The 144,179-nt window shown below is 40.3% G+C and overlaps 1 protein-coding gene and 1 long non-coding RNA gene across 3 annotated transcripts; both read left to right on the forward strand.

The window, feature by feature from the left end:
• The first annotated feature begins 14,196 nt into the window (after positions 1-14,196).
• On the forward strand, positions 14,197-62,046 carry BLID (BH3-like motif containing, cell death inducer). The gene is given in 4 exon segments (XM_013054793.2): positions 14,197-14,206; positions 58,261-58,379; positions 58,382-58,486; positions 58,488-62,046. Coding segments are annotated over 4 exon segments (327 nt in total). The 3' UTR covers positions 58,581-62,046.
• Positions 62,047-70,983: 8,937 nt separating this feature from the next.
• Positions 70,984-85,623, forward strand: LOC106005567. Of its 2 annotated transcripts, XR_001179013.2 has the most exons (3): positions 70,984-72,849; positions 73,843-74,028; positions 82,716-85,623. It is a non-coding gene; the product is annotated as an uncharacterized LOC106005567 (long non-coding RNA). The 2 variants fall into 2 exon arrangements; XR_001179012.2 differs by lacking the exon at positions 70,984-72,849 and having other exon boundaries at positions 72,856-74,028.
• The last annotated feature ends 58,556 nt before the right edge of the window (positions 85,624-144,179 follow it).

Genomic DNA, 144,179 nt, shown 5'->3' on the forward strand with positions numbered 1-144,179 from the left:
GGTGAGAGTAGGATGTAGAGGAGACAGCAGAGATATGTCTGCTTGTGAATGTGTTCTCGCTGAAATACAGAGGACTGAGTCCTGCATCTCTGCAGTTGTCTGGGTAGACTGAGCAAAGCGCTTTGCTGTTCTGTGCCTCAGTTTCCCCAATTAGAAATGATGATTATAACATCCACAGAATGACCAGTTTGTATGCTATTTGCAGGGGTTTTCCCATGGCAAGTGCCATGTCCTGGGAATCTCTTTAGTCCCATGAAAACTGGGATGGTTCATGCCCTAAATATTTGCCTCCCGGCTCATCATGTTCACCGTAAGAACAGTGGATATAAAGGTGCTTTGGCATTTCATGGACAGAAGAGTATAATCGACTCAATTCTGAACACCTGGGGTCCCAAAGTAGTGCTTTGGGTTATCGAAAGAAAAACATGGCAATAATATAGTATGACACTTCTCAAGTAAGAGTATCACACTTTCATTCTTGGTGCATAATTGTATAAACTGCTTAGATGTATGTAATGTGGCCGGCAATATCCATTCATGGACTCTTGTATGTTTAAATCCATGCAACTAAAGGCACACACAAGCATACCCATATGGGAACAGTTAAAATACTTTCAGGTCATGTCAAGGATGATTTGCATCCGAAAGACCTCATATGAAATATTTTTACTTGCTGAAAAGTTCTGTTTTTCACTGAAGGCGTATTTTTGAAATACAGTGATTAGTGATTTGTCTTAGAAAACTTCAAAGAAAAACAAAATAGTCTGGGAAAAATGGTATAAGGGACCGTCTACCTGGTATCTGCAAAATGAAGTTTTCACCAAAGGATAACACTCTATTGCCAGGAATCAGCCTGAGGGGCACCGTGTTCAACAGATGTGAAAAAATATTACCTAGTGTGCACACAGGGGAATTAGTCTCCAAAAAAATGATTCATTTTGGTATTTTTCATAACATACACATTGTACTCGAGTGGAACTTGAAAATGTACAAGTGTGTATTTGCTTGAAAATTCAAATGTTTTCATTGACTTTTTTCTAAAGATCATTTATTTATTCTTAGTGTTCCAGCATTCATTGTTTATGCGCCACACCCAGTGCTCCATGCAGTCCGTGCCCTCCGTAATACCCACCACCAGGCTCACCCAACCTCCCACGCCCCCACCTCTCCACTGACTTTTGTGTTTTACCTAGAGGCATCCAGCCAGAATTCAAGCCGGTATAAGACCTAGAAATGCCAAAGTGAGGCTTCTTGTAGACATGCATAACAAGATAACTAATGCATAAATAGTACGTATTAATTAGTAAAGGCATAAAAAAAGAGTAAGTCTGGTCCAACTCAGTTGCCTCTATTAAAAAAGAGAAGTGGTATTTATTTTAAAAATTAGACTTTAGGGGCATGTGGGTGGCTCAGTGGATTAAGCCTCTGCTTTCGGCTCAGGTCATGATCTCAGGGTCCTGGAATCAAGCCCCGCATCAGACTCTCTGCTCAGCAGGGAGCCTGCTTCCCTTCCTCTCTCTCTGCCTGCCTCTCTGCCTACTTGTGATCTCTGTCTGTCAGATAAATAAATAAAATCTTTTAAAAAATAAGACTTTAAAAATAGAACACCTTTTTTTCTGCTTGCCTTAAAATAGGACATGTGACCCTCTGAGAAAATCTTCAGACACTCCAAAGACCCTGGACGAGTCACTCGATTTTTCTCTATCCCCGAGGACTGAACTGCAGCCTTGGGTTCAAGGAGGACACTCAGTAAAACCTTGTTAACTTATACTGAATGTTCCGTGTGTTCGTCCTAATTCAGAATTACATAATGAAACCGGAGTGAAAAGGGCACGGTCCACCATACCACATTCAACTTTTCCCCAAGGAATGAACTACTTTACCTCTCAGATAGCAAAGAACTCATTCAAAAGCAGGGCTGAAGGCTGTTGGAGTTATTGTTGTTTACATTGCCCTGGACAGAGGAGGAATTATGTTGGCTTCAAAGGCCTTTTCTTTTACCTCCCATCATGGCAGGCGAGTGCAGGAAGAAGCCTTCATTCCGCTCCTCCGTTTCACAAATGGAAACCCAGAGGAGGGACCGATTTGCCCAGGGTCACAGATTCAAACCTTCCCACTATATTTCTTAGTCTGAATTTAATTTTTTCACATCTCACCAAATAGAGCTGTAGGTAATTTTCCTGGCTTTTTTTTTTTAATAGTTTAGGAGACACCCTCTCCGGCATTGCTACATCCTCAGTCCCAGCCCCACTACTCTTTAAACAACTCTGCTTCCTTCTGTCATTTTCTCTGCCCTCTGACAATACACTTGAAGCTCCCTTGCAAGGCCTTAGGCTAAAGGAATCTTCTAGATTCCCCAAGTGCTGTATAAATATGAGGGCCATTCTCGTACTTCTTCCTAGGCCAACGGCCTCTGTTCCAGTGATGTGTAGCTCCGTGCTTCTACTGATTTCTTTCAGGCCTCTGAAATGTGAGGCAAGTCTTTGCTTTATGGTTAGTTTAGCTGATGATGAGGGCAGGCTGAAACTCGTGAGGCTAGACAGAAGCTGAAGCAAACTGAGGTCAGAACTTGAAGAGAACCTCTAAGAAGACAGATTGCCAGTGGCTCTTAGAGCGTCCTTCCCCTGACAGTAGCGATGAGGCCTGAAAGTAGAAAAGTGACGGTCTCCTATGAAGGGCACATGAGGGCAGAAAGATTTTTCAAAATTTGGCCCCAGAGAGAGGAAATCTGGTTGATATTTATTCAGCCCCTTCCTTTTAAGTCTTGATTACCCTTGGCTCAGTTGGTGCTGAAACTTACACACGAGCGACAGGTGATTCTTATGTAAGAATGGAATCTCGGGCGTGATAAATTTGGTCTCGAGAAATCACAGCTCAGTCGCTGCAGATGGCAGTGTCATGATGGCAGAGTTAGAGAGAGACATCCTGCCGGGCTGTGGGCTGCCTGTGAGATGGCTACTCAGTTCAGAACTGTCTGAGCCAATTCCTTGAGCCTCAAGGTCATGACCAAGGGGTCCAGCCCAGCTGAAGGGTTGACATTCATTCTAGCAACTTTCTCCCCTACTCCCTTGGACGCTGCTCCTGACTCATTCCCACTCACAGGTCCAGCAAGAATCAGGTTCTGTGTTCTTCGTGAATATCTTTATAATTTGGGGTCTTGATCTATCATAATTCGCCTCCTTTGGGGGTGAATTTTTTGCTTGTAAAGAATTGCTTACACTATAGAGTTCATACAACCTGGTTGGTTTGGCCAAGGAGACATTTCTACCCAGTCCATCCCTGTCAGGTCCTGCAACTTTCAGGGCACAGGCTTTTAGACGTAGTTTTGAGGAGCCTGGAAATCCCCCAGAATGGCATATACACACAAAAACTGTGAACATATTTAACCCCTTTCTAGGGAAAGCATCTACAGTGCTCATAAAATTGTTCTGGAGAAGTCTGAGATCCATCCAACAAGTTACAAGAGGCACCAGTGTAGATGAAAGCAATATCCTGAAGGCATTACTTATTCTCTTCAAACTAGATTTTCCACTTTGAATTTTAGATTGAACTTGACCAGAGATTAGAGACTTAAGATAAGCTTTGGAGTCAGACTCTTGATTCTGTCTTAGACCCTTGCTCTACATTTCCTCACTATGCGACCTCAGACATGCCCCTCCTCTGTGCATCACATCTTTATGTAGACAATGGATAAAATATCGCCTACCTCATACTGTTGTAGGTGTTAAATGGAAAGATATGTATATGTCTTGTGATATACCTGGCCTTTGTTTACTGTTCCATAAACAGTGGCTAGTAGTGGTGGGAGTCACACAGAGCTCATATCTCTGAAGCATGTGGGAAACGTGAATTATTTTACTAGGCATTCTCTTGTCCATTCCCACTCTCCATTCTTTTTTCTTTAAAGATCACCACAAACATGACTTACTTTGAAAACTGTTGACAAGAATGGCTTTATGTGAGGATATTTGTCATCCTGGTATTATGTGCTGCTTTTCTACTTGGGATTTGTGGCCGACAGTGTCCTATCTCAGTCTCTTGTTTTAAAATCAATACTTCTGTAGCAAGTGTAATTTTATTTTGAGATTGTCCAAAAAAATTTCTGAAGAGAGAACATACCAAGAGTGAAAAAACTATGTTTATGAAAATATCACAAGGGCTCAATGTGATGTACTAGGAAAACATGCCAGCAGATTCCACTGTTTACCCATGAGATATATATCCTGACTGTATTGATAGATACTATTCAAGGGAATGTGGAAAATTCCTTCTATATGTGCACTTCTCTTGCTCTAGCTCATTGCCTAATCCACAGAAGGTACTTAATAAATATTTGTTGGATGGTTGGATGTACATTATATTTTCATTATAACACAAATACCATACTACTTACATCATACTTACATTGAGCCAATAAGGAAAATGCAATCCTCTCTCATGAATACTTTTATGAACATATTTCTGAAGCTTAGCTGACTGATAGGCAACTAGAAGAAAGTGCCTTCTACATCTGTTTTCTATGCCAAAAAGGAATTTTAGAGAATATGGGTGTAAGTCTTTTGAGCGAGCCTTTATAAGTGTATGTGAGTTGCCATTTAGTTTGTTAGCTGTTGAGTTTTGCAATTACACCCATTCAGGTAGAACAGTACAATAGGAGCCCATGAGAATCTTGTGGATGTGCCCCCTTCTCTCCTTCTCTCCACCTTACTGTTTATAGAAGAAATACTAAGCAAGAATCACAGTGACATTGGCTTGCTGGACTTAGGGCTGAGACCAAGTAAGGGCCGGCATGTTCTGCATGAAATTTCTAGAGCCTTTCCTCCCAGTGGGAAGACTCATCTGAGGAGTTAGGGGAGAGATAGCTGTGTTGCCAGAAGAGCTGCCAGCAGCAGCTGGCTTCTTCATGAGAATGATTGAACCTAGAGTGTTGGCATCCAGAAGCAAGTCATCATGAAGGAGAACCATAGAAATGGGGAGGTCACGGGAGCAAAAAAGAATGAAACAAAGAAATGATCCCCCAAGAGGACAGTCTTTCTTCTTTCCTTTATTGCAACTCAAAGCCCTGTATTTACCTTTGATTACTCAGAACTGTATCTCAGGTGTGTCTCCCATGTCACCACATATGCAGCTCTTCAGTCGTCCCTGTCTTAAAAGAACATAGAAGCAAACACAAGGGGTTGGTTCTTACCTTGTATTTCCATTTGGGAATGTGGAAAAGTAATCAACATATATTGGGCATGTACAGGTACCAAGTAATTTTACTTATTCTCCAACTCAGCATGTCTTAGGTGGGAAAATTGAGTATGCACAGGTTAAGTAACTTATCCAGAATGGCCACCTAAGTGATGGGACTGGGTTTGAAACCTTTGGCTGTCAGCCCCTGCTTTTCTGCATGGACCACCTCAAGGCAGATAGGAAATCCTGGAAAATGAAACAAAAAGACATTCTTGGTGATAAGAAGTATTTGGTTTGAAGATGTATTTTCTTACTTCTTGCACTCCTTTTCAGTACAGACCAACACTGAGAGACAATCATTCATATATCTACACTTGTAAGCCCAGGTCCTCTTCCATTTTACCTACTCAACAACAGTGAAGTTTCCATTTCACAGATATGGAGGTCAGGCTCTATGTCTGCACGTTTGATATTAAGCAGACCACGAGGCCTCACAGGAGAAATGCCTCTCTAAGTGCCAGATCAAAGAATTGTTGTGGCCCAAACCAGGGCACATTGGTTTTCCTTGTACCCATCTTGACGTTGGAAGGAATTGCACTTGAGCTTGAATTCATTCTAAGTCAATATTATAACTCATTTCTGGGTCTCTTTTTCAAGTAGCTTTGTTTAGTGTTTGAGTGTTTGTCCTTCTCTCTGGATAATTTCTAAAATGCCTTCCATCCTCATCCTTTATCACTGCCATTCTTCCCTACTGAGATTGAATCCCTGGTACAAAAATCATATATTGAAGGTCAGGTACAAGTCATTAGCTGTCTCTGTGAAAACCAAGAGAAACACAAACTTACCACTTCGCAGTATTTGTTAAAACATACTGACACAGCTCCTGGGTTGGTGTCAAGGTCAAGGAGGTCCGCCCACACTTGAGCTCAGGCATTCGAGTTTGTCCAATGAGTCAGCCAAATGGGAATGTTGGGGTTTCTTGGCTGGATGTGTGTCAATATTTCTGTGTATAAAAGATGTCTATTTGCTATACCAGCTTTTGTCATCAAGCTAAACCATCAGCTTAACATGACTAATGCCCTGAGTACACTTATCTTTTCAAGAAGTTCCTTGCTTGCAGGGGCAGATAAATTTTGTTGAATATTTTTTCATCTTCTCTTTTCTTTCCTTGTCACTCCCTGATTATCCACGGTTTCCTTCATGCCTCCTCTGCAACCCCTACAAGAGGCAATATACTCTTTCCTTGCCGAGTGCCAGTGCCAGCACACGTGCAGTTATTTCCACACATCTGCCTTCCCCACTAGAGTAGACATTCCATGCACACCCATTTTTCCCTCTTCTGTATAATTCATCTTCAGGTCGCTGGTGCCATACAATGGCTGGCACAAACTAGGCCCTCAACAAATATTTGTTGAATGAATGTAAGATAGAATGAATAGAAAAGCATGTTAGTTTATTTTGCCACACATTTGGCTTCACTGAAACATTTGGGTATCTTTCATTCTAACTGCCTCCTTCCTTCCTCAGTCAGTATTTATGGAGCATGTTTGATGTGTCAGGCACTCAAGAATATGCCAGTGTGAGTGAGACATGATCCCTACTGCTTTGGAAGGTCCAGAGTGGGTTGTACAGATCATGTTGGTTCTGAGTCAGGTAGCCGTTTTGTACAGATCATGTTGGTTCTGAGTCAGGTAGCCATTCTGTATGGATCATGTTGGTTCTGAGTCAGGTAGCCATTTTGTATGGATTGGATCATGTTGGTTCTGAGTCAGGTAGCCATTTTGTATAGATCATGTTGGTTCTGAGTCAGGTAGCCATTCTGTATGGATCATGTTGGTTCTGAGTCAGGTAGCCATTTTGTATAGATCATGTTGGTTCTGAGTCAGGTAGCCATTTTGTACGGATCATGTTGGTTCTGAGTTAGGTAGCCATTTTTGGTGAATCACCAGTCACTGTGGGTGGAGCCTGGAAGTGGCTCTTTGTGAGAGGATGTAGAGGAGGAAGACATTACCCTGATCTTGAGATGCTCACAGCTTCTGGGGTAGTGAATGAGTACATACATGAAATATGTAAGAGATGCCTATCCTCTAGGTAGTGAGGTATGTTAGAAGTAGCTAAGTATAAAGCAATGACGTCTTCCCCCAATATGAAACCTCCCTGATATTTCCGTCTAGTATATAATTTATATGCCAATATTTCTTCTGTACTACTATGTGCTCAACACTAAGCCGGGGCTGCACACATGGCAGTGAAGAAGAAAAATGTGAGACTTGCTTCTAGGAAGGTGTAGGCCAAGACACAAGTGTCTGACTCATACCTGAAAATGCGAGTGAATATGAGTGAGCAGGAGTGAGTGTATCAGAGAGGAAGTGAAGGGAGGGGCTGGTAAGAAAGACAGAGACTTTCTTCTTCATTCCCCTGGGTCTAGGTCCAAAGAATTCCAAAGAGATGACCTTAAATCCAGGAGTTTTAGCTCTCTTCCTTAGATTTTTTTTTTTTCCAGAAAGAGGTTGATATTGTTGCAGTGACAGAAGGTAAGTTTAGTAGAAATATAAGAAATGTCTAAATAACTCCAGTAATCTAGGTTATTGGAGAATTAGCCTATCTTCAGGTGTCTTGTTTCATTGTGAACTAAGACTTCCAATGAATTTTCATTTAGCCCCTCCAGCCTACTAACCATGCATTATCAACATTTATAAAAAAAATTTTAGGGGCACCTGGGTGGCTCAGTCAGTTAAGCGGCTGCCTTTGGCTTGGGTCACGATCCCAGCACCCTGGGATCAAGTCCCGTATCAGACTCTTTACTCGGCAGGGAGCTGCTTCTCCCTCTGCCTGCCACTCTACCTGCCTGTGTGTGCTCTCTCTCTCACTGATAAATAAATAAATAAAATCTTAAAAAAATTTTTTTTAAAGTCTCTTCCTACTTTTACAATGGCTAGAAGTGTTAGGTCTTGGGTTCATTTAGTGCATATTTTCTTGGTACTTATTATATGCCAGCCAGCATCCCAGGCCCTAGAATTCATCACCCTTAAGTCACTGACCCTGTGCTGCCATTGATAATACTGGTTTCTCTTCTATAAGATATATTTCAGGGGCACCTGGGTGGCTCAGTGGGATGAGCCTCTGCCTTTGGCTCGAGTCATGATCTCAGGGTCCTGGAATCGAGCCCCGCATTGGGCTCTCTGCTCAGCGGGAAGCCTGCCTCCCACTCCTCTCTGCCTGCCTGCCTCTCTGCCTGCTTGTGATCTCTCTGTGTCAAATAAATAAATGAAATCTTTAAAAAAAAAAATACTGACCTAATGCTTAAGGTGCCTGGGGCACAGGCTGGGCATGTTCACATGCATCATTTCGTTCCCTTCTCCCAATAACCATGGGAAATAGAGCCCATTATTCTGATTGTATATATCAGAAAATGGGGGCTCTGAGTGACTAATAAGTCACCCAAATATTTAAATAGTGTACAGAACACTTCAGTACAGATCATTTGATTTTAAAGACAGTACCTTAAGGAGAAATCTCAGAGTATTCTTATTAAGACTTAGAGCCATGTCTTGGTCACTCTAAGAAAGTCTCTTCCTACTCTTACACTCTGAACACTAAAGGAGGGGTTAATTTGGTTTTGAATTTAGTCCTCTAACCCTCTGGGATTTACTAGTGGATGCTATCACTTGCCATTTTTTTGGCCTGCTACACTTTGAACATGCTAGAGAGTCCCTCTTCAACTCAGCCATCTGTGCTTTTGGCTTTTAAATTCCATGAAAATGGCTGGACACATTCTTCTTATTTCATCCATACCCATGGCCAGAGGGAGACATTCTATTGGCTCTTTCTGGTAATCTTTCCTAACACTGTTTGCACTATCTGTTCCGCCTTCCCTTTCCTGTGTGTGTGTATTCTCTATATGTATTTTCTGTATTTTCTCATAATCATTACATTGTATTAATGTAATTATAACACAAATGTATTAAAATATTAAAATCGCATTTTTTAATCACTAACAACCAACACCCAGAGAATGTCCTTAACTGTTGATTTTAGTAATTAAAGGATATTATAAAGAGCAAGCAAATAACAAGAAGCTTCTGAATTTGAAAAGTATCCAATAAATAGAGCAAAGACCCACCAGCTGAAACTGGGTTTGGATTGTCCATCTCGTATGGCTGACATAGCGGCCTACCTAAACACAATGGATTGGATTAGTCCCGGGCATAGAATTTCGCAATTTAAGGAGCATTCAAGAGCCAACCCTTACACCAGAGAGAAGGAACTAAACTCTGGAAAGGTTAGTGATTTGCCCAAAGTTAAACAGGAAGGCAGCATGGGATCTAAAGCAGTGAATCTCAAAACTTTTATCTAGAGATAAAAACCAGATTGTTCCAACGCAGATTTCCTAAATCCCAGTCCCGGTTACTCAGATTCAGATCAGGAGTGGGACCCAGGAGTCTGCATAATTAACAAGCTTCCAGGATGATTTGGCAGCTGGTGGTCCTGAGGCCACGCTTTCAGGAACACTAATCTAGACTCTCTGGCCTCAAGACAGTTCTTCCCAAAGGACTGTGTTGCCTCCCTACATTAGAAAACATTGCAAGCGGCACAGAAGACTCTCTGATTCCCATTAACGCTCTTATTTCCTGCCTCAACAATTAATTCCTGATTGCGTCGTTTCACTGAGTAGGGTTCCTTCCCTCACGCAGCCCCCATCATGTGCCAGATGCTGTGCGCTAGGAGCTAAAGATATACAGATTTGAACCCAGCTCTGCTTCCAAGGAGCTCAGACTTAGCAAGAGGAGTAGCTACCGCGTCTTGAGGCCTTGCTTTGGATGTGCTTCTCACGCAACCATCTCTTGTCTCACCTTTAAGCAAGGCTGTACATAATAGCACAATGGTTTGGGAGCTTCTCATATGATAGAATCATACATATTCTCTGCAACTTGTTCTTTACACTTTAATCTGTCTTGGAAGTATTTCTTTGTTCTTTCTTTGTACATGTCTAGTCTTCGTCACGGCTCGGAGAGCGTTTCTCAATACCGATGGACCATCCTGCCTTGAACCACTGCCATCTTGATGAGTCTCCAATTGTTTCTGTTTTCTCTGACTACAAATATTCCCACAATGGATTCCGGAGTAAATATCGTTATCCTCATTTTACCTTGTCCAGCGTCACGCATTGGCAGAATTAGGATTCCAGTGGAGGCCTGTGTACCTCAAAGACCACACAGTTCCTTTCTTTTCACTATTATGCCTTTTAGTAATTGCAGTAGAACGGCTTTGGTGCTGGTTGAAGTGGGTACCATGGGATCCCCAGAAACCTAGCTGCTGATGGAACCTCGGGCAGGGTCATTTGGGGAAGTGATATTTGAACAGAATCTAGAAGTCTTATGAGTGGAGAGGAAGAAAGCCATCAATCATACCTATTGATCACCTACTAGGGGAAACCTGTAATACACACTCTGGGAGAGGTTCATAGAAAAAAAAAAAAGACATGCTATTTGCACACCCAGATCTAACAGTGGATTTGTGGGTGCGAGTGTGCCTACACGTGTGAAAAGTACTAGAGTAAAAAGCGAGTGAGAACAGTATGAATAAATACCTACCTCATTTGGCAGCCATGGCAGACAGCTGTCCACGAGTAGGCCATGGGGTCCTGTCTATGTGGCATGCCAAAGAAATTTGCCCTCTTAGTGGCTCAGTTTCTCCTGGAATGAAGAAAGTACCATCTAGTCCCTGCGTACTTGACAGGGATGTGACAAGGCTTGGTTAATATCTGTAAATGTTTTGAGCTCCTCTGAGGTGTGTGTTCTGTAAATAGGAGATATTAATAGCCGCCGTCAGAACTGAAACAAAAGTGAACTGGGCTATAGCAATTTTCTAAGAAAGAAACACAAATGGCCACAAAACATGAAGCCCACACTGGGTCCATCACATTGACCCTTCTTTAAAAGGCAGCCTGGATCTCATAGTAGACATCCCGACGGCTCAGGCCCTGATCGCAAGTGGGAAAATTCAGGAAACTGGCTGGATTTTCCAACATTTAATTTCCCAGCTGATTACTATGATTAAGAGCCCATCTGGCACAGCCCGTTTGCAAGGTATGTGTGAGCAGGGAAGTGGGACTCCAGTAAAGGCTGAGATCCAACAGAAAAAAAAGAAAAAAGAAAAAAAGAAAAGACAAGGCATGGTGGAGCCAGTGCCATTTTGGAGCTCTCTGCTAAGATGTTTAAAGAGGAAATTTCATTGTATTAGCATCAGTGAGGCTGGTAGGCCATATGCTGTAAGAAAGGCAGTTAGGGAACAAGGGTTTCTCTTTCTCAGGGTTTTTATGTTAGCTTAGTGTGGATTTTGTGGTGCCTTTGTCTGCTACAGGTCTGGAGGCTGTGAACCTGTTAAGAAAATCCAGCTCTGGGTTTCAGTGGCAACATACCAACATCTGTACTTGCAAGTTCATGGCCGCTAAGTAGGCAGTGGCTGGGGAGACACGCACTTACACTTACATATTGTGGTAGCGGTGAAATTTAGGACAAGGGGTTCCTTGCTCCTAGACCTCCAAAGGAAGCTCTGGGCAGGGCGTGGAGGAAGCCATATGTTAGCTCTCCCATCTTCGTGGCCCCCTCAGCATAACTACGCTTTCAGATCAATTCACAGGCAAGTCAGTCTGGTAAGCACTAATCGGACTTACAGATGTGCAGAAAAACCAAGGTTAGGACGCTCAGCTGAACTCCCGGATGGAGTTTCTTTTAATTCTCTCTTACCCAGGGGATTCTGTGTAAACCCATTCCAGACAGATTTTTTATTTTACTTTATTTCTGAGCTCTAACGAGGCCTTCCCTTTGGGGGTCAAGCCTCCAAGTCTCGCTGAAAATTCCTACCTCAAAGGTAGAGGCTTCTGAGTCCTGTGGTCACCACTTCTGCCGGGGACTGAGGTCCACAAGGAAAACTCATCAGTGACTTGATCTTAATCCCTCACTGTGTGTGCACAGGTCACTGAGGAACATCTGGTGGGCTCGACCTTTCATGTCCGTTTGCCAAATGGATTCAACTGGGGGTTACTGGAGGACCCATCTGTAGGCCTCTGTGGTGATGGAGGGATAGGCTAGCTAGTGGTCTGACTTGTAAGGAGAAGGATCTGTAAGCCTTATCTATTTCACTCAGTCTAGAAAGGATTGATGACCTTGCCTCCCCCCTTCAATGGTTGGAAGATCTCCAGCTTTACAGGCTATCATGCTGAGTTTCTTTGGGTTGGGGCTAGGAAGGTGTCCTCCACCTCCTCTCAGAAATGTGAAAATAAGTTGGCTTTTCCACAGGTTGGAATCAATACCTCATTGCCCTTGGGGAGGTTCCCACCCTCTCTCTCAGGAAGGTGGATTTCACAGCCCATAATGTGGAGTTCAGCAGAGAAAGCTAGATCAATAGGAGTGAGAAAGTCTCTGATGTGGTCCCCTTAGGCTTCCATTTCTGAAAAGGGACTTTTACTTTAATTTACTTAGACCATAGACTTAACTTCTACCTTCTTGCGGAGCAGAAGTCCATTAGCAAACTTCTAAATTACCGTGAGATCTTATTTACAATGATAAGGCTTCCTCAGGGCCCAGGTATTTCTGGTGGGCTCTATCTGTTGCTCAGTGTCCTGGATAAAGGGTTGGTCTGCTGATTTTAGGCCCTGTTCAGCCAGAGCTGTCTAACCTCCTCAAAGGAGGGAGCCAGACTAAGTCAATGAGGCAGGATGGCAAGTACCTGTATCTCATCACGATGTCTTCTCCTTGCCCCAGCTTGCCCTCACCTGGGACCAAGAACCTTCCAAGCTTCCCAGGATAAGTAGCAGTGCCGATCTGGATCAGGTATATTGTCTGGGGAGAAGTCTTTGTTCTAAAAGGTGTTGTCTCACATAGAGATTCTGAGGAGAACCAGATGAGGATAAATGGATTTTGCATCCCACGCTACACAGAAACTACTCTTTTTCATGATCTTTCTTGCCTTCAACAGAGACTTAGCCATCAGATTTGCATCTCTCAGCGACTAGGAGAAGAGGATGGCAGTTGTTTTCGTTAATTTTTTTTTTCTTGGACCTTTCTCTAGTAATTTGGAGTGTTATCTAAAGATTGTGTGAATAAGTTATAGGAGATAAAAATCTAACCAGACTCTTTTATGATTAGCTAGAAGGTCCAGAAATTATATAATAATAACAATAATACTTTCTGGGAATCCCAGAATTTATCACACAGAGGCTCCTGAATAGCACCTCCCCACTGTCATGAAGAAGTCAAAGAAATGTTGCTCCAAGAGGAGTTTGGGGTCAGGCGGGACTGGCAGATATTAGTGTATGTGCCATCAAACTCTTTCCGTCTTGGCAGTGATAATTTACTAAATGCTCATAAAACTCTTTCCTACTGAGGTCAGATAGGATTTCAGAATCTTTTCAAGTTTGTACTCCAGACAGCCCCTACGAGTCGGTCAGAGTTGGCATAAAGGACTCAATTATTAAAAATAAAAATATGAACTAAGTGACATCTTGCATTCTTCCTGGCATAATTAACATGTTTCAAGAAGGAATTTTGGACTCGTTCTGTGGCTTTGCCAGCCTTGTCTGCTTACAGATGGTTTAGATGGGATTCAAGATTCAGCTTTCCACTTACCCCACCCATCCCTGTCCACCACCCCAAAAGCATCACACCAAAAAAATGGGAAATATGATCTTGCTTTTATGAGCCATGAGGTGATGTCTGGTCCATATTAAATGTCAGAAATAAATTATTTATGGGAGATGAAAATACAGAGATGTGATTATATTATGGATATTAATCGTACCCAAGAATAGCATCTTCACCCCCTTGAATGCTCCCTGAGGGACATAATAGGTTTTCAATTATATGTTATAACCATTTGTCTTGGGAATATATAAAAAATGTGTATTGGCATTTTACATGGGACACTTAGGATGTGATGTCTTCTTCAGATCTTGGATTTATCCTCTCTTCGGTCCCGCCCCGTGTGTGAAAACAAATAAAAATTAAGTGAGCAATAACGATGACCCCAGGTAATGGACAGATGGACTGTAGTCCAGGTCTAGATAGCAACCAATATTTTGCAGAATCAGGAGTCTGTGACCTCTCTGTCACTCGTGATCAGAGTTACGGCAACGCACAGTCACCGGGCCTAGTATGTTCTAGTAAGAACATACTGCTGGAGACCTTTCTCAACCTTAATTGACCTCTGATGTCAATTGAGCATTTGGCGGTTTATTCTTTGGGGGTACCCAAGATGGCAGCTGCTAGAGCACTTACGGCCGGGGTTTCCTATACCTTGGGGTTATAGGGAGCATACAATGACTCAGTGACAAGTAAGGCAGAATGAGAAAAGGGACGCCATGAAATCCCTTCAGCCCGACCTAGGACTCTCTCCCCAGTTTGGGGACGGGGCAGGCGGCAGTCTTCATTGTGATGCTGCCATTACAGGAACCCATGAGCTTTAGGAAGACACTTAACTGTCCTCTGCGCCGGTCCTCTGTCCCAATGTGAAGCAGGAATGCCAGTGGGCTGAGGAGACACAGACTGGGTGATGTGTAAAGCATTTTGCAATCTGAAGCATTAGCTCATAAAAGATGGAGAGGCAAAACATTCTGTTCCTTACCCTGTGCGTGGGGCATCAGACTGAATTTCAGGGTGGAGTAAGGGAAGGTCACTTTACAAAATGTGAAAAAGATGTGGTTTTTGAACTCAAGGCTAGAGATGAGAGATTCAGATGGTACACACACACACACACACCCCTATACTCGTGTTAAAAGTATCAGTTATATCACTTTATACTTTGAGATGGGTCTGGGTGGCATTATAATTCGCCAGCCAATGTTAATAGGGCTATTTTTCTTCCTGCATCTCAGGGAACAGACTCATTAGAGATTTTTAAATACGATGTGAAACACCATATTTTTTTTAATCTGAAAGTTATCTGAATGAACTCATTCTGCCTCTGATGCAGGCTTTCTTCCAGGCCAGCCTAGCCACGTCGATCATGGTTTACTGGTATCCTTCTCTTTCCACAAAGAATTGGCAGGGTTGGAGGGAGGGCAGGTGGTGCTGTAATGAAAGGTCTCTAATATGTTTTCTGTTCTTTGGGGACTTTGAAAAAGCAGCAAGCCACCCTTACGAAGAAAAGCGTGTTTTTGGCAATCTAGACAGAGAAGGGCCCTCCACTGCAGGACCAGTGTGGTTGCACTGATCCTGTAAATAGTTCTTCTTCTCTTCGATAACGGAGGAACGTGGAGCATCCCAGCAAACATGTCTTCATATTAGAATGAGATAACCTTCTCATTCCCAGCAGGCAGGACACATAGGCCAGCAGGCGATGAGGCAGGATTTCTTGGGCTTCTTGAGCAAATGAAGAAAATGCAGGTGTCCCTCCACTGCCCCCAGGTCAGCCAGGTCACAGGGTAATTGCCCCGTTGCCTGCTGGGAGAGGCCCACCAGGCCCTCCTCCCTCCAGGTTCATTTTTCATTTTGATTGAGTTATGAGGCTTCACGCCACAAAACATCAGAGGTCGTCAAGAACACCAATGATCCCCTCTTCCCTAAAATCCAGGCCTCGGTTTCCTGGAGTTGTTTGGAAGGGGTGGGCAAGCAGGGCTGGTGGCTGGGTTATGTTTTTCTCTGCAAGTGGCAGGAGCGAAATCTCCATCTTGCTAGTTTAAGAGTCGCCTGGCTGGCTGATTTCAACTGAGGCGGAACAGCTTGCTGTAGCTTTGACGTGTGAAGACCAGATAAATGTTGGCAAGAGGAAGAGACGGGAGCTGCGTAGCCTTCTTGGAGCCTGCCGAAGGGACACACCCAGCCCTGCACACTGAATGCAGGTGCTTTTCCCATCCCTTTGCTGATCCCTTGTCCCACGTCCACCCCTGAGGATTATGGCTAAAACAGCTGTGGGCTTGGCTGTTTGGCCCTCATTGGAGCTTTTCTGTTGTGGCTGGTGGACAGACGTTACAAACTTCTCTAATCTGGGAAGGGACCAAACAGATGCTCGTCCTCCAGCTGTCTTGGTGTGTGTCTTATTAATCTGCCCGTGACAGTGACACAGGGACACATGCACCCATACATAAACACACACACGTAGTCACACACACACACACGCACAAACACATACAGGCACACATACACTCAGACCTGACTTTGGTTTGCCCCAGCACCCTGAGTAATGACTTGGGCTATTATGTATTGTCTACTCTCTCTGTGTCCTAGGGAAGATTTTAGAAATTCTAATACAGGAGGCTGAGAAAGGAAAATATTGGCTTCTACAGTACAAACATCTCTGTCCTGAAAAGAAATGTTAATTTTCCCTTAAATCAAATGTTGACATATATCAGCCGCTGCGAAAGATGAGTCTCTATGGGAGGAAGGCCCCTGCTCCGGGACAAGGATATTGGGCTGGAGTGTCTCCTCCGAAAGGCTAACCAGTTCAGAATCTGAACAGGTTTGCTTTAGAGGTTTGAGGAATCATTGCAGTTTGCTTTCAAAAGCTGATCTCTCTGGGACCCACTCCTGAGCAGGGGAGCCAGAACAGGGGTTCCACAGTGGAACCCCTACACTGGCCTTTGTAATGATTCAGGTACTGCTTACCTCTGCAGGGAATACAGGATTTTACCTGGAGGGGCTGGTGGGGGGAGGCAAAGGGCACAGAGAAAGGATGTCATGCCCAGGCGAAGAGGAATTTCAGGTGCTAGGTGTCTTACCTGCTGCTTTCCTCACTGCTCCCAAAACAGGCAGTCTAAGTATTCTTTGTTCAATACCTATGTTTTAAAAATTCCAAATTAAGTCCCCCCTGCAACTAGGCGCACACGCGTGCCTGCGCGCGCGCGCACACACACTCACACACACTTGTGCATGAACACACATGCCCTTTTAACTCGTTAAGTTTGAAAGATGATGATATATACAAGCAGCGGGCTTTGCCAGTCTGCATGGTGAAGGCCAAGATTAATGCAGGAGGTTGGTGCAATGTTGCCGCAGAGCAGCGTGATCAGAATACAAGATGGAGCAGAGGGGGAAAGGCCAAGAAATATGTCTGTGCCTGGAGTTTACACAAGTCTCCTTAGCAACTTGTCTGAATTTATTTTTCCCTTAATGTGTGTGGGTTTCTTCCAAACGCGGAGTGAAGTGGGAGTCGGGCTTCTAACCGTACTCGGTTTCTCTTCTCGGAGGGTGGAATTGTTGCAGTTGGTAGCAAACGCTTCTCTCCCTTCCTGGCTCCTTCCCGCCACTCCCCCCACCGCAGGACCCCTCCCTCCCTGAGGTGGCTCTGCTCCTTTTGCATTGTGACTTTGTGGACTGTTGGTAGCTTTCCAGAAAGGCTCATCTCTGCGGGGGAATGGGGGGGCCTGTTTCTGATGGCCACAGCTGTGCAGGTTTCTGCCACGGCCTGGATGCTTCCAGGACGCACGTTCCTGCCTGTGGCGTATGTCTGAACGTGCCTGTTTATATGCCCGGGGGTCACAAAATGGGGAGTAGCTATGCGGCTCCCTTCCTGTCCACGTTATCTCTTGTCATTTTTTTTTTGCCTTGTTCTGCTTTTGCAGCTCTTACCTCTTGCCCCCGCCACATGCACATGTGTGCACACACACGCACGCACACACAGACATGCACACATGTGTACACACGTATAGACATGTGGACATACACAAATGCACACCCACCCACACATATACACACCTAAACACAGGCACACTTACACACATGCACACACATGCACACACACAGAGGGTCCTATAATTCTAATTATAATATAATATAATTAGAATATAAAGCTATTAGAAGAAAACCCAACAAACCCTGACTTTGAGGAGTCTGCATGTTGGATGTTATGTGCTTGGGATTGCTTCGGGAAAGACAGCCAGGAATACTGCCATGGTTTTACTCACACTGCTTTCTTTTGAAATTACTCTGGGGGTGTAGAGTTGCTGCTTCACTGGAGCCAGTATCGAATGTAAATCTTAATATTTCTCCTCCTGGCCCCTTCCTCTCTTGAGAGTCAGGGGGAAAAAAAGAAAAAAGAAACCTGGCCAAAACACGTGAAGGTTTGATTTTGGCTCTTTTACAAACAGATGTTGCTTGTCATTCTGTTGTTGTTAAGCAGGCACCAGATTGGACCAAGCAGCAGTGTGTGTGTGTGTGTGTGTGTGTGTGCACACGTGCGTGTGTGTGTGCATGTGTGAAAGAGGGGGAAAAGAAAGAGGAAGAGAGAAGAAATCGATCCTCGGAGAAGTTGAGAGCAAGAAGTACATAATGTAGATTAATATTTTTTCTTTCCAAACTTCACGGTGGCGAGGACGATAGGCAATCGTGTTCTCCTTGGTTGGTTGTTGTTCTGAAGAAGAGGGAAAGGTGGAACTTACTCGAGGGGTGGGGAGAGCCTGGGAGGGGAAAAGCTGGCCTTTCATGGGCTGAGAAATGGAGGCTTCTGAGGCTGTTCAGATCTTCCTCTGAGTAGATCTATGCCCTGCAGGAAGGCAGAAAGGTCTTTCTGTTGCAGCCGAACCTGGTTTCTCGTGTTTGATGGCTGTAGGCAACCTGGCAGAGGCTCTAGGCTCTCATGTACTTTTCCCCGGAACAAGCATCTCATTGTTACATGGTCAAGGTTCGAGGACATCCTGACTCTTTGCATATTGCTTATCTCTTTTCTCGCAGGGTCCAAGGGATTTAATTGTCAGTTCTTTCCCAAGCCTCTTTGGACCCCCACTTAATTCATGGCTTCTGCATCGCATTGCAGGCTGCTTTCTCATGAGCAAAACATAGCTTTGAAATTAAAAGTGTTAAAGTTGGCTGACATACAGGAAGCCTTGTGCAGTGTATAGTTCATTTATATTAAAGAAATGACAGACGTCTGATCTTTAAAAATCTGTATCTCGTATTTCCGTATCAGAACCAGGGTCTTCTGTGTTTCTGAAAATTGGGATTCTTTGAAGAAACCCTCCTGGCTTTATTAAGCCATGTAGCTAGGAAGGAAAGTTGTAGCCTGGTGTCCTTGTTCAGATTTTAAAGAGGAAGAAAAATTGTCATCCTAAGCAAACTTAACTGCTTTTAAAAGTGAAAGTCGCTTCCTTAGCCAGCTGCACACGAGACAACTTGTTACTGGCAGCCTCCTTCTCTTTTGTTTCTTCGGGTGTGTCGAAAGCAAATTTGCCTCCAGTTCCTCACTCTGAAATAGTTGATCTCTCTTACACTGCTGTTGAGGACGAGCTCTGAGTGGGTTCCAGACTGTTCGAGGAGCGGGCTGCTTTTTTTTTTTTTTTGTCATTTAGAAACAAGCAGAGGACAGTGTTTTTGTCCACTCTTATTTTGTCATACCATTTTCTTGTCTTTGTTCTTTAGGTGACCTTGCCACGCCTTCATTTTTCATTTTACATAAAATATTAATTTTTTTCATGCGTGTGGAGGATGATGGTGGGTGTGATAGGGAGATTATCGATATCAATTCTCATTTTCCCTTCGGCCGAAAGGAGCATGAAAACCATGGCATTGCCTGGCCAGTCTCCTCCCTCCGGCTCCCTTCTGGTCAGTTTTTCCTGGGCAGAGAAGAATTAATTCTACCGAAGCTAGCTGGCTTTGGTGACGGAGCCCCTGCAGTGCTCGCACGAGAGGCGCTCCCATGCTGGGGTCTGGAGTCCCGGTGGTAGTGTCGCAGGTGGACTGCGCTCACGGTGACGCATGGCACCAGTGAATATCTCTTGGAGCAGCGATTGCGGGATGTGCCTCTTTGTTGAGGTGATTGGATCTTCCTACGAAAAAGCAAGGGCTACAGAGGGTGGGAGAAAGAAAAGACATCAGGAAACCAGAAAAGCCATAGGGAGACCAAAGACTGCCCGTCTCCCCGGCTTCAGGATGAATGCCAGAGGGTAGATTTGAGTCTTTTTTGTAGGTGTTCTTTTTGTTTTTCTTTCCTTTTCTTTTCTTCATCCCCACCCCCCTCTTTTTCTCTCTGTTTCTCTTTTTCTTTCTCTTTCTTTCTGCCTCCTTTTCTCTTTTCTTTCCTTTCTTCCCACTTTTCTTTCTTCCTTTCTCTCGCCACCCCCCCTTCTTTCTTTCGCTTCTCTCTTGCCTTCCTTTTTAAAAAGTTCCCTTGAATTGCTCTGTCCCCTCGGGACAAAGGAGGTCTGCTGAGATCCGGAACAAGAGGTACATCTTTAAAAAAGAAGGAGGGTGGAGGGCAGGAAATCTTTCTGTTGGTGTCGTTCTACTGACATCACCATGGATTTGGTGTTCAAGTCCACAAGCCAGGCAAAACTCAAATACATTTTCCCTTTTGCAAGCAGCTGCACAGTGAGTTTGCCTTCCATTAGTAAAGGAACAATGAAGGAAAAGCAAACCCTGCGTCTAAAACATGGCCAATGAAAGAAGGTTGGAATGGAAGCCAAGAATCCTGCTGTGGTGGAAGGGGGATAGACTCATGAATTCTCCACAATAAGTTATTTTACTTCTTTTAACAGCCCCATCAGCAGAGACAAATAATGACTCCTGAAACATTTCAGAATCAAAAAGTTAAAACGGTGTTTCAGTGATGCTACATCTTGCCAGGTAATGATTGCCCAACTTGATTGTACCTTAACCGTTCTTAATTATTGATAGCCTGTCTCTTTCTCATATTTAGCAAATGAGCGGTTTGGTATAAAACATTGGAATTTGTGAATATTCTGAGACCTCACATCCCTGTTTGATCATTTTTCCGGTAAAATCGTTCTCAGCGTTTGTCGATAGCCAGGGAAATTCTAGGAAAATATGTGAAAGTGACTTATTTGCAGAACCTTTATAGCATGTGTAGTTTTGGAAATTGAGTAAATATAATGTTGCCCAGTGATTTTCTAGAATTATATTTATTTCAGTGTTTGGTGTTCCGTTTTTACCTCATTCCAGAATTAATTCTAATTTAGCTTTATCCAAGAATTGGGTGACAAAAAGAAACCAACCGATGAACAAACAAAAGAGTCTTGATCCACTTAAAATAATTTTATTTTCCAGACGCGGGCTAATGGTTTGAAGATATTGGCCTAGCAAGATGGCAACGAGCTTAAAAAATGGGATTGCCAAGAAGTTGCTTTTCTCAGGTAATAGTGTTTTCCCTTAACTTCCCCAAACCTTCCGTTTCCTCAAGCACTGCAAATTTTTAGGGCACGCCTGAGTGCTTTAGTTCTAAAGAATAACTGCATTTTGAACTTGATTTTTTTAAAGTAGCAAATAGCTTTATAATATTCATAGCATAGCAGTCATGGCATTCAATTCTATGGAATTCAGGAAAAAAAAATTGAAGTTTTTACTTAACAGTGCTTACTTCTTTTGACAATGATTTAGCCAGAACTCATTTGAAACCGTCAAGCACTTTCCTTAAACTCTGTGGCTATCTTGGGTAATTGAATTGAAAAATGTAAATATTAGAGGATTGTCTCTAAAAAACCTACCGTGTGCTCTGAATTCCTGGAAGATAGGGCTTGGATAACGAGCATAATAACAATATTGACATTTTAACTTTAGTCCTAGATTGGTAATATAGCATGGCGTTTAATGCAGCTATCCCCATCCCTTGTCCAGTGGCTAAGATTTGAGCTCAGCTAGCAGGATACAGGCAGTTTCCTTTTAGTGGTATTGAAGGACTTCATGCCACTTAAAAATGTTTAATAGCACAAATAATATATTTGCTTGAGAAATTACCTTACTCTGCTTTGCCATTGTTCATAAGCATTCAGCTTGCATTTTCCGACTTAATTATGACTATTACTATCTAACAGAGCCCCACAGAATCTTGCTTCATAAAGCAAGCCAAAATTTCCTCTGAAAAGAACTTTTCTTTTCCTCCTTAACACAGAGAAGGTTCTTGAAGGAGGTAGTCAATTAATATTTTGGAGAAAATACCTCCTTCCGAACAAAGCATTCTTCTATGAGTCAGGATTTGACCTATTTTTTCCCCTACAATCCAGACATCTTCCGATTTTTTCTTTATTTTCTATAATTAAAACGGTGGATTGTTTGGAAGCTAACATTACAAACCATTTGGAATGAGTAGCTTTTCTCTGTCCTATATTTACAAAAAAAAACAAAAATTTTAAATTTAAAAAAGAGATGCCCCCAATTAAAACATAGCATCACACTCCTTTCTTTGAGGTTTGACGATGCAAATGTATGAAGATGGCTCTAATTGAATGACTAAGTATAAAACTTGGACAGATTTTATTTCGTTCATTGCAAACAAATACTGCATTCCGTCTTTTTAATAAACCTGATAATAGTAGCTAGTCCTCATCACTTTGGAAGCCTGGAATGGTTATTTTCCACCCGAATGGGAGTTCCTCTGTCCCACAAGCTCCTACAACCCTTCACAGTGTGCAGAGTGCCCATCCTCAAATGCTTCTGGACCTGTGCCTTTGTCAGAAAGATCAAAGGAAAAGAAGAGGCTTGGGGTTCTTTTTAACATCTTTCCTTTTAGAAAGGAAATCAGCATTTTAGAATGAAGCCAAGACCTCTTGGAGGTGATTGGTTTGGACCTTACTTAATTCCACTTGCTATCATTGTTGCTTTGGATCTGAAAGTCAAGCCACAGAGTTGCACGAAATTCTCAGTTTGGGGAACCTTCACCGCATGAATAGGCTTCCGGGAATCCTACCCACGGCTCAGTCCTAGTGAAGTAGGCAGATGATGGGGTATCTGAGAAGGGTCACGTCTCAGGTCCTATTGGTCCCTGCCGTTGGTGGGTTTTGTGTTCTCTTGCTTCCACCTTTCAGTATGTGTGCATAAGGGCCCGCTCTTTTCTCTAAATAATCCCCAAACTCAGCTTTTTTGTACTTAGTAGAGCCTCCCAGAATCTTGAGGAAGTCTCATGCTTATGTCACGGCAAAGGAAGAGAATTTTTGTGAAAGCCAGGATCTATAGACATCGCTCAACAAAAATTTGAAAGTTTCTTCTTAGGTTGGGTGAAGGATGGAGGCATATGTTTTTCCCAATATCTAGGGAGGGCGATTATTTTGCTTTTTATCATGTGTCCTAGAAGTGCTTTTGATTCAGACTGTGCCTTTAAGAAAATTCACAAAAGGAGCTGTTAATAAAGCTCCGTGGTCTTGGGTGTCCCATTTTTATGTGTAGAATATTGGCTTGGGAGAAAGAATGCTCTATTGACAAATGTAATCATTTCATAAGGCTTCAGAAACAGATCCATCTTCATATCCTTGAATAGTTTTGGGGGGACAATTACACAACTTCTTTTCCAGTTCATATTTTATAATATATGCCCAAACTTGTTCTGTGTTAGTGTTGGGACCAATAATGGGGGTGGGGTAGAAACAAAAACACAAACTTCTCCTGAAGATGAGTCTTCTCATTTAATATAGCTAGAAATCTCCTCTAGAAGACTTTTCGGAAAATACTTATCAGCCTGTTGGTGATGCTTGTCAGTTTATTCCGCCTGTTTTCCAAAATGCAAATAGAAGGGAGAAATTCACCATCATTTTTCATGTAATTACAGGCATTTAAAGGAAAGAACTTGCACTTGGGATTTCATGTCTTTCTCAATCTCTGTCTCTTTTCTCTCTCTCTTACAATCTGATACCGCTTTGGCCATATTGTGTGCTAAGGTCTGACTAAAAGAGCCTTTGGTAATATTAAACAGTCACCCGATGAGATTTACCTAAAGCCAAGTGTTTCTGTGGAATAAGTGAAAACAGAGGGACCTGTGTCGGGGAGAGCACAGATGCTGCTGCTTAACCTTTGCCCTTCTAAGAGCAAGATGAAGTCTTCCCATTTTGGACATAAAACACTAGAATGGCAGAATCTTTGATTGGACTAATGGCTTTAACGTTTTATTTTCAGACATCTCAAACCCCCAAACGAGAGAAGATACTGAGGCCTGTTGCCACAAACCCGTAGATCCGAACTTGTGGTGATAGTCCACACAAGCTTGTGTCTATAGGTATGTGTCTGTTAGGCAATCTCACAGACCACGGGTTCTGCCTGTATGCCTACCCAATCCCCCTTCCCATCCCTTTCATGTCCTGTCTTCCCCTTAGAGTCCTTTAAGAGTGGTAGAAATGGAAGGAAGGGCTGGTACGGGAGAAAGGATTCCTTTTGCTCTGAGACGGCTGGGACTCTCCAGTCATTAATTTATAAGCTCGCCCTCAATTCCCTTCGCTCTTTAACTATTCTCAGCTCTCAAATTGAGAGACGGGGCTCACAGGTGAGGCAGCAAGGACTTTGGGTGACTCGGCTTACTATTGAGGGATGAATAAATAGATACCTAACCAAGGGTCTGTTTTGTTTCCTGTGGGCCTAATTGTTTTGAAAGTTACTGTGATCGTTTTTGGAAACAGACAGAAGCTCCCGCCCGAGACCCATCTCACCCTGGCTTGACTTGTACCTTGCGGCCATTCTTTCTCCCTCATTGTTCTCGAATCCATCCTTATCTTTTAAAATAAAATTAACCAGGGGAATGGATGCGCTGAAGTCTTTATACTTCTGTGCGTAGCCAGCACTGTAAGAAAAAGAACTTTTTTATAAAAAAGAGATAGCCTGTTGAGGTCTAACTTCATAGTTGGCTAGAGTTGTAAGTCTTCACATGTTTAAGAGGCTGGAATGAAAATAATTTTATCCCCTTGCCTCTTAAATGTCACCATTGTGCCAGGATTGGAAAGCCAAACTGACTGCAGATCAAAGCAAAAGTGGCTATATTTGTCTCATTCCAACAATGTGAGCTGAGGAGTCTGTAAACAGAACCCAGGGTGAAAAGTTGATCAGATTTGGATGACTCTTAAACTCTTGCATTCCCTTCTGGTCAAACATGGTGCCAGGAATTCCCTTTAGATTGTTTTGTTTTGTTTTTGTGTGTGTGTGTGCAGACTCTTGTAACCAGAAGGGCCAATATAAAGCAGTTACTGAGTTACCAGTGGCAAAAAGTTTGAAATGCTCATGGTAACATTTTATTTCATTAAAAGCTCTTTTCTCTTCAGAGCCACACTACTCTGGGATGGGAGAATTCTTTTCTTCTATTACGTACATAAAAATGAAATGTTGTCTGTTGAAATTGGGAAGGTGTAGGTACAGATCCCATATGTTTAAGGAGGAGAATGGAATGTTCTGCAAACGCTCCACATGGAGGATATGGTGTACATACATTTCCTTTGTGTTTGCTTGGCATAGCATCGAGGAAGGCTGTAGACCTCAGCTGCCAGCTTGCCGAGAAGTCATTACTTCATTATGGAATGATAGAACATGACATCCAGAAGAGAAAGATTGTCCTCATTGGCATGTATCATGTATAATTGTTTGCCCAAGGCCTTGATCCACCCACTAAGCCAACAATCTGCTTGGTTGGTTTTACCTGCCTCTTTGAAGTGGTGAACTTAGAATGGATAAGCTGCTAGCAAATTAAACTTGTACTTTCCCTGGATAAACACTTATCTTTGATAAAGGCAAAATCTTGTCTCTACTCATCATCCCTTTAACCTGCCATTAAAATATATTACCAGTGGGACCAATGGAGTTCATGAATCCAAGGGGACGTTGGGTTGCCTATAGTCCCCATACAAAGACACCAGAAAGACTACAGGTTGGCCGTGAGGTGGCTTCCAGGTTGTTTCTTTGAAGGAGGTTTTTAAGACCCATTACCCCAAGAAAAAAAGATTATGGGGAGCAATCTTTTCAAGGTTTCTAAAAGACCTAAGATATTATTATTTGATTCATCTGACTAGAAAATATTCTAGTGGAAAACCCAAAGCCCCTGGGCCCTGGCCACAAGAAACAGGATATTAAATATTTTACATGATGATGCAATTCAGTATTTTTCCCCTCCTTCCAGGTCCATGAATGAATGCTTCTGTAGATATTAATTATTCCTTTGGGGCTCCCTCAGAGTGGACCAAATATTCTACAGGAAGCTGCAGAAAGTAAAATAATTTCAGGTCTTCCCCAGAAAGACTCTAAAAATATATTTCAGTAGTCTGTGTTGCATGGAGGTATACAGAGAATGAGTATAAAACAAAGTAGTTTTATTAAAATCCTCAAATTATCAGTACCAAAATACATTTATGAAGCTATAGTACCAGGATATTGTGTGTGTGTGTGTGTGTGTATCTGTGTGTGTGTGTGTGTGTGTGTGTGTGTGTGTGTGTGTGTGTAGAGAGAGAGGGAGAGAGAGAGGGACAGGAAATTATAATTCTTATTCCAAGCATTTGATAAAGGAATTCAATCCTCATCACCAGAGCAGTGGGAGGTGCTGATACTTTGTTTTAAAAGAGTTTCTTGTTTTTATTCCAAAATAAATAAATGGATTTTTCTATGTGGGAAGAAAATGGTAGGTATGGGAAATAATTAACTTGAATTTAAATTTAATATAATTCCTTCTTTTTCAGTGTGCTTACTAATAACTCCCTAGTACCTGTTTGATCCTATGAATCTTTGTTGGCTGTGTATGGTATTTAACCTCATCTGATGTACCCTAGCCTCTCTAATTAAGATGTTTTAAGCTTTTATGCCTGAAATAGTGTTGAAATTTTACAGAGAAGTCAATATGAATGACTCTAAACATTTCAAAGATTTATCAACATCTAAAACGGTGCTCAATAAAGTAAGGTTAGAAGGAAGTTTCTTGTTTCTTTTGGGATAGCCATATGGCAAGAAAAAGTATGAGATTCAATCACTCATTCACCCAGCAGAGTTTTATGAATGCTAACAGTATTCAGTACTTTGTAAAATGGCAAAGATATGACTGTGACTTCAAAAAGAATGGTTATTTGGGGAGGAGCCCCTTTGTAGAATTTCATGTCAGTTACCAGATGACTTTTAATGAGTCACGCTTTACTCCTAACAGTTGCCCAGCTTCCAAATACCTAATCAGGTACAGAATGTGTTTACTCATGGGGAGTCCCCCCCCCCCCCATTATCTCAGACATCTGTAGCATTGTTTGAGACTCACCCTCATTTCCTTTATGGGGAGTGCTGCTGCTAGCACTTCAGACCTCCATGTTCAACAGATGGAGAGTCTGTAATATATGGATTCCGAATTATCTTTGGAATCTGGTTTTGAAAGTTAAAGTGTTTAATAGATTGTCTCTACCTAAAGATACATAACTACTGTTCTATAAATGCTACTTATTTTATTTTTTACTTCCTTCCTTCAATAAGACTTTTTATGACATCATTCCATATCATAATTGCATGTTGTTATTGCATGCCTACAAATATTTACACTAATTATGTAAAGAGCCATAATTGCACTAATACATGATAATGGGCTAAAATCAGTGTAAATAAACAAGGAAATTCACACAACCAAAAGAGCAGGGTATTGAAAACCATTTGTATTCTAGCAGCAACATCTTTCTGTCTTTGACCCCTAGAAGAAAATGAATTTTTCCACTTCTGGATATTTAAAAGCTCTGTAAGCTATACATTTAGGCCAATATACTGGCACGCTAGCACATCAAAACCTATACTGTCTTTGTTCTGTCTTCTTCGGTTAACTCTTATGGGCTCTTTTATTGCCTTGTTTTCTGTTCTTAAAGGTTAGGCCTTCACAGTATTTACAGAATCAAACAAATGGTCAGTGCAAGGAAAATGAAAGAAACTCAAATGCAGAGGAAAGACAATGACTTACATTTTCTTCTAGTGTCCTAGTGAATGTTTAATCTTTTTTTTTTTTTTAAAGATTTTATTTATTTATTTGACAGAGAGAAATCACAAGTAGATGGAGAGGCAGGCAGAGAGAGAGAGGGAAGCAGGCTCCCTGCCGAGCAGAGAGCCCGATGCAGGACTCGATCCCAGGACCCTGAGATCATGACCTGAGCTGAAGGCAGCGGCTTAACCCACTGAGCCACCCAGGCACCCCGTGAATGTTTAATCTTAAATGTAATTGAGTGTCAGGAGGCAGAGGACTCACAGTTACTCCTTGAATTTCCATATGAGATCCAGGACTTAAGAGAAACTTGTCAAATTGAATTCAGCCATTCTGTGATTTCTTTTCTTTCTTTCTTTTGTTTTGTTTTGTTTTGTTTTGTTTTGTTTTGTTTTGTTTTTAACACCATACTGTGAAGTTACAATATAAGTAGCAGGACAAGAGATACGACATAAAAATAAAAATCACCTGGCCTTTATCTTTAGGTTCATTTATACTCGCACTTTACCCATTCATTCATATGCTTTTGCTTTCATACAACAAACATATTTTTAAGTCTCTTCTTTGTGCCAGGTCGTCAGCATTCAAGTAGGGTTAGATTTGCAAAGGTGAGTAGCACAGCCCCATCTTTGAATAGCTCAAGGGATAATAAAAGAGGCAGATAGATAAATTATAATGCAATAGTGTTAGGGTTAAGTTAGAAATGTGCATATAAAAGTATGAATGATCAGAGGAAGAACTCTTTGAATGGAACCTTGAAGGATGAATGGGTGTTTGCTTGGTAAAACTAACTTACCAGTCTTTCCCCAGAACCACTGATCCAAGAGAGGCAGTCTCCTCAAAAAAGGTAGCCCCATTCCTTGATATCTGCATCAGGGAACAGGGTTGGAAAAATTGGGCAAATGGTCCCTCTCCAGGTTAGTAGAGCAGGATGATGAAACACCAACTCTACAGCATTTGGGTCTATTTTTTTTTTTTAAACATAATCAGCACCATAGAACTATCACTCATTTATTTACCATGTGCTTAGACACTCCTCCATCTCTGTATACCTGGTCCCAGCTTCTCTATGGAACAACCTTTACCAGGCAAAGCCAGAGTCCAGCAAAGCTATGAGGAGATCTACAGGCCCCCTGTAGATCAGAGAGCCTTCCTCATTGGGAAGTGCAACCCTGATCCAACACCAATTCACCTGGAAATGGGAAACCACCATCAAGCTGTTAAGAAGGAATCTGTCTGCTGCCCCAGCATCAAACTGAGACTGATGATAAAGGGAAGACCCAGTTTAAAAATCAAAAGCCAATAGGGAAATATACTCTATTCCTTTAAAGGGGGGGGGGGAGTCAACATTTTACACATTGCTAAATTATTGGGGAAAGAATTTATACCAAAAAAAGTGCTGAAACAGTCAACTCTGGAAGGAGGGGCACTTGATAAATATGAGAATTATGTAATATTATGGTAAATACTGTTGAGTGAATGTTCAGCATAGCTTCTATGTTGTTTACCTCTGCTTTGCTCATAATCCTAGTTCCTATAACTTTTCACCATGTTTTGGCTGAAGCTCTTTCCCCTTGGGTACTGACGCTTTGGAGATTACAGTTGTTCAGTTTCACAGTAGAAACAGTTATTTTCCTAATTATTTTTTCAATTGTTCGAGTTTAAGTATTGGTCAACTTTTATATTCTGTTAACAGATGCCAGAGGGCATTAGTTTGATCAGAATAAACAACACTATATAACATTACCATAATTCTGATGCACCAATAATATCAAGAAAAACAATCCTTAGTATTTCCTCCCTTCTTGTATGCACAGTAATCTCAAGCCAAGATTCTTGTGTTATTTTCCTCTGTTGGACCCTCTGATGTGTTATCTCTTATGAATGGCCCAAGTAGCTGACAGCATGAAGAACTATTATAAGACTAACTTGTCATTTCATTGCCTAAGAAATGGTAGCTTTCCAGCCATTGTGACTGCATGTTCCCAGGTTGAGGTAGTAGGTTGTATAGTTTAGAATTACATCAAGGGAGATAACTGTACAACCTCCTAGCTTTCCTTGGGTCTTGCACAAAGCAACATGCCAAGAACGATCATGATTCCTCCAGGCCTTTTTTTCTAGGAAATTCTGTGGAAGGTAAGATTGGGTACAGTGGTTCTACTGGCATTTTAGAATTCAGGTTTTGTTTAATTCTTGTACCCATCCTGTATTTTCATGTTCTGTTTCTTTGGGTTGGATTTAGTTTTACCAAAAACATGAGATTTTGAGGGATTCAGCTTATCAGTTATCCATTGTCACAGTAATGCTGCATAATAAACAACACAAAACCTCCGTGACAAACAACAATAAACATGTTTAGCTCATGAGCCTGTGGGTCAGTGACTTCTATTAGACAGTTTTTCTGGTCTTGGCTGGTCTCATTCATTCTGGCTGTCAGCTGTAGGACAGAGTCCCTGGGATGCTGAGGTAATTCAGTTCTATGCCCTACACGGCCCGTGTTGCAACAAACTCTTCCTTGCAAGCTCTCATGGTGAAGGCAGAGAAGCAAGAACAAGGAAGAGCCAAAAGGCTTAAGTATTTTGCAAGCTTCTGAGGGCTTTACATTTACTAATACCTCATTGGTCAAAGGAAGTCATATGACCCAGTATGGAGCCAGAGTAGGAAGCGCTAGTAGGTTCTTTGGCAAAGGACAGGGACTCAGGAACACATGACAGATGGTGGCCATTTTTGTAGTCACGTTGTACTTTCTTAGAATTCATCAGATTGAAAGTAATTATGCACCCTCCGTCCTAGGAAGCTCCCAAGATAAGGAGCCATGTTTGTGAATTCACATTTAGGATTTTGGGCTAAGCTGGCCTTAGTCTGAATGTTATGTATATCCCTGTTAATGAGGTGTATTCGAACCAACTTCTGTGGGAAAATGCCAAGAGACTGGACTGGTAATAATATGGGGATTGACTAAATCAGAAACAAAGCTCAGTGATTTCATGTTGATAACTAGTGTCAAGAATGACAGTCATTTGGCCTTAGAGTGAACTCACACGATCAACCCAGAGTATATCAGTGACAAAGCAGCACTAGCAACCAAGTCTGTTGGCTAGGATGGGGTTGCTCCAAGCCTAGATGCTTTCAGTAGAAAATGCAAAAAAGTAGTCAGAGGTACTTAATGAGGTTATTTAATCCATTTGATGACTTTCTGGAATTTTAATATGCAACATATGTAAAAGAATGATTTTGTACATTTTAGTTGTAGCTCACTCATGCTCGCTCTCTCTCTTTCTCTCTCTCAACTACCATTAAAAAAGAGACGAGATCCCTGTGTCACCATTATGATTCCAGGCTCAAATATTTTCATAGTGAATTATGGTATATGTTAGACTACTAAGAGGTTCAAGGATAAGTAGCCCCAGCTTGGTGTTAAAGCACAGCTAGAGGTTCAGGTTTGTTTTAGGCTACCCTGAAAGTCTACTATAGAACTGGGAGTGATACTAAGACTCCTGTACGGTCTTCATTTCTTCATTTACTCATTCATCCTTTAGGAAGGTCTTTGGCCTTGTTCTAGAGGACATTGTCATTATACATTTATTATGAGTTTGACATGAAACACAGGTATTAACCTGTATCTGTGTTGGCTTAGGGTTTGTATATTAAACATTTGTAGCCACTTGACATATAAGGACCTACTTAGTACTGTTTATACGTTTATAAAGTTTTTTTTTTTAATAAATTCATCTTCCTGTACAAGACAATAAGATCCTTTCCTTGCAGTGGCATGACCTTGAGTGATTTCACACAGCCATGGCTCCCCAGAGCCAAGGAGTATTTAGGGTCATGCTTTGAAAACAAGCTAACTTTCATATGACTGGATTTCTACTGACTAGGTAATAAGGATGTACCCACTAGATTTCACATAATGCTCTCTTTGCTTTTAGAATGGCTGTGGTCTCTAGGAGGTCATAGTGTTGCCATTTTCCAGCCACTAGCCCATGGGAGGACAGAGTTTGGGAACTGCAAGAAAAATAAATTGTGTTGGAGGCCACTTTAGACATGTCTTTATCTAAGTTATAGCAGTACAGGATGGGTAAAGTATTCTTCAACATGAGTCATTTCTTATCTTCATCTTTGGTGAGTATGTGTTCTCTTTCCTCGGGGGAACTGTTCACTGCATTTGACATCTGGTAATCATTCTTGCTTCCAGAAACCACAAATACACCATAGTATAACACAAATGACCATAGTATCTTCTGAGACTTAATTTTAGCTAAAAAGAAAAAGAGGTACTCGTGCTACACTTTAAAATATCATCAAGAAATTAAAACATCTATTTGGGTGGTGCAAATGTTATTTTAATTTTTTGGAATGTGGTGATTTCATCCAGCTGTTTTCTAGCACACCAATAGACTTCAGAACGTAATGTGTTGCTGGCATCTTGACTGTCTTCATCCGTCAGGGAACATTTCACTGACACGATTTAAGGAGATCTGGCCAGTTAGAATAGTGAGTTTGTACTTCTTCGTCTGCATGCATCAGATTCTTTTTGACTTTGACCTGGTGTATTAGTAGAGACTTTTAACTACTATGGGATAATACCATTGATCTCCTTCTTGTTTGGAAGTATGCACTTCCATTGTTATTCTCGGAAGGACGAACCCTAGCTGTTTCAACGTTGGCTTTGGTTTAGTGTCTTCTCTGGGCTTTCTGAAGAACCAGAAAGAAATGAATAAACTAAGGTTTTCTTATTCAACCAAATATATATTCTCTAAATATTTAGTACAAGTTTGACCTGCAACACCTTACTTCATTACCATTCTTGTCCCCAGTGTTCTATTTTCCCTCTGTCTCTTCCCTTCCATATTCTAACCCTGCTGAAATTTGTTTTTCTCTTTGGAGTAGGACTGACCTCTGATGGTCTTTACCTTCCATTTCTCTAATAGATTTCCGAGTTCCATGGAAAGCTTCCTTTCAATAATGTTTTTCAAACTTCAATTAATACAAATCCCCACAGATCTTGTCAGAACACAGATTCTAATTCAGTAGGTCAGGACAAGGCTTGAAATTCTGCACTCCTCACCGACTCTTACGTGAAGCTGAAGTTGTTGGTATAGAACATACTCTTGGGTAGCAAAGTTCTACATGATCACCTGCTTTTGAACCCCAGGATATCTGGGCTTTTAAGCTGAGGGCAAGAAATTTGGAGACAGCTTTCCATCTTTAGATAAGTACAGCAATTTCGCCTCTAATTGTAGTCACTAAGCTTATCTTTTAAAAATATCTTCGTTCCTTTCACCAACAGAACTCAAGATGCAGCCCTGTGAAAGTTGCATCTTAGAAATAGGGACACTATGACATTGAGCATAGTCCTAAAGACTTTTCTGGTTACAGGGATCATCCATTTCACACATCCTTGAATAGCAAACGTAAAGAGAATCCAGCCAGCAATGTGAGTACAGGTACCAAACCCAGCTCTGCCATGCTCAGATCATTTAAGATTTCTGAGTGTCAGTGTCTAAATATATAAATCCGTGGACTAGACCCAGACCATTTCTGAGACACGTGTACTGTAGAATATCCTACAATTCTGGATCTGTCATTGAGGAATCTTAGATGCCAGTGACTACAATCTTCCTAGCCTCCATATCCTTTTGTTTTATAACATGGCAGGGGATATTCCCAGTTCTGTCTCCATGCTGTCAAAGGAACACGAACACAATGGTAGCATTTGCAGGTACAGTGACCACATGAGCTGCCAACACTGAAAGGCCGCTTTAAAGCAATGGAAAAAGTAGCCTAAGAAAACAGCAACTATTAATCCTCTTGGTCCTTCCATGTTTATAGATCACTGGGGTACTAAAGAAGAGTAAATTAATTTCTACCTAGTTAATGTCTAAGAATGGGGTACATTAAAGCACTGAATATCATTCTCCAGTAGAGGTTATCTCAGTGGTGAACAGAAGGGGGTATGTGGGATATGTGAAATTCCCTACCTCCTTCCCCAGTTCCTGTTTGTGCTCTTTCTAAACAAAAATTATGGGCTTCATGCTCCACCACCAACTGCAGTATGGAGCACACGAGAGCCTCTGTGGCCCTTCTCAACCCTTTTACATCAGTCACAGAACTCCCACTGTTCTGTGCTAATGCAAAATGCAATAACGTTTAGCATCAGGACATCTCTGAGTCAAGAGGTTAACGGAAAACACATCTCCCATTGTGTTCCTGCAGCTCTGATACTGTTAATGGCGAAAACACCATGGAGACAAATAGATCTCTCTTTATTCAGGAAGCTTGGAGTGAAGAGAAAATATATATGACACCTTTGCAACACGAGAGCCCTCTCTATATGGTGCATTAAGGAAGGGCGGAGGAGGGGGAGGGTCACCGACATCGTGTTTGATAGGGCTTGAGACTCCTCTGGATGGAAAATTCTGTCTCTTCCATTTTCTTTCTGTTGCTTTAGTAAATAGTTCCAGTTCTGGTAGGAGGAAGTGCGATTTAACCTTTCAAGGGAAAAATTCAGGGTAAAAGACTTCATGGGGTATTTTCTCAAATGTGACCAAATTGTTCTATGAAGACGTAGATGCCTCTTTCTTTCCTATCCTACCTTTGTGCAAGCTTGCCCTTATCTGTTGTGTGCTTCAGATAGATTGTGGGCCAATATGCTTATAAAAGGGATCCAAAGCAAAAAATCACACACAGAGACACAAAATGCATTATGATTTTTCTGAGATTTCACTTGAAAATTACCCAAAAGTAAACTATGAGTTTTATATGGCCATATAAAGATCATATGGAAATTTATTTATATGGTCTTATTTTCCATTCACTTAAGAATGCCCCTCAGGAAAGTCTTTGTCAAGGACACTTCCTGTTCCTATAGAACATTCTTTCCCCAGTTTTATTTAGATATATACTTAATATATATTGAGAGGCATACACTGCTGTAGAAATTAAAGGCATACAGCATAATGGTTTGGCATACACATATTCTAAAATGGTGATAGTAACAAGTTTCATTAGCATTTATTGTCTCCTGTAGATATAATTTTAAAAAAAGAATATCTCCTTGTGGTGAGAACCCTATAGAACTTTAAAAAAGAAATTTGTTCTGAATTTGTTTCTGAAATTTGTTTCTGAATTGTCATCGGAAACTAAATTTAGGATGCTCCATTTCTTGAGGATTTAAAGACTTTTCACTCTGGGGAAAAAAATTGTGGTTCAGGAATCCTTTTGAGGGGTTATCTATAGAATTTAGGGGCACAAAATCATGATCAAATATTCTGTGTCATAATGTATAGTCTCTGAAACGTTTGGAGGGTATAAGTTATCGATTACCGCCCACTTCTGTCCAGTGACTACACCGGCCTTAGTGGGGGTTGGCGGGGAGGGAAAGAGCGGACTGTGCCTCCAGCTTTCACACCGAACTGGACATTTTTAGACCTGTTTTCCAGCCAGCCTGGTCCATTGTGATACTAGTACCCTAATTGTTGATTCAGTTGCGTCAAGGGCAGCCAAATTTCATGTATAAAAGTTCACCAAGTCCAGGAAGGAGGGAAAGGAATTCCAGAATGACTCATTGTTTAATGAATAAGGCCCCAAGTGTTCTGCGGTTGCCATTTTTAAACTTGAATAAAATGTATAGAATTCAAATCATAGCTTACGTTCCAGATTGGGGCAGATGAGGATCAACGGTGGGGCAGCAGCGCTACAGCATTATGCCGCGTCTCGTCAGCTGCTACTAAGGAACTTCAGAACCTAAATGGGGCACTCATGATGTGTGCTCTGAATCCTCCAAAGGTTTAAAAGTCTTAATCTATTTGTAGCTTTTTATTATTGAGTAATGAAGAGCTGTTAAATATTGGAACCAATATGCAAAACACATATTAAATCAAGCATAATTCAAGGAGAATAGATCCCCGAAGACAGAACAGAAAGGTACAAAATGAGTTTATAGGAAGTCAACTTCCATTGGGGGTGGGAGGGAGAGTAAACTTTGTATTACCTTTCATGACCAAGAAACAGAGTTTTTTGGTTAATCAATAGCGTTTTTCTCAAAATGGTCATGTATAATAGACATGAATGGCCAGTTTAAAAAAAATATATTTTGCTTAAAGCTAAGATTGTTCGAAATACAATGTAATATTTCTTTCAGATTTATAAATCATTTCATGTCTCAGCACATATTCTGCCTCTGATTTATCTTTAATCTCAGTTATTCCCCTAGCTCATGCTTTGAAATTACCTTGCACTTCAAGATCAGCACCATCAAGCTAAATTAATGTCGTATACTTAGGTGACGTGTGGAAATGCCAGTTATAGGCCTCAGCTTGGCAGAATACTGGTTAAACTACAGTTTAACTAGTTTATGTCCTATGGCTTAAGTTGGAAATTCAAGTTAATATTGACTGTGATCTCATCTAATGAGAAAGTGCCAAAATACTCTGTTGCCAGTTAAACCCTACCCTTCACCCATCTACCAAAACATTTCCTTCTGAATATAGCACATACATTATCCTTTGAACTTGTGTGGTTCTAAATTTGGCCCGCTCTGTTGGTTGCTCTCCGCCTTGCCAGATCTTCCCCGTACCTTTGTTCATCCTGGTCTGTGTTCTCAGAGATTGTTAATCAGGGACTGTCTCAACAGTCCCTTTGGCCCTCTGGCTTCTAACTGTGTTTAGCCAAGAGGAGGCACCAGTAGGACACCCCAGGGAAAGTGGAGATAGAGGTCTGTTACCTCATCCCCCTGACCATCTTCCTGCAGGCCATGGGGTTGACCTGGCTTTGTTCCCTGCTGAAGGTTGTGGCCACTCTGACAGCCCTAGGTCTCCCTCTAGCTTCTGATACCCCCGCCCCCCCGCCATTCCCTCACACCTCACCTTGGTGATGGCTTTTCCCTGCTGTTAGTACTTGGACATTTTTGCATCTTACTGCCTTTCTTAACTCTGCCCAATCTTCACAAATAATCCTTTCACTGAACTTCCCTCTGTTTCCCCATCTGAGTGTGTTACTTTCTTGTCTGGACTCTTGATTTTCTAGTTCAAGTTAACAGAAGCAAGATAACAGAAATTAGTCACTCATTTTCCATCCTGTGTGGGAGATGAGGGATGGGGGAGTAGATAGTTATCTTTTCCATAATACTGTAAGCTCTAGAAGGGCAGGGACCATATCTAATACCTCCTTTATAATTCTTTACAGCACCTGCAAAGGGCTCAACTCACAGTGCGTGCTCAGTGCACATGGAAAGTCTCACTGAGTTCCTCTGAAATCCTCAAATTTGTTATAGGCTTAAATGGAATGTAAGTGCTTGACTTAGGATGTGGACTTCAAGAAGTCAAGGACCACGCTATTTTTTAAAACAGCATTTATAATATAATCTAATCTTCCATGACATGAATATCAAACCCACTCTGGAAATTCTAACTCCATAAAAATAGACTGACATCATGGGTTAGGTTGGTTCATGTTTAGTAGATGAGAAATAATTCTACTTAAAATGTTTAGATCTTATTTTCCTTTTGCATTACCTACTTACCCTCTACTATACGTTAGTTTTCCTACCTGTGCTATTTTTATTTATTTATTTATTTATTTATATGGCTTTCTCCATAGCAATGAGGTTGAGACTGAAGAGTAACATTGACAATTTTCTGAATATAATCTGGGTGGAGGGAACCTAGAGTATGTGTCTGAAATAAGGATTTAAGAACTTCAGGACAAAGGGAATGGTTACCAGAACATGTATCTTCACTATTTTCTTTGGGGTTCCTATTATTGATTTGCTCCTTGACTTTTGCTCTAACGCCAAAGCTCTCCATACTTTAAATTTCGAAATTACTCCCAACTTCAGGAAATGTAGGAACTGGGAGCGGAAAACACTTTGATCTGTAAAGTAGTCCGTTGTTAATATCCTAGTGTGTTGTATTTATTTTCCACTTTGAGAAGATCAGGGTTTTTATTTCTACTTGCTCTGAAACTGGTGAAAATAGATTAGGAAAAAGTTAAGAACTTGCCTTTTGACTTTCTTTACTGAAAGGAAACTGCCTGGCTAGTTCAAAGAGCAGATGCCTTACTGTTCTTATTTTACAAACAAGATCATTTCTTCAACAAGTGGAGGCAGCTGGAACATGGTCAACTCAGATAAGTTAAGCTTTGTGTCTCCCTGATAAGTGAAACTGTTTAATGATAATTTTACTCGTCCACTTGGGAAGTGACCAAAGCACTATTCGATAAGTTAAAATTTTTAAAAAGCGTGGAAAATACTTTTGCCAACTGTTTCTTCTTGGCCTCTTGGCAAAGATCAACAGTTACGTTCCCTATCTGGGGACTATCTCTTGTGGGCCAGACCGGATGATCTAATAGGTCTTTATAATCTCTAAATACTGTGACTTTTATCCCCAAGTGAACTACATAGTTTATTTACATAGAAACACATTCACAGGCTTAAGGAAATGCAGTATGACTAATGCGAAGGAAAGTGAGCCAGAATGACTCAAGTGACTTTTTTTTCTAAATAGGATAAGTAAATTAAAATCATAGACATCCCCTCTAGTTCCCTTCCAGCATCTCAATATGTAGATTTGAGATGTCAGAATTCCCCAGTAGGTGAATTATTTTTCTGCCACCGGCAAATTATAAACATGTTGTCCTGTTAAATCAGTAAACCTTTGCCGTACTTATCAAGAAAGCTCTTCAATGGAGATTTGGTTTAATTGTTGTTTTAATTTTACATTCTATCCTAGGCACATGGGAAATTAAAATGTTGGGAATGATAGAAAAATAAAAATTGCTGGAAAAATACAAGCATGATAAATAAAGCATAATCACCCTGCATTTCAACTTTATTAAGAATGTGTTTTTGTGCCTTGGGCTACATTTATCAAGGCAAATGAAGCATTGGGAGGAATCTCAATTTTTTAATAAAAAAATTGTTTCCTCGGGATCGTGTTGGCAAAGACAGTGTTTTAAGGAGTCTTTTTTCCCCCTCTGTGTTATACAAATATTTTATGTTTTCTACATCAGATGATACTTTGAATTATCTATCTGGGACTAAAAATAAGTGGCTTTGTTGTTGTTGATTTTTTTTTTAATATATAATGTATTATTTGCCCCAGGGGTACAGGTCTGTGAATTGTCAGGCTTACACACTTCACAGCACTCACCATAGCACATACCCTCCCCAGTGTCTATAACCCAGCTGCCCTCTCCATATCCCCCTCCCCCCAGCAACCCTAAGTTTGCTTTGTGAGATTAAGAGTCTCTTAAGGTTTTTCTCCCTCCCAATCCCATCTTGTTTCATTTTTTCCTTCCCTACCCTGCCAAACCTCCTACTTTGCCTCGTTGATTTTTTTTTTTTTATAAATCAAATCTCCCCCATACATGACTTTGGGTCTCCTTAAAAATAAATATAGGGATGGTCAAGAGATCTTACTTCCAGAGGACTTAGAGTTTCTCAACTGATTACTTGCTCAACTTTCTCTGGCATACACAGGTTCAACTAATGTGGTTAAGAGATACCAAATAAGAAGGCAGATGTCAAAACCTAGTATTATCCATGAATTGTATTCCTAAGCCAGTTGGGTAAGCTTCAGGCCATTTATTGTTCAGAGGAGGTGTCTGGATGCTGATCCTTTCAGATAAAAATGGTCATAGTGAGGAATTCTGTCTGGGGACTTGATGATCAGTCCCTTCTATGGTGCTTTCTGCTTCCCCAGTCCTGATTTATCATCTGAAAGTCCATTCTAGTTCAGCACTGAGGAGAAAGGCCATATAAATACAGTGCATTACTTTCTGACATCCTGTAACTTAGTGCACAATTGATCATGTTGCTTATCCTTAATTGAAACCATTTCTTAAAAGATGATAATTTTTCTGTGGGCTCTCTTGGAGTATATGCTACAAGTTCCAGTAAGTCACTCCCAACCCTCACTGTGTCAGGTGAAGACCTCTCTCAAGTCACTTCCCACAATAAATTCAATATGAAACACCCCATATATGCCTCATTCCGCAGTCTTAAGGGTAAGGGAGAGTATTGCTCTCTTTAGTGCCTTTTACTTACTTATCTCAGTTTGGTGGTTCTTCACACTCGACCATGATTTATCTTTCATCTTAATTACTCTCATAGTTCATGCTTTGAAATCACCCGAAAACTCAGATCCCCGCTGAGGGCCGGTTCACGGTTGAGGGTATGTTTGTTTTGACTGTTTGTGTCCTCTAAAGCCAAGCTCAAAGGTCACCTTCTCCCATTCTGTTTGCCTCTCACCTCCCTCAGGCAGCTCTTCCTTTTGTGCTCCTGTAACACTTTCTTCAAACAGCCAGCATATCATTAGATGAGTGTTATACATGTCTGTTTTACTGAGAGCTTTGGTGAATTCTTTGATGGGAAGGACATCATTTCAATCATCCTTTTATTCCCAAGCTGACACATAATAGTTGCTTAATAAGTGTTGGCTCACTTGAACCAGATTTTCTTTCAGTAAACAATTTTGACAGGCCTGTGATTTAGGAAATGTGAAACTCAGCTAAACATTTGCACCCCACGTTTAAGTTCCATATTGTATTCAGAAGCATCTACGGTCTTTTTCCCTTTTATTCCGCTGTTGTTTCAGGGTACAAGATTGGCTCTGAAATAGATTTAACAGCCAAGTGAAAATAGGACACCATTAAAACTTGGCTTTTGAAAAGTTTTCTTAGGATATTTGGGAGTTCCCAGAAACTCAAGTGTTCGGTAAACTGTGGATACACAGTAGAAGACCCGAAGAGAAATATTTTAATGCTTATCAGAACAGATTTGATAAGAAACTGTATTACTCACGTGCAATTTCGCTGCAATGGGATGAAACTTACTGGGGAGGAAGTCTCCCTTGACGAGATCTGCCCTTTTATGCATTGTTTATTGAGTGTAGATAAAACCATCATGGTCATGAAGATGATGAATGGCTTTGCTTTGATGTGACTAAGCTTCCCCAGTTGTCATAGCTTCCTACTGAGCCACATTTTTACTATAGTTTCTGAAGTTTTTTTAAACTGAGGAATATGTTTTACAATGGTGGTGGTAGTGATAGTCATGATGGTGATTCGTTTCATTAATATTTGTTGTGCAAATGGAATAAACAATGAGTACTGAGTTCCTTTTTTCACTTTTCAAAATTAAGAAGTCCTTCTAATTAAGTTCTAATTAAGTGAGGTAGTATCACAGTATCAATGGCATCTAACAGTGTTTGTTCAATATATAAGTTCACTGAATACATTTTGTTCATATATTACCTTTTATTTTTGAATCCCAGGAAGGAAATAAATACATCTGTCTGAAAGACAGTGCAACCCTGTCAGTACAACCCTGACCAGAGAGTTAATGTTATAATAGTTTTCCTAATCAATTTCATTTCATTTTATCAAATAATTGTAAATTTATGGTTCTTTTCTCTTTTCCTCTATGTCTTTTTTCTCTTTTCCTCTATGTCTATATCAAGTTTTAATTTATCAATGATTAATATCAATAATTGGTCAATAATTAACATCAATAATACTGGCCATTAACAATGTATTGTACTTGCTCAATTTTCTCTGTTGTACATGGATTTTATATATATATATATATATTCCTCAGATCCATTCATTCAGCTGATAAATAGTACTTTACTGAGCACTTATGTTGCACTTATATTAGGTGCTGTAGTAAAGGCAAGATAGATAAGATATTTCTGCCCTCAAAGATCTTGAAATATATTGAAAGGAATAAAATAATTACAAAAGGATTACTTCACAAATACAATATATTTCCAAAGGGCTACAGCGAGTTAGAAAAAGAGGATATTTCCAACTACAGAATTAGAGGAGGCTTCAATGAAAGAGATGTATTTTGAGCTGGAGCTTGAAGAATGGGCCAGATTTTGAGGGACAGAACTCGGGATGAAATATTCCTGATAAAGGGAGAAATGTGAAGAAATTAGCAAGAAGTAGGACTTATTTGGGAATGGAAATAGTCCATTTGGGCTTAGACAAATTAGAAAGAAGAAAAAACTTTACAGGTAATCAGAAATCAGTTCGTAGAGGGATTTGAATGCCATGTAAAGGTGTTTGGAGTTTTGCCAGGTAGCGATGGGGAGCAGGTAGGTTGATTAACTGTCTACTTTAAGATGATTAATTAGTGTGTAAAGTGGACAGGACGGGATGTAGGGAGACTAGTTAAGAATTTATTACCATAGACTTAGGTGATCTCCGTATCAATCTGAATAGAGGCTTGGCAATATGTGTAGAAAGGAGGGAATGCTTGGCATGTCCTGTCTGTGCAATTGGGATTCAACAGTAGATGAATCAGAATAAGGAGGACAAATACTTGCTGAAGGTTAATTAAGTAAATTAATTTATTTTGGACTTAAGCAGTATGGTCTTGTGCGTTTTCCCAGTAATATCTGGCAGGCCAGGGATAGAAGCAGGGGGGAAAAAGGCGATCACTCAGGAGCATAGTTTGGAAAAGGAAAAGCTGTAAAAGGTCAGAAGATAATAGATCCTCGGGTTCTAGTGAAAGCATCATTGAAATGACTTGACCAAAGTTACTGACAAAATGGAACTCACACAGAAGTACAGCTAGAAGAGAGTGATAAGCTGGGGGGATCCAAAGGGATTTTGAAGTCTCTTCGTCACACACGGAAATCAAATGTGTCCAATAATACAAGGGAAGAGATTTCCTGAGGTTGGAGCCATTCCCGAAGGTGAGCTCCGGGGGTGGCCATGGGTGTTGTTGACTACACTGGAAATGAAAGGAGATTAATATCATTGGATTTGATGAGGTCAGGGTGCTGGAACGGCCTTCAGACAGCAAGGAAGGAAAGACTGTAACTGAGACAGAACTGAATTATAGAAGTGAAACACCTCCAGATGGAATGAAAGTTCAGAGACAAATGTCCATGAACTGTCTCCATCTTGAAGAAAACTGGGATATGAAGACCGGGACAGTCTTTTTTTTTTTTTTTTTTTTTTTTTAAGATCTTATTTATTTGACAGAGATCAGAAGTAGGCAGAGCAGCAGGCAGAGAGAGGGGGAAGCAGGCTCCCCACTGAGCAGAGAGCCAGATGTGGGGCTCGATCCCAGGACCCTGAGATCATGACCTGAGCCAAAGGCAGAGGCTTAACCCACTGAGCCACCCACGAGCCCCAGACTAGGACAGTCTCAACGAAGAAGCCCCATTCTTGCCGCCAGGCTCTGATATGTAGCAAATCCTCAGCCGCTTTCACATTTTTTCTAAGAATTCAATTTGTCATTTCAAAAATGCAAGTAATGTACTTATTCCCTTATTCGCTTAGGGCAAAGGTACCCTAAGTTCACAATCACGGGACATGTTCAAGGGTGCAATCAATACTCATTTATGAATTCCATATTTTCAAATTTGCCAACTCATTAAAAGGTATTTATATTTATACACCCAAATGAATACTGGCAATGCTTTTGTGGTCATTTGTAGACATGCACAGAGCATTGAAAAAATATGTCACCCGATTCACACGTTCCCAGCTGAGGTCAAACAAGGTGACGTTCTGCCTTCTCATTTCAGCTCTTATCTTGTGTCCTTTTCGAGGTCTGTTTAGTGTCACATTTTTTGCAGTTTTGCACTTTTTTGTTGATGATCTCACCATTTAAAATGGCCCCCAAGTGTAATGCCGAAGTGCTGGCTAGTTCCTAAGCACAAAAAACTGTCCTGTGCCTTATGGAGAAAATGCATGTGTTAGATAAGCTTCATTCAGGCAGGAATTATAGCTGTTGGCTGTTGGTTCAGTGTTCATGTATCAACGATATATACTAAATAAGGTGTCTTTAAACAGAAACACACATAAGTCAAGGTTATGTATTGATCAGTTGATGAAAACATGACCAGAGGCTTGCAGGAAACTCTCCCTGTATTTGCCCGGGGAGCAGTTCTTTGGTATTCACTAATTCAGTGTTTGGGGGCAACTCTGTAGATCTAACTACTGCAAATAACAAAAATCAAGTGTACCTTGTTTGTTTGGGTTAAAGGTAGCTGTTTTAGTTGTTTAGATCTCCACTCAAATTCTTTATCACTAATGACCATTTTCTCTTCAATGTGTATAAATTTTGCATAGATACCATTCTCTTGTTAATTGGTTGATGAAAACCCAAAGATGGTTTAGTTAAATTTTTATTTTGAAGGAATTTTAGACTCATAGACAACTTACAAAATAATTGTACAGTGTTCATCTGAACTTCCCTAATTTTAACATTTTTATAACCATTGTATAATGATCAAAACTGGAAAATTGACATTATTATAATCCTACTAACTAATCTTCAGACTCTGTTAGAATTTTTCAACTTGTACCTCTAAGGCCAAGGTCCAACCCAAGGTCCAATCCTACATTCATTCAGTATCATATTTACTGTTTCTTTCAGTTTGTGACATTTCTTCAGTCTTTACTTGTCTTCCATGACCCAGACACTTTTGGTGGTTACTAATGGTCAAATATTTTGCAGACTCTCCCTCAAGGTTTGTTTTTTTTTTTTTTAATTTTTTTTTTTAAGATTGTATTTATTTATTTGAGAGAGAGAATGAGAGAGAGAGAGAGAGCATGAGATGAGAGAGGTCAGCAGGAGAAGCAGACTCCCTGCTGAGCAGGGAGCCCAATGTGGGACTCAATCCCAGGACTCCAGGATCACGACCTGAACCAAAGGCAGTTGCTTAACCAACTGAGCCACCCAAGTGCCCTGTCCCTCAGTTTAGATTAACGTGATATTTTCTGATGATGATATTGTGGCTACTTATTTTTTACAAGAATTCCTCAGAAGAGATGATGACATCATATTGGGGTCAACGATGTCAATATGTCTTACTGGCATTGTTACTTTTGATCACTTGATTAAGGTAGTGTCTGCCATTTTTCTTCACTACAGAGTTACAATTTTTCTCTTTGTAATAAGATTTTTTTTTAATGTTAAAATTTTCTAGAGTACTTTGCAGACTATCCGGAAGCAGAGTATCACTAATCAGTTCAGTGTTGAGCACAGTGATAAGCACTTGGCTTAATTTTATATGGTAACTTTTTGTTCACCAGGAATGGACGGTCTAATTGGGGAGTTAGCTATGGCACTCATTAAACAACACTGTACAAGGAAAGATAAGGAAAAGTACATTGTGGCAAATGGTATGGCACAGAATATAAAAGCTATAGGAGTAGAGACATAGTCTTGTGGAAAGTGATAACACATGCAGGCTTTGAAGGGAAGTAGGACCTTTCAAGGTGGAAATTTATAATTCAGCGCAATATATTGAGTACCTTAGCTCCTTGAGAACTGTGCTAGAATCCAGGAATATAGAGATAAAAATCAGAATTCCTACCTTCAAGGAGTTCCCAGTCTCAGTGAGACAGAGATGTCTGATTGGAGAACACATATAATCAGCGCTATAGAGACAGGTGAGCAGACGGTATGATGGGTGTGGGAGGAGCAATACCATACCTTAGTAGTTCAAAGTCAACCATCTTCAGGTTGTCTACACTCTCCACACTCTAAGAATGCCCCCCCAAAATATATTCCTGTGTTGTTGTCACTCAGTCAACATTGGAACAGTTTGAGTCACAAGAAGTTACCTTCTCAATACATCTCATTCCACCAATGGGTCTAGTTCCTCCCTCTGCTGCTGCAGGAAATCATTCTGCTCCCTGGCTTTTGGGGTCATTTTTTTTTGTTTTGGGATAATCCTAAAAGAAGAGATATTACATCTTTTTTTTTTTTTAAAGATTTTATTTATTTATTTGACAGAGAGAGATCACAAGTAGGCAGAGAGGCAGGCAGAGAGAGGGGGGAAGCAGGCTTCCTGCCAAGCAGAGAGTCCAATATGGGGCTTGATCCCAGGACCCTGAGATCATGACCTGAGCTGAAGGCAGAGTCTTAACCCACTGAGCCACCCAGGTGCCCCACATCATTTCTTAATGTCCTCTTTTCAAGAGAAACATGAATAAATCTAATACTATATCTGATTTCTAGATCCTTCACGATTCAGCATGTTGGCTTGGTGTGTGTTTCCCTTATAAATAATCCATAACTCTGGACCCTAGTCCTCACCCTCATCCTGATCTCCTCCCCTGGAAATATTTTAAAATAATTCTACTAGGAGGTCTCCCCCACCCAGTTCAGTTGGAGTTTTAAACCTAGCATTCAAAAAGTATTTATTTCTGTCATATTTGGTGCTCTTCATTTTGACCTCTTGTGGGAGTTCTCTTTGAACTTTGATCTTGTTGTCTGGCATAGCTTTTATTTCCCCTCCCTTTTAATGTCTGAAGATTTGATAAGAATATAATCTATTTTTATCCAAGAATTTAATAAAATAAATGAGACAGGGTCAAGAACAGAGCTTTTGGGCAAACCATGTATGTCTGATCATCTCACAGTATGCAAAGCTCTCACCTGTACTTTCATGCAGCCTCCATGTTTCTCTCGGGAGGGAATGCTTGGTACGGGAAGAGCAGGGTGTGCTCATTGACAGTGTTGAGTCTGACCCAGCTAGAGCCCAAGGTAGCATGTTGGCCAGCAGTTAGAAATCAGGTTATACTTCCAGGAAAATGGCTTACAGTATGTCATATTCTAACTGCCAGCAAGAGTCATTATGGTTAATGACAATTCTCTAATGTTATACTGCCTGTGTGGTTTTCTCACATGCATGGTCTTATGGATATGAAATGGCGTAAGTTGTCAGTGAAAACGTTGGGTTAGGGAATGATAAAATAAAAGCAAAGTTTAAAGCAGGATATTCAGGCACCTCAACGAGCACTGAGTGGTTGAGTTGGTTAAGCATCTGCCTTTGGCTCCAGTCATGATCCCAGAGTCCCAGGATTGAGCCGCACATAGGGCTCTCTGCTTGGCCCTGCCTCCACTCATGCTCTCTCTCTCTCTCACTCTCTCTCTTTGAAGTAAATAAATCTTTTCTTTCTTTCTTTCTTTTTTTTTAAAGCAGAGTATGTATTCTGTTAATGGAACTCCAGATGGACTGGAGGGGGAAGAAACTGGAGAGAGGGAGGCCAGTAGGGAAAATGCTGGCGTTATCCAGGAGGTGAGGAGGCGAAGAAGGACTTAGTCAAAGACAGCAGTGAAAAGTGGAGGGGAAGGAAGAGATAAAAGACGCATGTCACTTTTGTAAAAATGGACTTGGGAAAGGGAGCAGAGGGGCAAATCAAAGATAACTTACACCTTCTAAATCTGGAAGAACAATGGCTCAGTAGACGGGAGGAAGAAAGGAATCGGTATGGGGAATGCTGTTTAGCCGAGGTTGGTTTTCCTGTTTTTGTGTGACTCGGTGGTAATGAGAAACAAGGGTATCCCAGAGGGGAGCCTAAGACTATAGAGTTGTCATCCGTTAGTAGAGAGAGAAGGGTTTCTGTGGAATGCCGAGTTTGAGTAGAAACTTAAACAGCTTCCTTTGTGGTACGGCAGAATCATAGGATCACAGCAGTTGTCAACATCCCCTTGGTTTTCTGGCTCATAGGTGGATTATTGCAAAAGTACTAAGTATTATTTCTGATTGAATCAAGGATCTCTTAACTTTGCAGATCTTCTTAATATGTTGCAAATGGCAAATGTGGTTATGAAAATCTTGGACATGGAGGTTGGCTAAGACAGATTATGTCCACATCATAGCATGAGTCATAGGAATAAAATCTTGGAAATCCCGTTTCTGAACCATCAGCAGAGATTCTAACAAAGCTATCTACCTACTTCTAAATAGAACATTCTGCTTTTCTTCTTTCAAGGAATGTTCAATTTGTAGTCTCTCTACACCCACTAAAAAATGAGTGCAAAGAGAGGATGAAAAATATGAACTTGGAGCCCCATTAATTAGCCTTTAGAGAAGATGCTGTTATTAAGCTCGTGTTCATTGTCATCACCAGACACTCGTTAAGCCCCTGACTGTGCTTATACATGGGGCACATGTCACACAGCTGGCCCTCTCTGATGTAGACCCCACATGTAACAGCAAGAGAGAACAAAATGTACAACAGCCACATCAAAGTAGTACATGAGCCCCTTTTCAATGACGTTAGCAGTTCCTCACCTATCCCATTTTATCAAGGAACAAAGTCCTCTAAGAAAGTAAATGCTTATCAGAATAAAAGCTATCTATCCAGGTATCACAACATGCTTCTTAGGGTTTCCAAACAGTTTTCTGCCCCTAACCCAATTGATGGCTAAGGGTCATCTTAGGAAAGGGCCCGTGTTGAATTCTACGCCCTCTTAAAGTCTTTCTTTGCTTTTTGTTCTTGGTCATCTTAGTATTCATGGTTGGCAGTTGCCTCCTTTTGTCTTCTAGTGCCTTCTTTCCCTTCCATTGCTCCCCTGTGCCACTTAGAGCCTGTGTCTCTGAAGCATAGGCCTGGGGAAGCAGTTAATTAAGATCGAGGGAAATAGTAAGTGAAATGAGTCAGTGTATAGTTCTGAGTGGGGCTCTCAAATAGAGGCGTAGAGTATTGTGGAGACATCCAGCTTGCTACATGGAATGTCCAAAAGCACATGCTCTGCTCAGTGCTATAAGCTGGGTGCTGGGAGGCTGTGGTGGAAGAAATACTGACCTCAGGGTCAGGGAGCAGGGTGTGTTGCTCTCTTTACAGTATCGATTATTAGGTCACAAGTTAGTGTGTGTTTTAGGGATGGAAAGTGAAGTCTCGTGTCTGGAAAGTGGAAAATTATAAACTTTCCCATAATCAATCATGTGCAAAAGAAATTAAGCTTACTGTAGAATTATAAAAACAAAGATAAGTATTATATTCCCATCCTGAGAGCCTTCTCTCAAAGGGAACCCTGCTGCACTGTTGGTGGGAATGCAAGCTGGTGCAGCCACCCTGGAGAACAGGATGGAGTTTCCTCAGAAAGGTGAAAATAGAGTTACCCTACGAATTACCCTACACAGCAATTGAACTACTGGGTATTTACCCTAAAGATACAAATGTAGGGGCACCTGGGTGGCTCAGTGGGTTAAGCCTCTGCCTTCAGCTCAGGTCATGATCTCAGGGTCCTGGGATCGAGCCCCACATCGGGCTCTCTGCTCAGCAGGGAGCCTGCTTCCTCCTCTCTCTCTCTCTCTCTCTGCCTGCTTCTCTGCCTACTTGTGATCTCTCTCTCTCTCTCTGTCAAATAAATAAAAATCTTTAAAAAAAAAAAGAAGATACAAATGTAGTGATCCGGAAGGGCACCTGCTCCCCAATGTTTATAGCAGCAATGTCCACAATAGCCAAACTATGGAAAGAGCCTAGATGTCCATCAACATATGAATGGATAAAGAAAATGTGGTGTGTGTGTGTGTGTATATGTACACAATGGAATACTATGCAGCCATAAAAAAACCCTAAATCTTGCCATTTGCAATGATGTAGGATAGAACTAGAGGGTATCATGCTGAGCAAAATAAGTCAGTCAGAGAAAGACAAGTATCATATCATCTCTCTGACATGAGGAATTTCAGAGGCAGGGTGGGGGAGGTTGTGGGGGAAAAGGAGAGAAAAAATACTGAGGGTTGCTGGGCAGGAGGGCAGTGTGAGGGCTGGGGTGGCTGGGATCACCCATTGGGGAGGGGAGGGTATGTGCTATGGGGAGTGCTATGAATTGTGTAAGACTGATGAATCACAGACCTGTACTCCTGAAATAAATAATACATTATATGTTAATTAAAAAGTTATTTTTTTTAAAATTGAGTGCCTTCTCTCAAGTACATACCTATACCTACACCATTTTGTTAATTTCACGGGTGGCCATTTTTATTAAAACAGGCTAAAGTGTTGTTTGTTCACTGATGGAAATACCATTGTTTTCAGTGCTTCTAAAGAGTATTGTCCCTACTAACCATGAAACAATGCCAAGAACCGAGCACTGAAGGGTAAGCTAGACACACAACCCTCAGGTAGAGACGGAAGAAAGAAACAGTCACTTCGAGGATCACAACTGTGTTTTATTATTGAAAGATTAACAAGTACCATGATTAACTCAGAGCTTTAGGTTTTGTATTAAACTTTTCTTTTAAGTTATTTGTGAGTCGCTAGAAATATCCAGGTGGGCTTTTCATGTGTCAGGTAAATATGTAGCATTCTTTTCTTGCTTTGCTATTTTTTGGTTTTTCTAAGAATGAACATGAAGTCATACTCTTCCTTCTCATTACTATTTTAGAGGAAAAAAATTTAAGTTTTAAAGTTTGTGATAATTTCTAGATTGGCTATTTTCAACCGATACAGAAATAGTTTGATTGCAGCCATCATTTAAATTCCCTGTAGTAATATCAATATTAAGAGAATCTGTTAGCTTGCAAATTAGAACAGTGTTTGTATTTCCAGTGGTGACCTTGTTATTTCTCTTCAGTAGATCTGTACAGAGTACCTGAAAACACAGCATTCCCCTTTTGTACATGGCTGAACTGGAACCCAGAGAGGACTAAATACCCAGGGTCAATCTGGAACATGGATAACATGAGACCCGCATTATCTGGAAGGAACGGAACCAGAAGTTCAAATAAGCAGGAAGGGTTTGGTGACAGGACACTAAGGTTCTAGTACAGAGCAATAAGGTACAGAAGAGGAACAAGTTGAAGCAAATAGAATTCTAGATTTTAAAGGTCAGGTGATTAACAGGGATATATTAACAACCAAAACTGAAAACCAGTCTTAGTAATAGAAGGTTTCCTGTCTTCTCAGTGTTCCAGGGTTTGCTGGCATAGGTGGCTCTAGGGCCGCAGAATTTGGCCACAGCCGAAGTCCAAAGAAGAATCCTGCCCCTCAATGAGACAAGAACAGAGAAACACAGATTGCCTCATAGTCAGTTTTATTTAAGTGGCACCCTGAAACTGTACTTCTCTTTCTATGTTCATTGCATAGTTTCTTCCATAAACTTATGATATGGGTTGCTATATTTGGAAGACCTTTCTCTTAATCTTAGCAAAATGATTTCAGGAAAAATTGGGAGAATTCAGTTCTAAGTACGATCCCACTAAACCATGAGAAGAAACAACTTTTGAGAGTTTTTTTAGAATAGCTCCCTGGTACCTGAGACAGCATCAATGCAGATATTCCAGTATCTGGGTAGGAGGCCATCAAACTTGATCTGTAGAGGGCCAGAGTGTACATATTCTAGGCTCTGTACATCAAATGACCTCTGTGGCAACCACTCCCTTCTGCCATTGTGGTGAGAACATAGCCATTGCCAAGAGCAAAAAGTGGGAGCCAGCAGATTTCAGGACAACAGGTAGCAGGACGGATGTGGCTCAAGAGCTGTAGCTTGCTGACCCCTAAATCAAAAGAAATTTGTTTACCACCAAAAATGTATTAAAAATAAGCCCCTCTCTTCCTCTGTGTCATGAAGAGTCCCTCACCCGTGTACCACAGAACACAGAGAAATAACAAGGCTTATCTGAGGTCTTCCATCCCAGAACTCCTCAACAAATATAACTGCTCTCCCCTGTAACTTGCCATTTTGGGCAAACATTCGTAGCAATCGATCTGTCTATGAAAGTGCAATTAGATTGTCAGTTTTCTTTCTGGGGAGAGGGATGCCTGTGTTCTTGTACTAAATGTGTCTGGTTACTTCTTAAAGACCATCGTCTAGCAATTTTCCTTTTCTGAGCGACTGAATCAAGGAGCCTCCTTCTGCCTTGATTTTCCATAGTCGGGTGCCCTTGCTGTATCTTTTATTCTAGTTTCTCCTGGAAACCTTCAGACCGGGACCACATTTACCCACCACTTGTTTATCTTTTGTGTGTTTGGTTTTTGTTTGGACAATAGTTGGCTCTCCATTGACTGCACTCCTCGAAAGCAGTGGCATAGAAAATCCAGAAACAATGCAGTATCCCCAAGTCACTGCTATTTTGGAATGCTTTATGTGATTTTTTTTTTTTTTAAGTGGAACACATTTACTTTGGTAATTGTATCCTTCCCAACCTAATATTAAAATCAGCTCTAATTTCTGGAGTAAGTGAAGTAACATAGGAGCATGTCTCTGATTAGGAAAATCATTGGATGTGGATAATACTTATGCAGATAATAAAAGATTTGAGTATATGAATAACCAAGTAACAGTTGGCATGTCCATCCACAAATACGTTTGGAAGCCCCACTATTTGTCATGGATATGTCATGTGTACTGAGATATTATTAGGTTCTCTCATAGGTGTTCTCTGAACCTTTCCGATAACTGTATTGTGGGGATATTGTTATTTTTGTTTTGCAGTTTAGGCTTTGAGAGGTTAAATGACTTTGAGGGGTCTCGGAGGGATACATGATTGGGATTTGTACTTGGTCATCTGGTAGTAGACCTAACACTCTCTAAACAGCTGCCTGTTTTGGCTATATACTGAGGAACTCTATGCAACTCAGGAACATCATTGCCCTCCTTATTTCTGGACACTGAAAGGACCAAAGATATAAATACAAGACAGGGTAGCTGCCTGGAGGAAATTTGTAAAGTATTTTCCACAACAAAGCATGTAGGCATTTACTCGTCTGTGTCTTTGTTCCTACGCTTCTCTCTGCATGGCCCATCTTCCCCCTGTCCATCTGCTGTCATTCTTCTCAATATGTTTAGCAAATATATTGAGATATAATTTACATGCAACACACTACATCCATTTAAAACATACAATTGAAATAAAATAAAGTATATAATTGACACATTTTGACAGACTTGCATCTATAACACAGCCATGACCATTGACATACAAAACATCTTCATTGCTTCCACAAGTTTCCTTGGGTCCCTTTGCGGTCTGTCTTCCTTTTACCCTGGCCCTAGCCAAGCTCTGATCTGCTTTTTATCTCTGTACATTGGTTTCCTTTTCTAGAATTTTGTAGAAATGGAATCAGTGTGGTATATACTCTTTTGTGTCAGGTTTCTTTCATTCAGTATGAAGATTCTGAGACTCACCCATACTGTTACATGTGCAAGTGATTTGTTTCTTCTTATCAGTGAGTAATACTTCATTGTGTTGTGGTTATGTAACAATTTGTTTATCCGTTTAGGAGTTGATGGACATTTGGGTTGCTTCCAGTTTTTGCCTATGATAAATGAACCTTCTATGAACACTAGCTTGCACGTTTTTGTGAGGACATATGTTATTATTTCTCTTCAATAAACCCTAGGAGTAGAATTGTTGGGTCACGTGGTAGATGTGTATTTAACTTTATAAGAGACTTCTATTGTCCTCAGTGGTTTGCCATTTTGTATCCCCACCAAGAACATATGTGAATTCCATTTTTATGTAGTCTTCTCAAAACTTGTTATGAATGGTCTTTTAAATGTAACCATTCTAATGGGTGTGTAGTAGCATCTCGTGATTTTAATTTGCATTTCCCTAATGACTAATAACTTTGAGCATCTTTTCATGTGCTTATTGGCCTTTTGTGTATCTCCTTTTGTGAATTGTATAAATTTTATCTTTGTTATTAGTTATCATTATTATTGGGTTATAAGATGTCTTTATGGATGCTAGATACCATTCTGTTATAGGACCTGTTTTGCAAATATTCTCTCTCAATTCGTGGTGTGTATTTTCATTTTCTCCACTGTGTCTTTCAAGGAGCAAAGGTTTTGTATTTTGATCAAGTCCAACTTAGCAGTTGGTTCCCTTATAATTCTTTGTGTTTTTGTGCCTGATCTTTATCTTTGCCTACCCCTAAAGTTTCAAAGATTTTCTCTTATGTTTTCTTCTAGAAGATTTATAGTTTTAGCTTTCACTTTAAGGTTTGTCATTTACTTTAAGCTAACTTTTGTATAAGGTGTGAAATGAGGGTGAATGTTTATTGTTTTCTATACAGTTAGCTTGTTTTCTGTGCAGTTAGCACCATTTGTTGAAATGACTTTTCCCCCATTTAATTAATTGCCTTGGCACTTTTGTCAAAAAATTCAATTGACCGTGTCATTGGGGGTCTATTTTTAGACTCTGTTCTTTCCCATTCATCTGTATGTCAATCCTATCCTCCAATACCACACTGTCTTTATTCTTATACCTCTATAGTGAATGTTGAAATAAAGTAGTATGAAAACTCCAGTCCTGTAAAACTACTTTGAAAAGCCTAGAACCTTTGTGTTTTTGTTTAAATTTTAAAATTGTCAATTTCTGCAAAAACAACCAAATCAAAAAGTGAAAGAAAGCTTGCTGAGATTTTGACTGTCAGAGTGCTTTGAATATATAGCTCTATGTGGGTAGAATTGAAACCATAATGATATTGATATCTTCCTATCTATGAACCCTGGTATGTATCTGCATTTCTTTAGGTTTTTATCTTCTGCCAACAATATTTTGCCCTTTTTACTGTAAAGATCTTACACCTTGGATTAGTTTCCTAGGGATGCTGTACCAGATTTTCACAAAGAGGTTGGTTTAAAACAATAAAGATTTATTCTTGCAGTTCAGGGGACAAAAGTTCACAGTCAAGATATTGGCATGTTCTTTCTGGGCTCTTTAAAGGAGAAATCTGTCATGCCTAACTTCTGGAGGCTGCTAGCAATCCTTGTTATTCCCCAGCCAACCTCTCTGCTTATCTCTTCACATGGCCCTCCCCTTCTAGGTAGCTATGTTGTCTTCTTTTCTGTCCCTTACAATGACACTGTCATTGGACTAGGGAACAGCCAAATGCAGGATGATTTCCTCTCAAGATCTTTACCTTAATTGCATCTGCATAGACCCTTTCTTCAAAAAAGGTCACATTCTGGGGTTCCAGGTAGACATACATTTTGAGAACCACAATTGAACTCACTATATGCCTATTTTTGAAAATTTATTCTCAAGTATTTTATGTTTTAGGGTGCTATTATAAATGGCTTGTAATTCTTTGTTTCCAATGATTTGCTGCTTGTATCTAAAAATATAATTGATGTGTATGTATTCTTCTATCTTATGATTTTGCTAAATGCAGTGATTAGTTCTGGTGATTGTTACATAGAGTATTTTAGGATTTTCTACATAAACAAGCACAGCAGTTATAAATAGAGGCAATTTTACTTTTTTTCTAGTTATGCCTTTTCTTTTTCTTGCTTTATTACAATTACTAGGATGTCCAGTGAAATGGTAACTAGAAGTGATAAGTGCAGGACTTTTCCCCAACATTAGGGGGAAATAATTTTATAATTAGGCATTAAGGATGATGTTTACTGTATGTTTTCTTTACCTAATGCCTGTTACGAGATTTAGAAATTTCCTTTTTTATTCCTAATATGCTGAGAGGCTTTTTTTAAAAATAAAAAATGCATATGAATTTTTTATTAAATAATTGTTCTGCATCTATTGAAATAATGATGTGCTTTTTTCCATTTATCCTACTAATATGATGAATTACCTTGATTTTTAAATACAATCCAATCTTACATTCCTGGAATAAATCCTAATGGGTGATATATATATATATCTATATATAGATATATATATATAGAGAGAGATATCTCAAGATGTGATTTGTTAAAATTCTGTTAAAGATTTTTGCATTTATGTTTTTGAAGGATATTGGTCTATGATTGCCTTGTAATTTGTTTTCCAATTTTGATTTAAAATATATTCCCTCTTCTATTTTTCAAAAAGGTGTGTAAGATTAGTGTTCCTTCTTGCTTGGATATTTGATAGGAATCACCAGTCATACCATTTGGTCCTGGAATCTTCTCTGTGGGAAGGTTTAGATAATAGATTCAATTGCTCTGAGAGATATAAGGCCACTTAGATTTTCTGCTTCATCTGTGTCAGTTTTAGCAAGTACATTTTTCAAGGAATTTGCTCATTTTATCTGTGTTCTGACCTAGTTATTTTATATATTAGCCTAGATACCTTCTCCTCTTTAACCTTTCCCAGATACCCCCAACAGAAGTGACTTCACATTCTTTGTGCCACTACTTTATCTGGAATCATTTGTACTCTCCACCTTCCTTTGTGGTCGTTTGCCCGTATGTCTCTTTATATTCTAAGTTAGGGGTCTTGAAGTGCAATGATTGCATCCCATGTATCTTTGAGTCTCTGACACTTTATATGGTGCTTGGCACATAATAGATACCATCTGCCCCCAATGTTTAATCAACCAATTCCATTTACCATTGTCTTATTTATAGTTACACACACGTTTCTAACTTCCACAGAAGACTATGAGCATCTTTTGCAAAAATGGCAAGTATTATTCAATGTTCATATTCCTTTTATGTCTTATATTTAGAATAATTTTTAAAACTATTAAATAAAATAGACCCATTGAACAGCATAGAAAAGTCAACATTCTATAAACTCAGAAAAGAGAGGTTAAATGGAAATCAGGAAAGTATGCATCAATAAAGGGAAAGAAATAAGGAACTCACATTGTTGAGTGCTTACCATATGCCAGACATTGTCTTAAACAATTTATATTCCTTGTTATCATTTAACCTTAAAGTAAGTAGGCATAGAAAATGTTACTGGGGCACCTGGGTGGTTCAGTTGTTTGAGTGTCTGACTCTTGGTTTCAGTCATGATTTCAGGGTTATGAGATTGAACCCCGCATCAGGTTCCACACTCAGCAGAGTCTGCTTGAGATTCTCTCCCGCTCCTTGGCTCCTCCCCAACCTGTATGCACCCAGGCATGTGCGCACACTCATTCCCTAAAATAAATACATAAATAAATAGAATGAAACAGGGTCTCCTACTTCTCCACCATCTTGCCCCTCCCTGAATCTTTCTAAAAGAGGAAAATTTTATTATCCTCATCTTATAAATCAGGAATCTGAGGTGAGGTTTCAAAAAGTTAAGTATTTTGGCAGAGTCCACAGAATTATTTAGTGGCAGATCTGGGTTTCAGATGCAAGCCTGAATGATTCCATTATCATCTTCTTGGTTTCAATTTTACTTTTGCCCATTTGGTTTTCTACAAGACGCTTGGTGGATTTTCCCAAGTTACCTTTAAATTCTACCTTTGCCAGAGTAGAACATTCTGTGATTCCTTGGTTAAGTGTTGGGATTACTGTAAGTTTAGAAAAACTCCAAAGTATTCTTTGAACACTTATTCTGCCTTTAGCAGGAAATATCCAGAAATAGCAAAGAAGATTCCAAATAGCCTTATCTCAGAGTATGCTGTGTAACTCCCTGTTGTCTCCCTCCTACTCATCAGCCTTTGTCTACAAGCTTGCCATTATTTTGATGATAGCAGATGCAATACTTCTGGATGTGGCTGACTGGTGGGTATCATTGGTTCCTGAGTTCCTGCCTACATGGCATGAGGACAATTAAGAGTCCAAGGTTATGAAAACTCAAGAAATCTTCATAGCTTATTGTGAAAGGAGAGGATATTTCCTTACAGATGATCTTACTTTTGTATATGTTCCATATTTGTTCTGTTTAGAAAGGCCTGTGGGTTACTTTGTGTAAGGCACATTCTTTCTCCTTTTGCTTTGATAAAAGATATTTGAAACACCAGATCCAATCATATAGCACCTTTGCTACTGCTAACTTAGTTGTGTCTATTTTAAGTCTTCTCTCTCCACATGGAGTACTCTACAAGTCACCTAATCAGGGTTACCTATGATAATCAGGCTTTTCCCAATTAGAAATGTGCCTAATGTGCCATTTTCCCAATACATTTTAGCCAAAGAACTGGGAAGGGGAGGCAAGTTTTTCAGTGATTTCAGTCTATCCATTGGAACAGGAAGTTTCTGAGGTCTTCCCAATGTCAAAAACAACAACATCAAAATAACAGCATTTATTTCTTTATTTGGGTACAATACCGTGGTCAGGAACTTGGCTACTTCACCAGAGAAATTATTTGCCATACATCATTGAAGAGATGACTTAATTCACGCTCATCATTCCCCCCTAGTCTACCATGGTCATGTATCAGAAGCACCAGACAAGGCAACTGGATACATTTTCTTTCTCTTGAAATTGTAGTCTCTGTTGGAACAACTCCCTTAGGCAACCACAGCTCTAGGTTTTTTCTAAGAAATGAAGCTAGTACTCCCAGGGCTGTTCACATTAGGAAACAAAATCTAAAGAAGTACTCCTGCCTTTTCGATGTCAGAGATCACCATAGAGATGTTTCTCAATTTGAGGCAGAAGATACAGCTTTTCTGTGGTCTGAGAATCAAACTTGTTGAAAGGACATTGTCATGACTTAATATTAATCAGTAATGTGTATTCACAAAAACCTGTATCAAATGATATTCCACATGGAGGCAGGAGAGAAGGGGTTGGAATGAACACATGAACCCTTGGAAGCTGTTTTTCAGCTGGGAATTTTCGAGTAGCCACTGGAAATCAAGGGTAGTACCAAGGATAGTTGGAGTTGAGAAGAACAGAAGGCCAGGATATATCTTTTCTCTTCCACCTCACATTGTGCTTAGACAGTGCCCAGTCTGTATAAAAGCTACCCTATAAAAAGTTGCTCAGTGAATAAATGAATGAATGAACATTTGATTCCAAATATTTCCTTACTCGGTAGCTTCAAATTGTGGTGAATTCGTTGCGTTCTGTGTGGGTATTGTAGGAAGCCAGGAAAGCCCTTTCTATTAGATCTTGGAAACTCAGACTGTGCCTTGTACTGCCTGGCTAGGACAAGCTTCTGGAGGTTCCATTTATCCAGAGGCAGAATGGACCCTCTTCCTTGCTACTGGAAAATTGTTGCCAGTTTCAACAAAGAGACTAAACTACCTAAGGAAACAATGTTTCCTCTTACAAGGTACAATCTTGGCTCCTCCGCCATGGGTTGGGGGGGGGGGGGGGCTGGCTGTTCTTGGAAATGTACTCCAGAGACTTTCTTATTTAACCAGGATTCAAACTGCATTGCTACATAATTCTTCCTGCTGAGGCCCTATGAAAGGAATGAGTTGGGACAGATACAGCAAGATAGTAGGATAAATTTCGCCCATTCTTCTGGCTATACTACACAGGAGTGAACTTGATTTCAACAAGATGACCCAATTCTTAGCATGCTTTTCTACCCTCTTTCACCCATAACGCTTCCAAGTCACTGTCTGATTCAAGATGTGCAGAGAAACAAAATGGAAAAAAAGACAAACTGGCCAGTAAAAAGTAAGATGACATTTAAAATAGTTTGCAAGTTAATGGGGGGAAAGGGGTATTTTGTTTAAAAAACAAAAATAAAAACAAAAAAAAAAAACCCATGATTAAACCTTGGGGCGGCATAGCACATCACTATCCTTTTGTGGTTTTGAGTGTATTTTATTCATGCACTGGAAGTAGATATTCGTCATACTGTTAATAATTGTTCTACTAAATTGTACTCAACAGTGTGCATCTCTGTAACCTTGTTTACTATTTTCTTCCTGTACTTTTTTCTTAAGCTCATTTCTGAGGGGTGGTTGGTTCACATAAGCTTTCAATTTTTAAATAACACACACAATCCGTTTTTTTTCACTAGGCATCTTTGCTCAAAGTGGGGAAGAATCAGATTGTGATTGTGGTGTAAATCAATCAGTCCTTTTCTTCCCTTTACAAGAAAAGCTGTGGGTAATAGAAAAGAGAACTGGAGAAAATAAAAATTCTACGGAGGCTTTTATGAACTCAGTCATTAGAGTCAGAAGAGCTAGCTAGCTCCATGGAGTGAGGGAAAGAGAAGAAAATGCAATTTTTTTTTTTCTTTTAAAGAGCTGTTACTTTAAGCCTCTCTAGTATCCCCCTTCTCTTCCATCCAGTATCCTGGTCCCACCCAGGCCTAGTGAGAATCCAGGGCTGGGGCACTTCAGAAGCTGGAAGGGGAGTGAGAGAGAGGCTGTGGGTTAGCCTTGCCTGGTCATCAGGAGAGGTCCAGGCAGAAAGGCTGCCTAGAGAGCCTCACTCTGACCTCTCTGAAACCACATCAGAGAACCTCCAAAATGGTATCAGTCATCCTGAAACTTGATCGGTAAAGAATTTTCAGCGTTTAAAATGCTTAATCTTAAGAAAAAGTAAAATACTTAATCTTATTGGGATCTTTTGAGGTAGGAAAATCTGATGAGAAGTAAACATTCCCTATATTCCTATGCCTTGGGTATGCTCCTGGAAACACTGGAGGGATTGTTTGCCAAAAAGTCTTGGCAGTGTTCAAGGATGGCTGGCCAAGTCATAAGAGAAGGAAGAGAAGAGGTTTATGTGGTACTGAGTCCAGCATTGTGTGTAAAACACAGGTTTCGATGTAAAGAAATCTGTTGCACAAAACCCTTGGAAAACATAGCATCCTCTCTTTTCTGTACTACCCCCCAACAAGTACCCTGTTCCTCCAAAAAAATTTTTTTAGAAAATAAGGAAAAAATAGGCGGGAATCAACGTGACCTTAAGGAAGCGAATCCCTTTGTTTTAATTTTCTTTTCCTTTTGCTTTTACATTTAAGAGTTAAGACGACGTTTCAGCAGAGAATTGCAGAGAAGGGTAAAGGGAAATCAATAAAGTTATTCTGTGACTTTTCCCAGGAGGGAGCTGGGTTAATCGAGAATGGCCTGCTTGGCTATATATCAAGTCCGAAGAGAGAGCAGGAGTTGATTTTGAAACAGATTTCCCAGCTAAACTGAAGGAGATATATGTAAATATACATGTATGAATATACATTCATGTGTAATTTTTACATGAGTGGTGTGTGTCTGCATGTGTCCTATTATATACATTCTAATGTATATGAACAGGATATATGACGTGCACACACATTTAAAAAGTAGATGAGAAAATTCCTTTAGGTCATTAATGATATTGGACAAAAATTCCTCCAACAGTAGTTTCTAGATATTGATCTAGGATCCTTTTACACTTTATAAGTTTCTCTAATAAGTCCTTCGGCTCCCATAGAAGGAATTTGATGTAATAAAGCCTAAAGTGACAGATGAAGGGATGGAAATCAGATTTCCTGACCCAAGGCCAGTGGAAGTGTCTTTGAGGATGAGGAAGCTTCTGAAGAGTCTCTCTGGGTAATTCATGTGGTTACTTTCTCTAGTGACTACAGAAATTTCTAGCGGGTCTATAGAGCTTCTGGAAGCAAAGTTGGCCAGGGCACTACTTGATTCCATTGGGTCATAGTACCACATTCTCCTGTCCACTGGAAGCAGCAGTGGTTTCTTCTGGACAGACTTGGACAACACAATTGGGTTGGAAGCAGGATACCTGAGTGTCAGTCCTGATGTCATCTTCCCATTGTGATCTTGAGTGAGTTAGCTATCCTTTCTGGATATCAGTTTCCTTTTTTATAAAATAGGATGAATAATTCTTGCTCCTTCCAAACAACTTCCTTATTGCCCAAGAATCTTGTCCGCAATTCTTTGTGCCACTCAATGCTCAGATTTTGGAGACCACTAAAGGGTTATCTCCTTTCCATGACCTAATCTACTGGGATTAATCCCACCATTCTGAAGCCCTTCACATTTTTCTTCTCTCATTTTGGATGTTCAGATTCTGAATTGTTTTTAACATCAGCGAAGATGCTCTATTTTCTTTCTTTCTTTTTTAAAGATACTATTTGTTTATTTTGGGGAGGAAGAGAGAGATCATGAGCAGGAGGAGAGGGAGAGTGAGACTATCTCAAGCAGACTCCCCACTGAGCCCGGAGCCCAGTGTTGGGCTTAATCTCATCACCCAGAAACCATGACAACAGCCAAAATCAAGAGTCGGTTGCTTAACCAACTAAGCCACACAAGCACTCCTCTATTTTCTAAATCTAAATGCCATATGTATTGTAACTGTTAAGAAAATACTTTTGTAAGAGAATGGAATCTAGACAGACAGAGAGGGACTGTGTGGAGTTCTGGAATTTCCCTGGAGGAAATTTCATAGTGTATCTAGTCTAACCCTCTGTTTTACATCTGAGGAAGCTAATGATCTGAGAAGTAAAATGTATTGTCCCAAGGTTACTGTGACAGAATTAAGTGGAGAACCCATGTCTCTTTAACTTTCAGTTCTGTATTCTTTCCATTGGTTCATGTGTCTTGAGACCACTATAATTAGAAATCGTACCTGAGGGGTTCCAGAAAGAAGGAAAGAAAGCAAGGAAAGGAAAGGAAAGGAAAGAAAGTAAGTAAGAAAGAAAGAAAGAACTTGAAGGTAAGTAAGCAGACCAGATAAAGATATCTCAACCTTTGGTTTTCTCCAGGGTCAGATTCTAACTCTTTGTGCATAACCTGACCAACGTGGCTTTAGCATCCTCATGAAAGATGAAGGCTTCCTGGTTGCCAGAGCCTCTTCTTTTTGTCCCTTCCTGTCCCTTAAACCCCAGCCCAGAATCTGGATCTAATTGAATTCCTATTTTTTTTTAAAGATTTTATTAATTTATTTGACAGAGAAAGAGATAGCAAGTAGGCAGAGAGGCAGGCAGAGAGAGAGATGGGGAAGCAGGCTCCCCGCCGAGCAGAGAGCCCAATGTGGGGCTTGATTCCAGGACCCTGAAATCATGACCTGAGCCGAAGGCAGAGAGGTTTAACCCACTGAGCCACTCAGGTGCCCCGAATTCCTATTTTTTCATGTCTATTTTGGACATGGTTGCATTTGCCCCATATTTCATAGCTCTTAAATTCTATCTTTGAGTTGACTTTACACATTTCTTATTCAACATTTACTGGGAGTTTACCTTGTGCCAGTCATGTGCAGTTGGCTGGAGATACAGAGCCATATCTCACAGTGTTACATGTCCTGTGTGAGATATGTTCCCATCAGATATGCTGGGGGTACTGGGGAAGGAGATTCTGGGATCATCCAAGGAATCCAAGAAGCCAATTATCCGGTGATAATTGCCTTTACTCTCTCATCCCCTTCCTTATGAGGGCAGGCAAGTTAATTTTAGATGATGATCTTTTCCAGGGATTTTTCTGCCTTGTTTTCAACAAAAGAGAAGCCATGTGTAGGATTTTTCCTTTACCTCCATGTCCACCCCAGGGTTAGATAGTCTCACCATGAGTTCTCTGAACAAAGCGGGTTTCCCAGTACTTCAGTCAATTCTTAGGGGGTTGCAGAAAGCAGGTCCTGGGGGCCCAGAGATATGTGCAAATGCAGACTAGTTGTGGGGAAGATATTGTCCTCCCATCATTTCCTCCACAACTTTAATTTTTCAATCAATTTTCTTTGTCTTCTTTGGTTTTAAAGACATCGACAAGTTGACACCTAGATGTTCCCTAGAGACACCCAAAGCTCTGTTCACATTTTATAACAGGACACTAGCCAGATTTTGTTTGTTTTGTTTCGTTTTCAAAGTTCTTCTCCTCCTTCCTTACCTTAGAATTTTCCTCACTTTTCCATCAAATTTAAGACATGGATTAAAGACATGAGACATAAGACAGATTAAACTCATGGCAGAGGAGGAAGATCATCAGTTAAAGATTGCTTGCCTCTGTATGATCACCTATTGGTCTGTTACATAGCACTGTGACCTAGATTAGTATTAAGTTCCCAGAAGAGTACAGGTGCCACAACAATGTATAAAGCACCTATTATGTGGCAGGCTTGATGGCAGCCAGAGTAAGATCACAATCAGTGCCTCTCCGTGTAGTGCACGGGAAGTATCTGCAGAGCTGAGAAACCCGTGGGCCCATAAATTCAACAATTTTCCAGACTTGGGCCAGGTAGTCAGAATATCACAGTGAATCTTGGAAGACTTAAGTATGCCAGAAAATTCACTTAACCTCCCCTCATTTGGGAGTGCGGGGTGGTTGCCAACAACAGTTGGTTTGCTCTGTACCTGCCTGGGTTGGAGCCTACAGTCCAACATTCCAGAAGGGCAAAGCAGGAGACCCCAGAAGGCTGGCCTGGCTCCCTCTGACATAGTTCCCTGTGGTCTTCGTGTCATTGCTATTTGCTGCATGGAGAGACTCTTTGATGCGTGTTGAACGTGCCACACTTAAACTCTCTGAGGTAGCAGTTTCTACCTTTAAAATATGCCTTGATGTCTCCCCAGAGTGCTCCCTGCTCATCCCTATTCATCTGTCTCTGTTTGAATCTTAGCAGGAATTCTGATGCTGCCGAGGCCCCTCGGTCCCTGAAATGTATCTCAAACTATGTTTTGGTGTTCTTTTAATTTTATTAATTCTGCACACTCAGTGCTTTTGAAAATCATCTATTTCACAAAAGCTCAAGTAAATTTAATCGTATCTTTTTGAACCCCTTCCTTACTGTGCTGCCATTAGTTAATAATGGGGGAGACCAAAAGGCACGGGGTCTGATTATTATTAACGATACCTCACAGTCGCACATACTCACTCCCAGTGAACTCTCGGCAGTTCATACACATTAGCTCATTTTTCCTCACAACAGCTGGGCTGGGAGACCTAGATTCTATTCTTGGTGCTCTAACAACCTTCTTGGGAAAGGTATTTAGCCACTAATTGCCTCAGTTCCCAACTATGAAAAGGGAATAATGATATGAGGATATTTGCTTTTCCTTCTCCTTCTCCTAAACCTTTAGAACCTAAAGAGAAAAAAACAAAAAACAAAAAACAAAACAAAAACCCTGAAGAGACAAAGTCTAAAAGAGAAGGAGGAGTGTGTCTTGACTTTATGTCCATAATGAAAAGGTGAGATACAGTCCTAGGAGCATGACTAGAATCCTTGAAATCTGAATTGTGATTCACTCTCTGCTTACGGATGGACCATCGCCTTTGATACCAATATAAAGGAGAGATCCTTTATATTGGAAAACACTGAGAGATCCACAGCTGGTGAATATTATACAAGGGGCCCAATCATCTACAGAGCATGAACGGAGTCCGCAAAGATGTCTCTAGGAAGCATGGCATCGATAAGACTGGATTTCAGATGAGAACACTCTTGGCTTCCAAAGCCTTCCTCTTCCCCCGCCTCTCTCCTTTCCCTCACAACCTCCAGGCTTTGTAGTGATTTCAGAAATATATACCGGTAACTCCAGCCCAAGTCACTGGCCTATATCTTTGGTCTCATATCATCTCTAGACTCTTGGCCTGGCAATCTCAGTCTTCAAAAGTTCCAGGGGCCGAAATATGCCTCTTTGTTTGCCAGCCTAAATCTAATGACTGAACGGCAGAGAACCTAGACCAAAATAGAACTTGGCTCTTAGAAGACACGTGTCAGCCAAGAATAATGCTTTTTTATAATGGCAGGCTCAGTTCTGTTAGTGCACAGGTAACAGGGATCTCACCCTTTAGAAGGGGCTTGATTTTCTCTATTTTTCTCTCTCAGTTTACCCATTGTTATGTAGGAGCAAGAGCTTCTCTCTTTTACCTGTAGAGGCTCAAAAGGCTACTGAAATGTACTACTTGCCAATTGGTAAAGTCATATGGAATGAAACATAGATTACCTTCCCAAGAGCTTCCCAAACAACATGGCCCCATCACATAAACTCCAGACCTTGCATAGAGTTAATCTGGATGCCAAGAAGAGTCCTCTGAAGCTCACCCAATGAGGCAATGGAATTATTTTATATATTCATATCAAAAATATTATTTTAAATATATATGCTAAAGACTTCTCTCACCATTGATTTTCCCTAATATTCTAAAAGGCTAAGGAAAAAAAAAAAATTTTTTAACTAGGCATAAATTCAAGTATTTAGCCTGATATTACTTAAACTGACACTTGGAACTCTAAGGGATTTGGGGTCTAAAATCTGCCAAATGACTTCTTTTGAGACCACTTGAGCTAGACTGCTGGTACCAAACATTGCTCCCTACTGGTTCAAAGTCTCGTTGCTTCAGGGAAATGACTTTGCTGATACATGCATAAGGCAGCTTCCTCCTCCTCCTTGTCCTGGGAATATTTTTGCCAATTAATGAGGGACTCTTGCTAATGGAGTTGAGATACAGTTCACATCTAAAGTATGTTTAGAGTTTAAGGGCACGTCCAGCTCTCCCTTGAGGGTTGCCATCAGCCCCCTAAGGGGATGCATCTTTTTTTTTTTTTTTAAGATTTTTATTTATTTATTGAGAGAGAGTCAGTGAGAGAGAGCATGAGCGAGGCGAAGGTCAGAGGGAGAAGCAGACTCCCCGTGGAGCTGGGAGCTAGGAGCCCAATGCGGGACTCCATCCCGGGACTCCGGGATCATGACCTGAGCCGAAGGCAGTCGTCCAACCAACTGAGCCACCCAGGCATCCCAAGGGGATGCATCTTTAGAAACTTAAGAGGAGTTGAAATTCTAAAAGTGCATTATTGCTTGTGGAAGGACAGACTGAACACCGTCACGTTCCCCCTGCCCTCCCCTAGCCAGAGATGGGAGTTGCCCAGATGAAGACGAGGACGGAAGCTAGCCTGCAGAGCATATCACTTATACATACTTAAATATTCTTCCCTTAGGCAAAGTAAGCACGTGTCTAACCTTTTTTTCACAATACATATTATGAAACTCTGGAGCCTTGAGGTCCTATGGTCACGAACCATTTCGAGCTTCTCAGCCTCATTTTCTGAAATGAGGGCATCTGAGCTGGGTTGCTTATCTCAGATCTGGACTTACCCACACACTTTAAAGTGCAAGAGATCTCCCTCCCTGCATGTAGCCCAGAATAGTCCTCACAGCCACGTCATCTTGGACACTTTATCACTTGATATTACCTCCTAATCCACAGATCAGTGAGATTTTAGACAGAATTCGTCTGGCTTCAAACAGAAACAGATGACTGCAGAACATTTAGAATGAGTTTAACAGACCAATTTGCCATTTTTCAGAAACACAAATAAACATGGCTCTACGTGGGACCTCAGCCAGAGTAGAGTCTTTGCAAATAAGACTGTAATTTGCCCTTTATTAAATGTTACTTTTTTAAAAAAATAAATAAATAGATTTTATTTATTTATTTGACAGAGAGAGAGAGAGAGAGAGAGAGATCACAAGCAGGCAGAGAGGCAGGCAGAGAGAGAGGGGAGAAGCAGGCTCCCCGCTGAGCAGAGAGCCTGATATAGGGCTTGATCCCAGGACCCTGAAATCATGACCTGAGCCGAAGGCAGAGGCTTAACACACTGAGCCACCCAGATGCCCCAAATATTACTTTTTAAAGTAACAAGAAAAAATATTTTATTTATTCATTTGAGAGACAGAGAGATAGTGAAAGACAGCATGGGTGGGGGTTGGGGAGAGGGAAAAGCAGGCTCCCCACTGAGCAGAGAGCCACATGTAGGACTCGGTACCAGGATCCCGGGATCATGACTGAGTCACCCACATGCCTTAAATGTTACTCTTATGTGGCATTAGACTAAGCATCATTCCAAAGGTTATTTAGACATGAACTTGGCTCTCTCAAAACATTACGACCAAAGCCACATCAGCATACAAGTTTATTAAAAATCTTTTGCTGCCCGCAGATACTGTGCTATATACCAGAAACAAAAGTGACCACGTGACAACCCCTGTCTCTATTCACCTTGTATTATGGGGATAGAGACCGCATAGTCTATGGATAGTGCCAACACCAGGGCCCCCTTCCTCTCCTCCAGCTAAGGGAGTAACACTACCTAGCACAGGGCCTGACATACAGTCAAGTACTAAATAAATAATTATTGGCCAAAATGAGCTCAATGAAAAGAATGAATAAATGTTACGGTAGATTAAGTACAGAGTGCTGTGGAAAATACATCAAAAGAGAAACTAGACTAGTTCGAGGGGATGAACTGTAGAAATTGTTAGTTACACTGAGACAAGAGTCAAAGAGTCAAATGTTGCAGAGGAAAGTCCAGGCTGGTGGTGTTAGACCTGGTTCAAGTCCTAGCAGTGCCATCAAGAGTTGGGCCATTCTAGCTATGTCATATCTTACTTCCTCCCTCTGTAAAACACTGGTGATGGCTTTGGGAGACTAAATTAGATATTATTTATCTATAAACCTCTGTCGCAAAGAAGAACATCAATAATGGCTATTGGAGGAGTAACAGAGAACAGAACTGCAGTGCTCAAGTAATGAGTCCCTAAGTCGTGAGTTTAAGAGCACAAACGTTTGAGGGATGGATGGCAATGATGAACTTCAAGTTCGTGGTGGCGGCTAGGAGAGGTGTTACAGAACTTCTCAGCTTCTAAGCCTAGATAAGGCGGGGGAAGGGCAGGTGACTTACGGGATTTGTCTTCCTCTTCCAATCCATCCCCGAAGGCTTTCATATTCACATTTTAACTGTAGACCTATGTGGGCCTTGCCTGTCGCTGTTCACGGTGGGGCATATACCATTTCAGATAATTAATAATCTGAGGATATTGTGATGTATGGAAACTCGATGCAGATTATATATGTGTTTGTGTTTATATACATATGCATAGAAATACATAATAAAAATGTAACCTTTTCCCCCATAAGTTCTTATAAAAATTAGCTTCTGTTGCTTATATCTTAAATGTCCACAAATATTCCTGACCCCTTCCTTCGGTTCTTCCTTCCCCGCATGTCCATTAGGAACTTTCCCACTACGTTCGTGTAGTTAGATCAGTACACACACACACACACACACACACACACACGTGCATGCATCCACACACCTGTTCTCTACTAGCTTCAGCTTTTTTTTAGGTGAGCTTTGGGATATGCCCTGAGTTGAACTGGATTGTCAGCTCTGTTAATAGGGGAGGATCAAGGAGGAGATGACGTGAGCCACTGACTTTTGGGTTTTCAGTCCCTGACACGAGCTGCGACTCCAACGACATGGCAAAACCAAAAAATGTCAAACCAGAAAGTGCGGGAGACCAAAGAAAGGGGATGGCGGGGGCCAAAGATGAAGGAAGGCACCGGGCGTAAAAACATTTTAGACATAAAAATTGGGGGAGGGGAGAACTAGAGGTGGTTCCGATGATGGTGGGGGAGGGAAAGCCATTGGTGGGGCCTTTGAAATTGTGCCAGGAACCAAGAGCCAGGGGCAGTGGCAGAGGGGAAGGCCAGGTAGGACAATTAAAACGGAAATCTGGCTCCTTCCAGCGCAGCATGAAACAGGGCTACAGAATTTGCTGCAGTGGGAGGTGGGGCCAGTCTGGCACAGTCTGTGCGTTTGAAAGGAGCAGGGCGGGTTGGGGAATGCCAGTCAGCCTTTGTAGTTCTGAGCTCAGAGAGGGGGTGACAAACACTGGGCTTCAGGTCAGAAGCCTGGCCTGGGTGGCTTTTGGAGAAAATTTCCCTCTGCTCCCAGACTCTTAAAATCCTCTCATCACACCACTGGCCTCCAGTCACAGCATAAACACGTGTCCTGGAGATCGCCCTCCAGCAGAGGTTTCGGCCGTGGTACCTGTTGGCTGACTGATGGGATCCTTCTCCTGTCCTCCTCCCTAGACATCCTGACGGGGGCTGAATACAGTTTTTTTGCATATTTCCCTTTACCCTTCCCACATGCTTCCCATCTCCCAGACTCCTAGGGTTAATCCCCAGGACAACCTTGCTTTGAAAGAAAAAATGTGGTGAGCCTCCTAGAAGATTTGGATCTCAGAAGCCTCTGTCTGTCCTGCTTCAGCCAGACACCAGACAGCGGGCTCAAGGAGATGGACACTGACAGAGAAAGAAGCAGTAAGTTTTTGTTGTTTGTTTCTGAGGCATAGTTGCTCTCCAGAATTAAGGCCCCTGAAGGCATGAGGCTTTCTTTTCTTTATTTTTTCCGCCTTTCCTCTTCGTTTCTTTTTCTTTTCTTTCTTTCTCAGCAGAAGTAAATACTATCCCATTCCCATCCTGGGGCTGATTCAGAAAAGCAATTGAATTAGAAAGCGTTTCTTCATTGATGTTCGTATCTGGGGTTAAAAATATCTGAAGTTGATTTGTGCGTGCCTATTCTCAACACTGTAATATTTTAAAATGTATCTGCATTTGTTAAAGTAATTTGTACTGATTGTTCTTCTCCAGAATAAATACTATCTATCTGGCTGATTGATTGTAATTATGATGAATTTGTCCCGGCACTTGCATGGATGTCTTCTTTGAGGATTTTTGTGCATCTTTGCTGCTCATCAAAGGGAAGGCTAGAAGGACTTTGGAAGGAGGGTGTGGTCGGGCTGATTCAGCTTCCTTCCCGGCCCATCCCTGACTCCTTCCCTCTGCTCCTCCCTCTCCCCATCTCCTACCCTGGATCCTCAGATCCCTCCTGAGCCAGCTGTCAGTGAAACGGCATTTACCTTTCATTTCGTATCACCTGTGTTAGACTCAGGCAGGTAGGACACCACTCCCCACAATCAAATTCATTACATTTGTAATCTCAGCATTTTTTCAGACCAAGGTGGAGGAGACCAGACTGTTACTTCCACTCCTTAAGCTTCTCTTCTCCTGGGATTATTAGCCAAGATAGTAATAACAATAGTAATACTGTATTTAGAAACTCTCAGGCACACTTGATCTCTGAGAGTCGTACAGATGTTAACTAATTAATCCGTGCAAGAGAGGTAAATATTATTAACCATGATGGAATATACCTATGTATATGCTAAGGACAGCAAAATAGTTCACTTATTTATCACGGTTCACTTGCTATAGTCACTGGTATTTTTAAAACACCCATCATAGATACAATAATTAGAGATGTGCTTTTGTTAACAAAACCACTACCCACTTCTAGCGTACCCTTGGGTACTAAGTAATTACCCACTTTGTGTGGTTATCTAGCTCACTAATTACCCACAGAAATTGGGGTCAGGTGTTAACTGCTTGAAATAAGTATCCTCCAAAGACATCGCTGAGTTGTATAGAGAAAATGATGTGTTCAGAGCAAAACTTTCATAACTCATATATTTGTATATCTTCGTAAGCGGAGCGAATACCGACCGGGGCAGATCGGCTCAGCACGTGAAAATCATGCTGAACTGTTGTGGCGATGGCAGGGAGGTTTTGGAGAGTCTGGGGACATTTCATCCTCTGTTGACCTTTCCTTTCTGAAGATGAGTGGAAGGACAGGGGTCCCATAATCTGCCCTTCATATGCACGCACACTAAGACAATTGGTGAGTCTGGTTAGGAGTGATTCATTTTGGCGGTACAGGGAGGCACCCAGTGAGTCAAAGATTTTTTTTTTTTTTGACAGCTCCACCCATTATGAGTATACTAGTATGTTTCTTTTTTTCTCAACAGTCTAGTGCAAACACACTATTAGCCAAACCTGAAAAAGATTTTAACCCAGTCCCCAAGCCTGCCAACCATCTCTTTCTCCTTCCCAATAATGACAAAAAGAAAGAAAGAAAGAAAGAAAGAAAGAAAGAAAGAAAAGGAAAGTATTAAAGGGAATCCAGCACTATGATTTTAAGTCTCTTTTTGCCTGGATATCTTCTCCCTCCCACTCCCTCCCCCTCCCTCCCCTTCCCTCCTCTTCCCTCCCCTCCGGTCCCCTCCTCTCCTCTCTTCTCCTTTCCCTTCTTCCTCTCTCTGTGTCTCCTCATTTGTGTTTTTCCTTCTCCTTTTCCTTGGCCTCCAGCTGTGCTTCTGCAGGTCTCCCGGTGAGAGACAAAGCATAGTGTCTGAACTGAGCACAAAGAAGCTACCTTTAAAAAACATCGACTTGGGGGAAACCTGCATCCTCAGATACCTCCCTCCCTTTCTTGCTATTTACAGAACTCAGCCTTACACTTCATACAGGCCCATTGTCTGCGTGATTCTAGCCAGGAAAATCAGGTGAAGATGGCCATATACCCACTGTGTGTATAGATAGGTAGAGACCCCAATTATCAGGAGCTACCTGTTTTCCAGGATCATCGTGTAGCCGAGCTTTGAAAACGCACACCCACAGACATGATGGGAGAGGCTCCCCTGTTCAAGTCAGGATGTCTTTCATTTTTATCTTGTGCCACTTTTTTTTGTCATCGGAATGATTACTTATCATTATCAAGGGGCTTTAGGCTGATCAATGGAGTGTGTATGTATCTGATGGACATTTGAGGAGAAACCCTTCAGAAAGAAGGAAAATGTCTGCAGTGGAAGTCGAGGGTTAGTATGAGCTACAGTGACTGATGAGTTCATTTCAAAATCCACGGGCACGTAAGTGGTAAATTAGTACATACAGCAAACAGAGTCAGCAAGCAAAGCCTCCCATTGAAAGGAAAGAGACTTTGAGCATTGTAGTCATCTCACGCCTGAAGAGAGTGCGTATTTTAAATATAGATTCGTATCCCTGCCCTTTTATCCCTCTACATGCCGATTTCAAAGAAGTATTTGGGCACTGTTGACTTTCCATCCGTAAAGAAAACCCACCAAGATGCAGGAAACGTACACATGCACTCCAACATGCTTAGGTGTTTTAGATGCTCGTGGGATGCGGAACAATTAGGCAGAGAACTGCACTGTGGTCTCTCTTCGTCACTCCTCCCCCCACACACACTTTTTTTCCCTCCCTTCTAGAAAGCGTGATACCTGATCTCTGGGTCTAGCAGGCTGAGGATTTTTCTGTATTTGTATAATACAATGTCTGGCCTTCCCCCTGACCTGCTGGTGTATTTTTGGTCTCATTAGTAGTCAGAAAGATGCTTTCGTGCATCCGGGGCTGCGAGTCAGGGTGAGACATACAACGGAGAGAGGGAGTGAGCGCGAGAGGATATTAGAAGGGAGGCTTGTCTCCAAGATATGGAAGGAAGTGGGAAATGACAGGACGGCAAGCTTTGTATGGAGGGGCCTGGCAGGGCGGGGGAGCGGCGGGGAGAGCCAAGTGGATTCTCAGAAAAGGAGGGAAGCCGTGGAAGAGCGAAAGGTGATTAGAGGGGGATATTGATTCCTTATTCTGCCAGAGATTGCAGCAAGCATGCGAGGAATCTGCACCATGGTTGGCAAAAGGAGACCCTGTAACCAGACACTCAGGCTTTCCAGGAGCCCAGGGAGAGAGCCGAGAAGAAAGGGGGCAGTGTGGTCTAGGAAAATTCAACTTGTCGCTGATTTGTGCCTGATGCTTGCTGTCCGTCAGCAGCCTCCCTTACAATCTTTTTTTCTCTCTCTCTCCCTTTTTTTCTTGCCTTCTCCTTCTTCACTGAAGCCTAGGGGAGCCAGCAAAGATTAAATGTGCTTTCTCAAAGGCAGCCACTTCATGCTGCTATGTCGAAAGGGCCATTATTATTATTATTTTTAATAGTAAAAGAAAACGGGAGAGAGAGGCTGAGACAGAGAGAAGCAAGGTAGGCTGATGACGGACTAGCTTTTCTGGGAGGAAAAGGAAAGTGAGGGAGAAAGGAGAAACCCTGAACTGAACCGGACGATCGTGCCTGAGAAGAACCTCCAGAGGTGAGAAAAAAAAAGTTGTCTTGAAGATGGGGGGGTGGGGATGCTGAATAGACCCTGTGCAGAGGTAAAGGAGGCATAATTTAGCTGTCTTGCCGTTAGGATTCTGTTTTGCAAGAGGGGGGAGACGGGGAAGAGCCTGGAGCTTTAATGGTTTTTAGTTGCATATGGAAATATATACGAAATATTTAGCATTTTTACCAAGTGCTGGAGGCCCTTGCAATGCCTCCCTCCCAGGGGCTGCTTTGTCATTCTCTTTGACTAGCCAGCCATCTACCTTGCTTAGGCCAGAATAAAAGAAGGAAAAAAGAGGGAAGGAAAGAAGGAAAGAAGGGAGGAGAGAGAGAAAGAGAGGGAAAGAAAGAAAGGGAGAGAGGAAGGAAGAGAAAGAGAAAAGAGGGAAGAAAAAATTTAAAAGAGTCATCTACCCACCCAGTTCCCCTCCCTTCCCTTTGGATTTTGGAGGCGACACAGGGAGCCCCTGGCACAGAAAAGCTCCGCTTCCATTCAGAACGGGGGAAAAGCCACTCTCGGGTACAGAGCCGGTAGGTTCTGCGAAGATGGAGGGGAATTAGAATTCGGATTCCTCTGAAATATTGGCAAAAGGCTCCAAGGGTTCGGCGGCGGGAGTGGGGCGGGGGAGACGGATCTCCCCAGCCTGCACCCACCCCTTCCCACCTCGCCTCCCAAATGACAGCCTGGTGCTGCCTCTGCCTGATTTGGCCTTGGTTTCAGCCAAGCAGCTGATGCAGCCGAGGCCCCGTTTGCAGGACCGACTGGCAAAGTGCACGCTGCAGAAAGAAGGAAGAAATTTTTTAAAAGCAGCTCTGGGGAGGTTTCTCATTCTTTAAAAAAAAAAAAAGAGAGAGAGAGAGAGAGAGAGAGAAAAGATTTTTTAAAAAAAAATTTTTAACCGAATATTTTCAAAATTTGATCCGTCCCAGCCCCTCCCTGCACGTCCACCAAATTGCCTTTTTTTTTTCTCCCTCGTCAAAGCATAAACTACAGAGTCACAGTCTCTAGATTTGGTGTAGCGCTTCCTGCCCCCGCCTCCCCTCCCCGCCCCGTGGTCGGTCCTCTATTGAAACACCTCGCCCAGGCTAGCGCACTGCGAGCTCGCATTTCCCCCCCTTGCTCGGAATGGTGTCACGGGAGGCTGCAGCCCCGCTCCGCTTCCAAAGGGTGAGTTTAAAACGCTGTTCGTATTTATACTTTCATGGCCTCCGAACCCTCCTTCTTGGTCTTCTCCTTCCGAAAGCCTGATGTCTATGATTTTGCATGCGGCATGCTTGGCCAGAGGGAAAGAGCCGCCTCGTATTTTCCTTACCGTCAGCCGCGCTGGTTGTAAGTTCAAGCTTTGAAAGGGCATTTTATCCTGATTTTCGACCCTGGTTTTAAAAAAAAGTCAGCATCTCTCGGGCTATGCACATTATTTTTCATTTTAGTCAAACTGTTTTGCCCAAAGCTTCCAAGAGTTTTCTGTGATAGACACGCGGTGGTTGTGTTCAGGTATGTATCTATGTCCACGTATTCTGCGTATGTGTGTGTATGAATATATTCTATTTACATGGACTCTGAATTCTGTGACCTAAGGAAGCTTCGAGAGCGAGGGAGTACCCTGCCAGCCACCTGTTTGGTGCCTTTTGGTCATGAACCTGGAGCAGAAATTGCCTGTCATTCTCGTTTTGCTTTGCTTTGTCTCAAAGAAGGAACAATTTGTGGCGCTCCTCTCAATCCCTGAGACCCTAACTTGTGATGTTTACCGTTTAAATCCACGGGTTAGGCTCTTGGGAGCTGCGAGTCGTGCCTTGGCATCCTGGACCTTTGGTGGAACTTTTTTCTTTAAAGCAAAAACAAAAGAAAAGAAAGTTTTCTGAAGTGATTGAGTGCACCTCTGAGGTTTGCATTGTTAGATGCGGTCAGGTGACCAGAAAGTGGCAGCTCCTGGATTTCTGTTCAAGTAGGTATACATACATTCTGTTAGAGGAGCGCGTTGGCTGCTCTGTGTGTGTGTGTGTGTGTCAGTACCGGTGCCCGAGGCTTGTGGAACTCCTCTCCCATGGTCTGTTTCTTGAGAGCAACACGCAGTACTATCAGAGCGTAACAAGAACAGCTCAGTACCTGGTGCTTGACCTCAGAACATATTAGCTGAAGTCCCAGCATGCCCCGTGCCTCCAACTTTTAAACTCAACAGTTAATCTTAAAATTGTGTCCAATTAAAATGGGCATGTGGACATGTTACACATTCAGTACTCACATGTATGTGTCATATATGGCTAGACAGCGAACACGCAGACACAGATGGGGGGCAAACCAGTAGTTTAGGCTAAAAGATTAATAGGCTAAAAATTCTTCTCTTGCTAGTCTACGCGGAGGATGAAATTTACGGTGTTCATAAAGATTCAATTTGTATTACTTTGCAAGATTTTAAAAAAATAAGAGGAGCGATGTAGCCTCCTTGCTGGGCATCTGTTTTAAAATGTTATACACCGCAAGTTTAAAAGCAATAGGGATTGGAAATATATTTTCTAAATACGTAAATGGAAAGAAATAACAAGGGCACACATACATATGCAGTTATTGTATCTTTGGGAGTAATCAGTGCCCATTATTCTTCATATAAAGATTGGAAAAAATTTATCAGGATTTAAATTCAATCTAGCAAAGTTATTTATAATGCCAAACTGTATGTTTAAAATAATCTTCTCTTACGGTAATTGTTTACCTAGTTTGCAGTTTTCTGAAAACGTAACTTTTCGTGACAGAATAATTTTAGTGATTCAGATCTGTCTGTTGAAGAAGAGAAGCAGGAACTTACCTTTCCTTTGTTGCGAAAAATTCCAATATACAATTTTATTTAAACCGTTTGGTATCCTTGAGCCAACATTTATCTTCTATTTTTGGAAAAGACCTAAATCAGTCCTGACTTCAAATGCTTTCTTCCTTTAAAGACTCTATTGGCTGTAACCTCATTTTATACGTGTAGTCGAAGGTTAAGGAAACTGTTCTTTTCCTGTGTGTGTTTTTTTTTTAAGTGTTTATTGCAATTTCAGTCAATGACTCCAAATCGTAGTGAAGAAACCATTTTGTATCAGAAAACTGATTCGAGAAAATGAACCATGCAACAATTGAACCATGCCTTTTGTTGAAACCTCTTGTGTAGTCGTACTATTTAAATATTACTTTCCAGCCTTTGGTAGCCTGGATATGCTTCAGAGAAGAGTTACTTGATTTTCAAGTGATCCTTTGGTTTCCGTACAATGGATTAATGATTTTTCCCCATCTTAGCGGGTGTGTGTGCATAGGTATTTGGAAATTGTGGAAAGGAGTCTATTTAACTTATGGATATATGTTATCACATGATTCATATCAACTGTTTGCAAAACATTTGGTACTTTACTAAGTCAAAATGTATCTGCCGTTAATTCTATGAAAATGTATGCCCGCGCCAATAAAAACATGCTGGATATCATTCTTCTGCGATTTTGAAGGGTAACAGGATAGTAATTTAATACAAGTGATACAGTTTGTATTCCAAGGCACTCTTTCGGTTTTTCACATGTTTTCAGGTGGATTGCTCATGCCCTGAGGTTGCTACCACCACTGATCACACGGGCATTTGGGGAGTGCACAACGGCACACGGGATTTTTGTATTTCAGCGGGGGACTGCTCCAGTGTTAAGGGCAGGTTTCTCAACACCCCTTCTTCCTCACGGAGCCCATCAGCGAAGTTCAGTGAAATGAATAACATAATTGGTGGTTGGTTCAATCACTACCAGTCTAGACTAGCCCAGACGCATCAATTAGAGAGCGCTGTCTTTTAAAGGGGGAACGCAACCGAAACAAGCAGGGCATTATTGATACTGATCTTTAAAAGTGCAAATCCAGCTTGGCAGATTAAAAAAAAAAAAATAAGGCGGGGAATTGGGGTGGGGGCGGTTTGCGTTGCGGGAAGAAAAGAAAAAGACGTGAACTGGAGCTTTCGGACACAGAAGGACAGGAAGCTTGAGAGAAAAGGCGTGGATAATGAGTGCAAGGCAATGCAGCACCTCCTTGGAACACACAGTTACAATTCAGTTCACAAGGCATATTTCACCATATTTTTAACTAGATTCTCCCCCTCCTCCTTTCCTTTTTTTTTTTTTTTTTTTTTTTTTTTTTTTTGCCTCTGTTTCCAAAGAAGTTCCAGCTCAAACCCAATTCTGTTGGAAATTTAACAGCTCTAGGAAGCTCCACTGAGAAGAAAGCCAAGTAATACGAACCAGCCAAAACTCCTTTTGCAACATTTTTCCCCCAAAAGAAAAACACAGAAGATGTTTATTTTTGAGTCTCTAATTCTACTTAAAAAAAAAAAAAAAAATCAACAGGACTAATGAACAGTGCTCATTTTAAATCCAGCACCTGGGAGCTAATTTTATGGGCAAGACACCTTTAGGTAAACAGTTTTCTGTCGAATACAGTAAAATGATGAAGAACGTAACAAAAGGCTTTGGTAATTTGGAAGAGGGGGGTGGTTTTTGATGGAGAAAAAACAGATGATTTAGAAAGCGTTAGGAACACATCAAGCCCCAGGGAAAGAAAATGTTTGATTGGTATTAATTAAAACACTGCTAATATATTCTAATAAAATCAAATTTAACATTCTAAACTAATCCGCTTGGTATGTCAAAGGAAAAGAAAAGTATTATCTTATTTGCATCTCTGCCATCCAAATGCATTTGCTCATTCAGCAGAATTAATTTTTATCACCAGCCTGTTTAATCTCCTCACAGATTTAGTCAAACTTATTCTTTCGAACTAAAAAGGATCGGGGTTGCGGGGGGGCGTGGAATCCATGGAAGGTGTTGGGAAGACTAGTGACTGTATTTAGTACTGGCTTTATATATTACCATGTCCTTTTCTCATTTGCTGTAGTGGGTGTGGAGGAACCTGTGAGACTGAGGGGGGGTGATGGATGGTTAATTTTCCTCTTTCTCTTCTATCTACTGGGTTATTTGGCAATTTCAGTTGCCAGATTATTTGAGTGGCATTTATTTACATGACTGATGTTGCCCTGTTGATTAATATCTCATTTATTTCTAATTTCAGAATCTATTTTATTACAAATGCCTTATGCCCAAAACAACAACAACAACAACAACAACAACAAAAACCGCTCTCATGCCACATACCAATCGCTTCTTCTCAATTATTTGCAACTATGGTCCCTCTAAGAGAAAGTGGGGAGGTGAACGTGAATTTTTTCTTTTTCACTAAGAACTGAATTCTTTGTTTCAATTTTTCAAGCCAAAATTTCTACAGAAGAATGTATATTTTCTGAAATGGCGAGTTTCACGCCCTTTATTGTTAAACTCTCAAAATGGGTAAAACTGTCCCCAAATGACATCATAGCCAAAATGTTTCTCCCTCATTAGTCTCTCATGACTATGATATCATATGTAAATATGTGCCCAACACAAAAAATGGATGGGCCAGAGATATTGAGGGCCACATTTGTGTATTTCACAAGTGTGGGGTTCTGCCCAGTCTCAAGGAGATGCAAAGCCTCAGACTACAGTCCTGAGGAACTGCCTTCTTTGCTTCATTGCCTTTTTCAGTTCTTCAACATAAAAGAGCAGTCGCAGTTCGGTTTCACATGTATTGTTCTATAATCCAGGCAATAAATGCTAATTAGTAATGCTCAAGGATCCGACCATTCAGAGTAATTATCATAATTTACTTCTTCCTTGTTAAAGACATTCCTTGCTGACTAAAAAAAAAAAAAAAAATTAAATCACTTCCCCATTGCACCGCAGTGGAAATGCACTGGAGAGATGTCCAAGGTGTAGTAATATCGTTCCGGCCGCCTTCGAAGTCGCCGATATGTGCCTCTTAGCTTATTCCAAATGGAATGGCAACTTAATTTCTAAAAAGAGATTCATGTAAATGCATAAAGTTTTGCATGTGCACCAGGAATGCATGATTTTATTTTACACACCCCAAGGCTCCTCCCTCCCGGCCCACCCCCTTTCTAAAACCACTTACTGAGCAGAACAAAGGAAACTGCTAACTAGAGAGGCATCATTAAGTGTGAACAGCAGTAGCATGATAAAGTATGTGATATGACAACATATTTCATTGCACAAAAGTGCAGATAATTAAATAATTCAATAGTAACCCTGACTAATTAGCAAAAAGATCTTTAAGGAGGAATCAAGAAAATGGATCCAATCCACTTGAATAATATGCCCCATTCTCCCAGGTCACAAATATATATTTGGTTCTTTGATAATGGATTGATTCATACAGAAGGATGAGGACAAAAGCCTGTTCCTCAAAATGGAGCTTGGATCTGGCATCCTCTTTGGGACAAATTAATCCTGTGTTCTAGAAGAGCAGAATTTAATGTAGAGCTCTCTGTTTTCAGTCAAAGGTGTAATCCTCCGTTCGGTTGCACATTTCTCTTTTATCAGGTGTTCTAAAAATTCGCCAACCCCTTCGCTTTTCATATCATTGCCTCAGAATATATGTATGAAGCCGCCTCCACATTTTCTAATAAGGATCGTGTTTTAAGTTTGCTTCTTGCTTGACGCAAATAAGGATCCTATGCACAGAATGCATAGGATAAATAGCCATGCTGAATATTATATTTGGTGGAATCGCCCCCCCTCCCCTGCCTAATCTAGCAAGGTAATATTCCCGGTTTCATTGTTCATTGGTCCTTTCAGGGAGAGTTTCGGCTTTTACTTGAGGGTTGTAAGCACATTAGAGGAATAATTCCCTCTGGATACTATAGAGAGGGAGCCACCTGCAAAATGTTGATGCTGTTATTGAAATCTCAAGTGGAATCAGCTTTCAAAAAATTAGATATTAGATGCATCCGATATAATTTGCAATGTGTAATTATACTAATGTGCACAGAGTTGTGTGTTGCTTTACATGTTGCCTACTTGAGATTTTTTTTTTTTTCCCATGGGCATTTCTCATCATTTGAAATGGCTCCTGAGTAGAATGTTCTTAAAATCATCTTTCAAAAAAAAGTCCTTGCTAATTAATATAAGAACATAAGAGCTCTACGGTCTGTGCTGTCATGCAAGAATGAATGAACATGTGTGACCCAGATATTGGAAAGTAATGATCTCTAAGAATGTTGTCATTGTGGACCCTTGAATTAGTTGTAAAATATTGCCTGCTCTTGATGGATTTAGTCTTCATTCAGACTTTGGACAATTGGTGAAGTAATGGAGAATATTAGAGTAGTAAATCTTATTCATAAGAAATCCATTTCCTTTACCGGGATGAGATAAAATGCCAGGGAAATGGCTTTAGGCAGAGATCATTTTAACTTAATCAAAGTAACCAAAATTGTAACAGTAATGAACAACTTATTTTCCATTTTTTCCCCCATTTTGCATGGTGCATGCTGAATCACTGAAACTCTGCTAACTTAGGTCATTTACACACTAACATCAACTTCCCTTTTGGTGTCTCGACATGGTGTTCCATTGGACTGAAGACCCCCTCCCCACCAAGGAGCCGGAAAAACCCAGGCAGTGAAACAGTGAGTTGATTGGTCAGCCTGGTGTTTGGCACTTGCTATATGCCCAGTAGGTGAAGAGGCTCTTGATGCAAATTTGGAGAATCATTACCATCAGATCACAGAAGGACCCTGAGCTGGGCTACGCAAGGGTCCCAATTTACGCTTTACGCTTATACTTTGGGGAGACAAAGGATTTCAAGGGAGGCTCATGTTGAGATGATACAAGATATTACTCATTCCAATTAAGTAGGCAGAGGCCCCAAAGAATCCTGATTTGTTAAACATTGAACTCATAATAGACAGCAAAATACGGTGGTTCATATTTTTCTACTATTTACTCTGCAAAATATATTTTAATGATGGGGCCCATGTTTAAAAAGGGGGCATTTTGCATGGGCTGTATCCCAAAGCAATGCATTGCTTTACCTTTCATTTGCTCATGTACGCAAGGACTTTCCATCATGACGCTACCCACAGGGGTCAGCAGAAAATTGTGCACGGCGTCCTTCCTGACTCCAAGAACAGTATGATTTATTCACAAATGAGTCTTACCCATGTGTATCAAGAGCTCCACGCCCCACCTTCCCAATCCGTGTTCACAAAATATGGTTCTAAAACCTGTAAGATACATTTTTAATTTCTCACCCAGGATCAGGTGTCGCACGCTCGATCAGAACAGAAAAATACCCGTTAACCATATGTAACACTATTGATTAGGTTTTAGAAAACAAATACACCTGCCATCCAGAGACCCATCTTCAATATATTCCAAGTGTTTAGGGCGGATCTGTGATATGGGGTAGTATATCCTTTTGGCTGTGCCTAACTCATTATGCTTCTTCATTGTGCTGGCATAATGAAGAGGCTGACAATAAAGGCTTTAGTTAAATTAAAATCCACCTGCAAAGTATATCTCATTCATAACAACTTCCGTAGAATAAAAGAAACATTAATACAGCTCTCTCCAAATATCCTTTCCTGCACAATGAGTGGGTTGGATTAGTTGGTCTCTAAATGTTTTTACAGCTTTAAGAATTTTTGAAGCTACTCTCAAATACAGAAATAGAAGAACAACTCCAAGACCCTTGAATCCAAAGTCCGTTTGTACCAACAGTTGTCTTTCAAGGTTATATTTGATTCCATCTCCAGGTGCCTTATTTACTAATGTATTTTGCCTTGCTGCTAAAACAGTAAAGGCTGAAGTTCATTTTCAGGAAGGGCAGTGACAAAAAAGAGGAACAGCTGAAGAATGAAAAAAGCTACACAGTGGGAGAAGGAAATTCTTGATCTGACTTCTAAGCCCATGTCCTTCAGCATTAATGCAGAAGAAACCCAGACAAGCACCTGCCTTTCTATTTTAAGACCATATTCTTTGGTCCTTCTGCCTTCATTTAATTTCTTACAGCATGGTTTTGTTTTACCCCATTGGGTTGACGCCTTGGAGTTCCACGTTTCCCTTTCCACTCGATTCATCTGAATCATGTTAATATTCCCTTCAAAACTCTCAATAGTCACATTAACCCACCACGCTTCCCAAATTAAATCTTAACATGCTCAAAACCTCCTGAAAATTGCCCTGCCCTATTTTCCAGAGCCACTCCGAATGTATAATCTCTCCTTGAATTAAGCAAGCCTGCTCTTCCTGGCTTCCAAGTCTCTGAATGAGCCCGCACCCTGCTTTCCTCCCTGCACGCTCTGTCTCGGCCACATGTGCATTTCAGAAACCTTTCTCCTCTCTTGCTTTCTTTCCTTCCATCCACCTGCATTCTGTCTTCCTTCTTCCCTTCCTTCCTTGTTCCATTTCTCCCTTCCTCCCTCTCTTTTGTTCTTCCTTTCCTTCTTTCTTCCACGGGGCACAATGAGTCATGCTCTGAGCCAGGCACTAGACCTATAAAGCCAAATACAAGAAACTGACATTAATTCCTAACAATTCCAGTGACTTCACTCGCCTCTGCATTGCTAAGCCCTTCTGTCCCCACAATCATTTTATTTTGCTTTTAGTCTTCGGAGTTCTTTGAATTTGTCCCTAATGTCCTGCGTTCTTTTGTCGTTCTTCCTCCATGTCCTATTTCAGTAAGTTGTCTGTTGGATAAACCTGAAGCTTCTCTTATGGAGCGTTTCCTCCTGGAGGGATTAGCGTGGGGCGCTCGCACACTCAAGCAGTGTTGTGGCTTGACTGCTTCTCCAGCGACGTGAACAGTGAGAGAGCGCTACATTTTTGTGGTGATGTCACATTTCGTGTGTACTTAGAAATAGCACGCCCCCCCCCCCGAGGATCCTCATGTTTACTTATTTCTACCAAAGAGTCAATGTGATAACTTTTCTGTGACATGTTCTGTTATTTTTTTAGTTGTGTTGACGTTCCTTTCAGCTGGTCCTCTAGCCCCCGTCCTCAGGAAGGTCTCCCCAGTGAAGGGACGTAAACGGCACTGGACACAGCTATACTGGGAGATGCTCAAGCCAACTATGAAGTTGAAACAAAGGAAATGATCACCTGAAGACACCTCTTCTGCTAAGCATCACCCCCAAAGGATGCAATTTCAGGCAATAGAGCTCCCAGAATACGAGGCAATCTTTTCAAGAAACAGAAAAAACTTCCCAGTGACATCTAGATTTCTAAGGAGCCAACGACTTCCCCTTCCTCATGTGTATTCCTCTGTTTGTGTTTTAATTCAGTGGCACACTCATTTCTAAAATATCTCCCCGGTATGGATATGCTTATTAATGCACCAATTTTTAAAATAGAAAATTGCACAAATGTGTTCATGTTTTAAGGAACAAAATTAATGCTATAAGTAGGTTGATTTCTAGCCCACAGACGGTTTGATCTGAAGAGTGACTTAAAGGAATATAAAGTACTCTTGAAATAACAAGGTAGTCAGAGGCAACCCAAAGGCTAAAATAACGGTGGAAACTCATAAGGCAGCTGAAAAATCCCACCGTATCCCACCTGACACCAACCAATTAATTATTCTTTTAATCAAGCAAGATAGGTTCCAAAGACATGGTCATTACTTCTAAAGAGTGTAAATCCAGTTCTACAGTGATACATAAACTTTTGAAAAGATCATAACAAATCAGGTCTATAGATGTTAAGACCACAACAAAACAAAAGATATAAAGAAAGAGCTTGGAGGAAGTCACCATTATCTGGCAAAACTAGTCTGTTTAGGGAACAGAGTTCCCAAAGGAGGAAAATAAAAGATGAATCTTAAAGAATGTTGAAGATTTAGGCGCACCTGTCTGCTCAGTTGGTAGAGCGGGTGACTCTTAATCTCAGGATTGTGAGTGTAAGCCCCACATTGGGCATGGAGCCTATTTACAAAAAAGAAGAAGAAGAAGAAGAAGAATATTAAAGATTCAGATAAATGGAAAGGAAAGAAAAAAATAGAATCCTTTAAATGAATGCAATATTATGAGCAAAGCCATAGAAGAAGGAATCTATGTGGTGAGTTTAGGGAATTATGACTATACATGTCTAGTTGACTTTCAGTGCCAGTGTAAATATGCATATACAGTAAGGACTTCACACCACACCTCCTCTCTCTCACCCTGAGTGTCACCTAGAATCATCATCAGATTTATTTACCATTAAAGCAAGTGACAGTGATTGGTGGTAATATGAGAACTTATGATTTTTCTGTTAACTCAATAATAGTTGGTATTTTTGGAGTTCTTACTGTATGTTAAGCATTTTACGTATGAACTCACTTAAGCCTGCAACTCAGAACAACCCTGCAAAATAGGTATTATTATCCTTGTTTAAAAGATAAGGTTTAAGGAGGTCAAGTAACTAGCCAAACTGCCATATACAGGGTTCTCATTCAGAACAGTGATTGCAAAACTCATGATCCAAAGCACTGAGTCACAATATTGTGATCAATGTTGCAGTATTACCACTTGAATATTACTTGATCGTTTTTTATGGTAAACAAATAGCTACATTATTCAGTTATCCTGTCAGTTTTTTCCAGTTTTCTGCTCAAATCATGTTAGAATGATGGAAAGAATTTTCATGATAGAAAATTGAAAGAATTGGAAAATAGAGCTTATTGGCACTTCTGGCTTTTGTTTTGGCTTTTACTGTTTTTTTTTTGTTTTTTTTGTTTTTTTGTTTTTTTTACTAGATGTTAAGTAAATTGTTCTTTGTGTTCTGCAGAAAATCTCAAATTCTTGAGAATTATCAAGGTGGGGGCACTGAAAGGTCATCTGTTGTGATGTGCTTTTCTACAGATGACAGATCAAAGTTAGAGCGACTTACAGAAGATCACACATTTGCGTTTGGCAGGGCTATGTCCAGAAACCAGGCTGCCCAGTTTCCTCTCAGAGGCTCTTAAAGTATGCCACGCTGCCTAAATGAAGGATGAACTTGAGTTTGATCAAGGAAAGCATTCTCTCTGGGTGATAAGGGAGCACCGCACTTAGTAGATTACTTCAATTTTGCATCTCTTTGGCTTCCCACCTCAACATGAAAAAAAGCCAGTTATGAACTAGCATCTTTTGACGTAGCAACTGTCAATGATCCATCCCCAGAGAACATTAATGGCTCAAGTTATGTGTATAATGTCTTCAATGATATCCTCAAGTTATTTGGAATTCTTAGCTCACCTAAACAAACCAGATCTTCTAATGAGCATTTTCTTACCCAATTTCATGCACAGTATGTATTCCTAAGTGCTTCCGCATGAATATTTATACGTGACTGTTTCAATAGTCCTTATGTTTTTGAAAAATATCGATGGTTATTTGCTATTTTAATCCTCACTTATCCTTGTAACTAACTCAAGGATACTTCAGCCCTAAAAAGCTAGAATTGAGGAAATATCACTCTTCTCTACCAGCTCTTTTGCATTTAGTTGGCATTTAGTAATGATTAATAAAGTGGTCAGCTGAATAACACAGAGGTTCAGTGGGCAATTCCATCTTGAAGGGGTCAGTTAAGCTGGGTCTACTTAAGGACAAACATGTAGGTGTTTGGAAGTACCTGCATATTTGACTGTTGTAAATTTCCACGTAAAGATCTGGCATTGTCTGACATAGACCTTGTGGCTTGGGTCATCCTGTTTTCAAAATGATGATTATTGGACACATCTCGCACAGTTCTCATTAAGTGAGTTCATAAATAAGCAGGTTTGTTTGTTTGTTTGTTTGTTTTTAAAGAGTAGCCAAGCACAAGATGTGACTTTGTTGACTTTTTATGAGACTTTGTCATTTGTCCCTTGAATCCCCAATAAAAACAATGTTGTATCAACTGTGAACCTGTGTTGATTTCTTGGAAGAGCATGCTCTCATAATTTCCTTTCACTAGTGTATATCAAAGCTAATTCCAGAATCCATGAGGAGCAGTTGGTCTGATGTGATGGGAAAAACTTAAATTTAGAGACCATTTCTAACAATCCTATATTGCCCCTTTAAGAAGTGGCACTCACTATCCCCTACCCAGGTCAGAAAGCGAGGAGTGGTCCTTCTCTTTTCTCCTTCCAACTGTCAGAAAAATCAATTCGATTTTTCCCTTCTGTTTGCAAATACATCTGCTTCTCTTCATCTTTCATGCGACTGTTAAGTCACCCCTCATTTCTCACCTGGACTATTGAGTCATGCTTCCAGTTTTTCCCTCCACGCTGCTAAGCAGCAGCCACAGGGAAATCTCTCTAAACCACAAACATGATCATATCATTCCACAGTTTCAAACTTTTCACCTGTTTCCCATTAACCTTGAAATATTGCGACACCTAAAGTCCTTCATATCCTGGATCCTGGCCCCCAACATCTCTGTCTGGACTCCTCAGATGCCTGTCTCCCACTGTTTTTCTAGGTTCTTGCCATACCTCTTTGCCATTTTTTAATGCCCTCCTTCCCTTCTGGCCTTTCTCACATACCTAAACCATCTGCTTAGTACTCTTTCCACTGCCCTTCCAGATGCCATGTCTTGGTCTTTGGGTCTCATTCTGGAAGTCACTTCACCTTGGAAATTTCTACCCTGATTCATCACTACCCCTCCCTAGGATGGGCTTCCTCACATAGGAGCTTTCCTAGCATTCTGTGCTTACTTCATATTAGCATTTATCACCCAAATTATGATCATGATATCAGTCTCCCCCAGGGGAATGTGAAATTCTAGATCTGCCTTGTTGGGTAGGGGAGATACTTGCCACAGGTGACTCCTGCAATTTAAATTCACTAATATTGAAGAAAATTAAAAATTTGGTTTTTCGGTTGCACTGACCATCTCTCAAGGGCTCAATAGTCAGATGTGACTAGTGGTCACTCCTTTGAACAGCACACATATAGAAAACTCTATCATCGATTAAGTTCTATTGGATAATACTGTTCTGAAAGGCAAGTATACTGTTTTGTTTGTCATTTCATGCCCTAGATTTGAATCCTGTCTAAACTGGAATCCTGTCTAAAATGTGTCATCTGACCACAGAGAAAAAAAAAATTAAGTGAGTGACTATTTTTTTTTCAATTTTCCCAAGGATGATATATAATGAAAACTATACTATATGCATAGGAAGGAAATTAATTCATTACATGGTAAGACGCCCAGGACAGAGAGGTTTAATTCTGGTATAAAACCCTCATGGAGAAAGTCTAAAACAGGCTGTCATAGTGTGTGTAGTGCAATGTAAGCACTTCATAATTATCTGCCGAATGAATGAATGACACATCTGGATTCTTAGGCATTTCATTTTACTCATTTTCACTTAGATGTGTGGAGTCATGTCGAAGACACGTCTTTCGATTCCAAAGGGCCTCTTCTCTGGAGGATGTGGTGATAGACAGTTTCCTCACTTTCATCTCAAGGATAGTTGAATTGTATCAGTGCAGTAGGATTACCCATTCGTTCACTTTCCTTCATTGTTTACACTAGCAACCAGTAGTAGAGAATTGAGTCACTATTCAGTGACTAAGATCAAAGTGAAAATGATCAAAGTAAATACCATTTTTGATAAGCCCTATTTCTTTTAGGAATTGGCCAAAGTGCACTAAAAATGTTGATCATTCCCTGAGCACGTATTATGTCCCAGAGGTTTTGTTAGGTCCTAAGGATACAGGAAGCAACGAGATGGACACAATTTCTGTGTTCGTAATGAAAGTCATATTATTTCAGTTCCTCTCCCTGTCTTGTACCTAAAGCAGGAGTTCTCAATATTGGTTGCATATTGTAATCACCTGGGGAGTTTAAAAAATATGGACACCTGAGCCTTTCATCAAAAGTCTCTAATTTAACTGGTGTGGCATATGGCCTAGGAACTGGGATTCTCTTAAAGTTCCCCACATGATTGTAAGGTGCAGCCAAAGTTGAGAAGTGTTAATTTATGAGGACAAAATCTTGGGATGAGCTCAAAGATTAAGAACTTTGGGTATTGATGACTGATAGCCTATTCAAATCGAAAAGAGAAACTTTAAAAATCATCTAATGTAGCTACATTCTATTCGTTAGTCCTAAGAATATAAGCTAGTACTTAAGAACCACAAAGGTGTCTGGGTCAAACAGGCAGTTCATGAGTGAGATAAGACCTGACCCTGGGTTTCTGACTCTAACACCATGCTCTTTTTGCTCCACTAAGCTGTCTCAGGGAAATAGAAAATATAATTATCTTCAAGTCAAGGGACAGCCAATGTCTACTGTGGTCATGCCTTTTTAAAGCAAGAACTGATTTTGGACCAATTTGAATCCTATGTACTCAAATTTTCTTGCCCATCAAATGTGAGCACTATAGATTTATTTTTTTAGAGTACAACTTCTTTTTTGGGAATACACACACACACACACATTTATTTATTTATATTTGTATTTATAAAGAGAGAGCTCAGGTTCCCAGGGGCCTTAACCACAGTCTTACAAATTCAAAAAAATCAATATGCGTGTGTTCAAGTCCATACACACTAAGAAGGATATTTTGCCTTTAAACTTGAACTCCTGAACAGCAAAAATGATAGTAGGAGGAGACAATAAGAGTGCATCATGCTCTCACGTTCTCTGTCCCCACCCACCTTGTTACAGGACACTCCATTGAGTTTAACATTTCACAGCATAGGTAAAAATCTCCAGTCTGGCCCCATAAGAAAAGCTGACTCTGAAAAATATCTATCATTAAAAAAAAAAAAATATTACCCCTTTTCGCAAGCACCACTCCCTATTTGCAGATGCTGTTCATAGATCACGAGAATCCAGGAACCAGAGTCCACTCTTCTCCGTCCATACAAGACCATGTAGTGAAAAAGTGTCTTTCCTTTTTTTAAGGTATCAGAATAAAACTCATGTTCACATAGTTCCTTCGAAACATATTTCAGTGTTTGAGAGCCTACACAGTTGGGAAATTCTGTTTTATTTCGATCCCAAATCCCTCACGCTATAGTTTAATCCCATTTTCTGTTGTTCCCTGTGGAGAGAAAGAACAGCTGGTCTCCATTCTCTCTAAACTCAATCCCTTCAAGTCCTTAAAGACACCTACCTCCCAGCCTTCTCTTCTCTGGAATAAATAATAACAGCTCCCATCAGGAAAACGTCTCTCTTGCAGTGTGCGTATTTGCTGCCATATCACATATATTCATGCTTATCACATAATGTTCATAACCAAAACAAGCCAAGGCCAAGAGCAAAAACAAGCAAATGTAACATTGTTTTCATGAATGAAGTTACAGATCCAATAGATGCTGAATACATAGCTGTGAATGATAATCTTCCAATAATTATGTGCCAAAATTATCATAATTTCTTTTAGGAAGTATTGGCAATCTGTTGCTTTTGGAGAGGTGAATTAAAAATTCGACGATTAGGTTTCAATTTCTTTTATGCAAGTTCTCCCCATGCCCTACAATGGAATCTTCCATTCAGCATTCCACAGCAGGAGCCGCCATGGCTTTGACAAAAATAGATACAGTATTGGAACATTCAGTCAATGGAGTAATCCAATTGTCTGAACATTCTTTTCTGCTTTGTCATTTACATTTTAATAAATCCCAGAATATGTCAAGCCGTATCGAGTTGTACCAAGTGTAGCTAATAACATGCAGTTACCAGATGCAATGAGGAAATCATAACATGCAAGCCCTGAGACACATCAACACTTGGTTTGTGTATATTTTTAGGTTCCGACGTTTTAAATAGGGATACTCTGAAAATTTTTAAAAAATGGATATTTAGCTAAATCCTTGCTATTATCAACATTTTGTTAGTATATCCAGTTTTCATAAAGGAAGCTGTGGGAAGGGGATGCTACACTAAATTGATCTAGGAATGCTGGCATCTGGTCAACCACAAGGATGACACCGGATAGCAAGCGAAATGTAGAATGTTAAATGATCTTATGCCCATTTTTCTCCAATTCGCTGTGTCCCCATTCAGGAGGCTCAGAAAATCACATTTTAAAGTCACTTGGCATTGGACAATGCCAAGATTTCTGGCAAACCGTCCTGGAAAAGACTGTGTGTGTGTGTGTGTGTGTGTGTGTGTGTGTGTGTGTGTTGGGGGGTGTGATTATTATTACCTACTATGTATAACTTGCCCTGTGCATATATTGACCACCAAGTATTTCAACACTTTGAGAAATTTGCTATCTGGTTTGAAACGGAGCCCCCTGAATTTCACAACGTGGCAGAGCTCCAAGGATAGTGGAGTGAGTCTCAGCAGGTTGGTGACCCCTTGACAGGTGTGCGTCTGGAGAGGAGAGTTCCTCAAGGATCACAGGGATGCTGTCTCAGGCTCCACACTCAGTGCAGAGTCCACTTGAGATTCTCTCTCTCCCTCTTTCTTTCCCTCTGCCCCTTGCCCCTGCTTGCACGCTCTAAATAAATATCTTTTAAAAAATCACATGGGACATGAGGCTAAAATTCAACTCTGGTTGTACCCTCTGTACCTAGTTATCTGAGTCACTTGTGTTAGCACATCACAAAACTCACCTGAGGCTTCTTCTTTCAAACTTCTGATTATTATCATTACTATTATTGAGATATTGAGGCTTCTTCTTTCAAACTTCTGATTATTATCATTACTATTATTGATACTAAGTAAGGACCAGAGTTATATCTTGATATTGGGTAAATCTGACTAGTGTTAAACTTGTAATAAACCCAAGGATTAAAAAGACCCTTTTGGTTTTTGCTGATGCATAGAGCAATTTCGGGGCTTGCCACAGAGATTGTGAGCAGTACCCCACTATTACTATATGGGGTCAATATCACGTTGAGGAGAACGATATCAAAGCTCAGAGCAGTGCAATGATGAAAACAAAAGTGCAATGAAGAAATACACTTGGTGTTGTAATCCACAAATGAGGTCATCAGCATTTCCCGATTTCCAAAGTTTTCTCTTACTATGCCCACGATGTGAGAACTGATAGCTTTAGTGGGAAAAGTATGACCTAGCCAATAGCAGAATGCTCACAATATCTTGAAGACCTCTAGAGAACGATCCTTTGCAACTTCCCCATACATTTAGAATATGAGCGAACACTTGTTCTCCCTCATAAAGTACTATCATGATTATAGAATAATGGGTTATAGCTTTGGATAACACTTGATGAACTTGAATTTATCAACCAATGATGTCAGTCAACATTAGGGAGAATTTTAGAAGGCATGCCAGATAGAGAAGGTCAAAAGACAGAGCCGACAGGTTTATTTTCATGAATAAAGTTTCTATCTTCCAGGTCTAACTCCATCAATAATTATTTCCTTCAAAATTTCTATGGATAAGTTGGCTCTTCTGTAAAATGAGCAATACGGTCATTGACTCATTCTTGTTTTACAAAGATCTTGAAAGTAAATGTGGCAAAATGTTTTAAGAAGTCCTTCCTATTTTCAATATTATCTCCTTGTCTTTAACTTTTGACATTTTAATTATCGTGTGTCTTGGTGTCTTGCTGAGGGTCTCTTTGATTCCATATTATTTGAAGCTCTCTGGTCTTCCTAGATCTGGATCTTGGTTTCCTTCCAGAAACTTACATTTTCAAGTACATACAGGCATACCCATTTCATGGATATTCATTTCAGAGATTTTAGGTACATTTTTGGCTATTATTTTCTCAAACATGATTTCTGCCCCTTCCGCCTTCTCTTCTTCTTCTGGAACCCCTCTAATGAGAATATTAGTCCATTCAATGTTGTCCCATTGGCCCCTTAAGCTATCTTTACCTTTTTTCCTTCTTTTTTTCTTTTTGATGCTCTGATTGGGTAAGTTCCACTGCCTTGTCTTTGAGTTGACTGATTCTTTCTTCTGCTTTCTCCAGTCTGTTATTAAAACCCCTCTCATCAGTTTGGTTATGTATTTTCAGTTCTGCAAGCTCTATTTGGTACTTTCCTATATTTTTCATCTCTATGGAAGTTTTCATTGTGTTTATCCATTCTTCTCTTTGGCTTAGTGGGCATCTTTATGACCAATACTTTGAACTCTTTATTGGGTGAATTACTTATCTCCATTTCATTAAGGTTTTTTTTCCTGAGGTTTTATCTTGTTCTTTCATTTGAAACATATTTCTGTTTCTTTGTTTTGCTTGACTCCCTGTGCTGTTTTCTCTGCAGTAGATGAAACAACCACCTCCCAGTCTTGAAGGAGTGGCCTCACGTAGGAGGTGAAACTTGTTGTTCAACACTGCCCAAGCTCTTTGTTGTCTGTCCAAATTTTGTGCTTGTCCAGTACCCTATTATATTTTTAATAGCTCCAAAGGCCTCCTTTACAGAAAGACTGGGGAGAGACAGGCAGCGTGCCCCAGTCTTCTGTTTGCACAGTGCCTGGGATGGCATTCTGCCAAGAAACATCTCTGACTGCCACAGTCCCATAGGACTTAGGAATGCAAATCCTCTTGGCCATCAGAGCCAGGCAATCAAGATTACATCCCATTGGCTTTTAACTACCCAAGTTAATAGAGAAGAGCAGGGATGCAGATGTTATAAAAAAATTAGTATAGTTTATAGGATGCACTTTTGCTTTTGCTTTGACCAAATTTCCTTTTGGATTCTAGATCTGTAAACTTTCAATGATAAAGAATCCAAAGGACAATGTAGTCCATCTTTTGCTTAAATTATCCCTGTAGGTCTATAGCAAACTACTTTGTGGGTTAGCAATTCCACCTGTGGACAACTTGGATCATTTAAGTAATTTTTCCTTATATTGAATCACAGGAGGCTTTTCCATCATTCTTTCTTTAAAAAAACATTTTATTTATTTATTTGACAGAGAGAGTGATAACAAGTAGGCATAGAGGCAGGCAGAGAGAGAGAGGGAGAAGCAGGCTCCCTGTTGGGCAGAGAGCCTGATGTGGGGCTCGATCCCAGGATCCTGAGATCATGACCTGAGCCAAAGGCAGAGGCTTAACCCACTGAGCCACCCAGGCGTCCCCTTTTCCATCATTCTTAGTTTTACCCATGGATCACAGAGTTTAAATCTGATTCTCTTCTACTATCTTCTACAGATACCTAAAGGAAGAAATTCTATACTTTCCAGAATCTCCTTTTCTCTAGGCTACCTGGCTCTAGCACCTTCTAGCATGTTCTAACGCCCCTCCCACCCACCTAAGATAGTGGCATTATTTCAAACGCCTTCATCATTCTTATTAGTCTCTACACTACACTCCCATTTGTCTATTTGACCTTTAAAATGTGCCACTCAGAATTGAATGCGATTTTCTAGATGAGTACTGATAAAAGGAGAGCTGAACGTGATGATCACTTTTTTAAAAAGATTTTATTCATTTATTTATCAGAGAGAAAGAGAGAGAGAGAGAGCACACAAGCAGAGGGAGCAGCAGGCAGAAGGAAAAGCAGGCTCCCCACTGAGCAACAAACCCAATGTGAGACTTAATCCCAGGACCCTGGGATCATGACCTAAGCCAAAGGCAGATGCTTAACCAACTGAACCACCCAGGAGTCCCTTGTGATCACTTTTTGAAAAGGACTTTTCCCCCCAAGTAATAGATTTCTATGAATAAAGCTTCATATTAATCTTCCTGGCAACCATTTAGCAGTGTTGACCCATATCATCTTACTCTCTATTAAAACACTTACGTCTATTTTATACATGCTGCTGTCAAACACCATTTTTCTCATCCTTAGATGTAGCCCATTATTCTGTCTCCTAGTATCTTTTTCTGATCTCAATTAAGATATTTGATATATCAGATATTTCTCCCAAAGTCATCTTGCTCACATATTTGACTCAAACTTCCCCAGAGGAGATCTTGGGAAGCCTTGTAGAGTGACTTGTGGAAGTTAGGATCCCAAATGTCATCTCCCAAAAGTATCAGTCTAGTAATTGTCAAAGAAAGAAGTGAGTTAATCTGGCACATTTTAAGCATTTTTTTGGTTTGGTCTCATATTTATATTATTACATTTACATGTTTTTCTTAATGACTACTGATACTGAGAAATAGCCGTCTAGATAAATGATGAATAACAAGGGGATTGGGATCCATATTGTGCGTCCGGCAATCAAAAGAGGGACATTCCATATGTGAAGAACTGAGATCACTAATGCATGTGTTGATGTTTTAAGTAACTGAGTTTTCTTCTTTCTTGCTCTGTTTGGGTTGATAAATAACCTTCTTTGAAAAAAGAGCTTTCCAGTAAAAGGAATTGGAAATCTTTTGTCTGTAGTCCATAAGGATATTAATATGCCCACTCATTTCTGCACTTAACTATCACACATAAAATAAAATAAAATAAAATAAAAGTAAATGTGTCCCAAAAAAGAACTTGTTTCCTCACTGTAGTAACAATTCCTTGTAAGAGGACAGGGAATTACATAAGGGGAATATGGGCTGGCACCTATTCAGGAGTTTGGTTACCAAAGGGCCTAAAGATACATAACAAGGCATTTCAACTCAATTCAGATTGTTAAAATGAATTGAAATTCATGATAAAGCAGCTCCACAGTCTGGCCCCAGAGGACAGAATTCTTAGCAAGGCTCCACTGTACTGTGCTATCGGATGGTAATGCTATCCAGAAACAGTGAAAGTCCCCTTTTCATTCCTCCTCTCATTCCTTCTTTGCTGAAACTGGCAATTCTTGGTCTGTACCCCATTTTCTCTTGCTCTTTCCTTTTTTCTTTCCCCCTTCCTTTCTCCTCCAACTCTTCTCTCTTTCTTTTTCTTTCCTATTTTGTTGTTGTCATTATTGTTGGCATTTCTCTCTCTCTCTTTCTCAAACTGATTTTTGGAAAAGTTATGGCTCTTTCCACTAATTACGAACTACTCAAAAGCCGATGTTACTTCAGTTTTATGTGTGTACGTGGCTTTGTTTCTTATGCTACTGTTCTCTTGGGACTTCATCTTTGAATAAACCTAGGTTAAAATTCCATCTGAAGATACCACCACATATAGTTACCAGGGCTCTGAACATTCCTTGAAAGAAAAAAAAAAAAAAAGAAAAGAAAGGAGAAAAGAGCCCTCTCCAGATGGCTTCTGTGCTATCTGTCCCCTGAGATGCTTTCTCATGTCCATCTGCCATCATTTGGTAGCGTTGAGCGGGGGAAGGTTCAACAGTCAAGGTTCCACTCCTCCCTTCTTTTCTGTTCCAGTGACTAACACAACTCATTTTCATGACTCTTCTTTTTTTTTTTTTAAATATTTTATTTATTTATTTGATAGAGATCACAAGTAGAGAAGCAGGCATAGAGAGAGGAGGAAACAGGCTCCCTATGGAGCAGAGACCCTGATGCGGGGCTTGATCCTGGAACCCCGGGATCATGACCTGAGCCGACAGCAGAGGCTTTAACCCATTGAACCACCCAGGTACCACCCAGGTGGTACTCTTCTTGAGACCACCACTCCTGTTCTCTAAATGGTTCTTAGCCTTGACTGTGCATCAGAAGCATCTTGGAGAATTGTTGAACCACAGATTGCTGGATCCCTTCCCCAGAGTTTCTGACTCTGTAGGTCTGGGATAGAGACCAAATATTTGCATTTTTATCAAGTTCTCAGGTGATGCTGCTTCTCTTGGTCATGGGACCACACTTGGAGAACCACTGCTCTAATCCTGGACCATTATTTTCCTCCCCTTTGACAATCTCTCCAATGGGATAAATGTCAGTTCCCTTAATCTTCCTTAGTAACATCTATTTCTAGAAGTTTTAATTATTGAGTGGCTGTTTTTTAATCTATTTCCAAATTCATATTTTGCTGGATGGCTAGAGCTGAATGCAGACTTTAGCTGATTCTGACATAATGAAAATAACAACAACTCCTTGTATTTCTATGACGGATTTCTCCCAAAGGGTTAGAGCTCTACTTTCTTATCTATTATCTTGTTTGTCTGCATAATATCCATGTGCTATTATCTCATTTTGGTGAAGAAAACATTTGAGGAAACAGATACTGGGCAATTATTGTAAGAATAAGCAGGACAAGACTCCAATGAACCTTTCCTGACTCCTAGGTCACGGTTCTATTTGAATTCTTTTTTTTTTTTAATTTTTTATTTTTTATAAACATATATTTAATTTTTATTAATAATTAATTAATTTTTTATTTTTTATAAATATATATTTTTATCCCCCGGGGTACAGGTCTGTGAATCCATAAGTGACTCTTAATCTCTACTTGAATTCTTAAAGGATTTGTTTAGTTTCTAAAATCCAAAGTCTACTTCAGTTCATTGAAATCAAGATGAGCTATTTGATCTATTAATACACTGTCAAAAAATTAGAAAATTGCTTAATTTTGTGTAAAAGCTGTCATTGACTCTTCATATACAAACTGAGTTTCATTTGAAGCGTCCCACTCAACACAAGCAGTTAAAACTCTTTGACCTGGAATTTTATTTCTACGTCCACAAATAATAGCTTTTAACCAAAGGTGAACCCACCTTTGGCTTTCAGTTCACTAAACTTACTAATTTGGGCATAGTTTGTCACCCAGTGTTTCCTGCTGTAGTAAAATAGCCTTCTACCTAGTTCTACAAATTGGTTATGACACTGTGTCATTGTTACAATCTTGCTGTTCACAAGGTAATTAGGAATTTCCACATTGGTCATTTATCTGATTCTCTGTGCTCTATGTTTCCAAAAATAAAAATGAGGAAGAGATTAGAGGGAAAGCAGTTTCTCAACATACCAGTTTCATTATTTACATTATCTAAAAGTTCTTTTGCTCCTCAAGCCCCATGGTCCTCTCTCTGTGCTTCCTTTATCCTTTCTTGTCTTCCCATTAGGACAAAGAAAATGAAGCGTCTGACAGTTTATGAAACAAAAAGACTGGATTAGATGGGTTTTTAAGGGTCCTATTGTTTGCCCCTAAACCATTGTTGCAAAAGTGAAAGGCTCCAACTGTTCGTCTGACACACAAATTGCCATCAGCAAGGTATTAGAAGGAATTTCATTTATTACCACCAAGAAAATAAATAACACCAATGGACTGAGTGTCTTTCATCCAAATTAGACTAACCAAATCAATTCAAATCATTAGAATACATTATATCCAATTATATATAAATCTGCCTTGTAAATAGCCACTTACCTGCTTGCCCAGAGCTATGTAATACTTTATGCTAAACCAACAGTTTAAAAAAATTATAGAATTGACTGGCAAAATATTTTAATGGGTTGTTACACATTTTTTTTACTTAATTCATCCAATAAACATTAGTTGAGGACTTACTATATTTTGGGAAGACATGCATGAATCATCTTGATCATGGTCTCAAAGTGCTCACCTAGTAAGGGGAAATAGACTTGTAAAAAAAATTGTTGCCCTTTTCTGCCTCTAAACTGCATTCAATTCTAGGAAAATTAATGGCGTGAGTTCCTGCCTGGTTTATGCATGAGAGAAAAAAAAAAGATGAAGATACTGGTGAAAATATCCAAAGGAAAATAAAAGATGAAAATTTGCCTAAAGTTTCATGTCCAGTACCTTCCAATGACTTTCTCTAGTAAATGCAGGTTTTGGTTAAAGCAAAATGTAATGGGGAAGATTGGTCTATGCAGGAATGGTGAATATTGTATTCTAAAGCCAAATAGAAATGCTTTTGGGGGGAATTGGGTGATATGCATTAAGGAGGGCATGTGATATGATGTATAATACCCAGTTTATACACAACTGATGAATTATTGAACTCTACATCTGACGCTAATGAGGCACTATATGTTGGCTAATTGAATTTTTAAAAAATAATAAATTCTTTAAAAAAAAGAAATGCTTTTTAGATTATTTGGAATGTTGCAATCCTGTTCTGTCTGTTCTTATGGATAATTAAGTTAAGTACATTAAAAACATTTTCAGGGGAATCACTAGCAATGAGGAAACATATTTATTCTTTGAATTATGTTTCTATTTCAAGACAGGCCATTTACTTAGGTAATAATATGTTCTTACCTCTATATATCAAGATGGTTTGCCTGATTCATGCATAGCTGAACACATATGTCAACGATGTGCATGGGTCCACCCACACTTTCTTTAAACAATGCTCTCATCTTCTTTAAACAATGGCATTTGCCAGCTGGACCTAGGCTGAACTATCTGAGATCATGGTTCTGGTGAGGACCGACTAGAGTTTGTGGAATAAACCTAACTGGCTTATTTAGGGATTGAACTTCCAAATTTATGAATACCTAGTCCAAATCCAGCTGATCATAAAGCCATGTAATGCATAAGAAGCTTATCTTCTCAGTGCCAACTTTTCAGTAACTTCTTGAAAAACACACAACCCCAGCACAAAACATTAGTTGAGATGAAATGTTAATTTTGAACCACCACCACCCCCCCGCCAAGGTGGATTACAGAGACCTCCTTCAGACCTTTAAGAGAGAAGAGCTTCTACTGCCTGTGGGAGCCAAGTCTAATCCACGTGCAGCTGAGGGGGTGGGGCAGAAGGAAATGATAACTCTTTATCAAAGCTAGTGCTGATTTGTATTTCCCTGATGGCTAGGGATGTTGAACATTTTTTCATGTGTCTGTTAGTCATTTGAATGTCTTTTGTAGAGAAGGGTCTATTTATGTCTTCTGCCCATTTTTTGACTGGGTTATTAGTTTTTTGAGTGTTAAGTTTGAGAAGTTCTTTCTATATCTTGGATATCAGCCTTTTATCTGTAATGTCTTTTGCAAAGAACTTCTCCCAGAGGCTGCCTCTTAGTTTTGTTGGCTGTTTCCTTTGCTCTGCAGAAGTTTTTATCTTGATGAAGTCCAAAAAGTTTATTTTTGCTTTTTTTCACTTGCCTTTGGAGATGTGTCTCGAAAAAAGTTAACTGTGGCCAATGTCGAAGAGCTTCCTGCTTCTGTTCTCCTCTAGGATTTCAATGGATTCCAGTCTCACATTGAGGTCTTTCATCCATTTTGAGTTATCTTTGTGTCTGGTGTAATGGAATGGTCCAGTTTCATTCTTCTATATGTGGCTGTCCAATTTTCCCAACACCATTTGTTGAAGAGACTGTCTTTTTTCCATTGGATATTTTTTCCTGATTTGCCAAAGATTAGTTGACCATAGAGTTGAGAGTCCATTTCTGGGTTCTCTATTGTGTTGCATTGGTCTATGTGTCTGTTTTTTTGTGTCATGCTGTCTTGGTGATCATAGCCTTGTAATATAGCTTGAAGTCAGGCAATGTGACGCCCCCAGCTTTGTTTTTCTTTTTCATCTTTCTTTTGACAATTTGGGGCCTTTTCTGGTTTCTTACAAATTTGGGGATTTTCTGTTCCAGCTCATAGAAAAATGCCAATGGTATTTTAATAGGGATGGCATTGAAAGGGTAAATAACTCTGGGGAGTGTAGACATTTTAACAATGTTTATCCTTGCAATCCATGAGCATGGAATATTTTTCCATCTTTTTGTGTCTTCCTCAACGAGATACCACCTTACACCAGTTAGAATAGCAAAAATTAACAAAACAGGAAAAGACAAATGTTGGCAAGGATGTGGAGAAAGAGGAATCCTCTTGCACTGTTGGAGGGAATGCAAGTTGGTACAGCCTCTTTGGAAAACAGTATGGAGTTTCCTCCAGATGTTAAGAATAGAACTACCCTACAACCCAGCAATTACACTACTGGGTTTTTACCCCAAAGATACAGACATAGTGAGAAGAAGGGCCACATGCACCCCAATGTTCATACCAGCAATGTCCACAATAGCCAAACTATGGAAGGAGCCAAGATGCCCTTTGACAGTTGAATGGATAAAGAAGATGCGGTCCATATACACAATGGAGTATTACTCAGCCATGAGAATCGATGAATACCCACCATTTGCATCGACATGGATGGAACTGGAGGGGATTATGCTAAGTGAAATAAGTCAAGCAGAGAAAGACAATTATATGGCTTAACTCATAAGTGGCACGTAAGCCAAAACACAGAGGACCATAGGAGAAGGGAGGGAAATCTGAAAGGGGAGAAATCAAAGAAGAGGATGAACCATGAGAGATTATGGACCCCAAGAAGCAATCTTAGGGTTTCAGAGGGGAGGAGGTTGGGGGGAGGCGGTAACATGGTGATGGGTAGTGAGGAGGGCACATACTGTGATGAGCACTGGATGTTATACTTAACTAATGAATCACTGAACACTCATGAAAGACTAATTATGTGCTCTACGGTGGGTAACTGAACATAATACAAAAATAAAAATTAATAAAAAATAAAAGTAGTGCTGAGTAAAAACTTCAGAAGTGGCTTTTGAACCCAAAAGGAAAGCCATAGAATAAAACAAGTCACCTTTTCCCAAAGTCACTCCTTTTTGCCTTTTTAAACATAACTTGTTTCCATTTCCAATCCTAGTCATCATTTTCCATATTTTCTGAAAGTTTTTGCAATGATCATAGTCTTTTTATGAGCTAATAACCATGAGTAAGTAATACTTTCCAACTTATTTTTTGGTTTGTTTGTTTATAAAGTTCTGGGATTGAGAACTTCTAAAGGTTTGTTATCAGGCTCTGAAAATGGACATTTCTGATGTATGGGATCAGTTTGGGATCAAGGCATTGCCGAGCTCTGATTGGTCCATTTCCTTATGGTCTGACTGTTAGAGTTGCCCATTCACAAAAGTGTGAGTTAATCATGCTTGCAGGGAGGAAGTCTTGATGCTTTTTATTTTGTGTGTAGATTTTGATCACCTTTTCTTTGCATCTGGTTAAATACCCAACGCCATACAATTCTATGCGTGCCAAGGAGGAGATGCTCCAAGTAGGTGCTCATGTTTATTTTTATTGTCTAACTGGTGCAAGTGGCCCCTTTATGCACAAAGTGTATATAGTGACTTTGCGTGAGACCAAAAGCTGTTTACTGGGAGCCAACAGAGGCTCTAGCCCAACAGAGAGTCTGGTTGAGCAGCCTCCCTCGTGATGTTGGATGGGATTTTTCTCCCGCATTAACCCACTTAGTAGTGCCTGTGCCCAATCCTCACCTTTGTCACACATCCCCTCTCTTTGGGACCTCAGGTTCAGCTCTCCATATTCATTAAAAAAATAACTGATATATTAATGCTTCTTTAAGATATTATTTAATAAGGTGGGCTCCTCCCCTGGGTATTAGTGCTTTAATAAAGGAGACTCGAATGCTGAAATGCTGAAATGACTTAACATCTCAGAAAGAGTTCTCCCATGATAGGTTTTCTGACACCGAGGCAGTCCTGTGGGTGAAGGAGGGAATGGGGCAGGCTAAATTACTTGTCCTTGTGTCTCTCACCACCACTTGCCTGAGGACAACTGCTGAGCAGACAAAGCTTATTTTTTGGACCCAGGGTTTCTACTTTTACACTCCTTGTTTTCAGTGAGCTGAACACTCGGCGTCTTCCACCTGCCTTCAGATTCAAAGCCACTGAAGTTTAAGAGGTGCTGTGTCCAGAAATGGGGCTCTTCTCTCCAAGTAGGCATTTCCATCATTGGGTCAGAAGAGCTTGACAAGTTCATTACACCCACACAGGGAGGTGGAGAAAATACTCTACTTGTCTGGAATGTACTGGATGTCTCTCAGAGTCCAGGGACACCATTCTGATCCTAAAAAGTTCCCCGTGGATACTGAATAGTTAATGCTGTGTCTCAAAGTTCTCAATGCACCTTCTCCCTTTCCTCTTCCAATTCTTGAGAACTTTGACCATGAGCATGGACCACAGAGGTCATCCAGATAACTCCACCTGCCTTGTCCCACTTTTTCCAGGCACAACCTTTGGCTATCCCATTTATTTGCCCAAGTTTCGCTGGAAGTATGTTTATAAATAAGTATCCAGACAGTCCCAGAGACACAGACAAACCACCGTGAGCCCCTCACATTTAAGTCCACCCAGCCTTTACTCTTCTTTGCTTCTGTAACTTCACACATCCAGAATGGTGGCAACATCACATTGGGCCAGGACCTAGACACAGACACGTGTATTCTCATGAAAGGCCAAGTTAGAGGTGCCTGGGTGGCTCAGTCATTACGTGCCTACCTTAGGTTCTTGTTGTAATTCTAGGGTCCTGGGATCGAGTACCACAGCAGGCTCCCTGCTCAGCGGGAGCCTGCTTCTCCCTCCCCTCACTGTGTCTCTCTCTGTCAAATATAAAATCTTAAAAAAAAAGAAGAAGGAAGGAAGGAAGGAAGGAAGGAAGGAAGGAAGAAAGAAAGGAAGGAAGGAAGGAAGGAAGGAAGGAGCCAAGTCAGGAGAGCCTTTAGTGGAACTCTTTCCTTAAATTCTAAAAGCAAAATAAACATTTAACTGCAAGCCAAAAATATTTGTAGGTTAAAGATTTATGGAATTTATTGGAGACATCCAGAATAGTGATTGATGGTATACTCATCATTTCCTCCTTGTTGCCTTGTGTTTTTTTTCTCTGCTTATTCAGGTTTATTATTTATTCATTGAACTACTTTTTTTTTTTTCCCTCTCATGTATTTCTCTGGACCATGCTTCTTACTGTCTGCCTACTTGGTTTGCAACATACACTGAAAATTATCAGCAGTGATGCCGGACCACTTGCCATCCACACACAGGCTGGAAACATCTGATTGCAGGGTAGAAATGCCTTTAAATGGCCATTCTATTCAGTCCCCTGCTGTCAAGTCACTACTCTGTCCATGATCAACTGCTATCATCATTCAAATCTGAATAGAAACATCGATTCCTCAAGGAAGGCTTTCCTGACCTCTCCCCAATTAGATCCTGTCCCTTTGTTTGTGTTCTCATAACGTGCTGTAATGTTTTTCTTTATAGCATTCATGGTTTGCAATTATATCTTTGGGCAGTGATTTGATAATGCACGTCCCTTCCATAGGACTGTGAGCCTCGCAGAGGAGAGATGTGTACGTTTCACTCACCACAGCGTCCTTACCTCTTTGTTCAATGTCTAGCTCATAATAGGTATTGATAAATGTTAATTCATAGTTATTATTGTTATAATGAATACTAACATCTATGATCAACCTTGGAAAACACAACCTGGCTATAGGTTTAGCATTTAGGTTAAAGATTTATAAATTTACCTGCCTTTCCCATCCATCACTCATTCATTCATCCATTCATTCATTCAGTGCAGTTATCAAATAACACAAATCTGGGTGCCTGGGTGGCTCAGTGGGTTAAGCCGCTGCCTTCGGCTCAGGTCATGATCTCAGGGTCCTGGGATCGAGTCCCGCATCGGGCTCTCTGCTCAGCAGGGAGTCTGCTTCCTCCTCTCTCTCTCTCTGCCTGCCTCTCTGCCTACTTGTGATCTCTGTCTGTCAAATAAATAAATAAAATCTTTAAAAAAAATTAAAAAATAACACAAATCTATGTTGCTTGACCTCTATGTTTAAGCTCCCTTTCAAGCAAATGAGGTTGAAACAGTTAAAAACTCTGCCTATTGAATGAAATTGTAATTGTTCAGAGGGGAAAGGAGGATACAGAAATGATTCTGGGGGCACCTGGGTGCCTTAGATGGTTAAGCTCTGCCTTCAACTCAGCTCATGACTCCTAGGTCTTGGGATCGAGCCCCACATCAGGCTCCCTGCCCAGTGTGAAGTCTGCTTCTCCCTCTCCTGCTCCACTTGCTTCTGCTCTCTCTCACTCTCTGTCAAATAAATAAAATCTTTAAAAAAAAATTATTCTAATACAGACTAGAAGCTACTCAATACCCAAGAGCTGGAAGTATAGGGACGGCTTCATAGAGGATATTGCCTTCCGCTGAGACTCAAAGGCTGTCCGTAACTTGAACAGGTAGAGATGGAAAGGAATAGTATTTTATTTTATTTTTTAAGATTTTATTTATTTATTTATTTGACAGAGAGAGATCACAAGTAGACAGAGAGGCTGGCAGAGAGAGAGAGAGAGAGAGGGAAGCAGGCAAGAGTGAGACTGAAGTTTGTGTCTTTATCCCTTGACTGCCATGTGCATGTATGGGAAACAGCCAGTATCTTAGTTATCTTGAAAGGGAGATAAGGCAGAAAGTAGATTTTGAAAGAAAGTCCTGGAAAAACTTGCATGCTTATCACAGAGGCTTAGAATTTTATTCTTAGGCCAGTGGGAGTGATTGGAGGCCTGTGAGTGTGATGATCTCATCTGAATGGCGTGGTTGGAAGATTCATTTGGCATCACTGGATCTCATGGTTAAGTTGGCTGTTGTGCTGATCTCGGCAGCATCGTCCTCCATGCTGGGGTCCCTATCCCTGCATCTCAGTTTTGGGGGGGAGCCTGAGCTTGAACCCCTGCTGCCCTGGCCTGGGTTCAGCTGTTAAGCTTCCCTGGCACAAATTGCCTGCAAACTGAAGCTTTGTTTATCCCCTGTGGGGGCTCAGTGGACACACTTAGCTTTGGTCTCTCAACAGGTGGACTTCTCGTGACCCATCTTCTGAGCCGGGTCTTTCTCCGTCCATTTTCAGATGGGGAGCCCGATGCTTGTGAATCAGCGGCAGAACTGATTTTCCAACCTACATTATCCGATCGCTGGTCTGTAGCTTTTTCCAAAGTTCATACTCTCTCTTAACCTTAATAAAAAGGGGTCTGAACCAAAACACAACAACTAAAATCTATTGAAATTTAATTTCACCCTCTCTGTGCAGGCCCTGTTCTAAGTGCTTTTAGGTGTCTTGAATCATTTAATGACCACAAAAATTTTGTAGGTAGATGCCATTATTCTTTATTTTTTAAATTTATTTATTATTTATTTTTTAAATTTATTTTGCCAGAGAGAGAGAGAGCTAGAGAGCACAAGCAGGGAGAGCGTCAGGCAGAGGGAGAAGCAGGCTCCCCGAAGAGCGGGGAGTCCAATGTGCGATTCAGTCCCAGGACCCCGACATCATGACCTAAGCTGAAAGCAGATGCTTAACCAACTGAGCCACGCAGGCGTCCCAACACACGTGTCTTTTTAGTAATCACAGTTATATAAAGGGTTATCATCTCCTTTCACAGACAAGAAATAAAGTTCAGAAAAGTAAAGGTGCCCACAGTCGGAATGAGTAAGCCGTAGAGCTAGTATTAAAACAGGTGTGTCTGACTGCAAAACCCATCCGTTTGATGAACAAATTTTGGTATTAAGTGCCTACTATGAGCTGAACAGTCAGGCCAGGGAGCTGTGCTAAGTCAGCAGGACAGGCATGACCCCTGCCTCTAAGAAGCTCTCGGTCCAGCAAGAAGAACCGCTACCTCCATCACTAGCAGCACCGACGTGTGATGAATACCGCGTTGGAGAAAACGCAATCAGTGAGCCCCTTCCTCGTATCCCACAGGAGGCAAAAGTGCAAGCCTTACCTTGAAAAAAACTGTATGGCACATTTAATAAAACAATTATTTTCTCCCCTCAAATGTCCTTTCCACTCTAAATTATAAGGAGTCTATTTGAACAATGCACGGTCCTCGTGGTTTGCAAAAGCACCACGATATCGAGTGTTGGACATTTGAAAACTATGAACAGATGTAGTCCCAGGATGGCAGAAGCTTCGACAGAACATCGACGGTAGTGGGTAAAGTAGATGTGGCATGGGACGGTGCCTTGAGGATGGCAGTGCTGGGCTGTGGGCCGTGAGAGGGGTTTGTGGCCTGGTCCTGTTTACAATTTGTCTGAGGCTTCTTGGGCTCAGCCCAGCCAGATGGACTCGTCCTCTCAAATATCAGACCTGATCTTTTCAAATAAAACAGTACAAAGCACATTAAAAGCTTTGATCCGACTGTTTACTTTGCATTTGTGTGTGTTGGGGGAAATGGGAACAAAGGAAGGATTTATTGGGCCTTACTGTGGGTGGCCACACAGCCACTGCGCATGACGGGAAAGCGAGGCGTGCTCTGAGCTGACACATCCTGGGCTCGCGGCTGCACTCAGACACCCCGATTCTCCAGTTAAGTCCCTGGCCCTTCTCCGTGGGCCTCAAACATTTCAATCTTCTTGTCCTTCTTGAGATAGGGACCCTTGGCATTTAGCTGGTCAGCCCATCCCTCGGCCTTGGGGCAGGTCGGAGGGAGTCAGACACCTTTCTTTAGATGCTCCTGGAAAAGAAATTTCTCAGCATCTGGGCGACGCGACCTTTCTTTTTCGTAAACACCTCCTACTTTGAAAGTATTTCACATCAGTTTACTTGTTCGATCTACGCTCTTCTGGAACAGGTGGTCAGTATACATACCTTCCTTCCTCCCTCTCTCCCTTTCTCTCCCTCTCTCTCTCACACACACACATAGACTCTACAGGTATTTCCACCACATGGATTAGAAAACTGAGAGCTTTGACTGCAGGGAAGAAGAATATGCCCATTTCCGAGATGAAAAGTACAGAAACTCAGAGAAGTTAAAAACTCTAGGGTTCATTCATTCTGGATATTGATACCAAATATCATATCACAAAGGTTCATAGCAGGCATACTGATTCCAAGGCCTGTTAGTTCGTTCTCCCCCGTGTGCTAGCCAGCCCCGGGCTTGCAAAGTTGAGAGCTTCGCGGGACTCTCGTCTTCTGACTTCCAGCTCCGTGTTCTTTGCTTCTACCAGTACCCATTGCAAAGTGGCTATTGCACTGAGAAAATCCTCCCTTATGTGTGTTTTCTATTATATGTGCATACACCAGAGGCAGGGAACCTCTAAAAGGAAAGCTGCCATGAAGGTTTTGTTATCGGTAAATAAAAGGAAATTATATGGGCAGCATATATAGGGTTCTGAATGGGAATTCAGGGACCTTCTAATGTTAGGAAGGAGAATATAGCAAAACATTGTAGCTTTATTTTCGTTCAACAGAAGAGCAACTCTGACTGCAGTACATACAGTGGTCAGAGTATGTAGACTCTCTGAGGGTTAATATAGAATTGTCTTTTTATTTCTCAGCTCCAGGTCACCTTCCTTCCCTTGCTCCCCCCACCAATTCCGCCTTCAGATAAAACTGTTGCACACCCAGCTCTTGGTCTCTGCATAGTTCAGGGGTAGGCACTAGAGAGGAAAGGAATTTAGAAATTCCAGGACAAACATAGTACCTCGCTTAATATAAATTGCAGTGTCTAGTAAAATTAAATGCCTCTTTTAAAAAAGATCAGTTATTCCTAGATTTCAAGACAAATGAGGTATTTGGAAAAATAAAGATAACACATGATTGTTGCATGTTTATCAATTAGAATTTTAAAATATCTGGTTGGCATGTGAGTGCCTGTGTGTGTGTGTGTGTGTGTATGTTTGAGAGAGAGAGAAGGAGAGAGAAACAGAGAGACAGGGAGAGGGAGAAAGAGAGAGAGGCTAGGTACTGTAATTTTAATTGCTTGTAATCTAACTTGCTTTTTGTTCCTTTTCTTTCTTTCTTTCTTTTCTTTCTCTTTTTCTTTCTTTCTTTCTTTTTTTTTTTTTTTTGTATCAGTTAATCTGTTGGTTACATTTGCAGCCTTCCTTTGCTTCTGGTTTCATTTTCAGATGAAAAAATGCTAGGCACACAGCGCTGCTGTCTGGTTGCCATGGCGACCACAGCCTATTATCCTGCCTTGTCATTCATCAAGAAAGAATTGCACTTGACAGAGGGAGAGGAAAATGCCTGCAGTCTGCGGCACAGGAGGAAAAAAAGGTTCTCTTTTCTTCTATGTATGTAAAAGGTCTTTAATGCCCGTTTAGTTACATGTTTTATTTAGCATTATTTATTACTTGTAACGACAATAATTGATACCTGTAAAAATACCTCCCCTCCCCCTAAAGTATTTAACTTGCAATTTGTTCATTTGCCTTTGCTTTCCCATTTCAAGCCTACACCTAGTGCTGTACCCCACCCCCACCCCCACCGACACTGCTTCCACTCCACTAACAGAAACAGCCAAAAGATGATATTCTCCACGGAGAATGATCATTGTAAAGGTAACTAAACAAACCTCTTCTTCCCCAAATTGTGTTTTATAATCAACCCTTCTCTCGCAAAATTGTGTTTTATAATCAACCCTTCTCTTGTCCCATTATTTTTCAAATGAATTAGTATGATACATAATCAATCCATAAATGAATATTACTTTTGATTAAGTGACTTCTCCAAGTGCGCGGTGCCTATGAACTAGAGCATTAGCAAAATGGTACAAAAGTACGGCGATCTTTCCGTGAGATAACTGAATATAAAATCATGATTGCTCTTTGCGAATTTGGATCCAGCCCAAATCCATTGTTCTTCCAGGCAAGAAAAGGTAATGACTGGTTATTTAACTATTTCTTGGCATGGCCATTTGAATCAACCCAAATTGTTTCCCCCCAATAAATGATGTAATAAATTCTCTAAGTTTAACTACCTAGGCTTTTATTGATTATTATTTTTTTAAGTCTGACATTTTCCCCCTCACCATTCACCTCTTATGATATCTGTAACCAGTGGGCCATTGCAGACAACTTTGTTCTGCTGGTTGCTTTGCCCTTCTTGAATTGCTTGATTTCCTTGGTGGACAGGAGCGGTTGTAAAAGAGGTGGTATTTTAAAGCTGATATCTCCTGAGCTTGGTGTTTGAATATCTGCTCGATCTTTTGTCTTGGAGATCAGAGAGCCCCTGGACAATCGTGATACTTCACCCTGAGCTCGTTCAACAGCAGCATTTAGCACCCCTGATGTTTTTGCAGTTAAGACACCTCACCTTGAGTGTAAATGGACAGCTTGGTGGAGGAATAAAAAAACTTCTCAAGTTCAAGTTCTCTTCTTTTGGAAGACAACTTCCCTCCTAGAGGCCATGCTTCACTAGCAGACATGGAGACGCTGAAATCCTATTTCTACACTGTAAGTGAAGCAGAGAGTTGTACAATTACTCCATCACTTTTGGTTTGGAGATGGTTCAGATTCTAACCTTCCCACCACTTCCTTAATTATCTGGATAATTCTGGCAGGAGGAGGTTTGGGGGTGGAGAGGGATACTTTTAACAGAATTAAATAATTACAGCTGTCAGGAAATTTGTCCTGGGTTTTAGATACTGCTACCTAATCATTCCAAACCTCTTGATTTTCAGCCCATCTAAGATGAGTTCCGTTAATGCCGACCCCCTCAGCATTGCTTTATATACCTTGGGCATGTAAAATTCTAGAAGCCATGGAATGTTTTTCCTTAACCTCGATGTTTGGGAGAGCCAAAGGAAACAACAAAAAAGGAGAAAAGATAGATTAAGTTTAGAATCATGGCTATTTTCTGTTGGTTCTAAACTTTTACTTTAATATTGCAGCAACACCGCTGTTCATTTCCTGTTAAACTTCAAGCCCACCTTTTGATTTTCAAATGTCCCTTAGGCTAATGTTTTCACTAAAGAATGAAATGAACAGGCAGAAACAATTAAGCGAGCAGATACAGTGAAAACGAACACCACACTGCACTTTCACAGCAGAAATGGAAGTGTATGAAGGAATTCTGCTTGGAATTTGATCCTACAGGAGCAAAGCTCTTGCTTCTTGTCATTTTTCTTTGCCCACCCCCAACGCTCACCACTTCCCCTTTATGAAGGAGGGGAAAAAAAAAAACAAAACAAAAACAAAAAACCCTAGGCACGCAAAAGAACTCCTAAATACTCACAGGCATGAGAAATATTTTCTCATGCCTGTTACTTGTACAGGATAATCTCCAAGAAAAAAAAAAAAAAGAATTCATCTAGATATTTTAAACGGCAAATGTCTCCCAAAGCCTGTTAAATGTTCACATATGTCTTTATGAAACTGTAATATGGATTGTTTATACACTCTTGATTAAGGGCATGAACATCATTAAACAGGATCAAGTCAGTTTCAAGATGGAAAATTATAAAATCAGATACAATTGTAACCTACAAGAAAAAGTGTGCATTAAGAATAAAGAACCACAAAACTTAATAATCTGTGACTTCCCATAAAGAGATAAACCAATAGCCGAAAGTGAGCTGTTAGAGAGCCTTCTAAGTTCCATCAGGAATTAACAAGGAAGTAATTAACTGTACCCCAAACAAATCTGCCATCACATGTTTATAGCATTTTTGTCACTCTATGAAAGCTATATCTTCTTTTTTAGCACCAAACTGAGAAATTTTACATGGCAGGACCTTGGCATTTCTATTTTTGGATTTACTTTATTAAGAAGAACTAAGTCATCCTCTGTGATAAATAAAAGCCTGGTTACAGCAGCCAGGTAAAGGAGCTGAGAATGAGGTACTGTTGCATACACTTTGGAAGACTGTATTTTCATCTGACAACAGATCTGTATGACAGCATCAGGGTTGATTCCCATTTAAATTCAAACTTTATTTCTAAGATGGTATGCAGTGGGAAATCGCCTTGTGAGACGATCAGAACACCAAAATACACAAAGTTCAAACCTTGGGAATGGCCTTTGTCAGGTTAAGACAATAGCCCAGTGATGTCTGGGGTACTGACATGGGTTAATCTGGATGATGGAGGGTATCCATAAAGGTTATACTGAGTGGAAGGCATGTTTTTGTTTTTTACTGAACTCATCCCTTAGTATTTTCCCAATGAAATACCTTTTATAAACCAGGGACTTTGTTTATTTTTATTGTTGTTATAGGTTTGTTTTTTTTTAATGCCAGTATAAATAGTTTTACTCTACAGTAGTGAGGATTTTGAAGACAGTGACTAATAAACATAAAACCAGCTACAGAAAGGCAGTAACATGGATTTTTTTATTTGAGATTCCAAGAGGGGATAAATTTGTTACCTAACCAAGGGCTGGTTATGTGGAAATTGACTTCATATAATAGGAAACATTTCCATGGAAAAGAAGGTAATTTATATTGGTTAAAACACCAAACATGACACACTTCCCCTTCTTTGTTACTTCTAAAAACAACAAAAACCTCACCTATGCGGTGGCTAGACCTGAGAACTCTTCCAGTAAACCATTCTTCTTCCAGGTGTCCTGATACTAGTCCTAGAGCACTTACAAAAGCACAAATGGATTTTTAGCTATCCATCGAAGCCATAAGTGGGTGAGGATATTTTCTTAATCTTACCTACAGCTGTATGTCACTGGTAGCATTTGAACTAAGCAAACTGAGATCTCCTCGTCATCTTTCTTGTCTTTGTAACACAAGAAAAAGTAAATCTAAAATGTCTTGCAATACAATATCACTTTTTAGATTATAGTGTTGTATTTGTTAAATGTTTAAATGAACTTACAGAAAGAAAAATATGGGCAGTGGTGACAGGGAAAACATAATGGCATGAATTTATTGAGATGGGTATCACTACATCTCAAAACTAATTACTATCATTTAAGATTCTCTTTTCTGGAGGTTCATAACAGCCTCCCCCAAAGACTTGTCCACCTAGAATCCATGAATGTGGCCTTATTTGCAAAAAGGGACTTTGCAGACATACTTAAGCTGAAGAGATTATCCTGCATAGGGGTGGGCTCCACATCCAATGACAAGCTTCGTTGTAAAAGAAGGGGAGAAAACACATAGAGACATGCCGGGGGGCAGGGGGGTGGTCAGATGAAGAGGGAGGCAGGGAAGACAGAGGCGCGATGAGTCTACAAGACAAGGGATACCAAGGATTGCCAACAGACAGTAGAAGCTAGGAGATAGACATGAACCTCCAGAAGGAGCCAACCTGGCCAAAGATCCTGGACTTCTGGCCTCTAGAAAGGTAACAGAATATATTTCAGTTGTTTCGAGTCCTTCGGTTTGTGGTAGTTTGTACAATAGTTCTGGGTCATTCAACAATTAAAGCAAGAAGGGGACATATTAGAACACCGAATACAAGGGAGGACAGAATGGCCAGGCTGTTAGGTCAAGTATGTAGCTGGAACTCATAAACGACCAAAACAGAGGGTCTAAATTCTGCCAGGACTCTCCATCTCTCCCCTCTGCTTCATTGTCCCACAGTGACATGGAGACAGTTGTCACTTGCCAGGAGACACAGACGCTAACGTCTCCTGAGGTTTCCATTGTATGGCTTCAGTCATCTCAAACAGACCCATTCCCTTTCATATTTCCAAGTTCTGTGGAAAGTTTCTACTTTCCTAATTCGGTTGATGCCTATCTCTGAACCAAGACTAAGCTGCCAAGATCTCACAAAATATGGCCATTCCTGAGAAAAGCATATAAAGAGGTCAAGGTGCTGGCGTGAGGGGGTCTAACACATGTGATCTTTTCTTCTTGTCTGTGATGCTAGAGCCACAAAGATATTTGCAAAGACATTTGTTCTGTGGGTATAATCTGGAGAGCACTCTGGGCTCTCTTATTTACTAGAGGTGTGACGTGAGTGAGTCACTTGACTTTTCTGAGCTTCTTTATCTTCTTTGGAAAGATAAGGATAGAGTCACTGTACATCTAGAAGGATCTCGGTCACGTTGGGGAAGGATGATAATAGAAGGATAGAACTTCAATGGACCTTCAAGTCAGACAAGGTCGATCACTTCATTTTTGTAGATGAGATTTCAGAAGTTAAGCTGGTAAGAAAACCGGGGCAAGAATTTAGGTTACTCAACTACCAGGTTAGTGCTCCTTTGTTATTTTGTAGGATCTGTCCCCATTCCTGTGGATATAAAAGAAGGTCTCATCTGAAGGGTGTCATTCAGCTAAGTAAAAAGCACCTCTCTTAGAACAGACACTGATATGACCCTTTAGATCAGATCGTGATGTAGGGCAAACAGTGTCAAAAAAGAAGGTGCAAAGATGTGCCTGAACATAAAGATGTAAGGGACCCAGCCTAGGTACTTGCAAGAGTTTGACTGCCCTTAAGCTTCTAGAATGTAGTTATTCTGAGACAGCTTTCAGAAAGGAGCGAAAGAAGCCATCGTAGGATAAGAACCCTCTAATTTTTAAGCCATTTTTGTTCCTACCCCTCTACCCTGCGTTTATTTTTCTTTTGCCATCTCTTATTACATAATGAACACATTTTGAAAAGGCCCACTTGCTTCAGTGGTGCAGTGAGGAGATCTAGAGAAAGGTCTGGTCTTCTTTGGGCCAAGGCTGGGCCAGAATAAGGGCACCTACGGATATGTCTAGCGACTATAGTTCAGCTCAGTTTGTAAGCTTCTAACGACTTGATGTTCATAGCAATGTTCTAAAGTTTTCTAAGATCAATTACATTCTCAGTTTGCTCTGAACCAGAAAGATCTACTCTAGTTTCTTGAGGATACCATAATCATAACCCATGGGACCAATCCATACTGTTGTGTATGTAGGCACAAGTGTACAGTCACAAAGACACACAATCTATAACGTGTAGCATTCCCAGAAAAGGGTTTCTGTTTTTTGTTTTTTTAAAAATTTAAAAAGAGCAGGGACAGAGGCAGAGGGAAAGAATCTCAAGCAGACTCCCCGCTGAGCATGGAGCCCAACTTGGGGCTGGATCTCATGACCTTCATCATGACCTGAGCTGAAATCAGGAGTCAGATGCTTAATGGACTAAGCCACCCAGGCATCCCAGGTATGCTTTTTTTAAGGCCCTATTCTGTAAGAAATATTGCTTTAAAGGACTACTCTGAGCAGAAGAATATTACCTGCATTTGCTAATAAGACACATTATTCACATAACTCTCTGCCGGAAAAATTTCAAAATGTTCTTTGACACAGAAATTTTTGAATATGGTGAAAAGATTGCTGGAAAATGATAGAAGATACACCTTAGTATGATGACCATATTGAGTTAAAACCCAGTTAATTTAGGTGTCCTTATAGATCCCACAAACGATAAATAATTCAACCTATGAATCTAATTGTTAAACTCCAACCCCTTCTCACTAGGTTTTGATGAGACAGACATTAACCAAGCCCTTTTGTTATTCCTTGATCCACCCTGAAACTTACTCCGTTGTTGCCAGTCGTCCTCCTGTTCACTGTTCCTTGCTGTCCCTGCCCCATAGCAGTCTGTGCTGAAATGGCTTCTCCCTTGCCAGAGCCTTTCAGGTAAATTTCAGTCCCAAAGTCTGCAATTTCTCAGATTTTGTAGATAGGAAGTCATGATTATGTTCGAAGGAATTTGCTTTCTTTCAATGGCCTTTGCAAAATGTATGCCATTTTATTTCTGCCAAAGAATGGCTTCTCTGTGTCTATGCGCAGGCCTGATGCCCGTCTCTTTGCATGCCTCTGCAATGCTCTGGGGCAGAAGGGAGTCTTACGTACACAGCCATTCATCCAATTCGTTGGACAAGTGTTTATTGAGTCCTTACTGGTCTTCCAGATAATGCTCTAGATTCTTGAGCTCCAGGAGCATACAAAATGGACCAAATTAATTGGTCTTCTTGGAGTAGTTATGTTCTATTGGGTAAAATAAACAATTTTTAAAAACCACAATGAGTGTAATAAATAGGCTGTTGGGGGAAGAAAAAAATAACAGAGAAAGGGTATTCAGGAGTGTTAGTAGAAACAGGGGTACAGGTTGCAATTTTAAATAGGATGGATAAAGTAGGGGGATCTCCCTGATATAGTGTTTGAGCAAAGATGTTCGGTACAAGAGGAAGTTAGATATGCGAACGCAAGCAACAAGAATATTCCAAGCAGGTAGTACAATCTTTGCAAAGGCACAAAGGAGAGTTAGGACTTTGCCTGTGGCGGCGGGCAGAGTCATCTCCCCAGAAGTATTAGGAGGTCCATGTTGTCATGCATGGAACCTATTAATACGACTCCTTCCGTGGGAAAAGGGACTTTGCAGGTGCGACTAAGTTAAGGATTTTGAGATGGGGAGATTATCCTGGTGGGGCCAGTGTAATCACAAGTATCTTCAGAACTGAAAGAGGGAGGCAGGAGAATCAGTCAGAGGAGATGTGTGATAGAAAGCAGAGGTTGAAGTGATGTCATCACTGGTTTTGAAGATGGGAAAACTGCCATGAGCCAAGGAATGCAGGAAGCTTCTAGAAGCTGGAAAATGGGGGAAGGGGGTTCTCCACTAAAGTTTATAGAAGAAATGCAGCCATGCCAACACCTTGATTTTAGCCTGTTGAGACACTTTTTGGACTTCTGACCTCTAGAACTGTAATAAATTTGTGTTCTAAGCCAATAATTTTGTGTTTGTTCATTAAGAATGGGAAACCAATGAAATAGCTCAAGAATATTCCTTCACTTACTCAGATAGTTTTCAGATAATATTACTTTATGCATCTAACATGTGCCAGGCACTGAAAGAGAACTAGAGATACAGTGTTAAAACACCTAATTCTTACTTTGAAAGCTATGATCTCAAAGCAATAATAAACAATCCCTATAAGATGTGGTAAAAGCTATGTAAGATAACACTAAGCCCACAATACGGGGAGAGCACATATGAGGGACAGTTAATCAGATTGAGGAGGAAATAATGGCCAGGAAGTCTTCCTGAAAGAAGTGATATTTGAACTAAAATTCAAATGATTAGTAGAAATTAATCTGACAAAAATGGGGGGGGGGGAAAGAATATTACAAATAGAAGTAATGTTGAGTTCAGAATGCCCTAAAAGAACACATCATGTGGATACGAGTATTTACTACTTACTGGGAAGTCAAATGAAAGGCATGAGAAACCAAAGATGAACGTACTCATAAGATGTAGACCTGAAATAAACAAATAGGTATAGTAAAAGTAACATAATGTTATTAATCTTTTATTGGGATATCATTTGCCTATTAGGAAATCGACAGATTGTAGATATGCAGTCTGATTAGATTTGACTACTGAATTTCACTTCCATAACCCATACCCTAACAAGATCCAGTCAATTCTGCTGCGTCTCAAAATATGCATTCCTAAAAGTCACCACTGCTGTGCCAAACCACGCAATAAACATCCCATCACAGGTGCAAAAAACGGGACAGGGACAAAACCAAATATTTATCAGTGACACAAAATAGTAAGTAAGAGCCTAATAAAAACAGCAGTGCAGTTTTATATGCTAGGTGATTAAGAAATTCTTAAGTGCTCTAATAAATATGACGCTCTACCTTGAAAAAGACCTGAAATTTGCATGTGACAGTGGGCATTGGAAGGGTTGCATTTTGTGAGTTATTGTAAAGTGGAGGAAGGAGGATTCCTTACAATGAGCCAGAAATATGTAACATTTTATGCAGATGGATGTGGCTCCAAACACATGAGATGAACTTAGGTAGCTATTAGGTTTTAATTTTATTTTTAAAGATTTTATTTATTTATTTGAGAGACAGCATGAATGACTGCAGTGTGGAGGGGGTTGGGGTGGGCAGGAGGAGTGGGGGCTGGTGGTGGTGGTGTAGGAGCAGAAGGGGAGGGTAAAGGAGAGGGTGAGAATCTCAACCAGCCTCCACACTGAGCAGGGAGCCCGAAGCACGGCTGTCCCAGGACCCTGAGATCATGACCTGAGCCAACACCAAGGGCGTAACCAATTGCACCACCTAGGTGCCCTAGGTATAGCTAGTCGATGTTTGAGGTGTGTTCTTTTGTGTGCGATTTGTGTTTTCCTATGCAGCTCACTTCAGCTGGATGCAGTTTTCCCGCCTTCAGATAGGTTTCTTGCTGGCAGAATCATGCATAAGCAAATGAAACATTCACATAGTGCTCAATATTTTCCCTCATGTATCAATTGCACTGAAACAAATTCACATTTTCAAAACAAGTGTTGCAACAGAACTAACTATATAGAACATTTCATTACCCCCAAAGATCCCTGTACTTCTGCCCAATCAATTGCCAGTTCCCACCCCAAAGGCAAACAGTGTTCTGATTTCTATCACCATAGATTAGTTCTGTCCCTTCTAGAATTTCATATCCAGGGAATCACACAATCTGTACTCTTTGGGGCCTGGCTTCTTTCACTCAAATTGTTTTGAGGTTCATTGCGTTGCTGCTTTCACTGGAAGTTCATTTCTTTTATGGGCAAGAAGGATTCTATTATATGAATATATAATAATTTGGTTTTTTCATTTCCTTGTTGGTGCTCATTTAGTTGTTAGCAGGTTTAAGCTATCAAGGACAAAGCTTCTGTAAACATATTGTACATCTCTATTTATATACATATGTTTTCACTTTTCTTGGGTAAATTACCTAGAAGTAAAATTGCTGGGTCATGAGTAGGTATATGTTGAATTTTGTGAAGAGTGCTCAAACTTGTTAAGTGGCTGTACCAATTTACACATGCATCAATCATGTATGAAAGTGTTAGTGGTTCTATATCCTCAGCAAGATTTGGTGGGGTTCATCTCTCAGTGATTCTACTGGGACCATAGAGGTACCACATTGCGACTGAAATTTGCATTGTTCTGGTAATTGATGATGTTGGACACTTTTTCAAGTGCCAACCAGCTATTCATATAGTTTTGTGTGTGTGTGTAATGCCTTATATTCATTTTATTTGATGTCTGTCTCATTATTATGGAGTTGAAGGAATTGTTAACATATTCTGAAAACAAGTCTTTTGTCATATATGTGAAATAGAAATATGACATACACCCATCGATAGATGATAAAATCCCATAGATAAATAATTGATAGATGATATATTTATTGATGTCCAATTTAACTATGTCTTTTTTATACTTAGTAGTTTCTGGGTTGTATCTAAGAAATTCTTATTTATCACCAAATTATTGATATATTCTTCTGTTTTCTTACAGAAGATTCAGAATTGTGGAGTTATGTTTTTTACAGATTTAGGTCTATAATTAATTCCAAATTAATTTTGTGTACGTATGAAGTTGGGGTTTTGATTTTTTCATCTTACTCCATGTAGATAGCTGGTTTTCTAAGACTATTTGTTGAAAATAATTTTCTTACCCATTTAATTACTTTGGCACCTTGGTCAAAAATTAGTAGATCATATAAGTATGGATATATTTTCTACTCTCAGTTCTATTCTACTGATCTATTTGTTAATGTTCATACCAATACCACACTGTCCTAATTTTTACAACTTCATTATAGGCTTTAAAACCAGGTACTGTGCACCCTCCAACTATGTTACACTTTTCAAAATTATTATGGCTCTTCTAAATTCTTGCATTTCCAAATACTTTTACAATCAGCTCATCAATTTCTGTTTTTAAAAAGCCTGCTCCGTTTTTAAACTGAGATTGTGTGATCTGTAGATCAATTTAAGAATAGGCAGCTTAATAACGTTGAACTTTCTAATCCATGAAAATAGTATATCTGAGCATTTATCTGGTCATCTTTAATTTATCTCAACATTTTGTTAAATTCTTGCAATTTTATTGTTAAATTATTTGTTAAATGTTTAGAAACATTATATGTTTTGATGATATTGTAAATAGTATGTTTATAGTTTATTTTTAAAATTTCTTATTGCTAATATGTAGAAATTCAAATGACTTTCATACGTAGACATTAATTTTGTGATACTAAATTCCTTTAGCTCTGGTTGGGATGTTTTGTTTTGGTATTTTCTCTAGGATTTTCTTTATGTATCATGTCATCTATATATCAAGACAGGTTTGCTTTTTTCTTTTCAGCCTAAAAGCCTATTTTTTAAAAATATTGTCTTCTTGTACAATGAAGAATAAGTGTAATGAGAATGAACATCCTTGCTTTGTTCCCTATCTAAGGAAAGCTTCAATATTTTACAATTATATAAAGATGATGTTAACTGTGCTTTTTAAAAATGACCTTTATGAGGTTGAGGAAATTTTTTTCCATTTCTAATTTACTGGGTAGTTATTATGATTATTCGTTATTAAATTTAGTCAAATGCTTTTTCTTCCACTAATGAAATAAACAAATAATTTTTATTTTTATTATCAATATGTTGAATTATACTGATTTTATTTTTAATGTTAAAATGCTCTTGTGTTTCTGGAATAACTTCATTAGTTCATGATGTATTCACCTGTTTATGTATCTGTATTGGGTTGTTAGTATTTTCTTAAGGAATTTGGTATTTGTGTTAATGAGAGGTATTGGGTAGTAATTTTCTTTTCTTTAAAAGCATTTAAATGATTTTAGTATAAGGGTAATATTGACTACATAAAATGAATTGAAAAGTTTTCTCCCTTCTTATATTCTTGAGTTTGTGTAAGATTTGTATTATTTCTTCCTTAATTGTTTGATAGAATTCACTAGTAAGTCATCTGAGTCTGGAGTTTTCTTTGTGGGGATATTTTTAGATTATGAATCAATGTCCTAATGGATATAGAACTATTATGATTTTTTATTTATTCTTATGTTAGCTTTAATAATTTGTATTTTTCAAAGGCTTTTCCTTTTTATGTAAATTGTCAAATTTATCTTCATAAAGTTATTTGTATTATTCACTTATAAAGTTTTTAAGTTTGAATGACTTGTATTAGTACTCCTTTCATTTGTAATATTGATAATTTATATTTTCTCCTTTTTCTTGATTAGTATAACTAAAAGCTATTCAATTTAATGAATCTTGTCAAAGAACCAGTTTGTTTTCTCATTAATTTTCTCTATTATTTGCCAATTTTTTACTTAATTGATTTCAGCTCTTATCCTTACATTTCTTTCTATGATTTTCCTTTGGATTCATTGTTTTTTTTCTCCCTGACTTTTCTATTTCTTGAGCTGGAATCTTAAATCACTGCTTTTAAACCATTCTCTTTTTCTAACATAAACATTTAAAGGTATAACTTTCTTTCTAAGCACTCCCTTAGATTCATCCTACAAATTTCATGTTATATTTCTATTTTTATTTTGTTTAAAATATCTAATTTCCATTTAATTTATCTTATACATATGGTTTAATAAGGAGTAATTTGATTGATTTCCAAAAATTAGAGGATTTTCCAAGTGTTTTTTTGTTATTAATTTCTAATTTAATTCCATTGAGGTCAGAGACCATACTGTAAGTGATTTAAATTATAGTAAATTTATTGAAACTTGTCTTATGTCTAATCATAACGTTTATCTTGGTTGTGTTGTATGATCACTTGAAAAGCAGGTGGATTTTCCAATTTGTTAGGAGGGGTGTTCTGTACATATGTAAGGTTGTGTGGGTTAATAGAATGGCTCAAATCTTCTATACGCTTATTGAGCTTCTATCTAGCTATTCTATCAATTGTTGAGATAAAAGGTTGAAATCACTGGTTGTAGTTGTGAATTTCTCTGTCACATCTGTCACATCTTCCTTTATCATCTATGTTTGCTTCATGAATTTTGATGTTCTGTTATTGGATACGTACCCTCTTAGGCCTTCTTCATGATTTCATAATTCTATCATTATTCTCTTTATCTCTGGTAAAACTTTATCCTGAAGTCAGCTTTGTCTAATATTAATACAGCCACTCCATCATTCTCACAATTAATGTTTTTGTGGTATATCTTTTTTTCTACATTTATACTTTTAAGTTATCTGTGTCTTCATATGTGAGTCTGTTATAAACAGCACAAATTGGGTCATGCCTAACATAATAGGAGAGTTTCACCTTGCAATGAAATATTTAGTCCATTTACATGTAGTATATTTACTTATAAATTTGGATGAGGATTGCTTTCTTGCTATCTTGCTATTTGTTTCTATTTGTCTCACCTGTATTTTGTCATTTTTCCTCCTCTTTTCATCCTAATTTTAGATTGGGTATATTTTATTATTCCATTTTACATCTTCTGATGTCTTTTTATTTATACCTCATTTATCAGGATCCTTAACTTATTATAGTCTGTCTTGAATTAATATCAGCCCATCTCTTGTAAAACATAGAAACTTAAGTTTTTTCCTGGCTTTTTTCCCTTCCTATTGCTGTCACACATTTAACATCTACACTGAGATGCTTAAATTTTTTTCAGCTTTCTTGGTCCGTATTTCAGTTTAGATAATTTCTATTTTCCTGTACTTAAATTCACTGATGTTTTCTGTTGCTGTTAAGCTCATCCAGTGAAATTTTTCCTTCAGTTAACATCTCTGTTCTTTTAAGTTCTAAGATTTCTCTCTTTTTTAAAATGTTCTTTTATAAAATTTCCTTTCTCTGTTGTGTTTCTCTACTGGTTACCCCAATTTATCCATATTTTTCTTTGAACTCTTGAACATATTTATAATAGTTGTTTTGGGGTTCTTGTCTCTTAATTCCATTATCTTTGTCACTTTTGGATCTGTTTTTATTAACTGATTTTTCTCCCAGCTATGGGTCTCATTTTATAGCTTCTTTATATGTAGTAGCTCCTGATTTGATGCTGAATATTGCAGATATTATGTTGTTGAGTGTCTGGTTTTGGTTGTCTTCTTAATAGTGTTGAATTTTGTTCTGGAAGGCAGTTAAACCAAGGTAGCATGATTCTTCTGGGTCTTGTTTTTAAACTTTGTTAAAACAGGTCTGCAGTAGCCTTTAATCTAGGGATAAATTTGCTCTTTGTCTAAAACAATATTTTTCTGGGTTTTCTACCAAGTACTGTGGCTCCACTAAGAGGTCTCTACACTATGGTTGGTTGGAACTTGGATGTCTCTCTACCTTGTGCAAACTCTAATATTTGTTCCACTCACAACTCCTCAATAGTTTTCTTTCTCCAGTAGTTGTCTTTGCTCAGTAGTTGTTGTTTATAATACCTTATGGCTTCCTGTCCTGTGCATGTGAAGTTTTGTCTTCAAACATTCAAGTGCTCCCCATATGGATTTCCCACCACCACCACCATCACCACCACCACCAACAACAACAACAAAAACCTCCGGATTCTGTTCCCTTTCTCCTTAGCCAAGCAACACCATTGTTTTCTGGGTTCCCCTTTCCTGCACTGAGGTTCAGAAAGTGCCTCCAAGCGGAAAGCCAGTGAGATTATGGAGCCTACCTAATTTAGTTTCTTTTCCCAGAGCAATCACTGTTCTGTGTTGCCTATGGTTCAACAGCTGAAAATGGTTACTACATATATGTTGTCCTGTTTTTATAGTTCTATACCAACTACTTAGTTATCACTGGTAAGCAGGTATTTTAATGCTAAAGCATTTTGGTTGCCAGTTTCTTGGAAGAAAAGCCATGCAATGCAATATTCTTTCATAACAAGAAATACTACCCTAGTAATTATAAATTATACTTTAAATTTGCTTTATACGTATATGTGTACATGTGTGTGTACATTGGTATAGATGTATGTGTGGGAAATGGGATTTCAGTAATCAAAAGAGGCAATAATCATTTAGTTTTATGCATACAATCTCCTTATCAATTTTTTTTTTTTCATATCAATTTTGGTTAGCTTGGGCCTATCTGTGACCCTAGAGAATTACAGCTGAGATTCAGAATGAAAGTGATTTTTGCCATTTTCTTTAATACTAAACTACATCTCTTTTCAGAGTGTTATTCACCTAAGGTAGAGAATAATTCTATTGGTGGGAGAGCTAATTAGAGTCAATTATACCCTAATAGACCTGACAGACTTTACATGAACTGCAATGTAAAGTGGATTTGTCCTTTGTATTCATGTGGTTGATTCAGGGAGAACATCATTCATGGTATTTGTGAGACACCAGAAGGAGTGTCCAGGTTAATGGAACAAAAATGGATTCCTATTGTTTAGATCATAAAAAATCTGCATGAATTAGCTTGTAAGCAACTGGAACCAAAAATGTATCCATTATATTGAGCCATACAAAAGCCATCTGGTACTTTTTTGAAACTGATTTCTAGGATATAGACAAGTTTAGCAATTTTTCTAGAGGTTTTCTTAGTAAGAATAATTCTTGGGTCCTGTAAAATTTGAGTGCCTAGTAATACCCTAGTAAACATGATTCAAACCAAAGTTGTGAATGCATAGATTTTTTTAAATAATGTACACATGAGTATGTATTGGGTGTCATTAATTTAATTAGTCATTCAACAAACACATTTTGACTACCAGGTAACTGCTCTAGATGCATGACAGAATATCTTTTAGAAAGAAACCTATGTATGTGTCAAAATATGAATATAAATTACCATTTTCATTATTTACACATGAACAAACTAAGAATTTGAGAACCCATCTTCCCTATCTGCCAGTCTAGGAACATGAGAACTATCATTCATTTCATGGAAAATGAGAGAATTCTCTTTACCTGAAAGTGGAATTGCATTGTTAGTAGCCATTTCTACATTTCAGACCTGCTAAACTTAAAATCAGTCTCAGCTCTGAGCAGAAACTGTGGATTGATTTTTTTCCCCTTTTTTAAATAATATATTTTTTGAAGCTATAATGTCCTTGGCCTACATAATGGATGAAAGAGTTTGTTACTCAGGAATCTTTTTTCTAAATGTTACATGGAATCAATCTCAGTTTCCATATAGCTTCCAGAATTGTTGTTAAGAGCTAAGTTAATTTTCCATTGTCATTGGCACTGTATCATACCGCATGCAATTGAAGATCCCTGTGGGTCATAGACTACGGGATGGTGTAGGATTCTCAGCAGATGCATCTGTTAATTACTTAATGTTTGTAAGGCATTTTCAAAATTAAAGAAAGAAGATCATTCACTTTTATCAGCTTTGGAGTCTCTTTCTTCATGGAGATGGAACATCAAATCGTCACAGATCTCATTGCGGTTGGCACTTGAGGCTTGTAGGAGAAGCAAATACCAGTCAATTCTGCGATTCTCATCTAAAAATACAGAAAGCCCAAGTTGTACTCTGGAGATTAACTGGCTTTATCAATAGCAAATGTTCTCCTTCCCCTGAGATTAGTAATAATTCAGACCTGGTCAGGCTGTTTTTATATCTGTCCCGGATGACATTTTGAACAGATGCTATATAGAAAAAAATACAGATGTGTATTTGGTATTTAATACTTTCTTTATGGGAACGTGCATCTAGACATTTTAAATATAACAACTGTGGATGTAATATGTATTACATATCCTTTCTTTACCTTTGAAAGAATTCATTGATATCTATGATATCAATGCCTATATATATATATATATATATCAATGCCTATATATAATAAGCGATGGATACATAATACATACCCATAAACATAAATGCATGCATTTTTAAAATTCTGTTAAATATCAGTTTGCCCTTGAGCCTCCAAATATCCAGGCTATGTCAGATCAACATGAAGGAAATACAATTAATTTCAAAGTAAGTCTTTAGTTTTAAAGACTAAAAGTCAGTTTCATTTACGCAATTTCATTTGGCTGTTCTTTTTCATAGAACTGACCAGTTTTAAAAAAATTATTATTTTTAAAAATTTTAATTCCAGTATAGTTAACATACAGTGTTATATTAGTCTCAGGTATACAATGTTGTGACTCAACATTCTATATGTTACTCAGTGCTCAGCATGATAAGTGTGCGTTTTAATGCCCGTCATCCCACCCACCTCCCCTCTGGTAACCATCAATTTATTCTCTATAGTTAAGAGTCCTGTTTTTTTGGTTTGTCTCTTTTTTCCTTTTTTTCATTTATTTTGTTTCTTGAATGTCACGTATGAGTGAGATCATATGATATTTGTCTTTCTCTGATTGACTTATTTCACTTAGCATAATACCCTCAGATCCACCCACGTTGTTGGAAATAGCAAGATTTCTTTCTTTTTTTATGGCAGAGTAGTATTCCATTGTATATATACTACATCTTCTCTATCCATTTATCCATTGAAGGACATTTGGGCTGCTTCTATATCTTGATTATTGTAAATAATGCTGCAATAAACATAGGATGTATATATTTCTTTGACTTAGTGTTTTTGTATTTTTGGGTAAATGCTCAGTAGCAGTATCTGACCAGTTGTTTTGATAGTACATAGATATTTTGAAGATACATGTTGGCTTGTAATTATTAAATAATTAACTTTGTATGTAACATAAGCTATTTTTATATTTTTTTAAAAAGCCTAGATGCTTAAAAGACAACTCGTTAAGTTATTCGTTTGGGCTCCAGGATAAGGATTTTATTTAAAACCAGTTAATAATATAACACTAATATAACACTGTATGTTAACTATACTGGAATTAAAATTTTTAAAAATAATAAATTTTTTAAAACTGGTCAGTTCTATGAAAAAGAACAGCCAAATGAAATTGCGTAAATGAAACTGACTTTTAGTCTTTAAAACTAAAGACTTACTTTGAAATTAATTGTATTTCCTTCATGTTGATCTGACATAGCCTGGATATTTGGAGGCTCAAGGGCAAATCTTTAAAGGGTAAAGGAGACCATCTTTAGTCTTAAAAGAATAGTGAAGTGGGGTGCCTGGGTGGCCCACTAGGTTAAGTTATCGACTCTTGATTTCGGCTCAGGTCATGATCTCAGGGTCCTGAGATTGAATCCCATGTCACGCTCCATGTTCATCAGGGAGTCTCCTTCAGAATTCTCCGTCTCCCTTTGCCCCTGCTCCCTGCTGGCTCACTCTCTCTGTCCAAGATAAATAAATAAATAAATAAATAAATAAATAAATCTTTTAAAAATAATAAAAGGATTGTGAAGAGCAGAATTATTTCAGCTTAGGGCAAGGAAGAGAGTATCTCAGAGATCCTTAGTGTTCTAAAGAGACCCTCTAAAGAGACACTCACTAGGTAAGTTTCACACAGAAATTAGAAAGATAAAAATAATAGAAGGGCTACATTCTTTCTTTCTTTCTTTCTTTCTTTCTTTTTTTTAAGATTTTGTTTATTTATTTGAGAGAGAGAGAGAGACTGAGAGAGGGCATGAGAGGGGAGAAGGTCAGAGGGAGAAGCAGATTCCCCGCAGAGCTGGGAGCCCGATGCAGGACTGGATCTGGGACTCTGGGATCATGACCTGAGCCGTAGGCAGCGGCTTAACTAACTGAGCCACCCAGGTGACTGAAAGGCTACTTTCTTTAAAGGATATTGTCTTCAGAATAATGGAGAAAATACAACTGACTCCTAGGAAACTGAAGGAAGCAGCAAGCCAAAAAGCATACTAACATAGGATTATTAACCAGATGTTGTTTAAACTCCTCATGAGAATAAGCATTATGCCTAAGAGGTTTGCACTAAAGTTACCCATAAGCACAGAAAAAGATAGTCTTCGTGTGCTTAGTCCATATTTCCTTTCTTTTTGTCCTATATTTTATCATTTAAAAAAAGAACATATTTCAGTAACACGCTTCAGTTTTAAAATAAATATTACATTTATTTATACATATATATACACACATATATATTTATTTATTTATACATATATATACATATATATATATTTATACATATATATATTTATTTATACATATATACATTTATTTATACATATATATACACACATATATATTCATACATATATAAACATACATATTTTACTTAGCATCTGCAATTTCCTTGAAAGCTATCAACAGGCAAAGTGGGCTTTTTAGGGTCTTTCACTTAAATCTCAACCTGTAATGAATATGGTCTAGCTGTACTCATTGTTTTTTATTTAACCACTATCCTACAGACAGTATCTTTAAACAATAGTTTTCCACTGATTTCCATCTTTTCATTTTTCAGAAGCTTTGCAACAATGCTATAGAAGGCATTCACTTTGTCAATATTCCTAGATCCTTCGTGTGTCATGTAAGGTGACCAGCTCTCCTGATCTGTCTGGGACTTGGAGGTTTCCTGGGGTCTGGGACTTTTAGTGCTGAAACTGGGGGTGTCTGGGTAAATCGCGACAGCTGGTCACTGAAAATGAGATACCCTGTCTGAAGAGGCTAATCCAGTAATGCTAATATTTGTTGAAAACTTAAATATTAGGCAATTAACTTTGGCTCCCTCATTTAATCTTCCTGAAAGTTCTTTGAGACTGGATTAAATTTCACCTTCATCTTATAGATGAGGGAACAGCTTTAGCCAGATGATGTAATGCATAACTTTAAGAAACATGTACTTATTGAATAAACCAAAATAAACGTTCTTTGAAACCATGTCTCTTTATCTTGCAAAGTCCTATTATAATATTACTTATACAATATTGTTTTATAGAAAACTTGATGAGTGAGTGAGTGAGTGAAAATGTTAGACTTTAAAGAAAATCATCTCAGCTTAGTACAGGAGGACCATCCATTAGATCAATGTACCTTAGCTCCAGTGGAATGGAATCTGCTCTTTTTAAAAAAAATTTTTACACTATATTTTAATTAACTCAATATATTCAGAGGATGTAATCAATATGAAAATATTAATGAAACAGATTATAGTCTTTTTTTGTATTGTCTTCAAAACCCAGCATACCTTTTGTACTTAATAGTGAAAAATTTTGCACTTAATTTGGACACTCTATTTTCATAAAAATAGTTAATTTGTATTTATTTTATTATTATTTTTAGAGGGGGGTGAAGGAAGAGCAGAGGAAGAGGCAGAGAGGCTTCACACCCAGTGCAGAGTCCTACGTGGGCCTTGATCTCACAACCGTGAGATCATGACCTGAGCCGAAATCAGGAGTGGGATGCTTAACCGACTGAGTCACCCAGGTGCCCCATTAATCCATATTTGGGATTTCATACAATTTACAGTTGAAAAAGCAGATTTACATATCCAAGTTGTCCCAAACATACTTAGTTTTCTAATACATAAATGGAGTATTTGTTTTAAAATTTGTATTTAAATAAATAAATAAATATATTTGTATTTAAATAAATCAAATATATATCCAATTAAAATTCAGTTTCTTGGTCTCACTAGCCACATTTCAAGGGCTCAAAAACACATAGGCTGGTGACCAACCTATTAGAGAGCATCACTTTAAAACCTCCCAGGCCGTGGCGTGTGGGTGACTCAGTGGGCTAAGCCTCTGCCTTTGGCTCGGGTCATGATGCCAGGGTCCTGAGATGGAGCCCCACATTGGGCTTTCTTCTCCAGAGGGAACCTGCTTCCCCCTCCCCCTCTGCCTGTCTCTCTACCTACTTGTGATCTCTGTCTGTAAAATAAATAAATCAAATCTTAAAAAAATAAAATGAAATAAAACCTCCCAGGCCTGACCAACCCATGATCCCCTACTAAGCCTCAGGCAAGTATAACAGCAAAGCTGAGTCGCCGCAGGGTCTGTCTTCCCTCCCTATTGGCTTCCTGCTCCTAGAAGAGCTCTGATGTCTGGCCCCTCTCCTGCCCCTGTTTTTGCTGCTGTGCCATCAGCCATCTTCTCTTGTCCAGAGTCACCTGTCACTGAGGGACCTCCCAGGGATCATGGGGGTGGCAGAAGACCCCCATCCAGGGGTGGGGACCAGCAGAGCCTAGGACTCAGAGGACTTGGCCACTGTCCCTACCTCCTCTCACCGCACCCCACTGCCTGGAACCAGAGCCACCTCCCAGTGCTGGACTCCTGCTTCTAAGTATGAAGGTGAATGAAGGTGAAGTCAACCAGCTGTTCTTAAGAACCTGAGTCCAATTCATGTTGATGTAGAAGAATCAGAACGGAAGCTTACATTCACCATGTATTTCCTGTGTTTACTGTGCTTCCTTTTTTTTTTTTTTTTAGGGATAAAGGAGAGAGAACTTGATTTTAATAAGGCATGGATGGGAGGATTTGCAGTCGTTCATGAGAGAAGAGTGGAAGTCAGGAGGGGGGGATGGGAGGAACAGCTGAAAGCTTTGAAGGGTCCAGAACAAGGGTGAGAGAGCCACCAACACGCCTCTTCTCCCTGCTGGAGCCAAGCAGTCTGAATGCCGTGGTCTGGCTCCTCTCCCCATTGCCCCTTAAGCCCTAGCAAAGTCTGATACTTGAGCTTAATGTCCAAAGGTATTGTGGGTAGTATTTTTTTTTTTTTTAGATTATATATATTTATTTGTCAGAGAGAGAGAGAGAGCGAACACAAGCAGGAGGAGGCAGCAGGCAGAGGGAGAATAAGGCTCCTCACTGAGCACAGAGTCCCATGTGGGACTCGATCCCAGAACCCTGGGATCATGACTTCAACCAAAGAAAGGCACCTAACCAAGTGAGCCATGCAGGTGACCCGTGGCTAGCAGTATGAGGCTATGTATCAACCATTAAACTTGGCAGGGTAGTAGGATTGACAAAGGAAGTGATAAAACCCATCCTACGGGATAGGGTTTCTCACCCTGAAGCCTGAAGGGGATCTTGAACCACAAACCCTTATAGATGGGGTCCTGCTCTCTGCCCCGACTGTCAGACAGACAATTACAAAAGCAAAGAAATGAACTTGGGAAAACATATGATCTGTCTTTTCCATTTCTTCAAGGCAACCTGCAGCCCAAATACTCAGATTCAGATTGCTAATACAGTGGACCATTGAATGGCAATGATTTGAACTACAGGTCTGCTTTTGTGGATTTTTTTTTTCCAGTAACGACAATATAGAATACTTATAACATACAAAATATGGGTCAATCAATTGTTTATGTTATCGGTAAGGCTTCCAGTCAACATTAGCAGTTAAGTTTTTGGGAGGAGGGGGCCAAAATTTACATGCAGATTTTCAACTGCACATGGGTATTGGCACCCTTAGCCCCTGCATTGTTCAAGAGTCAACTGATTTTTTTCAGATGGTTTATGAGAAAAAAGAAAGAAATTAATGGATTAAAAAAACATGGCCTAAATACACAATGAAATATTACTCAGCCATAAAAAGGAAAGAAATTCTGACCCAGCGACAATGTGGATAAACCTGGAGGACATTAGGCTAAGCGGACTAATCCAGTCACAAATGGGCTGACACTGTATGAGTCCACTCCTATGAGGCGGCTGGAGAAGTCAACTTCAGAAAGATAAAGTGTAGAAAGGTGGTTGCCAGGAGCGCGGCGGGGTGGGCGGGGGAGGCATGGGGAGCAATGGTTTGGTGGTTACAGAATTTTGGTTTTGTAAAATGAAAAGAATTCTGGATATGGGTAGTGGTATTCATTGATCAACGGGGAGGATATAATCAGTACCACTGAACTATATGCTCTTATGTAAATTTCATGTGTATTTTACCAGGTTTTTTTAAAAGAAGAAAATCTCTAGGCTTCTCAGTATGCACCATATCTATAGCACCATTTAAAGGGTCCTTATATTTTCGTCTTTGTTCTGAAAACAGCTTACTCTGCAGAAAAACAAGTCCCTGACTTGACTGTTCTTTGGTTTCCTTACCCATAAAATGGGAAAAATCTTTTTTTTTTTTTTTTTTTACCATGCAAGTGCTTCTTTCGAAGTATAATTGGACCTTCTCTTAAAGGCCAACTGAATAAAACCCATCTTCTCTTTTTTTCTGCCGCCCCACTCTCACAAAAGAAGGAAGGAGAGTTGATCACGAAGCCAGAACGAGGCGTCCTTCTGCTAAGATTCATACTCCCCTTGCCGTGTTTAGGGACCACGGTGAGAAGAGAAGAAACGTCTGGTGAGACCGGATGGGGGTAGAAAACCGGACTAGGGCTCCCAGTACAAGGGTCTACCCATGATCCAGGCATCTTAATGAACAGCTTCTGGTCCCCATGAAAAGGTCTGGGAAAGTTGCGATTCCTCTAGAACTCCTGACTTCACTTCTCCAATCCTTTTACTAAATCTCTACCATATGGCAGAGTCCTATTCTCATGCCAGACTATCTCCTTATTTGAAAATCAGTCGCCAAGGCAACTCGTGAAGACCCTGGAGCTGAGTGGCAGAGCGCTCTGGAAATGGGAAGACATGGTGGTGAATTTCTGTTCCACCACTCACCAGCTGTGGGTCCTTGGCTACATGGCGAAGCCTCCAAACCTTTCATATTCTCACAGTAGAATTGAGAGGATAGTAACCTGCCCCTTGGAGAGGTTATAGGAATGCTGTCACAAGTGCCTAGTGCACTTAGTTTGTCAGAAGTGTTCAATACATGTTAATATTTATTCACTAAAATGACCTTCATTCTAGGAAATCGTGGGTGCTGGAGATTTTTAACCATGGTTTCAGACTCCACTTAACACGGTCCAAACCCTTTCGCTGATGCTCCATAAGCAACTTTGTAAGCACCCACTCTGTTGTCGGTCTGTCTCCACGGGTTCCTAATGCTGTTTTAGTCCATAATGCTTTCTTTATCTTGAGAGAACTCCTCGGGTTTCCTTTTCTTTACCTCTTACAAAATATCATCAAAGGTTGGGATGAATCACAGCAGTCTGACTTTAGAACCGGTCAATGTATAAATTCCAAATCTAATCCAGCCCCAGATGATGTCGCTAGTGAATTTTTCATGCAGTCTAATGAAGAACACGAGAGCATTTGTAGTCAACCAACAACATTCCCCCACAACCCCGACCCACACAAAGCACATCGGAAATAGATCGCAGTGATCTCAGCTCCCCAGATGGGAAACCAAGGCCCAGGGTAGCAAAAGGAGCAAACCAAGTTGAACAGGCAATGTCGATTCAGGTGTCAAAATGTTTCTATCAGGGCTCAAGACTAAGTAGTAAGTTCAAACCCACTCTGTCTCCTACCCTGATTTCCTGTAGGATAAATCGTACTATTTTTTTTTTAAGAGAAGCATATCAGCAAAAGAAAACCATGGCCATAGGAGGACGCATGTTTAACCCAAATGCCAGCAAGATACAAACTCAACTGGAGTCAGAGCAGGAGAAGCCAGGGGTGAGCTAAAGCCAGGACCCGACCTACACTCCCTCACGGGGCAGACAGGCCCTTGGTGATCCAGCCCCAGCCCACTTTGCCCGCATCGGAATTCCCCACTCCCCAGCTGGAATCTGAAACACTTTCTAACATCCGTACTCAACCCCCCAAACTCCCCATATCTCATAGCTGCCTGACTGCACATCTTACCTTCCACTCCTCTGCACTTCCTGCCTTGTTTCTTCTTTTCCACCCATCTGGCTTGAGCATCCATGCATCCGGGAACACCTTCCCGCCCTCCTCTGCTCCCCGCCCTTGGAGGATTTCCCTCTTCTGTCTTCCCAGGATACCCTGCACATACCCCTGCATAGCCTCTCATGCTGTGTTAGCACAGCCTGCTTCCCCACCAGACCAAGAGCTCCATTAGGGTGAATACCGTTGCTTTCTATCTTAAGTGTCTGGCACGTCCTGGGCCTTCAATAGATGCCTGTTAAGGGACTCAGTTCTTAAAATTGAAATTTTAATTCTTTCCAAAATTTGGGAACTTCTGGCTCGATTTCTTTTTCTTTCACGAACAGCTAACAGTTCCTCCTCCCCTGCCACCCCCAGAGAGTAAGGAAATGGCCTAGCACACCTGTTGCATGAACTCAGTGTGACCCCCACCCCCAATTTAAAAAGAATGCTAGATTGCTGGACTCCAAAATATGTTCAGAGCTCATTGTATACACTCCCATCGGCACCAATGTGAATTTTCCAGAAATCTGAAAATATTCCAGTAATGAAAAGTCACAAAAGGCAATGTCTGCCTTGGACAGAAGGGCACGTTGAACTTCAAGTGGGCTCAAAATGGCATGTTCAGGTAAGTTTGGCTTTCAAGAATCAAGAACAAAGCTTCCAACTTGTTACTCCTTCCTGTTGAAACATGTAAGTGCATAGAAAGTAATGTAATTCCTATGCCGATGAGTCACTTGCTTTTCCTTCATTAAATGCTTAGCTGCAGGAGTGTGCTTGTCACCTGTGTAAGCTTCCTTTTCTTCTTTTTTTTTTTTTAAGATTTTATTTATTTATTTGTTAGAGAGAGAGAGAGAGTAGGAGAACACAAGCAGGTAGAGAGGCAGGCAGAGGCAGAGAGAGAAGCAGGCTCCCCACTGAGCAAGGAGCCCGATGCGGGACTCGATCCCAGGACCCTGGGATCATGACCTGAGCCGAAGGCAGCGGCCCAACCAACTGAGCCACCCAGGCGTCCCGTAAGCTTCCTTTTCTTGACAACAAAGTTTGTTTTTTGGGAGATAACTCCCATCTTAAAATTGGAGTACTTATAGGGAAATTCCAAGTTTATTAAATCAAAGAGTCTTGTCAGTCAGCCCTGAAACTTTCTCCCAGTACAGGTTAATAATCCGTGGGAGGGGGAGGATGTCAGGGGAGTAATAATAGTTCTGTAGACGAAATAGGTCACTGGCTAATTGAATTTCCCTAGAGATTAGTGATCAACATCAGAACTTCTAAGCTTTTCCCAATTTGCTGTTCACTCTTAATTGGTTTCAGACGTATGGCACGAGGCTAAAATGTGTAAAAATGGTCAAAGGCCTTGGAAAAGAAAAACATTCAACTAAAATCATGATCATTTTGGAAAAGCTGTGAGAATGGATCCACTCACATCCTGAATCCCATTATTACCTATGCAAAAACTTCATACGTGACTTCTAATGCCTTAAAATCCTGCTGTACAAGAAAGAGCTGAGGTCTGTCTTTTTTGCTTCTTTGTGCCATGGATCAAGATCAAGAATCTGAAAATCAAATCTTAAAATGAAGGCATCATGGTGTCAGATTACTAGCTGTGACTGAAACAAAACAAAACAAAAACGTTGAGATCCCAGGCTCTGGGATAAGGCTAATATCTTTAAATAAATGTGATGTCCAGAGCCAAGGTCCGAATCATAGAGCTGACTAACTTAAGAGCAGCAGAGGTTGGTCAGACTCATGCTAAGCAAAGAAAGCCCCACAATTCATAATCTTGGGCTGAACCAAAGAAAAATCAGATTCAGGCCTGTTAGAATTACAGGGACTCTAGAAATCCAAGAACCCATCCGTGCCTGCTTTGTGAGGCTCTGGCCCATGTTTGAACCCTTCTGGATTCACAAAGCACTCTTCCTCAGCTGGCCCATAGCACAGATGACTCTCTGTGCTAGAAGATTCTTCCATCCATGGCTCCTCTTGGGCTATACACAGTAAATCGAATGCTTTTATCTCACCTAGTTGGGTGAGTGTTAGGCCCTACATGTTGAGACCTTCTTGATTCTATTCTTCCCCAGATGGAAGCTTCTCACATCCTTCTACTTTTTCTTATGTGATGTGGCTTCAGATCTTTTCACTGCCTTGGATGTTTTTCTCTGAAAATCCTTCTTTGTCACTCGATCCCTTAAGTGTGTTAATGAGAAGAAATGTATGGGCCTCTTTGTGCTCAGACCTTGAGAAATACATGAGGAAATCATAATATCTTTAAGATGGACGATAGGTACATCTTATTTCATGAGATTTGTCCTCCTGTAGCCAACACATGTGACATTTCTGTGTTTATTACATCTAAGAGGCATTCTGTGGGCACTTGTTTACTGGAAAATTCCCTTCTCAATATTTTCAAATGCTTACAGACTGTTGAGTGAAAAATCCTGCCTGAAACCACATTTAAATCCTAACATCAAGTGCAGGCCATACAATTCAAGGACCAATAAACCCCAAATAAAAATAAGGAAGAAAGAGACTGTATATCATTCAAAAGCAACACGAAACCTCATTGTTTCCTGTGAGTGTAAGTGGAAGAGGACAGGAATTTCAGGGTAGGAATAATTAAGGAAAAAAAGCCTTGTTTTTTTTTTCCATGAAGAAAGCCAGATTGGGTAGAAACAGGGTATACGAACACACACACACACACACACACACAGAATTAATCAAGAAGAGAATGTGCAACTATATCAATATGTTGTTATTTTTATGGTTATATATGGAGATTATTTGTCTATGCAACAGAGAACAGTCCATAAGTTCCATGGGAAAGGTTTGCATGACATAAACTGTAGCAGAAAACAGATGGTCATCTGATCTTAATAACTGTGTTTAAACAGAGCTGAACTACTATTAGTGATACCATCAATGATGATTTATTTGGGAACCACGGTAAAGGGACTTTCACCCTCATGGAATATTTTCTCTGTCAGTGTTTCCAGTTGTCCACACAACAGTGGAAACATCTGGATACAAACTGAAACCTTTAGTCTATCCTGTGCATATAGCTGGTCCCTGCAGGGCCAAGCAACTGAGGGCGAGGAAAGAAAGTTGCAACTGACTAATTTGGAGATGCATAGATTGCTAGAACTAAGGAAATTCAGTCTTTCAGGTTGGTCAGTATAGACATCTCACTGGGACCGATTTTAAATCTAAGTCAGGCACTGGGTCTGCTAGTTTTGTTATCTGATCACAAACTAGCCTTCTGAACTCATCTGTTGCTCCTTTTCACTCAGTGGATTCTACAATCCAACGACACAAGCGAGGCACCAATTTAAAAGTGCTTATGCTTAAATTAATTAATTATTAATTCAAATAAATAAAAGCACTGTGCTAGTTCATGATTTCAACCCACCTTTGCTCAAGTGCATTCTCCCTGCTACATTTTTCCTTCCAGTTCCTCTGTCTGATAAACTCTATACTCCCATCCATCTTTAAGATCGTGTAGTAACTCCTTTGGGGAAGCCTTTGCTGATTTCCCTGTACTGAACTAGGTGTTTCCTCCGCTATGCTACTACAGGGCATGCCACAGGGGTTGCTAACACACTTACCATCGTCATTATTTGTCCACACATCTCTCTCTCTTTTTGGACAAGGACCAGAGGAGGAGACGTGCCTTTTCCATCCGTGACTCCCTTGTGCCTACAATAGTGACGGACTTATCATTGGTATGCCACAGATGATAGTTGAATGAGTTAATTCCAATTTGAACTCAAATTTCAATTTTGAAAGTTTTGAAATCTGAACGCAGATTTCCTCAATGAGAGAATTGTTACTGAATAATTGGGGTCCTTGTTCAACAACTCACTCCAGCTCTATAGCTGATAGCCAACAGTATATATTTCAATCCAATATTGATTTGGTGATGTCAATTTAAATAATAATGTGCTCAATCAACTTTAATTCATTGATTGTAAATTTTGCATTTCATTTTTTTATGCAACTGCACAGAAGACACGTTTATAGCACTTGAATTATTATTCACAAAATACCCTTCAGTATGTGTGTAGTGGTGATACGTGGCTTATGAGCACACCTGAACTCTCTTTAGGAATTTTTCGATCTCTCTAGGATACACGATACCAAAAAATACAGTGAATGTTAAATACCTAGTAACCTTCACTGAAGCTATGTTCATAGGCCGAAAAGCTTATAAAAGGATTATAGAATGTCCTATTCACCTACTCAGTTCTGGGCATTAAAGAATTTTCATCATGTCTTTTTTGCTTTATATTTCATTATTTGGTAAGAAAACAATTTCTCGTGTTATTGTTTGGAGACTGCGCCTGTGTGTAACAACCTACACATTACATATTTATATGTATATCTCATCTATAGTGAGAATTCAGAGAGAGAGAGACACATGTGCATCCATATATGTGTATGCACATAAATATACATTTGTATTGGGTAAAACAGAAACAACCCCCACCCCCCAATTTTACCCATGGCCCCTTGAAACGTGCCAACATTTTTCATTTCCTGACCAAAATTGTCAGGATAAAACGGACACCGTGGAATGAAGGGTAATACAGGAATACTTTCACCAGGCTTAAGGGTACCAGATAATGAAACTGGCTCCTGGGATAAGCATATTTATTGGGTTTGTTATGTATCAAATGTAACAAAAGTAGAGGATCTGAAGAACACCCTGTGTGGTTCTTTTCACACCCTTTGATCACACAATTCCTCTTTAATTCAGATGCACTAGAGCTTAAGTGGCCTCATTGATGTGTTAAGTGTGGAATGATTTTTGTATAAAATAAAAAAGGCTCCATTATGTGTCCAGAAAAGCCTGTGTGTGCTTGTTTATTGAGACAGGAAGTTGGTTTCCCACACAGAACAACAGTTCTGCAATCGCGAAGCATTGTGTCTGAAAGAGGGGTAAAGGAAACTTCATTTTCTACCTGGCAGAAATCGGCTTCTGGACGAAGGGCAGACAATGCGGTTGGGCTTCCACTGACTGAGAGGACTTGATTGATTTTCAGAAAATGCGCCATGCCATGTAGAGGGAGGTTGCCTGCAACACTTTTGTTAGGAAAACGCACATTTTGTAACAGGCACCTGTTTTCGGGCTGGACTTAAAGGGATGCATGGCAGTGAGCCCTTGTCCGCCCCGCTCAGGGGGGACAGGCGGGGTGGGGGGAGGACTTTACTCTCCTAGATTTGTCTCTGGGTTGATTTTTATTGTTGTTTTCCCCTCAAGTTCATTGCCATTTGCTTTCGCTCTTTGGGTATTGTTTGTTTGTTTGTTTGTTTAACTAACGTGGAGAATCCTTAGGAAACTTTCCCTGATGAAATTTTTAAAGTTTACATATTTAGGCATGGATCTAGTTTTTATCTGCTAGGAGTGGATCTTTGTCTTGTAAGCCCGTGGAATAAATGCTACACTGTGGTCATAGGATGAAAAGGAGCGAGATTAGAATCCATCTCAGTTTTATATTCCAAAGCCAGCTGGTTTTTTTTTTTTTTTTCTGTACCGTGCTGCCTCGAGCTGTATAAGGTAGCTAGATGCTGGCCATCCTTCCCTGTAGCTCCTGTAATCCCACTGCCTACCCTCGTGCTTATTGTTTTCGTCGTTCTCCTCTTCAGTCTCATTAGGAACCAGAGTAAAGGTTCATGTTTCTGAACTGGGGATTATCCTAGAAGAATATATGATATGGTTGTTTCACTGAACCGTTTTCTAATCTGAAACAGACAACAGAAAAGTGGACCCAATGATAAGAATGTTTGTATGTAGAACAGAATGAGCCCAGGGAACTTTTCCATCAGTAACATTTACCTTATTAATATTGCAATGACAAGTGAATTTTCAGGGTGAAAAGCGTGGTAGAGGATAGTGATAGCACTTTCACGTTCAAGATAGCGATCATTAGGCTGCATAAACTGTAGGGGCAGAGCGGGGTTAGAACGGTCATTGATTGAGGCTTGGTGAGGTGAGTAAAAATGGCCAACCTTCCAGACACAATCATGTCTTCTTCCTAGTTGATTCTTTGAGTCGTCGTCCTTGTATAATTAAATCCTTTTTTCTTTCTTTCTTTTTTTTTTTTTTTTGGCCTATTCTTCTTTAAAAGTTTCCGGGCTTCTGCTTTTTCTCCCATTACACATGGGTGGACTTTTTTCCCCTAAAATTTGATGTCCCAGTATCTTTGTGAGTATTATAATTCTGTTTATACCAGAACTTCAGAGTCAAGGAATTCTAAACTTTAAGTACTGGGTGGGGGACAAGGAATATTCTTCGAGAAGGTCTTAGACTAATAGTGACAACAGCTAACTTTCTTCCCTTTGGTTTTCAGAATGAATTCTTCATCTCTGGGATGCATGGGGGGCTCCGTCAGTTGAGTGTCTGACTCTGGGTTTCTGCTCAGGTCATGAACTCAGGGTTATGAGACCGAGTCTCGCTGGGCGTGGAGACTGCTGGAGTCTCTCTTTCTCTCTTCCGCTGTCTCTCCCCCTTGCTCTCCCTCTCAAATAAATAAATACATCTCTAAAGAAAAATGAATGAATTCTTCATCTCTGACTGCTTTATTAGCCTATTCTGTCTCATCACGACTCACAGGAGCGCGGCATGGCCGCTCTCCCAAATATTTCACACCCGTTCTTCACGCGCATCGCACATTCATGCATTTCTCGTGGAGCCGCATCTCTCGGCCCCTCCATCTATGTGTGTAATGCTTGGTATGTGACTGCTGCCCCAAACAAAAGGCCCTGACCGAATCATGGGACCTTCGTCGTGTCAGACACCGCTTTTCCTGGAGAGAATCAGTTGCTGCCCGAAAGCAAATTCTCTTACCTCCATATGATATGGTTTCTGGTAACCCCGGATAAAAACAAAACTTGTTAACTCTCTCTTCACCCTGTGTTTATATCCCTCGGCCACCCTCCTCCCCAAAAAAGATACTGGACCTTTATCACAAGATCAATGAAAAGATGGGCAAGTCAAGGAATGTGCGAGCTCCGGGATGCTGCTCCCGGTGCTGTAACTGGCTTCGTACAACTCAAGACCAGTGGCTTCATCTCTCCTGACCTTCAATTTCTCCATCAGAAAATTGTCTTTCTCTTTTTCCCCTCCTTCCTTCCTTTCCTTTCTTCCCTCCTTATCTTTCCCTCCCTCCTTCTGCCCGTCTTTCCCTTACCTCGTATGTACTGAGTATCTCCCTTCTCAAGGAGAAAACATAAACGCCAAAAGAAACCTTGATATGGCCACACAAGGCCATTATAATTAAATCATTGAATATAAAGGAGTAAAGTGCATGTGCATTTGTAAAGTCCTAAAAAAAACAATGATATTATTGTTATGAGAGGATGGCACTCCAATGAAGACTGGATAGGATAATGTAGAGATTGAGAGCTGGGGCTTTGAAATTAAAGAAATATGATTTTTTAAAAGATTTTATTTATTTATTTGACAGACAGAGAGATTACAAGTAGGCAGAGAGAGAGAGAGGAGGAAGCAGGCTCCCTGCTGAGCAGAGAGCCCGATTTGGGGCTCGATCCCAGGACCCTGAGATCATGACCTGAGCCGAAGGCAGAGACTTTAACCCACTGAGCCACCCAGGCGCCCCAAGAAATATGATTTTTTGATCCTACTGGCTGTATGACCAAGGGCACATTAAAGTACTTATGTCAAAGTCTCCTCACCTATAAAATACAACTTGTTAAGAAAAGCACCTGGCTGTTGTGAAGATTCGCTGAGTGGGATTCTACTTATGAAATGCTGAGCACAAATGCCTGGCCTCTAAGACATGATAAATAATGCTAGCTATTATTATCATTAGATAACTCCTATCATTATTTTTGTAATAATGTATAATAATGTAATAATAAAAAGATTTAAGAAAATAAATAAAATAACAATAGTAATCCTCAAAGAAGTGAAGTTCAGTGGGGGTCAGAAGAGTCAGGACTTCTCCTAGGCTCGTCCATTCTGTTAGTGAAGGAGTTCACCAGAGGAGAGGCATGGATGTGCCCACACAGAGGACCAGGAGTGCAAGGCTAATAAGTCTTCTCATGTGCCAATCACCCATCTCTTTCTATCGCCTTGAATATCGTTTTCTCAGTTCTTTCTGGAGTTTATCTTGCCTTGTTATTGCTGTGTATGGTCCCTGGGATAGAGCTTTCTCTGGGGAAAATGAGCTGGGTGACTTAAAAGTCCCACCTGTCTTCCCATATCTGTCAAAATCCTATTCCTCCTTCATGGCCTGGTTCAGATATTATCTCCTTCATGCAGTCTTCCTGGATTGCTTTAAGATGTCATTCTAGTTGCCTTCTCTGTGCTCCCACCTTACTCTTGGCAGCCAATAAGTATGATTGTGTTTGAGGTCACGGGTGCCTGTCTCTTGTGATCTCTCTCTAAATCTTTATCTTGTGTTAGACTGTGAGCCTTGGAAGGTAGGAGATATGTTGGATTCATCTTTGCACCCCGTGTCTTAATTACTTATGCTTAGTACAGCATAGAACTAGGCAAATGAAACTGAATGGTTTGGACCGAATTGACTTGAATTCAATCTTGCAAAGGAAGAAGCAATGGGTCTGCTTTCCTAAGAGTTTTAAGGGTTCACTCAAATTGGCTTCAGGGCACACAACCAAGGAAAGGACCCAAGGGCCCTGAATTTCAGCTTGAATCCCCACCTCTACCACAAGCTGCCTCTGGATTTCAGAGACCCTCCACTGCTGACTAGGTGGCCCTAGGTCCTTTGAAGCTGGAATTAGAGATAACCCATGTGCAATATTTGGACTAGTGCCTCAATGACATGGACTCTGGAGGTCATGAGGCCACAAGAATGTTCCATTTAGCTTACTTTTGCTGTGTGTTTATCAGAGCCTAGTGCACATGCCTAGGACATTCAGATGGCTAAAGTTACAACAATGAAGGGGTGTGGAGCCTACATCTGGCTCAATACTGTTTAAAAATTCCTTGGCTAAGAAATAATCTTTCTTTTCTTCTTTCTTTCTTTTTAAAAATTTGTATAAGTTGATCTAAAAAAAAAAATCTTTGCAGTTCAAGATGGAGTTTCTTTTTCCTTTTCTGTCTCGGGGGCCTTATCTGATTTTAATCAGCACTGGTCTAATATGATTTGAAACAGCTGAGGGTGACTGAAATGCCCATTAAAAAAAAAAAAAAGGCATCTTAGGTTGGAACTATTGGAACTACCTACAGACTCACCTTGTCCAAGGCTGCATGCGCCATCGAGGGCAAATATTGTGGATTATGAATTTACCCTTAAAGCATTTCAATGCCCTGCAGAGTTTTCTCAGCAATTTTAAAGTCCTGTTAACCATAATACAGCCAGTTCTTGATTATCCACAAAAAAGGAAATGAATAGTGGCACAGATAATCCGAAACAGAAAAACAATCAAAATGTTTCTTATATTTTACTTTGGAATGCTTTGTATGGCTTTTGGGGATTCAGATTTTCCTTCCCAGTGATGTTCTGCTCAGGAAAAAGTTGAAATGAGTTTGCATTCCCTAAGCCCACACAAAATAGCTGAGGGGGGATGTGGCTGGGCCACATGCTGGGTGGCAGGGAGAAGGCAGCCTGAAATCTGAGGGGTGAGAATTCCACTGATAAATCTAGAAGTGGAAAATGCCCCTATGAATAATTAAGCACTGACGGGAATATAATTCAGTCTTGTAAATTGATTGTGGACAACTTTCCAGCCCACATTTAAAAAAATAAAATCAAATCAGGTTATCCTCTGCAGAGAAGTTACCTCGGCAGTAAAAACAAATGACCTCAACGTTCTTCATTGTTCCAGTTCCTTGACACTGGTACTATGCAAAGGAGTCAGGACCCTATTGCTAAGGCTTTGGGAAGTCAGTCCTCCAGCTCCGTCCTACAACCTTCTCCAGTTGGACATATAGGTTTATAAAATGCCAGACTATGTACTAAGTATTGTGTCATCTACCAAGGTTGTAGATGACCATTACTGGTCCTCGTTTTACAGATGAGAAAACTAAGGCTCAGAGAAGTTCATTGTTAATTTAACGAACCCAGACCTAGTCACCGGAAGAGGCTACATTCTAGCCTGGGAATACCTCACCTAGTTTGGGATGGAGTGGGGAAAAACCCAGAAAAGATTTTAAAAAGAAGCTTCAACAAATGAATGAGTGTAAATACATGGGTGATTACAATGTAAAATGTGAGATGCTACCAAAGGACCAAGTCCATAGTGCCTTTAAGATGGACCATAAGGATGAGATAGCTCTTAATCAGATTTTATTAGAGCTCTCAGTTGGACAGGATGGGATTCCCAGTCATGAGAATATTTGTGGTAGGTACACATAGGTTAGAGAACCAAGAGTTGATCTGAAAAAAGCATCTGTTCAAGGCCAAGAAATGAGATGAAAATGAAGGTAATGACAATTAGAAGTGTCTCAATAGCATAATAGTCTTGCCATTAAAAAAAAAAAATCACAATGGGGAACAAGAAAGGGAGAAAACAAAGAGGAAAGGGGGAAGCCTCTTTTTGAAACCTCTCAGGTTTTCTTGTGTTTTAGAAAGTATAAATGCTCACTTTGTTATCTAGTGTAGGACAATGAGTACATCTTTCAGTACTTCTAGTACTAGGAGCAGATGAAGAAATAGGTAAGGATAGAGTTGGTTAAGTCAAGATCACCCATTTGGCCAAGAGGATCCCCAGACTCATGTCTCCTGACTCCTACCCTAGTGATCTTCCACTAGCCAGGCTGGTTTGCTCCTACCCTAGTGATCTTCCACTAGCCAGGCTGGTTTGGGGCACCAGGTTAGAACCAAGGCCAAGCCTCCAGAAAGCCTCAGAGTAGCTTTGGGGAAGAAAGAGACTTATAAAATGTAAGTCAAGGCTTGGAGGTTTTTAGTGAGTTCTGGAAGTTTCCAGTCATCTTGGCTAAATCATATTCTTTTTCCCAGACAGACCATTTTGTCTGCCTTTGATCTTTTCTTTGACCTCCCCATACCATTTACTCTGTCAAACTTGATTTTATCCCCTATATAAAAATGCAGGAGCCATAGAGTGGCTTACCTCTATGTACCATTTTCATCTTCTAGTCTCTGCTTCTTTAGTCTTTGGGGCTGTAGATGTTCTGTGGGCCCCATCCCTTTGCCTGGGAAAAATGTCACATCATCTTGGACATGATCTCTAGGAAACTAGCCTCCAAAGTCTGGGTTCCCATCACACAGCTCTACCTTCCTATAACAGATTGCAATCCCCCATCACTTTCAAGACCAAGGCACTTGGGCTGCCAGGAGTGTCGACTGTTAATCTCCCAGAGCTGAGCCTTCTCTGGAACTTGTTCTCTCTCAAAGGAAACTTCCTTGCCCCAGGCCCTGTCCTTTTCCTGGAGATGGCCCATATTTGATGACTGCCACAATTCCAGATGAATGGGAACAGTTATCAGAGCTCTAGAATTCCCCAGAAGATCAGTTACGCGTTCTCTCATGAACATTCAGCCTTTCCCTTTGCCCTGTCCTGCTTCTCTGACTCTCTCAGGAGGATTGTTCCTGAAATTTATCCTAAAGATTTCCTTGCTTGCAGATCTCGACTTTACAGTCTGTTTCCCAGAAAACCTAATGTATGGCATTCCCATTGCCCACACTTACCGTGACTTCTATGCCGTTCTGTAGTCCTGTGCCCTATAATGAAAGAAAAACTTGCAAACTTTGAAGGGGTCAGAGATCATGCTTTTCGTAGATGACATACAACAGTATTCATGGAGCCAGTCCAGCCATCTTCTCCCTTCTTGACCTTGAGCAAGAGATTTATCGTTCCTTTGTACATACTGGCTTCCTATGGTTCGAAATAGATAATAGCCTCTATGATGGAGTGATTGAGGGGAAAAAGTAAGGAGAGGGCTAAACAATTTCTAGAAGACTATTAAGTGCTGTGGGAACACTTAAACTTTGTGGTGAAAGCTCCGAAATTTAAAGCCCCATAAGAGGAGGTTCTACACAGCCCACTTCCTTGGAGGTAGTTTTGAAAATACCCTTTGCTTCATTTCCTGTGGATTATGCAACCACAGAATTCCTCTGGGGACTCAGCCACACCCCAAATCTGAGCCTAAATCACTGAGTTTGACAAGGATTCACAGGCATTTGGCAAGGAGCTCACCCAATTTTTCTATCAAATTGGATCCAAATGTTGCCTAGGTTGGCTGAGAGTTCAGACGGAGGAAAAGGCGCGGGCCGACCGACTCCTAAATGGTGACATTTGAAACTCAAATGAGTTTGGCTCAGCTTGAAGACAGGAAAGTCGTGAACCCTAGTGTGGGATATAAGCCCTGGTCCAACTCGAAACACGTTCCAGTCTTTTGAGTTGTGGTTTCAGGTCTGCATCTAACCCTGAGAACACACCTGGGTCACCGTGCTCATTCCAAATGTCAAGGCCAGTTTCAGGCAACTTGGGGTCCAAGTGGGGAAGCCGGCTCGCCTTCCCTGTTGCTTTAATTCCCTCTGGATCAGAGCAAGCCCTGACAAAGGATGGAGGGAAGACTAGGGGAGTCCCGGGTTCAGCACCTGTGAAGACTCCAACAAGCCATTCGCTTGGCGTGTTGCTGTCCTCATTGAATTCTCTGGTCTTTCTTCTGGGTATTCAGAGAGTGCTGGCTTCCTGGTTCCTGGAATAATGACAATGGCTAGCAAGCATCTGCAGCACTGGTTCGGGTGAAGTTGCAGATTCGAGAAAGTTAGGTGTTGCTGCTCACATCAGATTTTCTATCACAACGTTTCCTTGAATACTTCTTTTTCTTATTCTGTGTGGGTTTATTTTTGCCCCCCCCCCCAAATCCTCTACCATAATCTCCACTGTCTTCAGGCCTCAGCTCCAGATCCTCCAGTATCCACCCCAGTATCCAACCAGTCAGCTGGCCTTTCCCAGGTAATGTCACACACTCTGGGCCCTTGTCCCTACTTCCAGCCCACATACTTGTC

Source organism: Mustela putorius, unplaced genomic scaffold, assembly GCF_011764305.1.
Source record: "Mustela putorius furo isolate JIRA1106 unplaced genomic scaffold, ASM1176430v1.1 tig00000460_pilon_pilon_pilon, whole genome shotgun sequence".
Lineage (NCBI taxonomy): Eukaryota > Metazoa > Chordata > Mammalia > Carnivora > Mustelidae > Mustela > Mustela putorius.